General features: G+C 44.5%; 1 protein-coding gene across 1 annotated transcript; it reads left to right on the forward strand.

Annotated features, from left to right (window-relative positions):
- Nucleotides 1–6,347: 6,347 nt before the first annotated feature.
- Nucleotides 6,348–82,407, forward strand: LOC311223330 (uncharacterized protein; the record flags this gene model as incomplete). The annotated part of the gene is given in 15 exon segments (XM_084308122.1): nt 6,348–6,485; nt 6,889–6,996; nt 42,330–42,650; nt 47,082–47,375; nt 48,127–48,202; nt 49,145–49,374; nt 57,494–57,635; nt 59,419–59,509; nt 70,686–70,779; nt 72,903–73,111; nt 76,859–77,009; nt 77,193–77,282; nt 79,401–79,538; nt 81,918–82,370; nt 82,372–82,407. Coding segments are annotated over 15 exon segments (2,571 nt in total).
- Between the last annotated feature and the right edge of the window lie 54,608 nt (nt 82,408–137,015).

The following is a 137,015-nucleotide window of genomic DNA, read 5'->3' on the forward strand; positions in this document are numbered from 1 at the left end:
ATAGTCCATAGCAACACTATATTATCACCGACATCCAAGTTGGGGGATCCCCCTTTGAACGGCCCTGATAATTTTTCTCTCCTCCACGTCGCCTGTGGTGCTTTTTTACTTACCTTCGCTGGGGTATGTCTGCGAGTGTTGAATTTATTTAGGATTTTATGGTGGTTTTTGTTCTTGATTCATTGATGTTTCTTCTTGACTTGTTTAAAGAAGACTTGTCCAGCCCATGGGGACATTAACGTGTGATTTCGGGCTTTACAAATACATTTTGATTTGGACCCCCTCGGACTAGTGCTCAGCATGCTGGCTCCGCTAGCGGCTGCTCCACCATGGCTGTGGACCGATGGCTTGGTTCCTGAAAGATTGAACCTTGAGAACAGAGGTATCAAATGCTGATGTCATCAGAACCATTCAGAGCGCTCGCAACTCCATCCACTACCTCTATTTACACTGAGAAGTGGTTATCATTCCAATCTTGGTGTGAGGCCAGGTCTCTGGACCTTTCACCTTTCACCTTTCTCCAGTTTCTGTTAGACAATCTGTCTTTCTCGACTGTGAAAGTCTGCAGGGAGGTGTAGTGGTTACGTCATTGTTGTTTACGGTTCCACCTCACTTGGAATTGCAATGTATTTCCAATGGACCCATTTCTAAATCGTCTCGTTTAAAACAAATAAAGCATGAACATTGGCACGGTGTACCTTTCTGTGTGTATTCATCCACAATCTATAGCTCAACATTAAACAATTCGCAATTAATCGTAAAAGTAGCAAAATAACGTTTTCGTTCGCTGAGGAACTTCACTTTGGCGACACTTTGGCGACAACCTTATAACTAATTTTATTTCAACCAAAAATGCTTAAACTAATAATGTTAGTGATAGAAGGGAACTCATTTTGTGCAAAAATGGAAAGCTTGCCAATGTTCATGAGACAGAATTATTACAATAGCCGATAATACATTTATACATTATACATCATACAATAAAATACATTTACCCATTTGTCCAATAGGTGAAGCAAGATGCTGAATCCAGCATGCAATATAACAAAGGTTATGAATGATAACGCTAGTTATATAAATACTGGCAAAGCGTCTTGCTTTTACTCCCTGGTGTCCCTATAGTTTCTTTTTTACGTGAAAAAAGCTTTGGGAGAGTGATTAGCAGCAACCACACCTGCTTATATGCAAATGAATAAAATGATTTCAGAGAGCACCAATAGATGAAGCAAGGCACTTTTGGACTGCATTTATATATTGCTTTTATGCAAAGCGCTTGACTACTTATGCCTCACATCGGGAGGAGTTAAATGTCTTGCTCAAGGACACGTCAACATGCTGCCAGGAGGATCTGGAATTGAACCAGCAACCTTCCGCTTACCAGATGACCCCTCTACCTCCTGAGACACTGTTTTGACAGCATTGATATAACTACAAATATAATTCATAACCTTCACTCAGTCAGTCAAATGAAACATGTTCTGTTGCTCTGGACTCAAACACATTGGATTTGAAATTGAAAAATTACTATGAGGTTAAAGTGCAAACTTTCATCTTTGATTTGAGGGTGTTTACTGTTTACATTCATATCGGGTGAACCATGTAGGAATTGTATCCCTTTTTATACATAGCCCTCCATTTTAAGGCACCAAATGTAATTAATTGACATAAACGTAAGTCGTCATGTTTGATATTTGGTTGCGGTCAATTACTGCTTGAAGTCTGCAACCCTTAAGTGGCTATTTGTTTTGTTAGCAGGAAAAATAACTATATTTGAATGGGACTTAGGGATTTTAGGTCCACAGTGGACTGCGTGTTATGTTGTCCAGTCCCTGAGGATGAAAGAAAATATATATCATGTAAGTGAAATGTCAGATAGGTGCAATGTCAGTGACTTTTTCCTCTTTGGTTTCCTAATTGACTTCCAGAGTAAAATTGTGCATGAAAAACTCTTTTTTCTGTTCTTTCACTTATAGGGTAATGATTTATATTTTCTTTACTCTTGGGGACTCGACAACATAACATAATCAGAAAACAACAAAACACATTTCACTGGACCCAGATTTATGGACGACTGCACTATATGTATTATGTAGCCTATATGATTGTCATTTGGATGTGTCCAAATGACAATCATATAGGCTACATATTAAATATACATATAGTGCAGTCGTTTATTTTCCCTTTAAGTGGCCTTCCTGGTTAGGACAGACACACTGTGGTTTTCCTGGTTATGGCTGTGGTTAGCAGCAGAACAGACACACTGTGGTTTTCCTGGTTAGGGCTGTGGTTAGCAGCAGAACAGACACACTGTGGTTTCCCTGGTTAGGGCTGTGGTTAGCAGAACAGACACACTGTGGTTTCCCTGGTTAGGGCTGTGGTTAGCAGAACAGACACACTGTGGTTTTCCTGGTTAGGGCTGTGGTTAGCAGCAGAACAGACACACTGTGGTTTCCCTGGTTAGGGCTGTGGTTAGCAGCAGAACAGACACACTGTGGTTTCCCTGGTTAGGGCTGTGGTTAGCAGAACAGACACACTGGTTTCCCTGGTTAGGTCTGTGGTTAGCAGCAGAACAGACACACTGTGGTTTCCCTGGTTAGGGCTGTGGTTAGCAGAACAGACACACTGTGGTTTCCCTGGTTAGGGCTGTGGTTAGCAGCAGAACAGACACACTGTGGTTTCCCTGGTTAGGGCTGTGGTTAGCAGCAGAACAGACACACTGTGGTTTCCCTGGTTAGGGCTGTGGTTAGCAGAACAGACACACTGGTTTCCCTGGTTAGGTCTGTGGTTAGCAGCAGAACAGACACACTGTGGTTTCCCTGGTTAGGGCTGTGGTTAGCAGAACAGACACACTGTGGTTTCCCTGGTTAGGGCTGTGGTTAGCAGCAGAACAGACACACTGTGGTCACGCAGGGTTGTAGCACTGCCTGCTCTGCACCCAAATTGCCCCTTTCTACAAAACACGACGACGTCACTGGAACCAGTGGTTAACTCTCACGTTCCTCTGATCGAACTCCACTCCGTAATTTGTTGATCACTTTAACCTCTTCACAACATTTGTTTTTTTCTCTTTTTTTCCCCTCTTTGAGTTTTAACTAACCAGACCCGAGACGCGCTCAGGGACGAGGCTTGAATGGAGTGTATGGTTTATATATTTAAAAAAAAAAGGAAAACAAGTTTTAAAGACTTTTGCGCACAGGTAATATTGTTATCTTTACACTTGCGTTGTGGTATGTTTTAGACATCAAGTAACGTTTCCATAACTTTTTTTTCTTTTAGAATAACACATTTGTAATTATTGTCCTTTCTTAATCGTGTCCATAATATGTTTTTGTTTTGTTTAGCAAAGCGGGGTGTATTTCACCTATGATAGATGGGTTATAGTAGCCATGCTGCTGTTCAAAACAATATAGCCTCAACCTGGATGCGACGCGTCCCCATTGCTAGAAACAATTATGTTACAATGTTTCAAGTTGTTGCGTTGTTGCGTGAGAGAATAGTTACTATGTAACATGTTGCGTTGGTTTGATACTAGCATTGCATTCTATTTTATACAAAGTTGAGACTGCCTAAACTCAATGTACATGAACTGAGGTGGAAGCTTGTTTCACGTGGTCAGACCTCCGTGTTTCTTGCGGCACCATCACTACAGATGACCCAGAGATATACGAGCCATGTCCCCTACCTACTGAGGGGAACGCGTTGTTGAAACGCGCATGCGTGAGTCTCCACTCCCCCATTGTGACTCCTGTTGCGTTGCTAGGGACTGATTGATTGATTGATTGATTGATTGATTGAAAAGTTTATTAACAGATTGCGGAATGGGTACAGTAACAGTACAGTACGGCTCAATACAGGGGATGCAGACCAATACTTTCGTCTTGTTTACATCAGGGTCCCCCACTCAAAATGTACTGATCCCGTCAGTTATCAAGGAAACAATTAACTTTTATAGTTTCTTTGTCTGTTATTGCATTAGCATTACATTGCAAATGGAAATAAACGTGGGTCCTTTTAGAATGTTAGAATGTTATTGTTGTCACTTTGAAACCGACTATAATAGAGGCATTGTTTTGTGTCGTTCTCTTCCAGTATGGCTGCCTGTAACCACTGGTAACCACTTTCAAAGTATAGGTAGAACACTGGGGAAGCATGTTATTACTATTCTGCTGTGACTAGTTCACATGATCCTGTAATGACAGCAAATTATTATGTTTTTCTTTATATATTTCCCATATATCAACACAGTGTTGACAGTGGTTCAGGAGGTAGAGCAGTCGTCTGGTAATCCGGTTTTGATTGATTGATTGAAAACGTTATTAACAGATTGCAGAATGGGTACAGTACAGTACAGCATGTTAAGGGGATGCAGACCAGAGAAAGACTTTCGTCTTGTTTACATCAGGGTCCCCCATTTTCAATTAATCATAACATATATGACATACACGACATACAGATAGACAGTACTGCTGCATCTAGACATGTATGACATAAATTAACCTTCTGTAGTGTGGTTGTGAAAGGGTTAACCTTCTGTAGTGTGGTAGTGAAAGGTTAATCTTCTGTAGTGTGGTAGTGAAAGGGTTATGTAGGCTTGCCTAGTCTGTTTTATTTCTCCACACAATTTGGTTAATTGATGGTTGACTGGAGTCTGTGACTGCGAGACAAAGGCTACTGTTGTGGGCATCAACAACCCCCCCCCCCCTCAAACTATAGTCCCATATAACTGTGTAATAGCATGTACAATAGTGCTGTATATATCATATATATTTATATTTACCACATATATATTTATGTCTGAATATACCTGCATATAATCCTATATACCTACTTATACACCTGCATATAACCCATAACTCTGTATGATAGCATGTACAATAATTCTATATATACACAGTATATATATTTATTCTTACACATCTGTCTCTATACATACCTGCATATAATCCTTTTTACATATCTGTAGATAGTATATATCTGTACATATTCCTTACCTACTCTTACTAGTTATGCTGCTGGCCAGTATGACTTACTACCATAGTGTCTTTATACCTGTATCACTATACATAATAATACTACATTTACAACATACATCTGATTAGCAGCACTATTACTTAGTAGTACTAATTTATATATTTAATATCCAGTTGAATCGCCTGTACATTGTATATTACTATTGCACTTTACTGTTACATTTGCACTCTGGTTGGATGACATGGGCGACACACAGGAACACACACACACACACACACACACATGCATTGGGTCGCCGATGAAATGTCTCTCTGCTCTTGACCCATCCCGTCGTCCTTCCCCCCAAGGGCAGCCGGGAGCATACATGGGCTGCGCCCGGGGACCAATCCAAGTGCTCCTGTCCGTCTTCGTCAGGGACGCGACAGTGTTAGCGATCTCTTCTTCATGTTTTTCCATTGGGTTTATCTTATTGGGAGGGGAAACCCTTGCAAGCACAGGGGGAGAACATGCAAACTCCACACAGAAAGGCCCGGGAGATACAACCCCACCTGGGTACCTGGCAAAGCGGCAACCTGGTCCCCAAGCGGGAATCGAACCCAGGCCCTTCTAGCTTCAACAGTGTTAACCACTGTACTTTAGTGACCCCATTCACCTTTCACACAGAAACGTGTGAAGTGCACAATATTTCCTCATTTAAGCCACTGCAACGGCTTTGCCTGAAGAATTTACTACATGACCGGGACGTTCTAGCTTGTTTGCGGACAGGATTCGGGAAAAGTTTGGTCAGTTCGGAGGCAGCTTCCAGGGGAAGTACATTCGACCCCATACACACTTTCGGCAGTAGTTCTTTACCAGGCTTTATCTCACAGAGATAAAAATGGGACCGAGGCTACTCATTCAGACGTGTGAGACGGTTCCGATCTCACACCTATCCGGTTAGCCACTCTGTCCCTAGAGGAGGGGGCTCACAGGAAGGCAAATAAATGTATTGATATAATGAAGTTCCGATCTATCTATAACTGAATCAGGCTCATGTTAAATTTTGTTACTGTGCTCAACATGTTTTTTTTCTCTCTCTCCCCAATGCAGTCATTGCCCCGGCTGGGCAGACACAGCCATGACTCCCCTGACTCCGACAACTCTCCCCTGGATGTGGTGGTCAGCTGCTGCCCCTCCCTCCAGGTAACCTGGAGGCATGATCCAGGAGGCCACGCAGGTGACGACTTGAGATGGACTAGCTTTAAAAAGTGACGCTTTCCCAACTCACACCACTGTGACAGCTCAGGGAGTTGCATCCTCGGAACACTCGGACCTAAACTACTGCATGTAGTGTTACTTTTTATACCTTCAATAAAGCAAAGGCCTGGACTGTCAACATGCGCGAGCTGAGGAACCGCGTAGAGAGCGTGTCCCCTCTGAGTGAGAACGTCCAGACTGAGAACGTCCAGACTGAGAGCGTTCAGACTGAGCAGCAACAAGGGGGTCTCCATCCACCCACCCACCCCGAATGTCCAGTTTCCTCACCCTCGTATGTATATATTTTCTGTTAGCATCTCTGTTTAACAGTACTGTATATTTGCATATCTTGTATGTCACAAATGTAACAGTACTGTATATACCTGTATGTCATGAATGTCATGATATATATCTGTATGTTGTGTATGTCATAAATGTCATTATGAATTTAAAATGGGGGACCCTGATGTAAACAAGACGAAAGTCTTTCTCTGGTCTGCATCCGCTTAACAATTGTGTGTATTGAGCCGTACTGTATCGTACCCATTCTGCAATCTGTTAATATAGTTTTCAATCAATCAATCAATCTTCTCCCTGCCCCCCTTGGACAGCCTGGACCCCCCTCCCTTCTATCACCGGACGGTAAGGAGATCGAAGTGTGGAGTGTGTCTCCCCTGCCAGTACACGGAGAACTGCGGCACCTGTTCAGCCTGTGTGAACCGCAAGATCGGTAAACAGAAATGCCAGCTACGCAAATGTGACCAGCTGAAGAAGAGGAGCGATTGGGAGGTGAGTGAGGTTTAAACATGATTGGGAATAGTATAATATGTGAATAAAGGAAGGCAACGCCACAAAACAAAAAAAATTCAGTTTTCAAAAATATTGATGACCTCGTTTTGATGTAGTGAATCCTGAAATCCAGACTCCAGAAACCTGACATATCAGTTTCAGCGCAGACTTGCTATTTCCATAACTGACCCAAGGCCCAACTAAATGAGATGTATTGTATTATATATTTATTATATATTGCCCAAGATCCCAATCTGAGTTATTTAATATTGAGTATCTGCCGATACTGAGTACCGATCCAATATATGTATTTTTCTAGATAATACAGCTGCACGCCTCAAGTATATTAACCATTTCACTGCCACACTACCAAAGGGTTAACACTTTCACTGCGACAATACAGAAGGTTAACCCTTTCACTGCCACACGACAAAGGGTTAACCCTCTCACAACCACATTACAGAAGGTTAGCCCTTTCACTACCACACGACAGACGGTTAACCGTGTGGTAGTGAAAGGTTAACCTTCTGTAGTGTCGTAGTGAAAGGGTTAAAGTCAGTAAAACCAATCCAATGTAGGTAAAACACACCTTGTCAGGCTGCCTATATAAGGTTTTGCCTGCCCTAGTCCATAAATCAAACATGCCCTTTACTATGTGTCACTTCAGTTGTACCTCTGTATAACTATGAGATTCCACACTTGGATTTTGATCATTTTCCACAACATGGTTTGGATGTAGTTGAACTACTTTTTCAGTAGCTTTAGGTTGACAAGCTGCAGTTTTAGTTGATTTAGTGGTTTCGCTTTTTAGATATTGGATTCAGAAAATGTTAGTATTTATTAGCCGCTTGCTAAAATGTTAGCGGATGTCAGTCGGGGTCATGAAGCATGAATATTAGATTAGATTAGATTCAAATGTATTGTCATTATACAGCACAAATACAGTAATAAATGTGGCATCAACCAGAGTGCAAATGTAACAGTAAAGTACAATAGCAATATACAATACAGGTGATGCAACTGCATATAAAATTATTTTTTTTTACTACTGAGTAATAGTGCTAATCTTATGTATGTTATGTACAGCATAATAATAGTATTATTATGTACAGCGATACAGGTATAAAGACACTATGGTAGTAGTAAGTCATACTGGCCAGCAGCGTAACTCGTAAGAGTAGGTAAGGGATATGTATATGTATAGATATAGATATAGTATCTACAGATAATGTAAAAAGTATTATACTGTATGCAGTAAGTATACAGAGGTATATACAGACAGATGTGGATAAATATATATACAGTAAGAATAAATATATAGTATATATATATATTTATACGGTATATACAGCATTATTGTACATGCTATCATACAGAGGTATATGGGTTATATGTAGGTGTATAAGTAGGTATATAGAAATGATTAAATGCAGGTATATTCAGACAGATATATTTATATGCGGTAAATATAAATATATAAATGTATATATGCGGTATATACAGCATTATTGTATTACTGTATGATATACAGAGTTATATGGGTAGACTAGTATGAGGTGGGTAGTTATGATTATTATGATTTCTATGATTTGTAAGGCAGTTGTAGACAGTGAAAGCAGTAGGCAGGTATAAATTGAGTATAGGCAACAGAGTTCAAAGTTTGTACAGTATGGGGGGGGGGGGGGGCTGTCATCATGGTACAGAGTTCAGAGAGATGACAGCTGAGGGAGAGAAGCTGTTCCTCTAGGGATTTCAAGCCGGAGACACGCTCAACCTCCGTCCCGTTGATATAGCCAACTAGCCAACACTAGTCTTCCTGAAGTCCACAATGAGCTCCTTGGTTCTCTTGGTGTTGAGGGCCAGGTTGTTGTCTGGACACCACACCGCCAGGTGCTGGACCTCCTTCCTGTAGGCCGTCTCACCGTTGTTTTTTATGAGGCCCCACCACCGCTGTGGTGTCTGCAAACTTGATAATGGTGTTGGTGCCATGTATAGGAGCGCAGTGAGTGAAGAGGGAGTAGAGAAGGCCACACAGCCTTGCCAGGGTGAGGGTGGAAGAAGTGAGATTGTCTATCCTAACAAACTGGGGTCTGTTAGTTAGGAAGTCAAGTATCCAGTTGCAGACGACAACGAGGGGTTAATGTGGAGGTCCTTGGTTTCCACAAGGTCACCAAGTTTGGAGATGAGTTTGGAGGGGATGATGGTGTTGAACGCTGAGCTGAAGTCGATGAACAGCATTCACACATGGGTGTTGCTCTCATCCAGGTGGGAGAGGGTGGAGAGGGCGGAATGTCGCGCTGAGGAGATAGCGTCCTCCGTGCTCCTGTTCTCATGGTAGGCAAATTGGTGTCTGTCCAGTGAAAGGCCAGATTTGAGGTGAGCCAGAACCAGCCTCTCAAAGCACTTCATGATGATGGGGGTGAATGCAACAGGGCGGAAGTCATTTCTGGGACAACTGCCTGGGCTAGTGATAGTTTGAAGATGTCAGTTAGGAGGACCTTGGTCAGGTGCTCAGTGCAGTTTCCGAGCACACGGCCAGGGATGCCATCAGGGCCAGCTGCCTTACGTGCATTAGTCTACTGACATCATCTAGCAAGCTGAGCATGAGAACTTAATGCTACCATATGGTATGGTATGGTCTGGTTTATTTCTTAATCCCCAAAGGGGAAACATGGTTTGCCACCAGAGCGAATACAAATATACAAACATGAAAGAAACAGTTACATGATACAATACAGGATACACAACACAGTAGGAGAGCCTATCAACACAGTGCTATCGGTGTTCGTTAAATTTTTTAACCGCAACAGGAACAAAGCACCTTCTCAATCGCTCAGTAGAGCATTGAGGCATCAACAATCTGTCACTGAATGAGCTTTGCAGAGCATCGAAAATACTGAACAGTGGGTGGCCTTCAAAAGATAAAATAGTGTTCAGTTTAGTTCTGGTTCGCTTGGCTATGATGATCTCCAGGGAATCAGGAGGAAGGCCAATCACTGAGCCAGCCTTTTTAATGATTTTATTTATACAGTTTAGTCTACTGACTTCCTCTAGCAAGCTGAGCATGAGAACTTAATGCTACCAGAGTCTACTGATTCATCTAGCGAGCTGAGCATGAGAACTTAATGCTACCAGAGTATACTGGTTCATCTAGCAAGCTGAGCATGAGAACTTAATGCTACCAGAGTATACTGGTTCATCTAGCGAGCTGAGCATGAGAACTTAATGCTACCAGTCTACTGATTCATCTAGCGAGCTGAGCATGAGAAGTTAATGCTACCAGTCTACTGGTTCATCTAGCAAGCTGAGCATGAGAACTTAATGCTACCAGAGTATACTGGTTCATCTAGCGAGCTGAGCATGAGAACTTAATGCTACCAGTCTACTGATTCATCTAGCGAGCTGAGCATGAGAAGTTAATGCTACCAGTCTACTGGTTCATCTAGCAAGCTGAGCATGAGAACTTAATGCGAACCATTTTCTGCTTCAAATATCTCAACAACTAAAACACTAATGCCAGTGCTTTTTGCATGGATTGAAATGACCCCCGTTTGCGTCAAAGCATGTGACATAACAACGCAACAACTCAATAACACAGCAAAGTAAAGCTGCGCAGCCGCTCTCACTGTCCTGCTTACTACAATTACAACCCCCCACTCCCACATACACACATTTGTACACACATGCACACACACACACACACACGCACACACAGACACACACACACACACACACAACACACACACACACACACACACACACACACACACACACACACACACACACACACACAACATACACAAACATACACACGTGGCTCCTGTGACGTCAAAAAAGGGGATTTCCCACGCCATATGAGAGGCTTTTTTTTAGACAGACACCACAAACGCTGTGTCACTGCCTGGCTGCCTCTACTCACCACGCTGCAGCCCCGCTTACCCCCTCGCTCTCGCTCTCTCGCTCTCTCTCTCTATCTCTCTACATAAACCCACATAAACATACAGTACATATCAAATATAAATGTAAAATAATTTATTATAATAAGTTAAAAAAAAATAAAAAGGCAACAACACTTGAAGTGGGATTGCAGTTCAAAGTGCTTTACATCAGTAAGAAATAAGACATAAAATCTGTGTAAAACAAGCAGCAAGAGCAAAGCATAAAGTGGAATAAAATGATGCAGATAATGAATCAAAATCATATCAGATATTTTGTCAGTCTCACTCGGTCTGTGAAAAAGGAAATAATACACCCTGTGTGTGCGTGTGTGAGCGTGCATGCGTAGTGGCCAGTGAAGTCCGGTCCAGTTATTGCAGGCAGCCCTGACACAAATCAGCTATACCACATACCAGAGGCATTGTTTCGGGAAGCAGAGCTGGAGGAGAGCCATATATAGAGAGGTTCCATCCCCCGACCACCTTCCCCCGACCACCTTCCCCCGACCACCTTCCCCCGACCACCTTCCCTCTCTCTCTTTCATGGTTCTGCACGCACACACACACACACACACACACACACACACACACACACACACACACACACACACACACACACACACACACACACACACACACACACACACACACACACACACACACACACACACACACACACACACACACACACACACACACACACACTTGTTGTGATTGTTGCATAGTATAGTTAGTAACAGCAAGTATAGGGACATAGAATAAAAACTGCACATTGTATAGGAGTGTACATAGGATCCAGTGCCTTAAAGTGATTTATTAACATGTCTATTTACCATGTGTATTCTAGTTATCTTATTATTATTACTACTATTACTATTGTTTTATTGCACAATCGTAGCGGGCATGGCCAACCGCATTTCACTGTATGCCCTGGTATGTATGTGATGAATAAACTCTTGAATCTTGAATCACACACACACACACACACACACACACACACACACACCCTCCATTTATTATGAAACTTATGAGTAAATGAAAGGTGAGAAAACCATGTTCCTGATTTATAATTGTGTGTTGTAGATGTGAGGTAGTAAGTCCACTATGTTATTTCCATGGCTTAGGAAAGTTCAGAAGTAAGACTCCATTGCAGAGTCATGATGTCATCAGGTATAAGACTGGGTGCTTCTCCATAGACAACGAATGGGAGATTGATTTAGTAAAGGTAAACAATAAAAAAGAAAAAAAGGCGGTTAAGTGGCGCAGTGGGCACCAGCTCTCGGCGTTGCTACCAGCTTGGCTGGTCATTCATACTAACACAATTGGCAGTGTTAGGGGTGGGAAAGCTGGTAGGTGGGTCCTGGGCGTTGTAAACAGCGACTCCTACAGTCCGGTCGGGGCGCCTGCTCAGCGAGGAAAATATCGAAGGGGGGTAGTGTGATCCTTCCACACGTTACACCCTCTCGGTGAGAGTCCGCGCTGCCAGGTGAAAAGAAGCGGTTGATTGGCTACACATGTGTCGGAGGAAGCATGTGATAGTCTCCGCCCTCCCAGACCGACTGTAGGGGGTAGAGTGGCGTCTCTACATTTCGTAGCTCCATTTCTGCAGACCCCTCTCTGATTGGTTGAACTACATTTCTGCAGACCTCTCTCTGATTGGTTGAGCGAAGCCCCTCTCTGATTGGTTGAGCGAAGCCCCTCTCTAAGGTACGCGAGGGAGGTGCACGTAAGGTTATCGAGGTCGACGACTAGCTCAACTGGTTCGCCGCCTTGCTGTGGATCCTGCGGTGCGTTGGTGACAAGTTCGATTCCCTTCAATTTTTTTTTCTTCTTTTTTAACGTGCATTCTTTCGCCGGTTAAGTTTAGGCATGTTAAGTTTAGGCATTGTTTCGGAGTTGGTTAGGGTTAGGGTTAAGGTTAGGCATTGTTTCGGAGTTGGTTAAGGTTAGAAGGGTTAAGTTTAGGTGCTGTGTCGGAGTTGGTTAAGGTTAGAGTTTGTCTTAGAGCATGGCAATATTCTTTCGGAGTTGGTTAAGGTTATGGTTAAGTAGGGCTGGGCGATATAACGATAACGATAAATATTGCGATATATTTTAATAATCGATATCGAATAAAAAAATCGAAAAATCGTTTTTTTTTTCTTTTTTATATATATATATATATATATATTTTTTTTTGTGACCTGCAACAGGGCAGTGGACAGACTTGTCTTTCTTGCCTGCAACTTAAAGTAATGGCTTTGCTTGTCCAAATGACAATACTGACCAAATTGAGATTTATTTTTCTCTTGTCCATTTATTTTGTTTGCTTTCTAATTTAAAATACATTTTGAAACCGTCTGTACACAGTAGGCTATGTGTGCTAGCAGAACTAGACTCCAGTCACGAGTCACGGTGCACATGTGCGGTGGTTTGTCCACCAAAAAAGCGCCAAAAGATCGAAAATAAACTAACAGAGCCAGAACTGTTCAACTCCTCTGGAGCCACAGCCAGCAGAGAAGCCGGTTTACTTTAGCTTTTAAACCAGCTGCAGCCTGAGAACTGGAGTGTGAGGGGATGTAACACTAAAGATGGCGGCAACGACAAAGAATTGCTGCAAAATAAACATACATCTGTTGTTGATTTTTCCTTTTTTTTTGTATATATACTTATAACAATTCGATAATTATCGATATCGAGAAATAAAATAAAATTATCATATCGTTATTGCGATATGATTTTTTTCCATATCGCCCAACCCTATGGTTAAGTTTAGGCATTGTTTCGGAGTTGGTTAAGGTTAGGGTTAAGGTTAGGCATTGTTTCGGAGTTGGTTAAGGTTAGAAGGGTTAAGTTTAGGCGCTGTTTCGGAGTTGGTTAAGGTTAGAGTTTGTCTTAGAGCATGGCAATATTCTTTCGGAGTTGGTTAAGGTTATGGTTAAGTTTAGGCATTGTTTCGGAGTTGGTTAAGGTTAGGGTTAAGGTTAGGCATGGTTTCGGAGTTGGTTAAGGTTAGAAGGGTTAAGTTTAGGCGTTGTTTCGGAGTTAGTTAAGGTTAGAGTTTGTCGCAGAGAATGGCAATAGAATGAAGCCTATTTCCGCAGTCCGCACTGCAGCTCTCTCGCGCTGCCGCGGTCACATGGGCGTAGTGGCCAATCAGAGAGGGGTCTGCAGAAATGGAGCTACGAAATGTAGAGACGCGGTAGAGTGCGCAGCGACCAGGAAGGGGATTGGGAATTGGCATAACGACTAACATTGGGATGGGAGAAAAACGGAGGAAAAAGGAGGGGGGAAAAGATTAAAAAAATAAAAAAGTAAACAAAACCAATGCCCTAGTGAGAAAATTAAAACAAAGAATGGGTCTATGGCTTTGTTATGACTTGTTATGGTTTATTTCTTAATCCCCGATGGGAAACATGGTTTGCCACCAGAGCGAATACAAATATACAAACATGAAAGAAACAGTTACATGATACAATACAAGATACACAACACAGTAAGAAGAGGAGAGCCTCTCAACACAGTGCTAACGGTGTTCATACATTTGTTTTTAACCGCAGCAGGAACAAAGGACCTTCTCAATCGCTCAGTAGAGCATTGAGGCATCAACAATCTGAATGAGCTGAATGAGCTTCGCAGAGCATCTAAAATACTGAACAGTGGGTGGCCTTCAAAGGATAAAAAGGTGTTCAGTTTAGTTCTGGTTCGCTTGGCAATAATAATCTCCAGGGAATCAGGAGGGAGGCCAATCACTGAGCCAGCCTTTTTGATGATTTTATTTATACGGTTTTTGTCAGAAACCGTGATGCTGCCCCCCCAGCAGAGAACAGCATTAAACAGGACACTAGCCAGGATACCTTGATAGAAGACATGAAGAAGTGACCTGCTGATGTCGAAGGATCTAAGCTTCCTCAAATGAAAAAGCAGAGACTGGGCTTTTTTGAACACAGAATCTGTGTTCTGCTTCCAGTCCAGCTTACTGTCCAGGTGAACGCCAAGATATTTATACGACTGGACTATTTCAAACGCCTGCCCCCTAATGATGACAGGAGGTGTTATTTTTTTTCGTAGCCGCATTTTGCGGAGACGCTCTCTGATTGGCCACTTCATGTGACATGTGCGCCCAATCGTGTGACGCCTGTTTCTTTCACTGGTTAAGCTTAGGCACTCTTTCGAAGTTGGTTAAGGTTAGAGTTTGTCTTAGAGCAGGGCGATAGAACACCAGCCCTGATTCCAAACTCTAACCTTAACCAACTTCGAAAGAGTCGCCTAAGCTTAACCAGTGATAAACTATAGGCGTTAGGTAGTTTGCATGCTCTTCGAGGCGGAAATGGGCAAAGACACAGCTCGTCACGCGATTGGGCGCACATGTCAGTGGCCAATCAGAGAGCGTCAGTCAGTGGCCAATCAGAGAGCGTCTCCGCAAAATGCGGCTACGAAAAAAAATAACGCTGACAGGAGAGACATTCACCTTCTTCCTACACAGTAAAATTTGCAGTGTCAAATTAACACTTAAAGAGTTGAATTTAACACTATTCCAGAGTGTATATGACTCCAACTACGAATAGTGTTAAATTGACTCTTGCTCCTGTGTTAATTATTTTTTTGTTAAATTAACTCTAAATAGAGTACAAATTTAACACTTGCTTACATAGTGTTATTTAAACTTAACACTATAGGTTAAATAACTCTTGAGAGTGTAAATATTATTCTCAGAAGTGTTGATAATTTACTCTTCTGTGATAACAAATTAACTCTGATTGAGTTGAATTCCAATGCTCATTAACACTGCATTGAGTTATTAAAAGTTAACACTGAGGTCAAATAACTCTGCTGAAGTGTTGATATTACACAGTGCTGTGTTGATAATTTACTCACTTGCAGTGAAAAAACAGCTCTGAAAATAACACCCATTAACACTGCACAGTGTCAATGAAACCGGACACTATATTGGTGAAAATAAACCTCACTGGTGTTAATTTTACACTCAATTTACTCTTGTATAGTGTGAAATTACATTTACATACAATATACATTAAGTAAGTAAAAATCACAAGTTACCACAAAATAATGAATTCAACAATTTTATTGTTAGGTCAGGCAGGCTTATAAAAAAAAATCACATTGACCTCAGCAGGTCTGCATGAAGTGCAATATGGAACAATATTTTGAGCAATCTATCGTTCGATAATTCATTTGAATATCAAATGGTTTTGGCGGCTAGGTGGCGCAGTGGGCAAGGCGCTCGCCACCAACGCAGGAGATGCTGGGTTCGAGCCCAGCTCTCGGTGTTGCTACCAGCTTGGCTGGTCGCTCATACTAATACAATTGGCAGTATTAGGGGGTGGGAAGCTGGTGGGTGGGGATCGGACGTTGTGGACAGCGACTCCTACAGGTCGGTTGGTGCGCCTGCGCAGTAGAATCAGGAAGCGACGGGGGCGGCGTGTCCCTCCCACGCAGACCCTCGCCGCTGAGAGATCGCGCTGTGCAGGTGAAAAGATGCGACGGCTGCCTCCTTGAGTACCGGAGGGGACACGTGATGCAAGGCTTCGTCCACATTGCAGCCGGCTTGTGGGAGGCATGGTCTAACAACGTTCGAGACAGGGGAGGGTAGAATTGGACAATACGAAATTGGGGAAGGGAGAAAAATAGAAAAACTGGGAGAAAAAGTAGATAAAAAAAGAAATATCAAATGGTTTGAAGTAACACAGCTGATTTATATCCAACACCTTTACAACTCCGTCTGGATGCAGTCTGACCTTAAATGCATGGTAATGGTCATCAAAACACATGGTTTCCATCAGTTTTCCACAGAGCAATAGGCTACACTGTCATCTTTCACAGCAATAGTCTTGATTTTACAAAACACAGGCATCTCAAATGCTACCTCAGTACAGAGATAATCAAGTCACAGCGGTACTCTGTACATGATGTTTTAACCACTTGGCAGAAAAAACACTGGTTACATCTCCAAATAAGGAAGCAATCTCTGGACCTTCTTTGAGCTCAACAAGTGCCACCATCTTTCCTGGACCTATGGTTAATCTTTCTTTGGTAAAGGACTCCTGATACATTGCCATACAACTTTGGTGCTTTTGGGCTAATGTCTTTGTAATGTTTTTAAAGCTTTTTAATTGTCTCTTAACACTTTGGCTGCCGGAAAACGCCTAAACACGTCATTCCCGGCCATGCTCAAGTTGCCGAAGACGCCTTACAGCGTCTTTAATATCAATATTTCAAAAATCTGGGAGCGGATTCATATTTCGCCTCCGCTGGCCTGAGATCCACCAGGAGGACCCACTGAGCTCTCTGGCGGTTCAGGAGCGCCATCTGGTGGCCGATCGGCGCAATCGCTTAACAGGAAGTGCTACGGAGATTGTGCTGGTTGCCGTATTACTTCCGGGCACTAGCTATAGGTTCCGGGACTCGATCTCGACACACTACATAGCGATCGATTGCCAATAACTCGATAAACAACATGATTTGGAAGTATATACCATTATACAAGCTGGAGATGGACCGGGTAAATCTACATCCCATAATGATAAAATTTCTACTCTACGATGATCGCCCAACGGCGCGCGGAGACTGGGGTGAGTTTTAGCGTGTAAAGTTACCGTCTTCGATACTAACTGCTATTATCAACATTTGACCCAAGTTCAAGTTCAAGTTCAAGTTCTTTAATAGTTGTCATACAGAAGTACAGAATACTTTCATACAAAATGCTTCTTACTGTTACGCTCCAGAGACTGTGCTAGACAAGATAGTATCAAATAACATAATATAGCATGTAATTTAGAGGAAGAAAAATGAGGTCACAGTGTTCGGTATAGACATATGTACAATGTTCTGAGTTACCATATAATATACAATACTATGCAGTGTACTAATGTACAGTACTATCTAGTGCAAAGCAGAAATGGGATGAGGTACAATTTTAGGTTCAATTTACAGTAAGGTGTACGAGTTGTAGTGCAATCCTTCATCAATAAATATAAAGTGTGGGGAGTGGGTGCTACAGTGTGTTTGTTTAAAGTGGGTGTGTGCTATAAAGTGTGTGGAGTGGGTGCTACAGTGTGTTTGTTTAAAGTGAGTGTGTGCGTGTGGATGTGTGTGCTATGTGCGTTTGGTGGTTGTTGTTGTGTAGTGTTCATTCATTGTTCGTTTAGCAGCCTGATGGCCTGGGGATAGAAGCTTCTTCTGAGTCTTTCTGTGCTCGCCTTGAGACTCCGGTATCGCTTGCCTGACCGCAGCAGTTCAAAGAGGCAGTTGTTCGGGTGACTGGAGTCTTTAATGATTCTCTTAGCCTTGCCCTTGCAACGCTTGTTGTAAATGTTCTGGAGGGTGGGGAGCCCCCCTCCAATTGTGCGTTCGGCTGAACGTGTCACTCTTTGTAGTCTGCTTCGGTCTTGTGCAGTGCTATTCCCAAACCAGGAGGTGATGTTGCCGGTCAAGATGCTCTCTATTGTACATGAGTAGAAGTTCTTTTTTTTTGATCCACTTTTTTCTCCCATTTTCTATATTTTCTCCCATCCCAATTTCGTATCATCCAATTCAACCCTCCCCTGTCACGAACGCTGTTTCTTGCCTCCCACAAGCCGGCTGCAGTGAGGACTAAGTCATACATAGCACAAGTCCCCTCCGGTACTTGAGGTAACAGCAGTCGCATCTTTTCACCTGCGCAGCTCGACCTCTCAGTGTCGAGGAGTAACGCGTGGGAGGCTCACGCTGCCCCCGACACTTCCTGATTCTACTGCGCAGGCGCACCAACCGACTTGTAGGAGTCGCTTGTTCACAACGTTCGATCCCCACCCTTCAGTTTTTCCCTCCCCGTAATACGGCCAATGTGTATTACTGCGGACGACCAGCCAAACTGAAAAACAATGTGGAGAGCTGGATTCGAACACGCGAATCCTAGCGTCTCCACACTGGTGGCGAGTGCCTTAGACCACTACACCACCTAGCCGCCCTATGAGTAGAAGTTCTTAAGGATCTTCTGACTGACTTGGAACTTCCTTAGGCGCCTGAGGAAGTAGAGGCGTTGTCGTGCCTTCTTCACAACACTGTCAATGTGTGTGGTCCATGTCAAGTCCTCGGATATGTAGGCTCCGAGGTACTTAAAGCTGTTGACTCTCTCAACCGGTGCCCCGTCGATGCTGAGGGGGCTGTAGTCCTTGACCCCCGACCTCCTGAAGTCCACAATCATCTCCTTTGTTTTGCTGACGTTCAGGGAGAGGCTGTGTTCCTGGCACCATCCCGCCAGGACCTTGACCTCTTCCAGGTAGGCCCTCTCGTCGTTGGCAGAGATCAGGCCCACCACCACTGTGTCGTCAGCAAATTTGATGATTGTATTGCTACTCCGCTGAGCCACACAGTCGTGTGTGTACAGGGAGTAGAGGAGGGGACTCAGAACACAGCCCTGGGGGGCCCCTATGTTGAGGGTGATGGATGAGGAGGTGCAGTTGCCTGCTCTCACCACCTGGGGTCTGCCAGTCAGGAAGTCCAAGACCCACTGGCAGAGGTCATAGCCCAAGCCCAGGTCCCTGAGCTTGGCTATGAGTATGGAGGGGACTATGGTATTGAATGCCGAGCTGTAGTCGATGAATAGCATTCTCACATAGTTCCCCTGCCTCTTGTCCAGGTGTGATGCTGCTGTGTGCAGCACATGGGCTATGGCGTCCTCCGTGGACCTGTTGGGGCGGTATGCAAATTGCAGGGGGTCCATGTTGATGGGGAGGGAGGAGCAGATGTAGCCCTTTACTAGCTTCTCAAAGCACTTCATGGCTATGGAGGTGAGAGCTACAGGGCGGTAGTCGTTGAGGCAAGCAGGCTTGGATTTTTTGGGTACAGGGATAATAGTGGACTTCTTCAGGCAGGTGGGGATGACAGCCTGTTCTAAGGACAGGTTAAATATGTCAGTGAATACTGGGGCCAGTTGGTCGGCACAGACTTTTAGGACGCGGCCGGGGATGCCGTCCGGACCTGCTGCCTTCCTGATATTCACTTTTTTAAAGGTCCGCCTCACCTCATGCTCTGTTACCCTGAACACTGCGCCTCCATCAGCAGCCGACCCCCCCCCCCCCCCCATTGCCGTGGCTTGTGAGCTGGTGTTGTTATTACCAGCATCAAACCTCGCATAGAAGGTATTGAGGTCATTTGCTAAGGAGATGTCACTGTTCAGTTTGAGGGAGGCGCCTTTGTAGTCTGTCATCGTTTTGAGCCCCTGCCACATAGCTCTAGAGTCAGCTTGTTCAAACTGGAGTTCAATTTTATCCCTGTAGCGCCGTTTGGCCTCTGACACTGTCCTCCTTACGTTGTATCGCGCCACCTTGTGGTCATTCATGTTGCCTGCCACTAGGCCGTCGTTGTATGCTTTGGTGCGCTCTCTCAGAGCTTCACGGACGGATTTGTCTACCCAGGGTTTTTGATTTGGGTAAACTCTCATTTTGGTAGTGGGGACTGTTTCTTCCACCCTAGTACAAACATAGTCCAGCACTGTCTCCGTGTAGACATTAATGTTATCTGTGTCGCGGAACACATTCCAGTCTGTGCCGTGAAACACAGACCGGAGCGTCTCCTCTGACGTCAAATCCCATTTCTGCACCTCTCGCGAGACTACAGGAGTACTTTTAATTCTCTGTTTGTACTTTGGTGAAAGAAAGATTGACGCGTGATCTGATTTACCAAAGCCACTATCAGAATGAGCCTTGTAGCCACCTTTAAATTGCGTGTAACAGTGATCTAGGATGTTACCGCCTCTGGTGTTGCAAGTCACATGCTGATAGAAGTCAGGTAATACCTTTCTCAGATTGGCGCTATTGAAATCGCCCAGCACCAAAATGGCGGCGTTAACGTTCGTCGCTTGTATTCTATTTACCTCGTCGTGGAGTCTGGAGAGCGCGGCGTTGTTGCTGGCTTGCGGTGGAATATACACTCCGATCAGGATGATCACCGTTAACTCCCTCGGGAGGAAGAAAGGACGACACTTGATGGTTATATATTCCAGGTCTGGGGAGCAGTGGTTGGATAATTCCTTCACGTTAGTTGGATCGCTCCAATTTTTGTTAAACAAGAAGGCAATACCTCATCCACGTTGTTTACCGGACTCTGATGTCCGATCCTTGCGATGGATAAAGAAGTGATCGGCTGGTTGAATTGCGTGGTCTGGAACCTCCGGCGTGAGCCACGTTTCAGTGAAGCAGAGAACGTTGCAGTCCCTAACGTCTCTTTGATATTGAATCCTTGCTCGGATGTCATCCAGTTTATTGTCAATTGATTGTACATTGGCTAGCAATATACTGGGTAGTGGTGTCCTGTGCCGCCTGGTTCTCAGCCTGTTACGGACTCCAGCTCTCTTTCCTCGCCGTCTGGGTCCTCTGTTCCTGGGATCAAGGAACAAAGGATCTGGTCCTAGATGATTGGTATAACGCTGCCCACGGAATTATAAACGCCCCCTAGCCCATCCGGTCAACATCAGATGACGTGTAGTAACTTCTAGAAGTACGTCTAGTTGGAATTTTTTATATCGCGCTGATTGCCATAAAACTGTATTGCATCATCAATATAATGTATTTGGGGCTATAGATCACGTTCTGGAGAAAGCTGCAGAAAGAGATGAAAACATACTTATACATTAGACCATACTTTACTATGAATATGTGAATGAAAAAGTTTAACGTTGCTACACAATGAACAATACATATAGGACTTTGAATGGGCCCTAATAATGGCAATGTAGCAATAGAATTTAAAAAGTTATAGCCCTGCAAAGAAGGGGACTTTCTCTATAGACAAATAGAGCCGGCAACCTACGGTTGATAATGAATTTAACCCATGGCAGCCAAAGTGTTAAAGAAGTTATGTTTAGCTTTTGAATTGAATTGAATACTTTATTTTGACACAAATCGTATGACAAAAAAAACATTTTAAAAGACAAGACAATAACAGTGTCAATAACGCAGGTCAAAAATGGATAAAACACAATAAAGCCAAGGCTTGTTTCCATTGTGGTCCATACATGGAACATAAAAAGGCACAGAAACACAAATGGACATGTACACTGACAGGACACATTCTAAAAAAAAAATTATAAAAACACCTAACCTGACAACTCATACAGTTAACTAATGTTAAAAGAAAATCCGCAAACCCTTAAAAGCAACTCATGATAAAAGAAATAAAAGCCAAGTTATGATAAAAGAGATAAAAAAAACATTTTAAGACCAATTTGAGTTGCTGCTGAGCCATGTTTTTAGGGCGGATTTAAATCCGAGAGGGGAGTTCAGGAGTTTTAAAAATGTTGGCAGGGCATTCCACATTACCGTAGCAGAGTAAAAAAATGCATCTTTCCCCATGCATGTCCTGACTCTCGGCGGGACCAGGTCCGTGGGGCTTCCTCTTGTCAATTTATTAAAATAATTGACTAGGTACTTGGGGACCGTTTCTTTTAGTACTTTAAAAACCAGTAGCATTTTAAGCTGGTGTACTCTTTCTTCAACCCTAAGCCATCCCAGCCTGCTAAAGTGGGCTGGCGTTAGGTGAGTCCTAAAGTGAAGGTTGTGCAGGAGTCTCACTAGTTTGTTTTGGGAGGTCTGGAGCTTTGTCTTCATTTGTTTTGATATGTTGCTGTACCATGAAGTGCAAGCATAGTCAAAGTGACATTGGATGAGGGCTCCAGCTAGGGTCCTCAGAGCGTTCCTATTTATGAACGAGGAAATTCTAAATAAAAATTTGGTTTTTTGATTGACCTTAGTAATAACTTTTTGTGCCATTTTTTCGTTAGAAAGTTTGTTATTTAAAATAAAGCCCAGGTAGGTGACCTCCTCTTTATCCTCAATAATGTTTTCACCTACTCTAATTTTAAAACCCTGGGATTTCTTTAGGTTGGCGTTTGACCCAAAGAGTATGGCCTCTGTTTTTCCCAGATGTAGAGACAATTTATTGTCACTGAGCCAGGAGCAGATTTTTTTCATTTCACTGCTCAGGACACTTTCCACTTTAGACTTATTCCTGTCTGAGACCAGGAGTGCCGAGTCGTCAGCAAACAGGAACAGGTTGCAATCGCATGCCGATTTCATGTCATTAATATATATTAAAAACAGTTGAGGTCCCAAAATGCTTCCTTGGGGGACCCCACATGTCACTGGAAGGGACGAGGACAAGGTGCCATTGATGTCTACCACCTGTTCTCTTCCCTCCAGGTAGGACTTGACCCATTTGGCTGACTTGCTATCAAAGCCTATCGCTCTCAATTTTTCTAGTAGGATGGAATGGTTGACCGTGTCAAACGCCTTTTGCAGGTCCAACATTACCATCCCACAGTAGTTCCCCTTGTCCATCTCCCGTTTTATATAATCTGTCAGGTACAGTAAACAGGTGTCAGTGGAGTGTGATTTTCTGAAACCTGATTGGAACTGGTACAATAGTCTATGTTCAGTCAGGTAGTTGTCTATCTGCTCATATACCAGCCTCTCAATTACCTTTGATATGGAACAAAGGATAGAAACGGGGCGGTAGTTACCTGGATCTAGTTTGTTTCCTTTTTTAAATAGAGGGGTTACCCTAGCAAGCTTGAGTTCTTGCGGGATGTGACCCTGGTTGATGGAGAGGTTGGTGATATGGGCTACAATGGGAGCTATGATGGAAGCAGAGTCTCTGAGAAATCTGGTGGGAATATTGTCATGGCCTCATAACTTCATAGCTTCATAACGCATGCACCACATGTGCAGAATTCGGCCAACATTCCTTATATTACGAGGGTAATGTATCATGAAGTGATGCTTTGGCAATAGGTTGCTTCTAGGAAATAACTGCTTGAAGAGCCGATGATCAGTGATTAAATGTTTGTCATGCCATATGACAGGACTGGTGAAAATACAATGTTAACAATCTGTAGAAGCAAAAGCAGAAGATGCCAGTACTTATCATCCGTCTGTATTAAATCACCAAATAGCAGAGGCATATTGCGCAACAAGCACCAAGACTGTGTGGCATTCAACCCCAAATCCTTACTTTCATCCAACAACTTGACTCTTGGCGGACGGTTTCGCTGCTGATTGTAACCATAGTCAAAAGCATGTATTCTGCCAGCCAGTTGTTCAGCATTTAGAAGTTTTTCCTGAAGAATGTACTTGAGAATAAGTTTCACCTCAAACTGAGTAACCCCCTCTAAAATATCATGCATGATATCTACAGAGAAGTTGGTGGCTGTGTTGAAATACTGAAGTGAATTCAACAGACAACTGCGTTTCACACCATATATATGAGGTAGCGTAGGATCTGTCTGTATAGTTTGACAGTGTTGTGCGTGCATCTCAACAGTTCTTAGTACAACAGCCGGATCATCTTCACAGAATACAGTCTGAAAATGAGCTTTCTCAAGGAGACAGAAACGACAGCAATACCGAGCCCCAAATGACTCCACAAACCCAAACAGACCATGCAAGCCAAGGTTATCCCCAGTGACCTGAACTATGGTACCACGAATCACGTGTCTACACATGGGAATTTTAAGTCCCTCTGTCTCCAGTACTTTCAGATCATTGACAAGTGGCTCAAGTATCAAATTGAAATCATAACGCTTAATGTCCTGTGCATGGAAAAGAGCACACAAATGAATATTAATCAAAGAGGAATTATAGATTGGGGGGAAATTTCTTAATGTAAAGTATATAGCACCTAATTTATGTATACCATTTTTAGAGCCCAATGGATTTGCAGTTTCAAAGTCATCATAAAAAAGCTGAATTTGAAAGGAATCTTTTTCTACTGAAAACAGGGGACTTTCTTTCAAATAGGTGGCATCTCTCAAGTCTGCATACACACCTTCCTTCGTCATGTGCCTGGGCTTTAACATGTCTGCAAGTTCTGGGTTTTGAAAAATGCTCTTCAGTGTTTCCAAAATGGGAACACATGCAAACTTATCAGTTACAATGACCTGGTCATATGTCCCAGTAGTTTTGTTTCTTCTGCTGTCAAATCTTGTGCCAAGCACCCTTTTAACTGGTTCAACTTTTCCCCATTTCTCTTTGAAGTGTTTGTTTATTTTTGCCTCTGAGTTTAAGTGTGTGAATGGGTTTTCCTACTTTTGGAATGACTGTTCTATGCTGTTCTTATTTTCTGTGTCCTGTGGAGATAAGCACTGTAGAGCTGCATCTTTAGCGTGACTATGAATCTCAGAAACGACTTCTTCCATGGTTGAGACAAAACCTTTTACAGTAGACTGACTGGTTCCAGCAGCCTTGAGTTGTGCGACAGCAGTGGCACACATATCGAGAGTGCTCCTATTGGAGTTTCTGAACAGTTCACATGTGGCCGTCGCATCGACATCAAATGTTGTGGCGGTCTCATCTACATTAGCGATCACCGCCTCTCCTACACTGTTTACATTAACATCAGTGTCAACCTCTTGGTCAATATACTCAGGGCTAGATCCACAAAGAATGGATTGCATGGAGCAAGTTGCACCCTTACTTACAATTAATTATGAATTGAAAATGGGGGACCCTGATGTAAACAAGACGAAAGTCTTTTTCTTGTTGCAGATTGCAGAATGGGTACAATACAGTATGGCTCAATACACACAATTGTTAAGGGGATGCAGACCAGATAAAGACTTTCGTCTTGTTTACATCAGGGTCCCCCATTTTCAATTCATAATGAATTGTAAGTAAGGGTGCAACTTGCTCCGTGCAATCCATTCTTTATGGATCTAGCCCTCAGTGTGTTTGTTGTCTAAATGTTTCCTAAAACCAGAAAACATACCAAACCTATAGCCACATCCAGTCTGAGCACATTTAAGGTGAAGCTTTTTTTCCTTGAACGTAACCGTGAACTATTCACAAATGCCTAACAAGCCTATTTGTACAACCTAACTCCTTCCGACAATCAAAACACTTCATGGCGGAGGAGAAACCTCATGCACTAATGAAGCAACCTCGCCCTAACTTCAGCAACACGAGGACTCTCCTTGACTTTCCCAACATCAATACTGTACACAGTGGTCTGGAGGAACGTGTACATGTTGCGCAGCATGGTGTTGTATGCGGTGCCAAACACATAATGTGCCTTAAAGAGTTAATCTAAAGCACCAAGAGAAGAGATTGACTTGCAAGGTATGGCCTTCTTGTCAAGAATGATGTAGAACTGGTGGATCGCATTCTTCTTCACTACAACAGCCAGGAGATAGGGTTGATTGCTGGTAGTGATGGCATCAAGATGCTCTTGGATGCTTGTTCCAGTCTGAGAAGACAAACACACATGGAGAAACAATTAGAATTACATGATTGTAGCATTATAATCATAAATTCGTACATACATTAGGAGAAAATACCAACCTTCTTGAAGATCACAAGATGCTGCTCTGCGTTGGACGCCGACACCTTCCCTGGTCTCTTCCGACCCTGAGCAGAGGGTGGAATCAGGTGCAACAGCAGTAGAATCGATGAGGTCACTGTCCCAACCTGTAACGATACAAGTTGGATGTTAAGACACTTGGATTATGTAGACCATAAACAAAATTCAGTCCATCTGCAATGTCAGCAGTATGTTTACAAAATAAGAGAAAAGACAGCAGTTCATCACAAGAAGCTCTGCCACTCAAAATATGAATATACAGTACCAGTAAAAAGCTTGGATGCACTCATTCAAGTGAATGGGAAGATAACTTTTGACTGGTTGATAATACAAAATGTCCTCGTACATTTTTCACATAAGTTCATGAGTGAAAAACAGCAAGAATGGTATGCTCAAAAGCAGCTTACCAATGTCAGCATCCACTTCAGTGTCATCCTCAGGAGGATCAGCTGTCAGCAGGAGCTCTTGAAGCTCACTGGTGGATGGAAGCCGTCTGCATTGTTGGATGATCTTTTTCTTGTATGTGGTCGGCCACTTTTCCAGAAGCTTGCCTGATACACCCTCTCCAAACATCAGAACGAAATCCTGTTCAACCTGGAGAGGGGGGATTGGGGGACAATTTCAGGATTTCACAGCCAACCAAAGTTAGTGGGTGCTAGTTGAGGTACAATACATCTACCGTCTATCATTCAAGGGTCACAAAATGGTCAAAATAATGGCAGATAATTACCAAGCCCTTGACGTCTTGGAAACGTGGAAAGTCAGACAGTATGCTGCTTGACTGCTGGGGGTCAAGGACCTTGTTGTGCCTATAGTCAAATGTCAGTTTCATCTTGTTCTTCACTGTGTCCTCATCAGCTGAATGTTTCATTAGTGAGATCGCTTCCTTGCACTCCTCTTCGCTCAGGGCAGTCTCTGCAACAACATGGGAATCTCGTCTGGCAGTTGGTCCTCTTCCACGAGATGGTTCTCCACAGGATTCTACAGAATATGGGAAAAAACACAAAAACAAAAAATCTACCAAGGCCTGATTGATGGAGTTCTGCAGGTACAGGTTTATACAGTAATCAATAATGCCGCTTGTTTTGTTAATCAACTTGTTGTACTCAAGATATGAATTATTAGTGTTACCTCCAAATGATGATCATTTGTCTTTAGCAGCGGTTCTCTGAATAGTTTTAATCCTCCAGGCCAAGTACCCACTGCCACTCTCGCCATCATAATAATGCTCCTTGGAGGGTGAAAGGATAACAAAAACAGACGCTTCACATTTAAAAGTGAAAAACAGCATGCTCTGGTAGGATAAAAAATGTATCAACATTGCCACAACTATTACTGTGTGCAACTCACATAGCCATTCTTAGAGTGTGGGTCACTGAGGTAGGGGAATAAGGTCACGATTCCTCTGGCATACTTTTCTTTCAGATGTCTGGGTGGTGAAGTACTGGAAGATTAAAGAAGAATGTATTTCTCAGTCATATTCCCTGGATTTCATTTCGATTTCAAATTCATCTGAAAGCTAGATTGAGAACAAACTAAAAACAAGGAGCTAATTACCCATTCTTCTCTGTCAAGTCAGCTGCCAATATGTTCACCATTTTCCTTCGGTTGTCATCGTGGAAGGACTTGGTTCGATTGTATTAATTTATTATGCGTTCTCCACCAGATTTCTCAAAGAATGGATTCCACCAACTTGAAGCACAAAAGCACAAGCACAAAAAACAATTCAGTGTTAGGAATATACTGTATAGACTGCAATTAAAAGTTAATGTAAAGGATAAGTATCCTTAATATCAGTTTTAACCCTATCTGAGGTCTGTCTAGCATGCTTCTGACTCGTGGAGATGATAATTTGAGAGATCCATCCAATCTCAAGTGAGCTACAATATTCTTACAGGCGCGCGACCAGTACAATGGAAAAGATGGGGGCATAACATTGACAGTAAAAATATGATAAACATGCATTTCTGAGTTGTGAATCACAGGGTGATACATACATATTACATGTGTGTCAACTCTTACTTGCTTAGCTTCTGTATCCAGCCTCTGACGTTTTCTGGAAGTGTCCTCTGAAATGATGACAGTATCCTGCGAGCCTGACGAATCCAGGGATGATGGTTGGGACCACTCAGATGAGGCTAGCGTGGAGACAGACTGCTCAGATGAGGCTAGCGTGGAGACATGATAAATAAATAAAAAGATTATACACAGTTTCCTCATAAAGATGTCCCTTATCTAATCGAATGTAAGTTTCACATGACAAATAACTTATTCATTATATAGATTACAAATGTAATCAAACCTGTGTCATATTTGATGGTTAGCACCCCAGTGGATGCATCTCTTGCTATCTCCTCAAAAACATCGTCATCCAATTCGGTCCCTGAACTGTCAAAAACGTTCACACATTCCGTTACAGCTGGGACACCAAACTTTGCAAATGCTAGAAACGGCCACAAAAGCTTTTGTAAACAGAAATGTCATTGGATATCCAGTGATTTCTAAATATACTACTCACTAAATATTCACTTAATCTTGAATAATTGCTGTCTGCAATACAATAGATGAAGCCACAGATCCACCCAGTGGATAACCATGAGTATCACATTGAGGACAATTTCCCAATGATCCCAATTTCTTACCTGCACTCAGAAACTCCATCAGATTTATTTCTGTAATCCGAACAAACTTTTGGACATCTCCCAGTTGTACTTTTAACAGCATGCTTGCAGCAAGCCTGCAAGAGAGTTACCAACGCAAAAAGGAGTGGGCAACTTGAACACAGGGATGTGTGGGAAATTAGTGTCAGGCTGGAATATTCAGTGGCTTTGTACTTATTATTTACCTTATTGGGGACATTGATCTAAGTTAAGTTATTATTAAATGTTTTACTTAGATCAATGTCCCCAATAAGGTAAATAATAAGTACAAAGTCACTGAATATTCAAGCCTGACACTAATTTCCCACAGATGCAAACAGACAAAAAAGAGAGCTATATAACCCAGGGCTTTTCCTTGCATTTGTCCCATGTTTTTTCCATTAAACTCAATCAACCATATTGTATGCATTCTAATGCACTCACTCTCATAACACACTGTTTCATAGTACAGATGACTACCTCCAAAACCACTACCTGCTCCCTTGACCCCCTACCCACTACTCTCACCAAAGCCTGCCTCCCTGCTCTCATCCCCCACCTCACCGCCCTTTTCAACCAGTCACTATCCCTAGGCCACGTCCCCTCCCCCTACAAACTCGCCGCTGTCACCCCTGTCCTCAAAAAACCCACTCTGGACCCATCCAGCCTCTCCAACTACCGCCCCATATCCAATCTTCCTTTTTTCTCAAAAACACTGGAACGTATTGCTGCCTCCCAACTCCACTCCCATCTCCAGTCCAACACCCTCTATGAACCCCTTCAGTCTGGCTTCCGTCCCGCTCACAGCACCGAAACTGCACTGGTAAAGGTCATCAACGACCTCCTCATCTCCGCTGACTCCGGTGCCCTCAACATCCTGATCCTACTCGATCTCAGTGCAGCCTTTGACACAGTGTGTCACTCCATCCTCCTCCAAAGGCTGCACCAACTGGGTGTTGAGGGCACAGCACTTGACTGGTTCTCCTCCTACCTCACTGACAGACACCAATTCATCTCCCTCTCCGGCCACACCTCGTCCCCCTCCCCAGTCACACAGGGGGTCCCCCAAGGCTCAGTCCTTGGCCCCCTGCTCTTCATCTGCTACATTCTCCCCCTTGGTCACATCATCCGCAAACACCACCTCAACTTCCACTGTTACGCTGACGACACCCAAATCTACATCAGTACACAATCCCCCCACAGCCCACCCCTCAGTCACATCGAATCATGCATCACCGAACTCCAAACTTGGATGACCCACAACTTCCTCAAACTGAACAGTGACAAGACCGGACCCATCACACTCACCATCAACGACTCCACCATCACCCCCTCCCCCCTAGTCCGCAACCTTGGTGTCCTCCTTGACCCCACCCTCTCATTTGACCCCCACGTCCGCTCCATCGTGAAAACATCCTACTTTCACCTCCGCAACATCGCAAAAATCCGTCACTGCCTCTCCCCCCCCGCTGCTGAATCCCTCATTCACGCCTTCATCTCCTCCCGCCTGGACTACTGCAACTCCCTCCTCACTGCTATCACCTCCCGCTCCCTCCATAAACTGCAAATGGTCCAAAATTCAGCCGCCCGCCTCCTCACTAACACCCGGTCCCGCGAACACATCACTCCTGTCCTCCACTCCCTCCACTGGCTCCCGATCAAACACCGCATTAACTTTAAAACACTACTCCTCACCTTCAAAGCCCTCCACAGCCTGGCCCCCCCCTACCTGACTGATCTCCTTCTCCCCTACCGCCCCACCCGTTCCCTCCGGTCCTCCTCCACTGCCTCCCTCACTGTCCCGACATCCAAGCTTAAAAACTTCGGAGATCGGGCCTTCTCTCGCACTGCACCCCGACTCTGGAACTCCCTCCCCCAGTCCATCAGAGACTCCCCTACACTCTCCACCTTCAAAGCTTGCCTCAAAACCCACCTGTTCTCCCTTGCCTTCAACCCCCCCCACCCCTAAACCCCCCCCTCCCCTCCAACCTGATTGATATGTCTCCAGTCTTTTTTTTTGTGCCATCAGGCTGTCTCCCCCGTTCCCCCCATGGTCTCATGTTCCTTTTGTTTTTGTTTCTTTGTTGTTTTGTTTTTGTTTCTTTGCTTTCGTTTCTTTGTTTGTACCCCTGCTCCCGACTACTGTCAGCGACTTCGGGTTATTGAGAAGCGCTATATAAATTAAATGAATTATTATTATTATTATTATATCATTCAAGGGTATTTCCCTATTAACATTAGCTAGCAAGACACCTTCCAAGCTAAGCTAAAACACTCACCAAACCAAGGCTTCACGTGAAATGGCGCCCGCGCACATGCAGTCTTGGCCGTCGCTGATATCTGTGGACTTAACAAAGAATAACGTTGTTCAAATGCCAAATAACTGTTAATTGATTTCATACTGTAGGACAAATTTACCTCAGAACATGGCGTGCAAATGTTCGTCACTAAGCCAATGTTAGCTTCCTGCAATCCTCCACATTTCAACTTGGATAGATAGCTCGGGGAGTGCAGACCTCTGCTCGTGATGCATGACCTTTGTAACTCCTTCCAAGCACTGCAGACACAAGTGGTTTCCTTTCGACGGGTTTATTAAAGGCTTGGTCCTCCAATCCACCTCCAATCCACCATGAAAACTTAAACAGAAACATACGTTGCGTCAGGTCAACACAAACAATAATATACACGGTATGAAAACAACACATCAGAAAAGCAAAATACAAACAAACATTAAATACCTCGTTGGCTGCATGCTACATAAAAAGGGGTCTTATTCTTCTGTTCTTGGTAACAGTCTTGATAGTGGTACACTACACATAGTGGTACACTCTTACAGAGCCTGTACAAATTGTCTCTGACCATTCCTGCCGCTTGCTCGCAGGTGTCTTAATCAGTCCCAGTCTCAGACCATCCCTGCCGCTTGCTCGCAGGTGTCTTGATCAGTTCCAAAGGTAAAAACGCGACAGCAACCTAACGGGACACCATATATGACCAGACGTCAAAATGAATATATTATAAATTGTAGCAAATTAAATAATAAAGAAAATAAGAAATGAAACATAAATACATTCTCAAATATTACACTTACAAACTGAAATATCATATAAATGATGAAACCATATAATGGCCACAGTTACACTCCCACCAAATCGCACACACGTGGGATTTCTCTGAACATAATTTGGTTATCTTCTAAATTAAATATTTCTTGTGGTCATTCAGCCGCTAGTTGTGCCCCTCCTGGGGATTTGTACAGAACTTGTAAGTCGCCCTGTATAAAAGCGTCAGCTAAATGACTAAATGTAAATATCATTATTAACATAAGTTTTAGGCAAAACATTAAATTAGTCTGCTTCGAGTAGCGTTATAACCTTCTGTACAGGTATCAAGGAACACTTTTAGTTGTAGGTTTCCCTTTTTTGTCAACGGTGGTGTCACTCACCAGCAATTTCAATTTTCTCACCCTACCATCTGACCCTGGATAGACGTCTGTGATTCTGGCCAGCTTCCATTCATTCCGCGGTGCCAGATCGTCTTGTAGAAGAATGATGTCGTTGACCTTCGAGTTCCTTCTATCCTTGTGCCACTTTTGTCTTGGTTGTAAGTTTAAAAGATACTCCTTCCTCCATCGAGTCCAAAACTCATTAGCCAAATACTGCACTCGCCGCCACCTCTTTTGCAGATACAGATCTTCTCTGACAAATTGACCAGGTGGGGGCAGAAGGATTGTAGACTTCATTGTAAGGATGTGGTTGGGAGTTAAAGGTTCAAATGCAGATGGGTCATTCAAATGCTCAGTGGTGAGTGGTCTACTGTTAACAATGGCCATAACCTCATATAGAAATGTCCTTAGAGAGGTGCAGTCGAGCCTTTGTGCCGACTGGTCGAGAATAGCAGTAAGAACACTTCTTACAGTTCTTATCTGCCTCTCCCAGACACCGCCCATGTGACTTGCTGCTGGAGGGTTCATGAGGAATTCACATCCTAGAGCCTTCACTCTTTCTTGGTTCATTCCTTTCATGAGTTCTGCGAACTCTCTCCTTGCACCAACAAAATTGGTTCCTTGGTCACATCTTATTTGTCGAACATTTCCTCTTAGGGCAATGAACGCTCTTAAGGCATTGATAAATGCATCAGTTGTCATGTCATCAATTACCTCTATGTGTATGGCCCTCGAACATAGACATGTAAGTAAGAGACCATATCTTTTGAGATCCTTCCTTCCTTCTTTAACATGGATCGGACCAAAGCAGTCTATGCCAGCGTAAGTGAAGGGTGGAGTTGCTTCCGATCTATCTTGTGGTAAGTCACCCATTCTTTGTTCTTCAGTACGTCTTCTGTACTTTCTACACTTGACACATTTGAAGATGTGTGATGAGACTCGACTGCTGCATCCCAGGATCCACCATCCGTTAGCTCGCAGTTCGTTCATCGTCATCCCACGTCCTTGATGCTGTAACTTTTCATGAAAGTGCTTGATAAGTAAAGCCGATATGTGGCTGTTATTAGGGAGTATTGCAGGATGCTTCACATGTGGGTGCAACGTGGCTTGACTTAGGCGTCCGCCTACTCTTAGGACACCTTCTTCATCCAAGAATGGATTTAACTTGTACATCTTGCCCTCTTTGGTCTTGGCAACTTCTTTCTTGAGTTCCAAGCTCTTTATCTCGTCTGAGAATGCTTCCCTTTGAACTAGCTTGATGATGGTAAGTTCTGCTTCCTTCCTTTCTTCTAGGCTTGAACTTTCATTTGTTCTTTGCTTTCCACACTTGTATTCATTGACTTGTCGTTTCAATCTGGCAATTGCTCTTACTACCGTTGACCATTCCGAGAATCTCTGTAGTCGATCCAATAATGACCTGTTTTCCTTTGCTTTAGTGTTGCACACAAAAGCCTTGCTGAGTTCAGGATCATCTTCCTTAATTTCTCCCACCTTGAGTTCTCTGTCAGGTAGTTCCTTTTGCCAAAGAAACGTTGGTCCTGTGAACCAGTTTGAGGTCTTGAGTTGCTCTGCAGTCAAACCTCGAGAGGCATGATCTGCAGGATTGTCTTCAGAGGCCACATAAGCCCATTGTTCAGGCTTTGTACTTGACTTGATTCTCTGTATGCGGTTGGCTACGAAGACTTGGAATCTTCTGGCGTCATTGTTAATGTAGCCAAGAACAACCGTGGAATCAGTCCAAAAGAACTCCTGCAGGTCTTGTATTTCTAGCTCACCCCGGAGCATGTCGCTGATTCGAACTGCAACAACCGCTGCAGTGAGTTCAAGTCTCGGTATAGTTGTGACCTTGGTTGGTGAAACTCGACTTTCCCATTACCAGACAGCAATGGACTTCGTCTGACTTGTTGATGGCTCGTAGGTAAGTACATTCACCATATCCAGAGACACTTGCATCCGCAAAATGGTGAAGCTCATACCTCTTGACATTGCCAAAACTTGAAGGTACGAAGCACCTTTTGATTTGCATTTTTGCCAGATTGGGAAAGTCTCTGATCCAGGACTCCCACTGAGGTCTTAGGTTTCTTGGGAGTTCTTCATCCCAGCCGATCTTCTCTCTACACATTTGCTGGAGTATCTGTTTCCCTAAAAGGACGAAGGGTGCCATGAACCCCAGGGGATCATACATAGAGGCTACGGTGGAGAGCACACCTCTTCTCGTTAACGGATTGGCTTTTATTTGAACTCTGAACTTAAACGAGTCAGATGTGACACACCACTCTACTCCAAGAGCTCTTTCCATGTGCGGTAAACTCAAGGCCATGTCTTGATCCTTGATTGCGGCACGTTCGTCTTCTGGGATGGTTGCCATCACATCGTCACTGTTTGAAACAAACTTGTGGAGTCTTAACTTGCCAGTGCAGCAAAGTTCTCTTGCTTCTTTAACAAGTTGGATGGCTTCCTTCTCAGTTTGAACACTTGTCAGACCATCGTCTACATAGAAATTTCTTTGAATGAAGCGCGTGGCTTCCTCACTGAACTGACCTTGCCCTTGTGTTGCCAGATGTTTTAGGCCAAAGTTGGCACAGCCAGGAGATGAGGCCGCTCCAAACAAGTGGACCTTCATCATGTAGACTGATGGTGTGGTTTCCAAGTTTCCCTTCTCCCACCATAGGAATCTCAAATAATCTTGATCTTCCCTTTTCACATGAAACTGGTGGAACATTCTTTCGATGTCACACATGACTGCGACAGAGCCCTTTCGGAAACGGCATAGGACTCCCACCAATGTATTCGTCAAGTCAGGACCGGTGAGCAGATGGTCGTTAAGGGATGTTTCTTGAAACTTGGCAGAACCGTCAAATACTACACGTATTCTTCCTGGCTTCTGTGGATGGTAAACCCCATGATGTGGAATGTACCAAGCTGACTTGTTGTCAATTTCTTCCTCAGGGACCTTCTCTGCATCGCCACGCGCAATGATGTCATCCATAAAGTTTACGTAGTCTCTGTAGTACCTTTGATCTTTCTTTAGTCTCCTTTCAAGACAATTCAAGCGGTGTATTGCACATATCTTGTTGTTGGGTAATTTCGGTCTTCCCTGTTTGAACGGTAATGGCATTTCATAGTGACCATCTTTCTTTTGTGTGATGGTTTCTCTCAACTTCGACAGGAACTTGAGATCTTCTTGAGACACAGGATCATGTTCTCCAGTTCTTTCTGAGAAGTCTGATTCAAGAACTCTTATGATGTCTGAGGGAGTCATTTCTTTCACTTTTGTTCGGCTCACATAGTGTACTTCAGTTTTGAGATTAACAACAGAAGATTTCACACCTGCCATTACTTGTCTCACTACTATGCGATGGCCGATTCCGATGGCGTCGCCGTAGTCTACGCAGGGATTCCCATGGCCAACAATACTCCATCCAAGGTCTGTACGCTGTGCATAAGGCTGACTTTCTTCGCCAGACACAACTTCCCTTGGAAGCAGGGCTTGTGAGCAGTTGTACCCAATGAGCAGACCTACTTCGCAGTCCTGCATAGGTGCGATCTCTCCTTGTAGGTGCTCTAGATGGGACCAGGCTTTTGCAGTTCCATCTGTCGGTATGTGAGTTCTGTTGGCTGGAATGAAATCCTGCGTGTAGACTGGCGGTAAAGATATCTTCTCACCAGAGAAAAAGCCACGGATTTGTAAGTTGTTTACTCTTTCAGAGCTTACTACCGTGGTTCTTGAGGTCATAGTAGAGAGCTTGAGTTTGACTTTCACTTTGGTTGCTTCCAAAGCTTCTGCTAACTCCGTTAGAACAAAGGTTGTGTCGCTTTGAGAATCCAACAGAGCGTATACCAGTACTTCTTGTGTTGGTTGATTTGTGGATGAAAGCCAGACAGGAATTATTGCAGCCGTTTGTGTGTTGGCTTCCTGAAGTATTACTCTATGTGAAGTAGAGGTTGTCGCTGCTTCCTTGTATTGTGCTGATTGGGGTCTTTCTTTGTACCATTGTTGACTTGTACTTGGCTTGTCTTCATTTAGCTTTAGCTTGGCTTGTGGTGGTCTTTGTCCTTCATTGGCTCGCTCCTCATGCAGACATGTAGGATGCTGCTTGTGGCACATGTCGCAAACATTCCTACTGTTGCAGCTCTTTGAGTAGTGACCAGACTTGAGACAACCAAAGCATAGCTTTCCAGCTTGAACAAATTTGATTCTGTCTGTAACAGGTATCTCCATGAACTTCCTGCATTTATGCAAAGTATGCCCGTACTTCTCACAGAAAATGCATGTTATAACAGTCTTTTCATTGGAACCTGTGGTTAGTGTCTTTGCTCCAAAGCTTTGATATCTTGGGCATTTTGGTTTTTCAGTCTCACCTTGTTTCAGTGACTGTAATGATGTAACAGGGTTGCAGGCAATTTTCGCTTCTCTTGTCAGAAACTTCACAAATTGGCTGAAGGAGGGGAATTGGTTACGCTCTTCTTCTTCTTGGATAACCATCCTGTTCCATCTCGCTGTTAGCCAATCAGGCAACTTTAAAAGAATTTTCCTGTTTTCATTACAGTCATTTAAAATGTCCAATGCCTTGATGTTGACCATGGCAGCCTCGCAACTCCTGAGAAAGTCTGCAAACTCTCTGAGCTCAAAGCTGTCCTTAGATCCCATCTTGGGCCATGCCTGGAGCTTGTCTCTGTATGCTTTTGCCATTGTAAATGGATTTCCATATCTCTCCTCCAAAATCTTCCATGCTGCAACATAGGCAGATTTGGTTCCGACTCCGAGTAAGAAATAGCCATCAAGTGCTTTCTTAGCTTGTCCACTTACATACCTACGGAGGTAGTATATCTTCTCCTTGTCTTCAATGCTCTTCTGATCAATCAGTATTTCAAAGGAAAGTTTCCAGTCATTGTATTTCAATGGGTCCCCACTGAATAATGAAGGTTCAGGAATTGGAATTCTGTTGACACTCAAAGCCCCTGCCAGCATCTTAACAAGCTCTGCTGTACTGTCATTTGAGGAGGTGGTCACAGCTTGTGGTACGGGAGACGTATACAGGGACAGAGGACTTGTGGGAGCAGGCACTTTGTTGTCTGCTACCCTCTCATGTTCTAGTACGTCTTTCCGCTCTTCTTCTGTGGCCTCCACTTGATCGTACACAAGAATTCTTGCTCGTGCTGCATTAAGACCTTTCACTGCCTCCAAATGCTGTATCTTTCTCCGCTTTTCCTCCAGAGTCCTTTGTATAGCTCCATGTTCTTCTTCCAGTTGAGCTTTAATTTTAGCTTCCTCTTCCTCTTGTTCTAAACGACGCTCTAAACAACGCTTTATGCCTGCTGCCTCTTGCTCAGCTATCTTCTTTTTAGCTTCTGCTTCTAGGCACTGCATTTCCAATTGTTCTTTTTCTTGTTCTTTTAACACTTCCAGAACAGCTTGGCTTGCAGCAGCATCAGCGACAGCATCTCGTCGCTTTACAGAAGAACTGCTTGAATGCACTGAGGTGCCTTTCCTGGAAGAAGTGGCAGAACCAGATTTATAGGCGCTTTTCCTGGAAGAAGTGGCAGAACCAGATTTATAGGTGCTTGAGTCAAAGAGAGAGCCTGCTTCTGGCCACTCTTTCTCTCCTTCTTCTAACACACTTCCCCCCAGTCTAAATGTGGCTCTGGATACAATTATCTCAGAAATCCCTGCACACAGATCCACTCTTAGACGTGTGTCCTGGTCTGGAGTTGAGATGTCACGTAGTTCATCATAAATATGCTGCACATCATTAGAAAGACCTGTGACATCTGTAATGATATCAGTAAGCAGCTCATCAGACAAATGTTCTGTTGATTGTGATAACGGACCTTTAGAAGATTTAACTTGTGTCCTCCATTTATTGTAAATGTAATTAAACCTTTGCTGCAGCGCTTTGATCTTATCCTCCTGCATTGCTTTACCCTTCTCTGTTAGAGTTCTGGTTCTTTGAGATTGTTTTGGTACCTCTTGCTGGGCTTCAGCACCTTCTACATGACCTTCTTCAGGTCGGTCTTGGGAATTTGCACTATCCCTAACACTGTCCCCTACTTCAATTGCAGGCCTAATTGGCTCTGTCATTGTAAATCACTACTTTAAATTGACCAAAATTTGTAAAGAAAAGATAGTAAATACACATTTAAACCTTTAACATGTGCTGTACTCGAATTTGAATTTAAATGCAGTACTCTCCGAACAAATCAAATTGCTTAATTCAATTGGCTTTCAAAATAACCTCCACATATATATTAAGCACTTCAGAACACTTAGGAACATAAATATTAAATGCCAATAATAGCCTTCACCTATAAATTATACGTGCTTTTTATAGGTTATAATTTCCAAAACACACTTTAAATTAGAAATGGGTGTTCAATCAGAAAATATTTATACTTTAACGTTGACACCTTAATGTGTACAAATGGTTAGCTTCAGTTAAATTATATAGGCAAATAAGTCAAAACGTTTTAGCACGCACACCACAGTAATTAGAATTCACAGTAAAATATATTATAGAAACGTTTACAAAGCACTCTTCTTGACCTGACCACTCTTAACTTATAATGTCCAAGTCCTTTATGGCTTTATCTTGAAACGCTGCTCATTATACTGTGTGCATCTTCTTACTTCTTTGTGTTTATGCGTGTAGTGCGTATTGTTTGTGACTCATCTGTCCTTTGATGTCAGCGAGCAGGCAGCGCAGCAAACAATTGTTGGGGAAGGTCCGCTGGACGCCGGCCTTAAACTTGGACTTGCTTCATCGCCCACTTGCATCGATGAACAGTCGAGTTTTCACTGTAACTCCTTCCAAGCACTGCAGACACAAGTGGTTTCCTTTCGACGGGTTTATTAAAGGCTTGGTCCTCCAATCCACCTCCAATCCACCGTGAAAACTTAAACAGAAACATACGTTGCGTCAGGTCAACACAAACAATAATATACACGGTATGAAAACAACACATCAGAAAAGCAAAATACAAACAAACATTAAATACCTCGTTGACTGCATGCTACATAAAAAGGGGTCTTATTCTTCTGTTCTTGGTAACAGTCTTGATAGTGGTACACTACACATAGTGGTACACTCTTAGAATTTAGAGAGCCTGTACAACTTGTCTCTGACCATTCCTGCCGCTTGCTCGCAGGTGTCTTAATCAGTCCCAGTCTCAGACCATCCCTGCCGCTTGCTCGCAGGTGTCTTGATCAGTTCCAAAGGTAAAAACGCGACAGCAACCTAACGGGACACCATATATGACCAGACGTCAAAATGAATATATTATAAATTGTAGCAAATTAAATAATAAAGAAAATAAGAAATGAAACATAAATACATTCTCAAATATTACACTTACAAACTGAAATATCATATAAATGATGAAACCATATAATGGCCACAGTTACAACCTTACTTCCTGTTTACGCGTTGACCTTGAGTGGCGACCATGTTAAATTGTGCCCATTGGCCCTCTTTCAAAATAGGCTACTGCTTCCTACGGTTTGTACCTATACCTATCACCTTATTTGTCATTTTATTAAGAGACATATTACATGTGTGTCAACTCTTACTTGCTTAGCTTCTGTATCCAGCCTCTGGCATTTTCTGGAAGGGTCCTCTGAAATGATGACAGTATCCTGCGAGCCTGACGAATCCAGGGATGATGGTTGGGACCCTGACGAATCCAGGGATGATGGTTGGGACCACTCAGATGAGGCTAGCGTGGAGACAGACTGCTCAGATGAGGCTAGCGTGGAGACAGGATAAATAAAAAAAAGATTATACACAGTTTCCTCATAAAGATGTCCCTTATCTAATCAAATGTAAGCTTCACATGATGACAAATAACTTAGTCATTAAATATAGATTACAAATGTAATCAAACCTGTGTCATATTTGATGGTTAGCACCCCAGTGGATGCATCTCTTGCTATATCCTCAAAAACATCGTCATGTTAGCCCTTTGAACTACGGTATTTTAAGATACAAAACCAGCTGGAGTATGGTGAACAATATTAAAGCTCTATTCTAAAAGGCTGCTTCTGTTCAAATACCAAATCGCTTTGGTCTCCTGAGGCTCGCTGAATTTAACATTCATCAAAACGCATCAATTATGTATCAAGTTGTCAACAACATGAATCACAGACTGTCTGAGCTTATCCCAGTCTGCCAACCACTGCACATCCACAACACAAGAAACAAGCATCTTATATCTGGCAAGAGGAGAAGGCTAAATTGTGCTAGCCTAAGCATAGCATGCAGGGGTCCACAGATCTGGAACAAGCTTGATGAAAATCTAAAAATGACTAATACCTTTAAAACCTTTAAAAAATCATTGAAAGAGGAACTGCTCAAATCATATCTCTAATTAAAATGATAACTTAGGAATAAAATTGTCTGTATTATGTATCTCTGTTATACGTCAGTTAGTAGGTAGGTGTATAAACCTACCCACGTCGTAGTTTTTTGTTTTGTTTTTGTTTGTTTGTTTTGTTTATTTTGTTATTGTTTTGTTGTTCATATTCTGTTTGTATCTGTGTTCAGGCTCCCTCCAAAAGCTTTAAATAGCTTCTTGGGAGACCTGGCACATGCACACAATTTGCGACATGTTATCACATGAGGATACTCGCATGTAAAATGTATCGTGTGTGTGTGTGAATAAAAATTCATTCATTCATTCATTCATTCATTCATTCAAATAACTTAATTGATTTCATACTGTAGGGCAAATTTACCTCAGAACATGGCGCGTAAATGTTCGTCACTAAGCCAATGTTAGCTATAGCTTGGTAATATACCCCAGGGCTTTCCTTGCATTTTTCCCGTTTTTTCCATTAAACTCAATCAACCATATTGGATACATTCTAATGCACTCACTCTCATAACACACCATTTCATAGTACAGATTACTTATATCATTCAAGGGTATTTCTCCATTAACATTAGCTAGCAAGACACCTTCCAAGCTAAGCTAAAACTCACCAAACCAAGGCCTCAACGTGAAATGGCGCCCGCACGTGCAGTCTTGGCCGTCGCTAAAATCTGTGGACTTAACAAAAGAATAACGTTGTTCAAATGCCAAATAACTGTTAATTGATTTCATACTGTAGGACAAATTTACCTCAGAACATGGCGTGCAAATGTTCGTCACTAAGCCAATGTTAGCTTGGTAATATCAGGAAATTTTCTCGATTTTTTTTTTCAAACGATACAATTCACAATCACCCCTCCACATTGTATTAACAACATTAACATTACCTCTTGCAAGTTGCTGGAAGCCAATAGCTACTGAATTAATTAATTAATATGTGATTAGGGGGAGAAACTTACCTGAGTTACCTCTGACTCGACGTGGAGAAAATGGCGTGTTGTGAAGATTTTTCAAGAGAAGGAGATGGGCGGAGCTTTCCAGAGTAGTTCTTACACCAGCCAATTAACTACGAAATATTTCACCAACACTGTCTGCATTTTACTCAAACTGTTGTTGTAATAACTCTGAAAGAGTCAATGTACTTTGACACTGCATATTTGTCTGTGAAATTTACTGTGTACTGAAGTTGATGACCAACTCCTTGGTTTTTTCAATGTTTAGTTCCAAGAAATGAGCCAATCTCCTTTTTATAGGCCCGGTCGTCACCTTTGTTGATGAGACCGATAAGAGCAGTATCATCAAATGTTTGCATATGGCACATGGCCTCGCTGTATCTGTAGTTCGCAGTATAGAGCACAAAGAGGAAGGGAGCCAAAACTGTTTTTGTCCAGACAAAGAACTGGAGAAAAGGCCAAATGCCATATCTCCTAACCTTGGTCGTTGCCATAAGAACACTGTCAGACTGTCACCTAGTGTCTTTGCCTAGTCAGACTAGTTAAAGCTTTGTACAGAGAAATATGTATTTAACACAGAAACTATATGACATGATAATATTTTCCAATTACAACGTATACTCAGAACACGGTCATCTCACTGTCATCTTTAACATCTTTCAAGCCCGTGCTGCCCTTGAAGCAAAGTGGGCCAGGAAGGACCCATGGCAGTGGGACCAACCAGTCGGCTCCAGAAAGTCCCATCAAGGGGAAGCCTGGCAGCGGGACCAACCAGTCGGCTGCAGAAAGTCCCATCAAGGGGAAGCCTGGCAGCGGGACCAACCAGTCGGCTGCAGAAAGTCCCATCAAGGGGAAGCCTGGCAGCGGGACCAACCAGTCGGCTGCAGAAAGTCCCATCAAGGGGAAGCCTGGCAGCGGGACCAACCAGTCGGCTGCAGAAAGTCCCATCAAGAGGAAGCCTGGCAGACCCCAGAGCTTGCATCTGGTAACACTGTACCTTTAACCCCCTCCTGCTTTTGTTTGAAAGGTTAAAGGGGATTTTTAAGTCCACTATGTTATTTCCATGGCTTAGGAAAGTTCAGAAGTAAGACTTAAACTCATGATGTCATCAGGTATAAGTCTGGGTGCTTCTCCATAGACAACGAATGGGAGATTGATTTTGTTGATGCACATAATGTTTTGAGGTGTTATTCTCAAATTAGCTTTATTCTCTAGTAGTGTTCTCAGCCCTGAAAGAGAAGATGTACACGTATACTCAGAACATGGACGCTCTCACTGTCATCTTTTTTTTTTTTATCCACTTTTTCTCCCATTTTCTATATTTTCTCCCATCCCAATTTTCGTATCATCCAATTCAACCCTCCCCTGTCACGAACACTGTTTCTTGCCTCCCACAAGCCGGCTGCAATGTGGACTAAGTCATACATAGCACAAGTCCCCTCCGGTACTTGAGGTAACAGCAGTCGCATCTTTTCACCTGCGCAGCTCGATCTCTCAGTGGCGAGGAGTAACGCGTGGGAGGCTCACGCTGCCCCCGACACTTCCTGATTCTACTGCGCAGGCGCACCAACCGACCTGTAGGAGTCGCTGTCCACAACGCCCGATCCCCACCCATTTGTTTCCCACCCCCTAATACGGCCAATGTGTATTAGTATGAACGACCAGCTAAACTGAAAGCAATGTAGAACGCTGGGATCGAACAGGCGATCCCAGCGTCTCCGCATTCGTGGCGAACGCCTTGCCCACTACGCCACGTAGCCGCCCTACTCTCACTGTCATCTTTAACATCTTTAACATCTTTCCCCATTCACTGTAACCCAAATGGAGCGGCTTCAAATTACACCTAATGACATCACACTTTTATAGGGGGTGAGATGATGATGTGTGTAAAGGACCTATATATATAAGACCTATATTAACCTGTTGAAAATGACAAAAATATGTCCCTTTAAGCCATTGACGGCTATGTTGAGGCAGAAAGGAACATAATCCTGGTCAGAACAACAGGGCAGACTACAATATATTTGCATTTGTTAGCCATGCTAGCGATCTAAACAATCAATCCATGCCAACGCTAGATACAGTGGTGAAAATAAGTATTTCACCCCTGCTGATTTTGTGAGTTTGCCCCCTTACAAATAAATTAATGGTCTATACTTTTCATGGTATGGTCATCAAGTTTCTCAAGTTTCTTTAATAGTTGTCATACAGAAGTACAGAATACTTTTATACAAAATGCTTCTTACTGTTACGCTCCAGAGACTGTGCAAGACAAGATAAGATAAGTATGAAATAAAATAACATAGTATAGTATGTAAATTAGAAGTAAAAAAATGAGGTAAAAAAATGAGGTCACAGTGTTCAGTATAGACATATGTACAATGTTCGATGCAGAATAGACGTAACTGAGTTACCATATAATATACAATACACAATACTATGCAGTGTACTAATATACAATACTATATAGTGCAAGGCAGAAATGGGATGAGGTGCAATTTAGGTACAATTTACAGTAGGTGTACGAGTTGTAGTGCAAATCCTTTATCAATAAATTTAAAGTGTGTTTGTGTGATCTAAAGTGTGGAGAGTGGGTGCTGCAGTGTGTTGTTTGTTTAAGTGAGTGTGTGCGTGTGGGTGTGTGTGCTGTGTGCATTTGATGGTTGTTGCATATTGTTTATTGTTCGTTTAGCAGCCTGATGGCCTGGGGATAGAAGCTTCTTCTGAGTCTTTCTGTGCTCGATCTTAACAGTGAGAGACAGAATATCACCCAAAAAAAATCCCAGAAAATCACATATGAATTTTAAACATGCATTTGTGTTTTATTGAGTAAAATAAGTATTTCACCCGCTAGCAAAACATGACTCAGTACTTGGTGGAGAAACCCTTGTTGGCAAGCAGCTGTCAGACGTTTCTTGTAGTTGGTCACCAAGTTTGCACAGATCCCAGGAGGGATTTTGGTCCCCTCCTCTTTGCAGATCCTCTCCAAATCCTTAACCCTTTCACTGCCACACGACAAAGGGTTAACCCTTTCACTACCACACTACAGAAGGTTAACCCTTTCACTACCAAACGAGAGACGGTTAACCATTTCACTGTGACAATACAGAAGGTTAACCCTTTCACTGCCACATGACAAAGGGTTAACCCTTTCACTAACACACCACAGAAGGTTAACCCTTTCACTACCACACTACAGGCGGTTAACCCTTTCACTGTGACAATACAGAAGGTTAACCCTTTCACTGCCACACGACAAAGGGTTAACCCTTTCACTATCACACTAGAGCAGGTTAACACTTTCACTACCCTATAGACGGTTAACCCTTTCACTGCAACAATACAGCAAGTTAACCCTTTCACTGCCACACGACAAAGGGTTAACCCTTTCACTACCACACTACAGAAGGTTAACCCTTTCACTACCAAACGAGAGACGGTTAACCATTTCACTGACAATACAGAAGGTTAACCCTTTCACTGCCACATGACAAAGGGTTAACCCTTTCACTAACACACCACAGAAGGTTAACCCTTTCACTACCACACTACAGACGGTTAACCCTTTCACTGTGACAATACAGAAGGTTAACCCTTTCACTGCCACACGACAAAGGGTTAACCCTTTCACTATCACACTAGAGCAGGTTAACACTTTCACTACCCTATAGACGGTTAACCCTTTCACTGCAACAATACAGCAAGTTAACCTCTTCACTGCCACATGACAAAGGGTTAACCCTTTCACTATACCACACTACAGAAGGTTAACCATTTCACTACCACACTACAGACGGTTAACCGTCTGTAGTGTGGTAGTGAAAGGTTAACCTTCTGTAGTGGTAGTGAAAGGGATAATCTGTAATGCCATCAAACAGTGACCTCGAGGCAAAAGACATGTGGGTTGGAGTTTAGTAACTTATTACACCGTGAATTTCTCCAGACCTTGCTTGGTAGAGCCTGAGGTCTGGCTAGCAGTAGCAACTACTCCGCTATACCCACTGAAATCCAATCCACACTTCAAATAAAAACTGTAAACAAAGCGGAGTACTGTTACTGTTCCTAATTTATGCAAATTACATGTCATCAGCTTGTGACTGCAACTTGTTCCTGTTCGCGGACGACTCAGCCCTGCTGGTCTCTGACAGGGACAAGTTGCAGGTTGAAAAAGCCCTCAGCTCTGAACTCGGCAGAATCTGCACCTGGCTCGCTGATAACAAATTATCATTACACCTGGGTAAAACAGAGTCCATTCTCTTTGGATCAAATAACAAACTCAGCAAGGCCAACGGCTTCTCTGTTACAGTGGGTGACAATATTGTCACAAGGAAAGATGAAATTACCTACCTGGGTTCTATCCTAGAGGCAAATCTTTCCTGTGACAAAATGGCAATAATAAAAAAAATTCAACCAACGAACAAGATTCTTGTACCGGATCTCCTCTCTGGTAAACAAGAATACCTTGAAGACTCTAACAGGAGCACTCATTCAAGGGTACTATGACTATGCTTGCACCTCATGGTACCAAAGCACCTCAAAGGCCCTAAAAACAAGACCACAAACATCACAAAACAAACTGGTCAGACTACTGCTTGACCTTACTCCTAAAACCCACCTCACCCCTGCCCATTTTGACAACCTAGGATGGCTTAGAGTAGACGACAGAGTACAGCAACTTGCAATGGGCCTGGTCTACAAGATACACTACACCACTAAGATACCCATGTACATGTCGAAATACTTCCCAAAGGTAAGTGAATTCCACGACCACAACACCATTGGGAGTTCCACAAATCATGTTCAACCCAGATTCGGCTCAAACAAGGGACTAAACACGTTTCGCAATTATGCCAAAACAATGTGGAACGCCCAACCCACTGCTGAAAAATAATGTGAATCCCTTCCCTCCTTCAAAACCACTCTCAAAGAGCACCTACGGGTGGCTGCAATTCGAAACTGGCCCCGGTAAATGTCCAACCCCCCCCCCCCCACCCAACCCCTTGCAATGTACAGTTTCTTCCCTCTAGAATGTATATATATTTTTTTATGATCTCTTTCTCTTAAAGAGTACTGTATATTTGTATATCTTGTATGTCATAAATGTCAGGATGAAACAGTACTGTATATCTGTATGTCATAAATGTCTTGATGAATTGAAAATGGGGGACCCTGATGTAAACAAGATGAAAGTCTTTTTCTGGTCTGCATCCCCTTAACAATTGTTTGTATTGAGCCGTACTGTATTGTACCCATTCTGCAATCTGTTTTCAACAGATTCAAAAAGTTTTCAATCAATCAAAGTACCATGTTTGACAACATTGCAGATTCTAACTTTAAACACTGCAATGGAGACTTAAACACAAACTGCCATTTAGCCTTGGAAGTAACCTCTAATTATCTTTGCCGTCTCCCCCAGAAGCCATTGGAGACCCCCCTGGGCCTCCCTCTCCCTCTCCCTGCCTCAAATTTGGAACTCACCCCAGTGGCTGCCCTACCACCTCCTCCCTCTGAGAACCCTCTGCCCAACCCACAAGTCCCTGTCAAGAGGAAGAGAGGCTGGCAGAAGGGCAGGAGCCGCAAGTCCCGCAAGCCCCTGCTGCCCTTGAACCAAAGTGGGCCAGGAAGGAACCCTGGCAGTGGGACCAACCAGTTGGCTGCAGAAATCATAATCAAGAGGAAGCCTGGCCGCAAACCCCGGAGCTTGCATCTGGTAACACTGTACCTTTAACCCCCTCCTGCTTTTGTTTGAAAGGTTAAAGGGGATTGTTAAGTCCACTATTTTATTTCCATGGCTTAGGAAGGTTCAGAAGTAAGAATTAAATGATGTCATCAGGTATACGTCTGGGTGCTTCTCCATAGACAACGAATGGGAGATTGATTTAGTTGACGCACATAATGTTTTGAGTTGTTATTCTCAAATAAGCTTTATTCTCTAGTAGTGCTCTCAGCCCTGAAACAGAAGATGTACACTGTGACAGACTCGGGGGTGTTCCGAGTTGTCACTAGACTGGATTTACCAAAATACACACGGCACACAGTAGAAGCAAGTTTAACAGCAGTTTTAATGTTGTTTAGGGGGAAAGGAGGGGTTCGTGTGATCGTCAGCCAGTCCGTAATCCTAGAGACGCGTCTTGGTCCGTTAGCGGGGTTCGGTGCACAGAGAGCGGTTCTCGTACGGGTGGGGGATGATCCGGGAGAAGAGACGTCAAACAAGCAGGGGTCGATGCACAGGTGGGTTCTCATACGTTCAGGGGATATAGCACACAGCAGGGTCCTCCTTCCAAAAGCAGATACACACAGCATGGGGTCACACAGACGGCAATCTTTCCTCCTCTTCTTCTCTCTTACTCACGTTCACGCCGGCTTCACCTCAGCCTCAGCTACTCCACTCTGTCTCCATTTTCTATCTTCCATGATGGTGTGGTGATTGCGCTCACCTGTCTTGGGCGTGTCTGACACAGGTGCGCTTCATCTGCGCTGATGCGCTATGCTCTGGCGGGAGTTTCTCCGGAACTCCTAATATGGGCATATACCCCAGTACCTTGGCCGACACATAGCGGCCGTCTATTACCACACCAGCCGGTCTGCCACAACACGAATACTCAGAACATGGACGCTCTCACTGTCATCTTTAACATCTTTAACATCTTTCCCCATTCACTGTAACCCACATGGAGCGGCTTCAAATTACACCTGATGACATCACACATTTATAGGGGGTGAGATGATGACGTGTGTAAAGGACCTATATATAAGACCTATATTAACCTGTTGAAAAGGACTAAAATATATCCCTTTAAGCCAATGACGGCTATGTTGATGCAAAGATGGATGCATATAGACTTGTTCGCCGACGACGTCATGATAAATATGTGCGCGCAGACCAGAGGCAGAAAGGAACGTAATCCTGGTCAGAACAACGGGGCAGACTACAATATATCTGCATTTGTTAGCCATGCTAGCGATCTAAACAATCAATCCATGCCAACGCTAGATATGTAAAAGGTGAAAGACTCACACTCACAGCCATGCTGATTTGGCTAAATGACATCCAGCCGTTTTCATTTGAAACAACTTTTAGTCCGGGGGGAGTGTCATGGTTTCTCCATAGAGCCCCGTTGTACTTCTTTTGGCGCAGCAGCTCGCGCAGGTCCGGGGTAACTTAGTCACGTGACTCAGTTGGTATTGCTGATTGGCTCGAACACGGTATGTTTGTAAACAGCGAACAGGTCTAAATTAGCTCATAAACTTGTTGGATGAACATCATGATCTCTATGAAACTTGATCACAGTCAAAACATAATGTTTAAAAATTCCATTTACTCTGTATAATCTGTAACGCCATCAAACAGTGACCTAGAGGCAAAAGAGCCCTGCTTGATATTGTTCTTTGTTTACTTTTTTTTTTGTTTCTGTCTGACGTGTGGGTTGGAGTTTAGTAACTTATTACACAGTGAATTTCTCCAGATTTCAAATTTAGAACTCAGCCCAGGGGCTGCCCTACCACCTCCTTCCTCTGAGAACCCTCTGCCCAACCCACAAGTCCCTGTCAAGAGGAAGAGAGGCTGGCCGAAGGGCAGGAGACGCAAGCCCCTGCTGCCCTTGAACCACAGTGGGCCGGGAAGGAGCCATGGCAGCGGGACCAACCAGTTGGCTGCAGAAATCAAAATCAAGAGGAAGCCTGGCCGCAAACCCCGGAGCTGGTATCTGGTAACACTGTACCTTTAACCCCCTCCTGCTTCTGCTCACATCTCTCTAATAATAATAATAATAGATTGAATTTGTAATGCACTTTTTGTTCGCTGGGATCCCAAAGTGCTACACTACAGGGTTAAAGCATAGTTAAAAAAAATAAAATAGTTATTAGTAAAACAAATAAAATAAAATGCAGAATAAAAAGATAAAAATAGAACATAGTTAATTAAAAACATAGTATAAACAGAAAATTTAAAAATCAACAGCACAAAAAAAAAAAGCTAACAGTCAAATGCCTTTTTGAACAGGTAGGTTTTCAGGCCTGCTTTAAAAGAGTCCATGTTAAGGATTGTGTTGGCAGAGGACCCAGGCGCAAACAGAGACGAGGGAGAGGTAAATGTGAATTGTCAAAGTGAGCACTGCACTGCTCACCAGGGGTGAAGTGTAATCAAAATACTTCAAAGGCAGCAGTAAAACAAAGCAAGGTAAAGCTCAGCTAAGACTGGCAGAGGGCAAAAATACAAAACAAAGAATAATCTCATAAAGAGAGCAAGTCCAAAAATGTACAAAACAAAAAGACACGTCACAAGAAGGTGCTGAAAATACAAAACAAAGAATAATCTCATAAAGAGAGAGCAAGTCCAAAAATTTACAAAACAAAAAGACACGTCACAAGACGGTGCAAAACATTACCAGGTGAGAGAGCCAGGATACACAGGGAGACAAGACTAATCCAAAAACGTCAGGAACAGACCAAGGGGAACAAGGCAGGAAACGCAATGACGCCACGGGGAGACAAGGGGTACACAGGCATAAATACACAGGCTGATTAACACAAGGGGGTAATTGGTAACAAGACACACCTGAGAGGGAAGGTAGAACTAACTAACACAAGGGGGTAATTGGTAACAAGACACACCTGAGAGGGAAGGTATAACTAAAGGCCCTCCCATAGTCGAGCAGACTGTACACAGAGCAGACTCCGCGGAGGTCCGCGCGGCTCTTTGAGCTTTGATCTCAGCGGACAGCAGACCCACAGGTGCGAAGCTACTATTTTCTGACGCGCGGACATCCGCGCCGCTGACTTGGTGTCACACAAAACGCTGCTCGGCGTTTTGGTTGACATCGAACTGCATTTAATGTGACGCCGATCTGCATTTTACTCTGACCACTCGCTCCGTGCCAAGAGAGATGTTTGAATGGCTTTTCTAAATGAAGTGTGTAAAATTGCCAGTTTTATTTCGAAATATTGGAAACGGAGATAATGTTATCTCCGTTTCCAATATTTTGAAATAAAACTGGTGCTTTTATTTCATGCAATGCGTGTTTGTCATTTCAGCACCAGCGCTGTCCACCTCAAGCCTATACGGTACATTGCATCTCGCTGCCTATATACCTGTTATTCAAGTGCGTAAAACTGCCCGTTTTATTATCGAAATATTGGAAACGGAGATAACATACTCTTTATTTTGACATCGGATGACGACGACATGACAGAAGTTGAACAGCGTGGGGACAATTGTGTAAACTGGCGCGTGACATGTAGGAAATTGGTCCGCGGAGGTCCGCTCGACTATGAAGGCTCAAAGAGTCCAGTGGACCTCCGCGGAGTCTGCTCTGTGTACAGTCTGCTCGACTATGGGAGGGCCTTAACACACAGGGGTATAGGAAAACACCATGGCCAAAATACACCGGGGAAATAAACAGGGAAGCATACCAAACTAACCACACAAGAAAAGACTGAACACTAGACAGAGTAAACAACCACCAAACAAGGAACTAATAAATAACAATTAACAAGGGAACAAGACTAAAGATAACACAAGGCTAAAACACATTGGAGACAACACTAAAGCCAAGAATAAAAGTCTGTGCAAAGGTGGGGGCTGTTGAGGAGTAGAGGAAAGTCTGTGCAAGGGTGGGGGCTGTTGAGGAGTAGAGGAAAGTCTGTGCAAGGGTGGGGGCTGTTGAGGAGGATGGAAAGGAGAGAAGGGCCCAGGGACAGGCAAACCCTCACAGTCCAGGCTCTGTGGTGCCCTCAGCTGGATGGGGAGGCTGTTCCACAGGTGTGGTGCAGCCGAGCCGAAGGCTCGCTCACCCATGGTGCAGAGCCGGGTATTGGGGACCTGAAGGAGCAGGCTACCTGCGGATCTGAGGGTGCGGGTGGAGGATTGTGGAATGATGAGTTCCTGAAGGTAGAGGGGTGCGTGTCCGTTTATGCAGTTATGGGTGAGCGTCAGGATTTTGTAATTGATCCGGGATGAGACGGGGAGCCAGTGTAGTGAGTGGAGGATGGGGGTTATGTGATCTCATCAGGATCCTGGCAGCGCTGGCAGGATCAGGATCTCTCTCCCTCCCTCTCATTTCACCCCAGCAGCAGAGCCCAGCCAGGCTTCTGACTGGCGCTTTTCCACTACATGGTACCGGCCATTTAATAATGGGGGTACTACCTACAGTGGAAAAATAAGTACTTAATACTGCTTTTGTCACCAAGTACTTTGTTTTCCACTGCAGATAGTACCCCGGGCAATGGGGGCAGGGTTTACTGATTGGTCAAACACACGGCACAGCTGCTTGTATCCGTGTACAGTTTCATTCATAAAACAAGGAAGTACTCTTGTATCGATTTAGGACCAGTTTAGGACGAGGGGAGGACATTTATCTTTATTTGATAACGTTAAAAGTAAAGTTAGGCTTTGTTCTCGGCTTCTGGACTCATTCTAAAAAAGACAAGAGAAAAAGAGAGAACGTGACCGAGTATTGGTCAAAGCAGGAATGAGAGTAATAATTTTTTTTTTGTATCATGGCAGTTACGTTCTAAAGCACATAAATAAGCATCAAACACTCAACAGTTGATTTACTGTGTAAACAGACACTATTATAGTTTCAGTTTCCTCAGAATTTCTCCTCTTCATTCATAAATTTTCCACCGCAGGGTACTGTTGTAGTGGACCTCATATTGTTAAAGATATAACGTTACATGCATTAAAAGAAAGCGGAAAAAAAGAAATACCCAGCGATTCTGTAGTTACATTAATATTGTGCTCTCAGAACAGTCTTATGTTTGTAGGTTAATTATTTAACGTTTAACTCTTTGACTGCCACCAGCTTTCGTCATCTTTACTAAATGGTGCCAGCGTTATTGACCATTTTAGCTATGTTTGCAGACCCATCGTGTGTTCTGTATTATAGCTATGGAGACAATAGTATGGCTCATTTTACAGGCATTGTTCATAGTCCATTACTGACTAATCAGTTAATTTCTACACACTGTAGTTTGTTACACGCTACACACTAAACATCGCCCTATTTCCAATTTTTTTTCATAGATCGCATATGACGTGTTTTATGCAATAAGCCCAAATCGTTCTGGTTGATCGCCTGAAGCCCCAAATACTCCCAAATCAAAAGGTATATACCATGTACATATGTGCCTTCACAAAATCATCAAGGGGGTTGGGGGGTATTTAGTACTGGTACATTTGTGACATAAACGGTATTCAAATATACAGTACTGTTACCCCTAGATCCTGACAGAGTATATACATATGATGGGGAGGGGACTGTACATTAGGAGGGGGTGGGTGGGTGGGATAGAAATATACATACGGCGGGGAGGGAATATATACATGCGGTGGGGAGGAGACTGTCTATCTAGGCATGCATCAGAACAGTGCTTCTCAAACTTTTTCTGTCAGGCCCCCCTTTGGCGGACCAAAATATTTTGGGCCCCCCCCCCCCCCCCTCGCCCCAACAAAATAGTCATGAAATGGGCCATGTTTAAATTTATTGAAATAACACCAATATCGTGACCTTTCAAATTGTGCAACCACTTTACAACTGTGCAACAACATAACAATACTGTCCAATACACTCAAAGACTGTGATTTTTCAAAAATACAGACATCTTGTAACATTGCAATACAATCCAATGGACACTCAAGACTGCCTTTTTTTTTTATATATAAATAGAGACATCTTGTAACATTGCAATACAATTCAATGGACACTCAAGAAAAAAATAGATAGAAAACCTTGTGAAAAACTTGTGAAAGAACTTGTGAAAGAACTTGTGAAAGAACTTTGCAATTTGTGCAAAAAAAGAGAAAATGTAAGTAAATTATGTGAGTCATCACAGCATTAGTGGCTGCAATGAGCCTGTTTTGCACTGCACATCTTTTCAAAACGAGGTTGCAGGCTTGATACTGCCACTCTCAAGTCATGCTCAATGTTGAGCTTAGACCTGTGCTTTGTCTTCAGTGAAGCAACAGCTGAAAATCCAATCTCACAGAGATAGGATATGGCGAAGGGAAGAAGGATGCCCACAGCCCTCTGCCCTATGAGTGGATGCTCCCTCTCCACACCAAGCCAGAATTCACTCAGTGTCTGAGCTGTAAACCTCAGCCTCAGGGTGGAGTCAGAGGTCATTTCGATGAGTTGCTCCTCTTCAGCAGAGCTGAAATCAGCAGGTGCTGTAGATAGAGAGATACTTTATTTGTAATTAATTGCAAATTAAACACAACACATTTCAGTTTTACAACAATCCATTCCAGCTAGATAGTAGCATATTATTATTATTATTATTATTATTATTATTATTATTATTATTATTATTATTATTATTATTATTATTATTATTATTATTATTATTATTATTATTATTATTATTATTATTATTATTATTATTATATAATGTACAACATAAATAAAATGTATGTAGCCTACAGCACAAATGTCATAATTAGTCAGTCAATAACATAAAATACCAACCTGCTGCATTGAATGGATCATCATGGTCATACTGAGCACTGTTGTTAGGGAAGTATTTAAAAAATCCTCTCAGGGAAGAGATGTGCTGCCTTAGACAGGGGATCACTGTGGTGACTTGAGAAACACTGCTTTCAGCAAACTCAGTCAGGTTCTCAAAGGCATCAGTCTGTTGTTCATCAAGGCGCCTGCCCCACATCTCCAGCTTTCCACTGAATGCAGTGATCTTGTTTGCCAGGTCAGGTAGGTATTTATCTTTGCCTTGAATTGAATTGAATAGAATACTTTATTTAGATGTTTGCAGGAAAAAATCACATGACAGTACAAGGTCAACTAAATAGGATTAAAAAACCCAAGAAAGCCAATGGCTTGTTTCAATTGGGGTCCTTTTGTAATCAATTCATATTACATTTAGTGACAAACAGACAGACACTAGTCTACTCTAGTTTAGAGTAGACATGACAGATACTAGAAGACAAAAAATATCAACATACCTTGAAGCTGAAGGTTTAATTCATTCAGCTTTCCAAAGACATCGCTGAGATAGGCCAGTTTCATCAGAAATTGTTCATCATTGAACTTGCTTGCAGCTTCTTGCATGCTCTCCTCCTCCAAGAACACCCGAATCTCCTCTCGTAGTTCAAAGACTCGCGACAACACCTTCCCTCGCAAGAGCCACCTTGCCTCGCTGTGAAACAGCACTGCAGAATGGTCAGCTCCCATCTCCTCACACAGCGCAGAGAACAGGCGCGCTTTCAGGGGTCGGGTTTTGATGAAATTTACCACGTTTATAACTTCTGTCAAAACCTCATTCAGCTCAGGGCTAAGCTGTCTTGACGCTAGCGCCTCTCTGTGAATTTACAGTGCGTCCATTGCGCGTTTGGCTGCCATGGCCTGCGCACCGTCAGAGCAAAAGCCCACACAGTTCTCCCATTTCAGTCCATGTTCTGTCAGGTAACTGTCAATAATTTTGAAGAGCTCATCAGCTGTCGCTCTGTTTTTGACATATTTGCAAAACAGCAGATCTTCACTCAGTGACTGGGAATTTACAAAGCGAACATAGGAAAAAAGCAAACAGTCTTTATTGCTGTCAGTCTTTGACAAGGCAACACGCATGTCATCCTCAAGGCTCAATTTGGCCCTATATTTTGTTTTCAGAGCTGTCATGGATGAAAAGCCAGCTTCACACAGATATGTGGTGCTGAATGGTATCAACACCTTAACTGCTGCATCATGAGATACTTGGTACTCAGCACCACACTCTGAAACTAGCTCTCCAGGTGGTATCAGATGATATTTCAATGAGTTCTTCCAAGAGTTTGGATGGAGATGTGTCAGGAAGCTTTGTCTCAATGTTGTCTGTAAAGGTTTTTTTTATCCAGAGTGACTTGGTGATCCTTTTCTGTGTTTTATTAAATACATGATGGGCGGCTACGTGGCGTAGTGGGCAAGGCGCTCGCCACGAATGCAGAGACGCTGGGATCGCCTGTTCGATCCCAGCGCTCCACATTGCTTTCAGTTTAGCTGGTCGTCCGTACTAATACACATTGGCCGTATTAGGTTGTGGGAAACTGATGGGTGGGGATCGGGCGTTGTGGACAGCGACTCCTACAGGTCGGTTGGTGCGCCTGCGCAGTAGAATCAGGAAGTGTCGGGGGCAGCGTGAGCCTCCCACGCGTTACTCCTCGCCACTGAGAGATCGAGCTGCGCGGGTGAAAAGATGCGACTGCTGTTACCTCAAGTACCGGAGGGGACTTGTGCTATGTATGACTTAGTCCACATTGCAGCCGGCTATTTATTTGGAGATATCGACTGCTCGGGTGGTTGGGGCGGGACAGGCGGGGGGGGGGGGGGTTGGAATGTCTGTCTAATGTATTTAGTGTTTGTGGTGTGTTTTAGTTTTTATTTGGTATATTTGTACTTTGTATATTATTTATTAGTTAAGTTAGGTCTGTATCTATTATTTATTATTGTTTTGCCATTATTATTATTATTATTATTATTATTATTATTATTATTATTATTATTATTATTATTATTATTATTATTATTATTATTATTATTATTATTATTATTATTATTGTTGTTACTGTTGATGTTGATATTGTGTTGTTGGTTGTTGTGTTAAAAAGAAATGTAAAAATTTAAAAAAAAAGAGACATTTCCGGGCCCACCGGACCCCCCAGGACCAACACCCTGACCTCACTCTGCCGCTAGATTGTGGCTTTAACTTTCTCGGCCGCTGAGACCCAAAGTTCAATGCTGGCCTGTCCAACCCCAATCACACAGTACACAGTGCAGTAGAGATTTCCATATAAATGATATCCAGCAGTGTCAGAGACCAATTAATCATTGTGAGTTTCTCAGGTTCTTTCCACCACCTTATGGCTATCAGCTTCTTTTGCAGTAACGCCCGCCAGAATGATTATTTTTTGTTGTATGGATGCCGGTAGTAGTGATATATCATTTAGGAGTAGTGTCGCTGCTGTTTACAAGTTACATATTTGAAAGTTTAGTTGTTAAGGATTTCCAAAAACAAGCTACTGGTGGGCAATCCCAAAACATGTGCATATAAGTGCCAGTGGTCCCCAGAGCGCACAAAGTGCAACGGGAGTCAGCCACCAGTCCCATAGCATACAGCTTCCTAGGTGTATGATACGTCCTATGGATATAATTAAAATGTATTTGCTGGTGATTAGGATTATATCATTAATGTATAGTAAAAACAATTTAGGTCCTAAAATTGACCCTTGCGGCACACCACATCTGAAAGTGAAGACCTATATTCCCCTATCTGCACAAATTGCCCGGGGACCAATCCAAGTACTCTTGTCCGTCTTCGTCAGGGACGCGACAGCGTTAGCGATCTGTTCTGCATGTCTTTCCATTGGGTTCATCTTATCGGGAGGGGAAACCCTTGCAAGCACGGGGGGAGAACATGCAAACTCCACACAGAAAGGCCCGGGAGATACCCCACCTGGGTAACTGGCAACGCAGCAACATGGTCCCCAAGCGGGAATCGAACCCTGGACCTTCTAGCTGTGAGACGACAGTGTTAACCACTACACCACTGTGCCGCTGTACATACACTGTACATGCTTTTTGGCTCCCGCCACCACCCCAACATCCACCTGTGGGCTCTGTCTCTGTGGTCCAAGAAGGACATGGCTGTATATGGTCCCCCCTGGGGGGGGGGGGGTAATTGATCTCCAATGTTTGGCTGGCTTTAAGTTATGCTAAGCAGTTTACATTCATCCTCAATAGAATTATTATTTCAATAATGTGAGTTGTCTCACTGAAATTGCATAACCATAAGGAAACGTTAGAAAGCATAAGAAATCTAAATGTCTGTTACATCTCTAACCAGGTCTGTGAGGAGGACCGTCTTCCCTGCTCCCCCTCCCACCAAGAGTTCCTGGAGTCTTATCTGGACACTCCTACTAAGAACCTGCTGGACACCCCTCTTAATAAAGACCTCCAGGCAGAGTTCCCCATTTGCGACTGTGTGGGTGAGTCTGTGTGTGTGTGTGTGTGTGTGTGTGTGTGTATGTGTATGTGTGCAGCCTGCATACTAATGCAACCTTTCAGTGGCAGACAGCAGATAGCGTAACAACACAACATAGTTATTCACCCTGCCTCTCAAAAATAGGACCACTATTCCTCCCACACAACTATTTTCAGTAGTCTGTGATATGTGCGTAAAGGGGATAGGGCGTGTACATGCATCAATCCTGGTTATTATTAGAATGTCAATGTCCATGTAAACACGCTCATCCTCCACCATCATCCCAGTGCCCAAGAACCCAAGAAGAACAAGGTCACTTATTTGAACGACCTCAGCCCCATAGTGAGCAAAAGTCTTGAGAGGATTGTAAAGAAGACCGACCTTAAGGAGATACCACCCACCCTAGACCCCCACCAATTTGCCTACCGGCAAAAACAGATCCACAGACAACGCAATAGACACTGCCCTCCATAACGCCCTCATGCACCTGGACAAACCCAACACCTATGTGAGGAAGATGTTGATAGACTTCAGCTCAGCTTTCAACGCCATAGTTATTCTGGACACCAAACTCGGAGACCTTGGCCTCAACCCCAACCTGTGCAGCTGGATCCTGGACTTCCTGTCGGATCGACGACAGGTGGTGAGGATGGGCTCCAACACCTCTGACCCCCTGACCCTCGACACAGGAGCCCCCCAGGGCTGCGTCCTGAGGCCCGTCCTCTACTCCCTGTACGCCCACGACTGAGTAGCCACACACAGCTCCAACTTGGTGATCAAGTTCGCCGACGACACAGCGGCGATGGGACTGATCACCAACGGCGACGAGTCAGCCTACAGGAGTGAGGTTGAGAACCTGGCAAAGTGGTGCCACAGGGAAGCAACCTCACTCTCAATCTTGACAAGACCAAGGAGCCGACCATTGACTACATGAAGGGAGGAGCAGAGCATATGACCCTGTCCACATCAATGGGGAGAGGGTCAACAGGAGTTCACATCACTGAGAAGCTGGACTGGGGAGTGCACACCGGCCACGTGGTGAAAAAGGCCCAGCAACGCCTCTACCACCTCAGGAGACTGAAAGAGTTCGGCATGGGGCCACACATCGTGAGGGCCTTCTACAGAGGCACCATGGAGAGCATACAGACGGGATGCACCACCGCATGGTTTAGAAACGCCAACCAGAACGACTGCCAAGCACTGGAGAGAGTGTTGCGAATGGCCGAAAAGATCTGCAGATACAAGCTACCCTCCATAGACAGGATATTCACAGAGCGGCGCGTCAGCAAGGCACACAGGGTCCTGAAAGACCCCCAGCCACCTGAACCACAAACTGTTTGAGCTCATGCTGTCTGGCAGACGGTACTGCAGTCTCAGGTCTACATCCAAAAGAACACTGACGAGCTGTATTATGTTTAGTTTATTGTTTAGTGTATAGTTTTAGTTAAAGCCTATAGTTTATAGCTTATTTATATAGTTAGCATAGCATAGTTTTTATTGATAGAATATACATAGTGTATTATGTTTAGTTTATAGTTTATTTATAGCGTACTTAGTTTATATTTATAGTTATAGCTTATAGTTATAGTTTGTATAGATATAATATACGTTGTTTACTATGTTTACAAATCTACTATGGTTGAGGAACCGGGAAAAACAAGCATCTCACATTTTTCTGAATGTATGTGTATACATACACATGCATGTATTTTATGTACAGTATGTAACAATAGTGTGAAACTGAATCTAAATCTCATTGTGTTCGTACTGTACTTTCTCTCTAATAGAACAGATTCTGGAGAAGGATGAAGGCCCATATTACAACCACCTGGGCTCTGGACCTACTGTAGCCTCCATAAGAGAGCTGATGGAGACTAGGTGAGACTCAGCGTTAATGAGCAAATGCTAGATTTCTATGTCTTAATCAAGTCTTGTTTTGCCTACCTACACTGTTTCACTGGTGTTTTCAGTGTCTAGGACTAGGTAACAACATTTTCACACATGTTTCAGTTAAACAACAGTTCCACAACATTTACACACAAAACACAGCTGATGTAATGCTAAATGTTAGTCCTAAATTCTAGTATATTGGCAACTGAATAAATTAGGTTTGGGACCTTACTGCGCAGGGTGAGGCTATTTCCTCCCAACAGGTACAAACGTACTATTCTGCTTTGACACCCAAATTTCCCCAAGGGGATTAATAAAGGATCATCGTATTTATTTTATTCAAAATCAAAGTATACCATGGATAATATTAGGTACTGTCAGAAAACTCACCCAGCAGCTGTAGCAGGTATTTAATCTGTACCCTCACCTAATCTGCAGGGTCTGTCGCTGGTATTTAATCTGTACCCTCACCTAATCTGCAGGGTCTGTCGCTGGTATTTAATATGTACCCTCACCTAATCTGCAGGGTCTGTAGCAGGTATTTAATCTGTACCCTCACCTAATCTGCAGGGTCTGTAGCAGGTATTTAATCTGTACCCTCACCTAATCTGCAGGGTCTGTAGCAGGTATTTAATCTGTACCCTCACCTAATCTGCAGGGTCTGTAGCAGGTATTTAATCTGTACCCTCACCTAATCTGCAGGGTCTGTAGCAGGTATTTAATCTGTACCCTCACCTAATCTGCAGGGTCTGTAGCAGGTATTTAATATGTACCCTCACCTAATCTGCAGGGTCTGTAGCAGGTATTTAATCTGTACCCTCACCTAATCTGCAGGGTCTATAGCAGGTATTTAATCTGTACCCTCACTAGGGTTGGGTACCTGTGAATCGATACCGGTACCCAACGGTACCTTTTTTCTGTACTTTACTCTCTAAAAATGTTATCTACCTACCTCAGTTGTTAAAAGTTTGTCCAAACTTGAAATGATTTATTAGTGTGGGTGACCACCCACACTATTGTAATCTATACTATTTATTAGCACCCACACTATTGTAATCTATACTCTTTATTCTTTATTATTCCGCCGATTTTCATCCGTTAACTCCTCCCAGAGATTTCGCACCACATACACGTGTAAGGTATCAAAACGACCGGCTTGGTCCAACACGAGTTGCTATAACTTTTTGGAAAGTTTCACTGCACCGTTTGGCTACAAATCGACTTTAAACAGGAAATGTTGGTCCATAAGGAATGAATGGCAGAACTAGAGTGTAGAAGCTGAATTATTTTGTTTTACCATCACCTTTTGTAAATTGCGACAGTGATCTAAATTTTGGACGTAGATATAAAAACAACACATCAAAATGATGACACGACTGTGCCCTCGCTCACAAAAGAAAAATAAATGGAATTGGACATTTCTATCTCAACTTATGACAATTTCTTTGAAAGTCATGCTCCACATACACACAAATGGGGTTTGCACTCTAGCAGAAATCTGTGATTTTACTGTTTCTTCCTTTGTTTTCCGATCGCCACCCAGGACACAATTGTCGACGGAATTACACAATATCGCAGATAACCCTTCACATAACCCTTCAAGTGCTCATATTAAGACAACTAAGCTTCATCTCTTATCGTTTTGCTTTAATCATCGTGAGAGTGAAGGACGCCTCAGCCCTCATTGGAATACCTTGGGATCATAGTCTGCCGTCAGTTAGGATTCAAATCAATTAAGGGTAGCAGGTGTGCATGACTCAGAGGGAGCTGTCAATCAACTCAGTACTGCTGACCTAGCAATGACCTCTCAGGGCATTAACCCTTGATGCCCCCTTTTTGTATCTTTTGAACCATTTGTCATAGAGACTTGCGGGTTGTGTCATTGTACTTAGTAGGGATATCCTACTGTGTTGTAACCCGCAAGTCTCTATGACAAACGGTTCAAAAGATACACAAATGGGGCGTGGCCTAAGGGGGTGTAGCCTAAGGATCGGGGGAGTGGTCAACAGACCAATGAAAGAGGATATCCCTACTGAGTACAATGCCACAACCCGCAAGTCTCTACGACAAACGGTTCAAAAGATACACAAAGGGCGCGTGGCCTAAGGGGGTGTGGCCTAAGGATCACATAGAGTAGACCAATGAAAGAGGATATCCCTACTGAGTACAATGACACAACCCGCAAGTCTCTACGACAAACGGTTCAAAAGATACACGGATGGGGCGTGGCCTAAGGGGGTGTGGCCTAATGATCACAGACCAATGAAAGAGGATATCTCTACTGAGTACAATGACACAACCCGCAAATCTCTACGACAAACCGTTCAAAAGATACAACAAGGGGGCGTGGCCTAATGGGGTGTGGCCTAATGATCGGGGGAATGGTCAACATAGACCAATGAAAGAGGATATCCCTACTGAGTACAATGACACAACCCGCAAGTCTCTACGACAAACGGTTCAAAAGATACAAAAAGGGGGCATCAAGGGTTAATGCCCTGAGAGGTCATTGCTAGGTCAGCAGTATTGAGTTGATTGACAGCTCCCTCTGAGTCATGCACACCTGCTCCCCTTAATTGATTAGAATCCTAACTGACGGCAGACTCTATCCCCAATGTATTTTAATGAGGGCTGAGGCATCCTTCTGTCTCACGATGATTAAAGCAAAACGATAAGAGATGAAGCTTAGCCACTTTAATATGAGCACTGGAAGGGTTATGTGAAGGGTTATGTGCGATATTGTGTAATTCCGTCGACAATTGTGGCCTGGGTGGCGATCGGAAAACAAGGGAAGAAACAGTAAAATCACAGATTTCACAGAGTGCAAACCCCATTCGTGTGTATGTGTAGCATGACTTTCAAAGAAATGGTCATAAGTTGAGGTAGAAATGTCAAATAGAATAGAAATACTTTAATCATCCCGAGGGAAATTTGGCACTACAAATCGCTCACAGTAAACATTTAGGTAGACAAAACAAAGTCATGAATAAGAATAACAAAAAATTGCCTAAGAATAAAGAATAAAATAATAAGAATAAAATAAGAATAAAATACGGTCCGGGATTCACATTTCCTATGTTATGTATATACTAGGGTGACCATATTTTGATTTCCAAAAAAGAGGACATAGCGTGGAATAAACTCGCCGAAACGGTAAAGTGTGCCACGGGCACGCCGTGATTCCGATCCGCGTGAAAATATTCACGGCCATAGAGGAGACCGTGGGACACCTTTTTGCAACCGAATATGTGTCTCGAATTTGCTCCCACGCGGCGCGCAAAATCGCGCAAGTCTTGTTTACATCAGGGTCCCCCATTTTCAATTCATCATAAATGTACAGTTCCCTCCCCCTTGTATATATTTACTGTATGTCACAAATGTAACAGTACTGCTTTGAGGTCTTTCTCTGGTCTGCATCCCCTTAACAATTGTGTGTATTGAGCTGTACTGTACCCATTCTGCAATCTGTTAATAAAGTTTTCAATCAATCAATCAATCAATCAATCCCGCAGTGCAATACTCCAATTCAGCCATTGGGTGGGATGGTCATGTGACCCAAATCAGCCAATGGAAGCGAGGGTCCTTAAAGTGTGGGTCCTTAAAGTGTTGCGGTCCTGAGAGTGTTGGTGCTCTCGTCCTGCAGCTGGATACTATTGCCTCACAGTGCGGCCGTCAGCGCGCGGCCCAGAGAGCGCCGCTGGCTCTGCGGCTCTGCAGCTGCATGCTTCTCCGGGAGTCCGGTTGGATAATGCCATGTAAAAAGTCGCATGCCTGACATATCGGCATGTAACTCGAGAACCGAGGCACGGATTTTGGCGATCCAGATGGCATTCGAACGGCAACAAATAGCGCTTTATTCTGTAATTTATATGTTCGGCGAAAAATGCAGCCCCGAGCCTTCAGATGCTCGCAAAGGGCCGTGAAACTGAAACTGAAAAACAGTGAAACCCCGGACATTTCGATGAATTAATAAACCCCCCCCGGACGCCCCGGACAGGGTGTGAAAAGAGGACATGTCCGGGCAAAAGAGGACGTTTGGTCAGCCTAGTATATACATTCTATAGAATAGAAATACTTTTATTATCCCGAGGGAAATTTGACACTGCAATATACTTCCAATATAAAATATACAGTAAAATATATAGAAATCTACAGTAAGTATACAGTAAGTGTAATATTGAACAATGTTGTAGCAGTACATGGACATTTTAAAACCAGGATGATCATTCACTGCACAAACTACCATCCTCTATTTTCTTTTTTATTTACTTTATGTGCACTCAGGTTCAAAAAAAGTGCCTTTAGGCACCAGATAGCTCAATCCTTTTATTAAATGTGAAGCACCTCTATGGCTCTAAGGCAGCAGTTTTCAAACTACGGGTTGCGACCCAAAGTTGGGTCGTGGGTAGGTGATAGTGGGGCATTGGCAAGTAAAAAAATAAAATATATATATATATCTTTTTTTTACTGTTCTTGCAACATATTTTGCCTAAATATGCCTCGTTTTATAAATGTGTATTGATAACATAGTGCTGTAATTACATTGTCTGTCTAATAAATATGCATGATCAAGTTCAACACAGTGTGCTTTTATTTTGATATCCCTTAATTCCACTTTGAAATTACGCAATAAAAATCCTAAATAAAATGGGGTTGTGGTATAAAAAAGTTTGAGAACCCCTGTTCTAAGGACAGCTTTCCCAGCATGGCCTCAGTACCTGCAACTGAACCTTCACATGTACAGAGATGGCCAAGCAGCCATAGAATACAATGAGCAATGACCAGTACAATGTGTAACATGCTTCCACTTCCACTTCCTGCTTCAGCAAAGCAAGCTGCTTTTACTGTCGCTCCGCTTCGCTGCTTTAGCCTATCGCTATTATAATGATTTATTAAAGCCCTTTCAACTTTAATTACTCTGCACGTTAACTCCCAATTCCTATGGTACTTCTCCAGAACTGTGAATCTTCTTATCTATTCAGATTTTTTACCACAGTCGAAAGGAGTAACAAGATTCTCCGTGGGAGGAATAGCGAGCCGTCTTATCAGCTACACACAAAGGACTATGTCGGAAGGCAAGGATATTTATGAAAGACGAGGAAGGTTTTCCTTGTTATTTTGAGTTTTAACGAGACGGAAGACGACAGTGTGAGTAATAGCACAGCTCCAGGGCAACGGAACTGCCCCGTGCCACCATCACCACCACCACCACCACCATCACCACCACCACCACCATCATCATCATCATCACCACCACCACCACCAGCTAAGTATCTAGCTTAGCTTCAGCTTAGCCTAACCTGAAAAGAAATAAAGGAAGATGCCGGGACTCGGCTCTCCCACAGAATGTACTAATTGCTTGGAGATGAGAAAGAGGATTGTAGAGCTGGAGGCTCGGGTTTCTACCCTGTACCAAATACAGCAGGATGAGCTCATTGACTCTATTTATGAAGCTACTACAAATATAGCCAACAATACCATGATTGAGAACTGGCCTTTGCTAGTAACTACAGAACAGCACCACCCAAAAGACGGTCCTTGGCACAACCAAGGAGCTAGACCAAAGCAGTGGATCACCGACAAGGATAAAAGGAGAAATAAACGATCCAGGACCTCACCCCCGGTACCGCCAGGAAATAGTTTCAACCTACTCTCGGAAACACGCATATCAACACCCAAGGCAAAGAGACATAGAAGCGTAGCTAACAACGCTAACGAAGAAAACAGCGAGCGTAACGGAGCTCACGCTAACGACGCTAATAGCAAGAATACCGGAGCTCACGCTAACACTAGCGAAGCAAACAGCTGGCATGCCGGAGCTCACGCTAATGCTAGCAAAGCACACGCTAACGACGAGACGACGAGGAAAACAGAGCCACTAGCGACACGGCTGGCAAACACGACCCAGACCGAGCGAACGGCTAACAGCGAAGAGACTATCATGCGCCGAGAACGTTGCGGTAGCCAACGCCGAAGGTACGGGACCAGCGTTAACATGAAGGCTAACGAGGCTTCACCAAGGCCACAGGACTGTGGAAAGAACCAGCAGACTAGGCCTAGCCCAAAAACAAACGGCCCCAAAACTGTTGGAAAGAAAAATGCTAACCTCACACAGAAAATAGACTGCATACTGATTGGAGATTCCATAACAAGGTATGTGGAGATGGCAAACACAGAAAATATCTGTCTAGACAATACAACTGTGAAAGAGCTAGCCGAAAAACTTCCAACACTAATCAGACCAGGAATAACAAAAATTGTCATTCACTCTGGATCGTTTGACATCCTGCGAAAGAAGACTGGCACAGAGACTTTGAAAGACGATTTCACACGTTTAATGAACACACTAGACAAACATCAGTCTGTGTACACAAACACTGATGTGTCCATCAGTGGACCAATTGCATGCTTTCGCAGAGGACAGGAAGCATTCAGTCGACTCCTAAATTTTAATTCATGGTTAGGGGCTGCATGTCTCGTACACGGCCTGAAATTCATTGACAACTTCAATGTTTTCTGGAATAACCCAGAACGTTTTCAAAGAAATGGCTTCTTCCCAAATCGCTTAGGTTCAAAGCTCCTATCAGCAAACATGCGTCATGCCTTGATGGCCTCCAAGAATATTAAGCTCACACCAGCACGAGAGATAGTCATGAAGGACACAATCTCACCACGAAGTACAGCACAAGACGTCCCATCCCCGTCCCCCCCCCCCATATCACACAAGGCCATCTCGTCTGATCAAATGTCCCCGAAAGCACAGTGCAGTCAGTACGGTACAGTATAGCACAATTACCATGCCATCTCTAAAAACATACAAGTAATCATAACTAGCCAATGGCATGGTGAAAAATATACGCCACCAATGCGTTTACCTGCTATTAACCTCAGGGCCATCACGGTCAAACCAAAGCAGACCTCCTCTAAAGAAGTCCAACAAATAAAATTAGCTTTCCTAAATGTCAGATCACTGAATAATAAAACATTCTTAGTAAATGATCTGATTAAAGAAAATAACTTAGATTGCATCTGCCTAGTAGAGACATGGCTAAATAATGACACAGCTACATCAATAATGATAGAAGCTTGTCCACCAGACTATAACTTTTTTCAAATACCCAGAAAAAATAAAAGGGGCGGAGGAGTTGCAGCAATCTTCTCCTCAAAACTCTTGTTTAGAATCACAGAACTAGGCGAGTTCATGTCAATGGAATATCTTGCCATTGAACTAAAAACAGAATCAACTATTATTGTCACAATATACCGCCCGCCTAGACACTCACCAATATTTATACAGGAGCTCTCTGAACTGATCTCACTATGTGTTACCGGATATGATAAGGTGATCCTAAATGGAGACCTGAACATCCATTTTAATAAGAAAACAGACTCCAAAACTATGGAACTAAAAAATCTACTGGATAGCTTTGACCTAATACAGCATATAACAAATGCAACTCACCGGCTTGGGAATACACTAGACTTAGTTATAACAACAACTGGGCTAAGCATAACAAATATCTCAATAACTGAATTACCTCTCTCCGACCATCACTGTATATTTTTTGATACTCAAATAACCCTTACTAAAACAAAAAAAGAAATCATAGTTAAAAAGAGGCTCCTAAACGACAAAGCTGAATCAAAGTTCATTGATCTTATCAGACTACATGAACCACACAATCATGACAGCTCTCTAAATGAAATGGTAGAAAATCTCAATGATGCAATGTCATCTATATTAAATTCTGTCGCCCCATTAAAAACGAAAAAGAAGAAAACTAGAGCCTCGCCCTGGTTAAACTATAATACGGTCAACAAAGAAAAAAGGAAATGTCGTGCAGCGGAGCGAAAATGGAGAAAAACAAAAACCACCATATGCTGTGATATATACAAAGATACTTTAACTGCTTATAATAAAACCATCCGCTTAGCAAGGAAAGATTACTTCTCTAAAATCATTACAGAAAATGCTGGAAACTCCAGAATCCTCTTTTCCACTATTAATGTACTACTCAACACTGCCCCTACACCTCCTCAGTCATCAACGGTTAAGTGTGAAGAACTTGCACTATTCTTTAACAACAAAATAACCTTGATCAGGGCCAGCATTACTCATGATGGAAATAAAGTTGATTGCGGCAAACCGTACAATGCAACCATGAGAAGTTTCACATGCATCACATTAGATGTACTCTGCAAAACTGTCTCAGAATGTAACTCCTCCACCTCAGACATTGACCCTATACCTACAGCTTTCTTCAAACGGGTATTTAATAGTGTTTCAAGCCCTGTGCTAGATATCATAAACACTTCCCTTAGGACTGGTATTTTCCCGGATGCCTTTAAAACAGCAGTTGTAAAGCCATTACTAAAAAAACCTAACTTGGATAGTAATGAAATGGCAAATTATCGTCCAATATCCAACCTACCATTCATTAGTAAAGTACTTGAAAAGATAGTTTCAGTTCAAATAAATTCCTTTCTTGAAGAAAACAACATCTTAGAAGAATTTCAGTCAGGATTCAGAAAATATCACAGCACTGAAACTGCCCTCACCAAAATAATCAGTGACCTCAGACTAAACTCTGACGAGAATAAGATCTCCATCCTTATCCTGTTGGATCTCAGTGCAGCATTTGATACAATCGATCATGATATTCTAATCGATCGTCTTGAAAACCATGTCGGTTTCTCAGACCATGTGCTGGGCTGGTTTAAAACATACATCAGAGGGAGGAAATTCTATGTTAAACTAGGAGATCACATGTCTGATATATACGACAACAACTATGGAGTTGCACAAGGGAGTTGCTTAGGTCCTTTACTCTTCTCCCTTTACATGTTACCGCTGGGTGATATCATCAGAGAACATAATGTAGATTTCCATAGCTATGCGGATGATACACAACTGTACATATCTGCTGAACCAAATGATACAGCGATTAGCTCCATTACAGACTGCTTACTGTCAATAAATAAATGGATGAGTAAGAACTTCCTGAAACTAAACGAGAACAAAACTGAAATTCTAATTATCGGCTCCAAAACTAAAAAAGAAACATTAATAAAGAACCTGGGGGGACTAACCCCTTGGATCAAATCTGAGGTCACTAGTCTTGGGGTTATCATAGATTCAGAACTGAACTTCAATTCTCATATTAGCAAAGTGACGAAAACATCGTTCTTCCATCTCAGAAATATAGCAAAAGTACGACCATTTATTAATCAGAACGATGCTGAGAAGCTAATTCATGCATTCATATCTAGCCGGTTAGACTACTGTAATGCACTTTTCACAGGTCTCCCTAAGAAAACCACAGAGAGGCTTCAGCTAATCCAAAACTCTGCAGCCCGACTGCTAACTAGAACCAAAAGGAGAGAGCACATTAGTCCAGTCCTAGCCGCTTTACACTGGCTTCCCGTAACATTTAGAATTGACTTTAAGGTCCTTCTCCTTACATACAAAGCTCTAAATGGACAGGGACCTAGCTACATCGCCAACACTCTAATAAATTACACACCAGCAAGAACACTGCGATCATCAGCTGCTGGACTACTAGAGGCTCCCAGAAGCAGTCAAAAGAGGATCGGTAATGCAGCCTTTATCAACTATGCCCCAAAACTATGGAACAAACTACCCCAAAACATCAGGGAAGCCAACTCGCTAGACATCTTTAAAAGACAGCTTAAAACCTATCTCTTTGCTCAGGCATTTCACTGATAGTTATCTGCTACCACCTAGTGGCAAGAGGAAACATCAGGGATATCCTGACACAACTTGTATTTATTCTTACCCTGCCTACTCTTTTACACTGCCTATCAAATTCATGTGTCGGTTATTGCACTTTTTACTTCTTACTGATGACTATTTTTAAACTGAATCATTTTAAACTATTCTTATTTATTGCTAGATCCAAATGTGAAACACTGCGGGTTGTGACGCACACACACACAGTCACACACACACAGTCACACACACACACACACACAATCACACACAAACACACACACACACCGACATACACACATACACACACACACACACACAGACACACACACCGACATACACACACACACACACACACACACACACACACACACAGTCACACACAGACACACACACACAGAGTTGTAGTAGCGTTGTAGTTGTAGATCTAGGTTAACTGTGTCCTGGTAGATCTAGGTTAACTGTGTCCTGGGGTAGAGTAGTAGTAGAGTAGTAGTAGCTGTACACACACACACACAGTCACACACAGACACACACACACCGAGTTGTAGTAGCGTTGTAGTTGTAGATCTAGGTTAACTGTGTCCTGGTAGATCTAGGTTAACTGTGTCCTGGGGTAGAGTAGTAGTAGATCTAGGTTAACTGTGTCCTGGAGTGGTAGTTGTAGAGTAGATCTAGGTTAACTGTGTCCTGGAGTAGAGTAGTAGTAGTTGTAGCGTTGTAGTTGTAGATCTAGGTTAACTGTGTCCTGGTAGTTGTAGAGTAGTAGTAGCTGTAGTAGTAGTAGATCTAGGTTAACTGTGTCCTGGAGTGGTAGTTGTAGAGTAGAGTAGATCTAGGTTAACTGTATCCTGGAGTGGTAGTTGTAGAGTAGTAGTAGCTGAAGTACAACCACACACACACACACACAACACAATAAACACACATACACACTAAACAACGATGCATACAGGATTATTTATGACTATTTTTAAACTGAATCATTTTATTCGTATTATTTGCTAGATCCAAATGTGAAACACTGTGATTATTTGTTCATGAACTACAGGAGTATTACTGAATAGAGAGCCTATTAAGATGCTAGATCCTAATGTGAAACACTGTGATTTGCCATATCTTGCTATGCTCGCTCATGCCTGTATTTTTTATGTCCGTTCTATTTTATAATTTTTTGACTATTTTTAAACTGAATCATTTTAAACTATTTTTACTATTTGTGTTACTGAAAACTGTAAGCGGAGAGCCTATTGGGATGCTAGATCCTAATGTGAAACACTGTGATTCTACCCGTCTATCTTTTTATGCTCGCTTATGCCTGTATTTTTTACTGTTGTGAAGCACTTTGAACTGCAACCTCTGTATGAAAAGTGCTATACAAATAAAGTTATTATTATTATCTATTCACTGTATGGTACACATTCTCCCTTTGTGTAGGTATGGAGAAGAGGGGGATGCTGTCCGCGTTGAGAAGGTGGTGTATACAGGCAGGGAAGGAAAGAGCTCTCAGGGATGTCCCATCGCTAAGTGGGTGAGTATGAGTACAAGCAACACTATACAATCTTAACCTAATCCCCAGGGATGTTAGGGATAGTGTTGGTGGAGGACCCAAGCGCAGAACAGGACGAGGAGAAAAGGCAATAGACAGACGAGACGTGGAGCCAGGGGTGAAGTGTAGTAAAAAATAAAGCTTTACTTCAAAAGGCAGTAGCAACAAACAAAGGATTCTCCAAAAAGACAAGAACATAAACTCAGCAAGGCTGGCAGGAAAAGGGTGCAAAAACTAACTACAAAATAAACACTAATCAAAAACTAACTGTAAACACGAAAACAAGAAAGTAACAAAACAAACACTAACACTGGGAACACTTACTATACGAGGCCAACAGGATCACGGGACACAGGGTAAGACAGAGAGCATAAGCAACATCAAACAGGCGTGGACACGAAACAATGAACCGACAAGGAGTACAGGAAACACACAGCATATATAGACAGACTAATTAACAACATGAGACACAGCAGGGCAATCAGCAAACGAGACACACATGGGGAGGGAGAACAACCAGAAGGAAACACACACAAGAAAATACTGAAACACTAAACAGAGAAACATAACACTCACAACAACCATACAACAGCACAAGGAACTAACAAACTAGGAACATAACATTTAACAGGGGAACAAGAAGCGCAAGATACAAAGTAACAGGGGAAGGGCACAGAGAGACATGTAAACATTAAAGAGCCACCAGTGCACCAGGAGGGTATGCATGAGGAAGATAAGGGGTAGTGAAGATGAATGTCCAGCAGGGGGAGGTAGCAGTCTGTGAGAGGGAGGGGGCTGTTCATGAGTCCTTGGATGGACAGGAGGGGAGGGTGGAGCAGCAGGCGGAGTCTGGCCAGGGAACGCTGAACCGTTACAAGGGACCCACTAACACTATACAATTTTAACCCAATCTCTAGGGACCCACTAACACTATACAATCTTAACCTAATCCCCAGGGACCCACTAACACTATACAATCTTAAACTAATCCCTACAGAAGCACCAACACTATTACATTTGAACCTAATCCAACACGATTCAATTTTAACCTAATCCCTAGAGATGAACCAACACTATTCAATTGTAACCTAATCCCTAGGGACCCACTAACACTATACAATTGGTATTTCCAGGAAATGTGCTTCTTTTATTGCCCGTCCCTTTTGTTTTCAGTTTATTTGCTCACATGTAATTTTAGCTATCTTATTTGTTAGCTTCATTATGCATTGTGTGTTGAGTACTGACATTTAATAATTTGGTTTTGCAACAATAATTGTTTTTGTATGTTTTTTTGTGTGGACTGCAGGAAGACTAGCTGGTTGCTATGGCACCAGCTAATGGGGATCCTTAATAAAATAAAATAAAATCTTAACCTAATCCCTAGGGACCCACTAACACTATACAATCTTAACCTAATCCCTAGGGACCCACTAACACTATACAATCTATAGCCGGGGTGGCATTCCCATCGCCGTGCATGGCGGTGTGAGTGGCACGTGGGCGTTTTCCTTCGGTCATGACATGCTTTATCATGCGTGCTTGCGTGCGTGTGTGTGATCTTGAGCAGAGTTGGGCATTACTTACTGTAATGACACAGCTAATAACTGATGTTCTGTGTACACATAGCAGTAAATGTATGGATAGCGTTCTGTATATATATATATAGTCTATTGTCTGTTGTTGACATGCTGTCAAGTGAGATCCTGTTGTCACTGTGCGATGTGTCTGTCAGATTGTATTTGGTGAATTGCAAACAGCTAGTGCAGACTCCTTGCAGAGCCTCAGTGGAGCAATGCGATCTCCACACCGACCCTCAATGCCATGCGCAATGGGGATTAGAGCCTGACATTTGATTGGGAATCCCGCGGGTCACGGGATACCCACGGGACTGGAGTCAATTTCACTATCAATCCCATGATCAGGATGGGTTGGGAGTGAAAATCCACTCCTGTGTCAGGCTCTACTGTGGACACAGCGGGAGGTATAATCTGACCTTAATATTGACACTCCAGGGCTCTATTAAATGAGATGTGTTTGCAGTATTGTTTACCTGTAAGTGTTTCTGATTTTGACTCTCTCTCCCTGTTCATCACTCTATCTCTCAGGTGATCCGTCGTGCAAATGAAACAGAGAAGCTACTATGTCTGGTGCGCCACCGGGCGGGTCACCACTGTCCCAACGCCGTCATCATCATCCTTATTATGGCCTGGGAGGGTGTGCCGCGAGCAATGGCTGATAACCTGTACCAAGAGGTCTCCGACACCCTCACGAAGTTTGGTAACCCCACCATCCGACGGTGTGGGCTTAACGACGAGTGAGTGACTAGTGGAGCTTGATAGCCTGGGGTCTGGTAGTGTGATCTTTAGTAGCTAGATCAAAGCTATACTGGGGTCTGGTAGTGTGCTCTTTAGTAGCTAGATCAAAGCTATACTGGGGTCTGGTAGTGTGATCTTTAGTAGCTGGATCAAAGCTATACTGGGGTCTGGTAGTGTGATCTTTAGTAGCTAGATCAAAGCTATACTGGGGTTTGGTAGTGTGATCTTTAGTAGCTGGATCAAAGCTATACTGGGGTCTGGTAGTGTGATCTTTAGTAGCTGGATCAAAGCTATACTGGGGTCTGGTAGTGTGATCTTTAGTAGCTAGATCAAAGCTATACTGGGGTCTGGTAGTGTGCTCTTTAGTAGCTAGATCAAAGCTATACTGGGGTCTGGTAGTGTGATCTTTAGTAGCTGGATCAAAGCTATACTGGGGTCTGGTAGTGTGATCTTTAGTAGCTGGATCAAAGCTATACTGGGGTCTGGTAGTGTGATCTTTAGTAGCTAGATCAAAGCTATACTGGGGTTTGGTAGTGTGATCTTTAGTAGCTGGATGGCAAATGGCTGAATTTATATAGCGCTTTTATCCAAAGTGCTTTACAATTTGTTCCTCACATTTTACCCATTCACTCACACATTCACACACCGATGGCGGAGGCAACCATGCAAGGAGCCAACCTGCACATTGGGAGCAATTCGGCGTTAAGTGTCTTGCTCAAGGACACTTTGACACGGTGACCGGGAGGAGCGGGAAACGAACCGGGAACCTCTGGATTACCAGAGTCTAGAATGTTTAATTGAAGTATGGGGGGAGAAGGGTCCAAGGGTCATGAGAGGAGCTAGAGACAGGGAACAAGGTGTGGAAGAGCGACAGGCCGTTGGTGTGTGTAGGGGAGGTCCATGAGGGTGCAGGCTGGTGAGGATGGGATCATCCCTATGTTCCCCGGGTCCTATGTTCCCCGGGTTCTATGTTCCCCGCTTTGATTGATTAATAGATTGAAAACTTTATTAATTTGTATTATTTTATTAATTCTTAATGTCCGCCTTGTTTCGAACGGTTAAGCTTAGGCCCTCTTTTGAACTGGTTAAGGTTAGAGTTTGGAATCAGGGCTGGTGGTCTAAAATTTTCAATCAATCAATCAATCAAAGCGGGGAACATAGAACCCGGGGAACATAGAACCCGGGGAACATAGGACCCGGGGAACATAGACATGCTCCCGTGAGGATCCGTGGTCCAGGTGTAGGCCGGAGAGGTGAGGTCCTGGACATCGGAGAACAAGGGTTAGTATAGAGCAAAGTCAATGAGCACACAAAAACATAATTCAGGAACGTTAAGGTCTTGAAGAGAGTCCTATACCACGGGAGGTGTAAACAACACTCGGACGAGGAGTGGCAGGAGGCCTAAATATTAAAGGCAACCAACTTGTGTCTAGCCACGCCCAACTTGCGTCCAGCCACGCCCCCGCGGCGACGCGGCAGCATTATGTAGCAGTAATCCCCCCTTTTTTACCATCGACAACTAGCTCAACTGGCAGCGCTGCCTTGCTGTGGATCCTGCGGTCCGTTGGTGACAAGTTCGATTCCCTTCATTTTTTTTTTTTTTTTTTTTTTAACATGCATTCTTTCGCCGGTTAAGTTTAGGCATGTTAACTTTAAGCATTGTTTCGGAGTTGGTTAAGGTTAAGGTTAGGCATTGTTTCGGAGTTGGTTAAGGTTAGAAGGGTTAAGTTTAGGCGCTGTTAAGGAGCTGGTTAAGGTTAGAGTTTGTCTTAGAGAATGGCAATATTCTTTCGGAGTTGGTTATGGTTAAGGTTAAGGTTAGGCATTGTTTCGGAGTTGGTTAAGGTTAGAAGGGTTAAGTTTAGGCGCTGTTAAGGAGCTGGTTAAGGTTAGAGTTTGTCTTAGAGAATGGCAATAGACAGCCTATTTCCGCGCTGCAGCGCGAGGCAATAGACAGCCTATTTCCGCGCTGCAGCTCTCTCGTGCTGCCGCGGTCACATGGGCGTAGTGGCCAATCAGAGAAACGCTAAACACAAGTTGGTTGCCGAAAATATTCACGCTGGCAGGAGTGCAGGCCTCTTATCCAGGTTCGGTGATTGGATGATAGCCGACAGGTGTGTAGTCTGGCACAGGTGAGTAGGTTGATGGTGAGACGGGAACAGAAAGGGCACCATGTATGGGCCTGGGAACCTGCTGACAGACAGGGGAGAGAAAAGCCCTGGCTGTGGCTGTAACAGGCACACGACATAATATAAAAACAACTCCTAACATCTACAAGTAGTACAAAGTACAAAACACGTAAAGTCCTTCAGATTTCAACTTGTAACTGTTGGCAACAGTGGCCTCAGGACTATTTCAGTCATTATCACTGGGGATTATTGTAATTTCAGTTCACATTTAAATGAGCCAAGACAGTGAACTGTAGAAATTCAGAAAGTCGTTTATTTTCTGTGGCCACAGAAAATATTAGTAACAGATATGCCAAAAATGGAAAACAAAAATGACATTAGGGGTTTGTCGTATCTGACACAAGATTGTACTGGAAATATGTCATATCTAAGACAAACTGTCCTGGAACATGTCATATCTAAGACAAAACTACGCTGGGCGCGTGAATATGTACAGTTTATGCATTCGCAAAATATGAGAGCGCTGTCATTGAAGGGCTTCCTACAACGGTGCTGCTGCTGGAGCTGAAGTGATGTACAGTTTATGCATTCGCAAAATATGAGAGCGCTGTCATTGAAGGGCTTCCTACAACGGTGCTGCTGCTGGAGCTGAAGTGATGTACAGTTTATGCATTCGCAAAATATGAGAGCGCTGTCATTGAAGGGCTTCCTACAACGGTGCTGCTGCTGCTGCTGCTGGAGCTGAAGTGATGTACAGTGACGAGTGAATCTGGTAGTTGGTTGTTAAAAACGCGAAACATAATAACGTTACGCTTTCTAGTTCAGCGCATTTCATAACTGTATGGGCTTTGTTTATACTTCAGAGGTGATGTACAGTGACGAGTGAATCTGGTAGTTGGTTGTTAAAAACGCGAAACATAATAACGTTACGCTTTGTAGTTCAGCGCATTTCATAACTGTATGGGCTTTGTTTATACACGAGTGAATCTGGTACGAGTGAATCTGGTAGTTGGTTGTTAAAAACGCGAAACATAATAACGTTACGCTTTCTAGTTCAGCGCATTTCATAGCGCTCCACTGCTACCGCAGCTGAACACAAGTTGGTTGGAACAGCAGCTGAACACAAGTTGGTTGGTACACAAGTTGGTTGCCCGCGCTGCCGCTCGCTTGCTCCTTGGATTTCATTTGGGACGTGGGACGACTGCCGCTTGCCTGCGCGTGGGGGCGAGGGGTCGCGACCAATCAGAGAAAAGCCGAACACAAGTTGGTTGCCTTTAATATTCATGCGTCCTGCGCCCTGGGTCGTTGTCTTGAGAACACTGTCAGACTGTCGCCCCAGTGTCTGAGAAACTGTATAGTTAAATATATAAACTAGTCAAGGCTGTACAGAGAATATGTATTTAACAGAGCCATAACATGCTGTCTGTACACTAGAGTGCTAATAGGCCCAGTAAGTTGTATAAATGATGTAATAGGATGAAACATATAATATTCTCCATAACAGAATCCAAAGCTGTACTATTAGTTCTCTGTATAGTCTGTAATTCTGCATCTTTCTGAATGACTCGAATCTGGACAGAGTTGCTGACTGTGATCGCTCTCTGTCTCCCCCTGCAGGCGTACGTGTGCTTGCCAAGGCAAGGACCCCGACAGCTGTGGCGCGTCCTTCACTTTCGGCTGCTCCTGGAGCATGTACTACAATGGCTGCAAGTACGCCCGCAGCAAAATACCCCGCAAGTTTCGACTGCAAGGAGAGTGCCCCGAACAGGTACTGAAAAGTTGCTGATAAATTGTACAGATCCTTACAGAATTTTGTCATTGGCTTATTGTGTTTTTTTGTGTGAACTTTCAAAATCAGTATATTATTTTGTCTGCTTTGTATTTTTAAACTGGAATAACTAAAATGTATTGGTGTTTGTTTCTGACCTGTGACTCATGCCGTGTTTGTCAGGAGGATAAACTCAGGGATAACTTACAGCTACTGGCAACCGAGGTGGCTCCCTTGTACAAGCAGCTGACCCCACAAGCCCACAGTAACCAGGTCTGTAACACAAGCAGATGCCAGTCCCAAGGCACTCACACATGTGGTTGTGCCACGCACGCATGTTAACACATTGAGTGCCAGCAGGGGGCGCACTATTTATCGCTTGAATGCCAGCCTTTTTGGGCTGATTTTCTGATATTTCATGATTTTCGCGGAGCTATTTCTATATTCTATATTATGGCTATATATATTATTATTATACCGTTTTGAAAAACTGAAGTTTTTGAAAATGTCCAGAAAAAAAAAGATTCCGTGATAATAGCTCTTTAGTGGAATACACAAAACATGTTGTAATTTTTCGGCCTATTTATGAATCGTTTTCAAATAAACGCTAGATTATCGATAGTATATGTGTACTTATGCACACTAGAGAAGTGGGCTGAAAAATCGATTATCTATTTCCTGGTCAGCGCTAACGTCATACACGCACACACACACACACAGACACGTTGAGATATATGTGAAAAATACATCTGATTACCCCAAGACTGGTAACATAGATTCCTTACCTCACATCAGATGTTCTGCAAAAAGATTATTCCAATTCCTGATCGCCATTCCAAATATCGACCACGTTTATTGATCCAACGTTAGGTACTCGAAACACATATTCCACGCTGTTCTGAGGGTCCACAATGAATCTGATCGGCTCGGGTTATATGCCTGAGAAGTCAAATGTAGAATCCGGATTATTTTTTTCTCATACATTTTCATTTGAGTCCAATCCAATGGGTGCATTACCATCCGGGAGACGATAGGGGGCGGTATTTTCCCTGTTCGAGCTCATAGACAGTCCCAATGGTAACGTGAGGCTAGATTGATGAAAAATGAATGGATATCGCTAATAAAAGCAATAACCATTAAATAACGAGATTTCTCGTCATTGGCACTCAACGCATGGCATGAAATAATGAGATTTCTCGTGGCTGGCACTCAAAGTGTTAAGACACCCTTTCAGAAATGATGGGGGTGCACTCACACTCTCTCATTCACACACACACACACACACACACACACACACACACACACACACACACACACACACACACACACACACACACACACACACACACACATGTCTATAGCAGGGTTAGGAAGAGCAGCAATAATTCTGACCCTGTCCTCCTTGCCTTCTTAGATTACAGGGAGTGGGTTTACGTTGCACTGTTCCAGAACATGAACATTGAGACATGCTGTGTATCAGTGTGAATAACGCTCTACTTGGATTGAAACAGCACTGAGAACTCTAGGGCCCCGAGGGAGGTGCCACACCCGTGCAGTAGCACACACTGACCTGTAAACCCATCCTCCACTCATTAATATTTAGTAGAACACTAAGTAGACCAAGGAGACTCATTATAGCATTGTGTTGGAAGAGCAGACTTAAGGTTGTGGCCCCACCTATAGTCGCTATTTTAGACTTTACTGGGTTAAAATGAGATTAGATTAGATTAAAATGTATTGTCATTATACAGCACAAGTACAGTGCAACGAAAAGAAGTTTGGCATCCAACCAGAGTGCAAGTGTAGCAGTAAAGTGCAACAGCAATATACAATGTACAGGTGGTTAAACTGGGTACTAAATATACAAGTTAGTACTACTGAGTGTAGTGCTAATCAGAGTTGTAAACCTTGATATGTGCCCTTGGTATTTGATTAGATTAGAAAATAACCAGTAGTACAGGGCCTATCCGCTGAGTTTAAGCCAAGTTGGATAAGAAATAGCCCTAACCCTACTAATCCCAGTGGGAAAATCATTCCTCTGCATTTGATGCCCAGGGGACTAACTCCAGTTTTAATGCCAGTACCTTGGTGAAGATGCATGTCTTTTGGAGTGCAAGACAACCCACATTAACACAGGGAGAACATGCAAAGGCTCGGGTTCGAACCTCGAAGACTAAAGTATTTTTCTGGTCTTCATCCTCTTAGCAGTTGTTAGTATTGAGCTGTACTGTATTGTACCCATTCTGCAATCTGTCAATCAATCAATCAAACCTATGACCTTCTTGCTGTGAGGAAACAGTGCCAACCACCGCACCACTGTGCTGACCAAATGCACAATTCATCACAGCAATGTAGTTTTCTGAGTGATGCTGTGTCTCTCCTCTCTCTCAGTGTAAGAATGAGTCGACCGCTCCAGACTGCAGACTGGGGCTGAAGGAAGGCAGGCCATTCTCTGGTATCACCGCCTGCATGGACTTCTGCGCACATGCTCATAAGGACCAGCATAACCTCTACAACGGCTGCACTGTGGTAAGATGACCGTCTCTCTTGTCTCTGCCTTTCTATGACTCTTTCTCGTATGTAGCCTTCTAGATCAGTGGTTGTTAGAAAGCGGCGGTCTTCAGCCTCAAATCAACTCGTCACCTGCTGTTTCCGTGACGTCCCTCTGCGTTGTGTTTGTAGTAATTTGTTGATGGTTATCTTACTGGCTGTCACACACTGTATCACCCCGTTGATACATCCGTAATCAGAAGAATTAACACTGGTCCTTCTTGCCCTCCAGGGCGATCAGCAGTAGCTCCCCACACACCCACACTTCCCCCAATACTTCCTGGGCCCTCCCACACCCGATGGCAGTAAAGATGGATGATATATTCCCTCCCCAAAGCAGTACCCTTCCTCAATGATGAGTGGAGACCTTTCACAATGACTATAGGCAGGGGGTGGGAAAAGGGTTAAACTATAATGAGCATTACCCGGAAAGAAAAGGGTTAGACAGAATGCACATTAAAGACACACACACAGTGCTCCCATTTACGTCTCCTTTACTGAAGTCTATTTCACGTTACAAATGACCACACACCTATAAAGGCTATTTCCACACTGGGCACCTAGTGCTCTCGCTCTGTACTACAGACTCAAGTTATCCCCACACTGGGCTAGACACTGTAATAACCTCTTCCCTTTAAGGGTTATCTACTGCTCCGCTTCTCCGTAGGTGGGGGAAGAGGGAAAGGAGTAAAGGAGTTCAATGGGATTTTTTTAATAAGAAAACACACATTATTATTACACTCAAACCAGATTGACAGTGGGCCCACGTTATCAAATAAAAGATCCTATCTATAGCCGGCTTTTCCCCAAAATTATAAATGGTCGGGGCACCCCTAGACACTGCTGCCAGCGTCAGTTCAAAGCACCGTTTATCTTCGCCCTTAGAGAGCCCGCGCCACACAGAGAAAATGTCTACCGATAAAGTTTCAGCACTCGGAGCGCCACTGTACTTATCCAAATGGTGGGCCTGCTCTCACCACCAACCGTCCGTGTGGTAAGATGGCCGTCGGGAGATCCCGCGATAACAGGCAGCGGGGCTGGGTAGACACTGGGCAGGTGACTGCTGGGGTAACGGCTCGGAGGGGCTGGAGGAGCGTGCAGTGTAGTGACATCCGCTGCTGGGCTGAAGGGGTGGGCCGACACGCGGGCTAAACTGTGGTGCTAGCCTAACTGAAGCTAAGCTGTGGGTCGTGGTGAACCCCCTGTCATAACGCCTATACACAGCTAACGCAAGGTGGACAATATCTACCACCTGGTCTTCGGCAGTTGCTCGTCTGCTGGTTCATTCACAATGTCTCTTCCGCATTAACCAAACGCTAAACTATCGCGTACTCGTTCACACACAAGGCTCATTCATCCACAAGGCTCATTCATCCACGATATCTCTTTAATAACCCGCTTCGTAACAGGGTTTATCTCTCCCGTGGTGAATCTCCGTAGCTCCAGCTCCGTGCGTCCTTCTCTCTCTGTGGAAAACGATGAAGAGGAAGCCCCTCCCTCGGCACCGCGCTCTGAGCCCATCCTTCTTCACCTGTGTCTCCCTGCCCAATGTAACCACCAGCTCCCTCTGGCGGCACCTGTATCCTGTCCCACTATGAAGTGTCAATGTTAGGATAGGGACCCGTCAATAGAGGTAGCAAGTTAAGTGTCAAGGTTAGGGTAGGGAGGATCAAGAGCGGTCAGCCGGTAACACAACGTCCTCGCGGACACAGGGAATGCAAAGAATTAGCGTTAGACACATTGAATCATTGTCAGAAATATTCAGGTGTTTACATTTATTTCATAAACATAGACTCGTACAAGATGGAACAAATTGAAAGTCTTTGAAAGGTGAAGAAACTAAATTAATAATTCCATCTCTCTTGATGGTTGCGGCCTAGCTCCCTAGCCGAAGCCTGTCCTGTTAGCCGATGCTATCTGTCCAATTAGCCGAAGCTAGCTCTCCTCGTGGCTGGTCCTGCGGCCTATCCATTAGCCGACGCCTGTTCCGTTAGCCTCTAGCTATGTCCTTGTGGCTCCCCTCCCCCACCCTACAGCCTCGAAGGAGGCTGGAGCTAACTCTGCTGTCTCGCTGTCAACGCTTGTCTGCCTCGAACCCGGAAGAACCCACAGCTTAATGTCTTCAAGTCTCTCTCGCGATGTCGAACTCCCTCCGTCGTATGACTATCTTGTTACTATAGCAACATCTCTCTCTCTCTCTCTCTCTCTCTCTCTCTCTCTCTCTCTCTCTCTCTCTCTCTCTCTCTCTCTCTCTCTCTCCTCTCCCTCTCTCCCTCTCTCTCCCTCTCTCTCTCTCTCTCCCCCTCTCTCTCTCTGTCTCTCTCTCCCCCTCTCTCCCCCTCTCTCTCTCTCTCTCAGGTGGTTACTCTGACTAAGGAGGACAACCGGAGGGTGGGGGAGATCCCCGAGGATGAGCAGCTCCACGTTCTGCCTCTCTACAAGGTCTCCCTCACCGACGAGTTCGGCAGCGAAGAGGGCCAGCGCCTCAAGATGAAGACGGGGGCCATCCAGCACAAGCTACCCAAGACCGGTGGCGGGGTGGCGGTGGCGCCCGCACACGGCTCCATCCTGATAGAGTGTGCCCGGCGAGAGCTGCACGCCACCACGGCGCTCAAGAGGCCCGACCGCGCCCACCCCAACCGCATCTCCCTGGTCTTCTACCAACATAAGAACCTCAACCAGCCCCTGCACGGTATGGCTCTGTGGGAGGCCAAGCTGAAGCTGCTGGCAGAGCGGGCCCTCCAGAAGCAACAGGAGGCGGCTCGCCTAGGCCTCTCCCAGGAGGAGATCAAGGCCCCCGGTAAGAAAATGGAAGTGGGGTGCTGCAGCGGCAGGGGCTCAGCCCTGATCATGTAGTTCAAATCCGTTGTCAGATTTGAGCATTAATCGCCCATCTGGCTTGGGAAGCTGATGTTTGGTGCAAGCTGCCATATGTACAGTAAAGGATCAGTCTGATATCTTTTTATCTTTTATATCTGGTTTTTGGTGGCCCCTCTGTGACCTCACTGCTAGATCTGGGTTCGCTGGCACAACATGTCAAATAGTAAAGAACCTAGGTGTAAAAATCGACCCAGACCTTAAATTTGACAGCCAGATCAAGGCTGTGGTTAAAACGAGTTTTTTCCAGTTGAGGCAGCTGGCCAAAATTAAGCCCATCCTACAGGCGCAGCATTTTGAAGCAGTAATCCATGCATTTGTGACTACTAGGCTGGATTACTGCAATGCACTTTATATAGGGGTGAGTGGATCCTCAGTGGCTCGCCTTCAGATGGTGCAGAACGCCGCTGCACGTCTTTTAACTGGCACTCGTAAATATGACCACATCTCACCGATTTTAACTTCACTCCACTGGCTCCCCGTGCATTAATTTTAAAATTCTTTTATTTGCTTTTAAAGCTCTTCATGACCTTGCCCCACCCTACCTCTCTGAGCTGTTGCAGGTCTATACACCTTCTCGCTCTCTCAGGTCAGCTGACCAGCTGCTCCTAGTAGTGCCTACAACTAGGCGTAAGCTCAGGGGGGGCCGTGCCTTCTCCGTTGTCGCCCCCAAAATGTGGAATGAGCTGCCACTGCAGATTAGGCAGGCCTCATCACTGCCCCGTTTCAAAGGCCTCCTTAAGACCCACCTCTTCTCTCTGGCTTTCGACACCATGTAGCTTGTTGATTTTATGATCGTATTGTCTTACTGTGTTGTTGTTGTATCGTTTTGTTACTGTGTCCTTTGCTTTTAAATATTTTTTTTAAGTACTCTGATCTATTTAAATTTGTATTGCTGCCTATATTTACCTAATGTTTTCTTCTCTGTTTTGGTTTTTTTAATCTATTTTTAGTGCTGCTTATAGTTTTTAATATGCTCCCTCTGTACAGCACTTTGTGCCCCTGTGGCTGTTAAAGCGCTTAATAAAGTTGGATTGGATTGGATTGGATATGTAAAGGATCAGTCTGATATCTGGTGCAAGCTGCCATATGTAAAGGATCAGTCTGATATCTGGTGCAAGCTGCCATAATGTAAAGGACCAGTCTGATATCTGGTGCAAGCTGCCATAATGTAAAGGATCAGTCTGATATCTGGTGCAAGCTGCCATAATGTAAAGGATCAGTCTGATATCTGGTGCAAGCTGCCATAATGTAAAGGACCAGTCTGATATCTGGTGCAAGCTGCCATAATGTAAAGGATCAGTCTGATATCTGGTGCAAGCTGCCATAATGTAAAGGATCAGTCCGGTTTACCGCGCGCAGTATGTTGACACTGACAGGTGGGTTTGGGTATCTTGGGGTTATAAAATGGTTTGGACGTCTTGTTGTGTTAAAAGCTGCCACAGAAGATCTCATAACCATCGTAGGAAACCTCAACCCTTCTATTTCTCCCTTACTTTCTCCATTTTTGTCCATTTTGTTTGTCTTAGCTATTTTTCTATGCAATAGAATAGCAGCAATCCCCCAAAGATGGCGCCCAGCTTATATAGCAACCCATAGCAACGTCAAAAGTTTATTTAGTTTATTTTGTGATGCTGTCATCAAGCTGTCTTAAATGTGGTGCTGGGCCCTTGTGTTGTAGTCAGCAACCATTGAGCCTAACAACTGTTGTGGAATATTCAAATTAGCCAAACAGTAAGCTGTAGGAATTCAGATAGAGTCAAGTTGTATATAAAAATATACAACATGGTTTATTAACACTTTCAGAGCCGGCCATGTTTTCCTTTTTACCCCCTTGAATGCCCATCATCCACTTCAATGTTAGCATTAATATCGCCTAATCTATGTTTTAAATTATGGCTATGTGTCTAATCTGCCCGTCGCTTATCAATGACTCATTTTCCAGTCAACATTGTCGAAGCTGATTTTATCGGTTCATTTCCGTTTTATAGCATCTTGAAAAGCCCTCGTTTTCAAGGAAAATAAAAAGATTCCATAATAAACTGAATATTCTAGAATACACAAAAAACGTTCACATTTTTTGGCCTATTTATGAATCGTTTTCAAATAAACGCTAGATTATCGATAGTATATGTGTACGTATGCACGCTATATATGCGATCTGATATCTGATCTGATATATTTCCTGATCGCTCGCACAGCCAAACAGCCATATCACATATAGGGGAAAAGCTTATATCTCCGTGAAAACAGGTCTGATTATCCTAAGACTGGTAAAATAGATTCCTTACCTGAGATCAGATGGTATCCAAAAAGATTATTCCAATTCCTGATCGCCATTCCAAAAATCGATCCTTTTATTGGTCCAATGCTACATACTGTAAACACATAGTCCACGCTGTTCTGATGCTCCACAATGAATCCGATCGGCTCGGGGTACATGCGTGAGAAGTAAAATGTGGATTCCGGATTATTTTTTTCTCATCCATTTTCATTGAGTCCATTCCAAACGGGTGCATTACCATCTGGGAGACGATAGGGGGCGCTTTTTTCAAATCTGAGCTCCTGATGGGGCTGGTTTCCCAACGGTAGACTCGGTTGATGAAATATGAATATATGAATTCAGATCGCTAATAAAAAAATAAAACGATATTTGTCGTCGTGGGCATTCAGGGGGCGGGCTGATAACACGTGTTATGCCGTCCGTGGCATCCAAAGTGTTAATCTGTTTCCACAGAGCTCAGTTTACAATCAGACATGGTCAGAAACTTAGATTAAATACATAATCGAAATGACGTACATGAGATACCAGATATGACAAGAAAAGGTAAACAAAATATGCCCTAGTGAGAGAATGAAAAACAAAAGATGGCTCTCTAGGGCTTTGTTGTGGCTTCACACTTGAACTGGAGAAAACTAGAGAATGTCATCTCCTCAACCTTGGCTGTTGTAGAACACCGCCAAGACTGTTACCTAGTGTCTTAAAGCTGTATACTGGGGTGCCCGAGTGGCGCACAGCATACAGCACTACGGTGCAACACGGCCAACCCGGGTTCGACTCCCGGACCCGGCGATCTTTGCTGAATGTCTTCCCCGGTCTATCTCCCATTCATCCTCTCTCTCTCTCTCTCTCTACCGGACTGCCCGGTAGCAAAAATCTATAAAAACCTACAAAAACATAACTTGTCCGAAAGGACAAGTAACATTTAAAGCTGTATACTAGTTGATCATATTAACTAGTCAAGGCTGTAAGAGATAGAATATGTATTTTAACACAGATCTATAATGACATGATAATATTTCTATTACACAACATTTCTAGGGGGAAACCCTGCTGCCTTCTTCTGAATATCTCTCCATCAAACCAAACGCAGTTTCACGATTCATTTAAAAGATCATGAGGGTGTCGCACACAACCTCGGTTGGCATTACCTTGGACTGACACTGCCCTCCTGCATACAAGCATTTGGTGAAGGAGGCAATTTCCAACATACATCGTAAAGTGCTTTGAGTATCTTGCTATATAAATGCTATCATCGTTCATTTAAAAAGTAGCCTATCCCCAAAAAACATATTCATACATAATGCTATTATATTATTAAAACCTTTCCTCAGAATGTTGCTGACCTGGCGGTTGGGTGGCGCAGCGGAGATTGCGCTCGTCACCAATGTGAGAGACTCCGGTCTCGAATCCAGGTGTCAGCATTGCCTCCGACTTGGGCCAGCCATCATACTAACTCGTTTGGCTGAGTTAGCGGGAGGGAAGTTGATGGGTGGTGATCTGGCGTTGTGGACACCTACAGGTCAGGTCTGGGCGCCTACACAGCAAAAGACAGGAAGTGGTGAAGGCAGCGTGACCTCCCACGCTGTCAGGTGACATGAGAGCTGCTGGCTGTCTCCGCATGTGTCGGAGGAAGCATGTGGTAGACCTCAGGGCTCCCTAGACTGACCAGTAGGGGGCACATGCACACAACGACCAGGTAGGGGAGGGGGGAATTGGCATAACGACTAAATTGGGATGGAAGGAAAAGCACAGAAAATCAGGCGGAGAAAAAGAGGCTAAAAAAAAATTAAAATTTGTTTTGCTCACCTTTGATCTTTATCTTACCTCCTTCCACCTTTTTCTTTCTAGCTGGGAAGATGAAGAAGAGGAAGATGAGGATGTACAGCTTTGTCCCGAAGAAGATGGCCAGGACCTTGAAACGGCAGAAGAAGGTAAAGTCCATATCCTCCTCTGTCTTTTGACTTGCCACATGTCCCCTGACTACATTCAGGGACGGACCTAGTACATTTGGTGCCCTAGGCAAGCTTCTCTGGGTGGTGCTCTAGGCCAGTGTTTCTCAACTGGTGGGTCGCGACCCAAAAGTGGGTCGCGGGGCCATTTTGAGTGGGTCGCGGAAGTGTGTGAAAAAAAAAAAAAAACATAATTTTTTTTTTCCTTTTTTTTTCTCACTACCTATCTTTGTGAAAGTGGCTTCTCAGCTCTGGTCCAGCTGAAGACAAAGCGGAGGAACAGATTGGACATTGAGCATGACCTCAGAGTTGCTTTGTCTACCATCACCCCAGACTTTGAGACTCTTGTCAGGAGCAAACATCATCCCCAGTTATCCCATTAGTTCCCTGCATGTTAAGCTAAGAAATCTGCTAAGAATAGCATATTATTTATTATTATTTTATTTCATTGGGTTTTAGCCCTAGTTGCACTTTTGTTGCAACCTCAGTTATCCCATTAGTTCCCCCAAATTTAGGTCTGTTATGTTAAGCTAAGAAATCTGCTAAGAAGCATATATTATTTATTAATCTTTTATTTCATTGGGTTTTTAGCAATAGTTGCACTTTTGTTGCACTTTTTTGTGTTTATTTCATGTTTTGAAAGATTGCGTATTACTGCAATTTTTTTTTTTTACATAAATCATAGTGGTTAAAAATTTTGGGTCGCGACTTAATGACTAAGGAAATGACTTGGGTCCCGAGGCTAGACCAGTTGAGAACCACTGCTCTAGGCAACCGCCTATGTCACCTATAGGAAGCTCCGCCCCTGACTACATTCACATGCACACAGTATTATGGATACTAGATCATATCCTGGTTAAAACCTCTTAACAATCGCCCCCAAAAGTGGTCATTTTAGTTTTAGTTTTTGAGGACTGCATACTTTTTTTGCAAATCAAAATACTATACTTTATACTTATAGCACATGCATGAGCCTGGTCTCTTTTGAAATATGACAGTCTGAAGTTTCTGATACAATAGTGCTAATGAAATAGAGCAGCGGTTCTAAAACTACGGGTCGCGACCCCAATTGGGGTTGCGGGTAGGTGACAGTGGGGTCGCAATTGGCAATTTCCCCCCCCTCGTTCTCCCCCACCTGGCCGCTGTGTGTATTTGCCATGTCTCGCCCCTGCATCAACGGAGACACAGTATTCCAATACACATCTCATACATCAGCGCAGCGGCAGGTATAATCACTGAGGCCACGTCTGGTCTTGGGTTGGGTAGGAGGGGTGGGTGGGTGGGTGGGGGACACTGTACAACTGTACAAGCAAAACTGTACATTGGAATATTGACAAAACCATACTTGGTCATTTACTGTACATTGGAGGGGGTTGGGTTAGGACATTTACAGGGGCCAGTTTCGAATTGCAGTCTCCCGTAGGTGTTCTTTGAGAGTGTTTTTGAAAGTGGGTAGTGATTCACATTCCTTTACAGCTTTGGGTAGGGCGTTCCACATTGATGTGGCATAATTGCGAAACGTGTTTAGTCCTTTGTTTGAGCCGAATCTGGGTTTAACATGATTTGTGGAGCTCCCTCTGGTGTTGTGATCGTGGTATTCACTGACCTTTGGGAAGTATTTTGACATGTACATGGGTGCCTTGGTCGTGTAGTGTATCTTGTAGACCAGGCCCATTGCAAGTTGCTGTACTCTATCCATAATCGTCGTCTATCTAAGCCATCCTAGGTTGTCAAAATGGGCAGGGGTGAGGTGGGTTCTAGGAGTAAGGTCAAGCAGTAGTCTGACCAGTTTGTTTTGAGATGTTTGTAATTTTGTTTTTAGCGCCTTTGAGGTGCTTTGGTACCATGAGGTGCAAGCATAGTCGTAGTACCCTTGAATGAGTGCTCCTGCCAGAGTCTTCAGGGTATTCTTGTTTACCAGTGAGGAGATCCGGTACAAGAATCGAGTTTGTTGGTTGACTTTTTTTATTACATTGGATGCCATTTTGTCACAGGAAAGATTTGCCTCTAGGATGGAACCCAGGTAGGTAATTTCTTCTTTCCTTGTGACAATATTGTCACCCACTGTAACTGAGAAGCCGTCGGTCTTGCTGAGTTTGTTATTTGAACCGAAGAGAATGGACTCTGTTTTGCCCATGTGTAATGATAGTTTGTTATCAGCGAGCCATATGCAGATTTTGCCTAGTTCTGTAGCAGACTACAGAGAGTGGCCCGCTCAGCCGAACGCACAATTGGAGGGGGGCTTCCCACTCTCCAGGGCATTTACAACAAGCGGTGCATGGGCAAGGCTAAGAGAATGATCAAAGACTCGAGCCACCCAAACAACTGCCTCTTTGAACTGCTGCGGTCAGGCAAGCGATACAGGAGTCTCATGGCAAGCACAGAAAGACTCAGAAGAAGCTTCTATCCCCAGGTCATCAGGATGCTCAACGAACAATAACACTATGTAACAACCATCAAATGCACTCACAGCACACACATCCACACACACACACTCACTTTAAACAGACAACTCACTGCAGCACCCACTTTAACCAGTACACCTAAGCACACTTTATATTTATCGGTAAAGAATTTGCACTACAACCCATACCTCATTACACCTTACTGTAAATTATATTGTACCTAAATTGTACCTCATCCCACTTCTGCTTTGCACTGTATAGTATATTGTATGGTAACTCAGTTACTTCTACTCTACATAGAGTATTGTATATATGTATATACTGAAAACTTTTTTCTACATACTTGACTTCTATTTTATACTTGCTATACTTATTTTATTATCTATTTTTGCCTAGCACAGTCTCTGGAGCGAAACAGAAAGAAGCATTTTGTATAAAAGTATTCTGTACTTCTGTATGACAACTAATAAAGAAACTTGAACTTGAACTAGTTCCGAGCTGAGGGTTTTTTCAACCTGTAACTTGTTCTTGTCAGAAACCAGCAGGGCTGAGTCGTCCGCAAACAGGAACAAGTTGCAGTCACAAGCTGACAACATGTCATTTGCATAAATTAGGAACAGTAGCGGTCCTAGTATGCTTCCTTGTGGAACACCACAGCTCACTGTGAGGGGGGGGGGATAGGGTACCGTTTAACTCCACCATCTGTTCTCTCCCCTCCAGGTAGGATTGCATCCAGCTCACTGATAGACTATCAAAACCAATTGCTTTTAGCTTGTCAATCAGAATGGTGTGATTGACAGTGTCGAAGGCCTTTTGTAGGTCCAGCATGACCATGCCGCAGTATTTGCCCGCGTCCACCTCTTGTTTGATGTGGTCGTTTAAATAGAGAAGGCATGTGTCAGTGGAGTGGGATGTTCTGAAGCCAGATTGGAATTCGTAGATTAGATTTTTTTCCGCAAGGTACGCTTCGACCTGTTCGTATACAATTTTTTCCATGACTTTCGAGATGGAGGTAAGGATAGAAACAGGGCGGTAGTTGCCTGGGTCTAATTTACTGCCCTTTTTGTGCAGGGGTGTTACTCTCGCAATTTTGAAATCCTTGGGGACGTGTCCCTGTTTTATGGAGAGGTTTATTATGTGTGTGATGACTGGGGTGATGGCGGCTGCTGAGTCTCTGAGGAATTTGGAGGGGATGTTGTCATGGCCAGTGGCCTTGTTCGGTTGGAGGGCGCTCAGTTTTTTGAGTACCTCATCTGTTGTTACCATTTCCAGTTTGAAGTCATCTTTGTGGACCCCTAGGATCTTGTAGTATGCTATAGTGTTGTCACAATACTGGAATTTCGAACTTCGATACGATACCTTGAAAAGTATCGATATTCGATACCATTTTTGATACCACAGGGAATAAGGTTCAATCTTAAATGTTAAAAAAAAAAATGTTGCTAGTTGATTCTCCTCAGCTTCTCTCTGGTACTATAAGAGAAGATAAATATAACACTTTTAACACTGTAATCTGTGTTGCATGTACCTGACAAACTGAACTGTTTGTATTACAGTCATATTCCGACTTAACTGAATGCACATGTGTGTGTGGATTACTGTACTATTACAGGTATTGAAATGAACAATGAATAATTAAATATCGATATTTCGGGAAATGAGTATTGAAACCGTTTTAAATATTCAGAATCGATATGTATAGATTTTTCGATATTTTTGACAACACTAGTATGCTACTATGTGTTCTACCCCATAATGCCCTGAGTGGGAGGGTAGTTTGTTTACCAGTGTTGTGGCTATGTTTGTGAAGAAAATGTTTAAGTAATTGGCTACATCCAGCTTGTCTGTGATGAGCGTGTTGTCCGTCTTTATGTTTATGTTTGAGAATCTGGTTTTACGTTTTTTACTGCAGCCTAGTTGATTATTGAGTAATTTCCAAAGTTCACATGGTTTGTTTTTGTTTTCCTCAGTTGTGTCATTGATGAAATTTTTTTTGCTGTTTTGATCATGGAGTTTATGTAATTTTTTAGTCTGTTTCTTTCCAGTTTGAGTTCAGTCACGTGGGCTTGGAGTTCACTGCTCGTGCTTTTGGTAAGCTTTGACTGACTTTTACGAAACTCAGAGCATTTTTTGTCTCTGGTTTTCATAGCGGTCAGTATTTCAGTGTGCATCCACGGCTCAGCGCGATTTTTTACCCTGGTGGTTCTTAGGGGGGCCATGTTGTTTAGTATTGTTGAAAATTTGGTTTTGAAACCAAGCCATGTTTCTTCAACCAGTGTACCATTGAGCTCATCTGACCAGTCCAGGCTCTCCAGTTCAAGGTTAAAGGCTTGAAGCTTTTTGCGGGTACAGAATATCATATAATGATCACTTAACCCGCATGCTATAACCCCTTTATTGGAGATTGTGGACTTGTCAGAGGTCAGGATGAGGTCAATGGTAGTCTGAGTTGACTCACATACACGTGTGGGTTGGGTGATTAGCTGGCTGAGGCCGTGCAGATCACAAAACCTATTGAAGGATTTGAAGACGGTGCATCTTTTTGTTGCATATCCGTGTTCCAATCCCCAATAAGAATCTTTTCTGCATCCTCAGCTCCAGCTAAGCACACATCCAACACATCATAAAAGCCATTTTGGTCTGGCGGTCTGTAAATTGTGCCGACTAGAACAGATTTAGCCCTTTCAAATAGAATTTCTACCCATACAGTTTCAATAGCCTCATGATCTAGGTCCGTACGGTTAATGAATTTGGTGTCTTTATGAATGTACATACAGACACCACCTCCATGCCTGTTCCTGTCATTACAGACTATTGAATAGTTCTCCAATTGTATTTCCGGGTCTGTTATTGATGAATCCAGTTTTGTTTCAGAGAAACATAGAATGTTTACCTTACCGCTAATGAAATGTTGTCTTATTTCTGCCAGTTTGTGTCTTAGGCTGTTTACATTTAGATGGAAAATATGTAGTCCGTTTTTGTTTGCTGTGTTGCCTATATCCTTGAGATCAAGGTCGAATTCTTCATCTGTGGGGAGGGGGGGGGGGCTCTGTGATGTCCGGAGGGGGTGGGGGATCCTTTGATCAGGGTGGGTGTCCTGCGACGGGGGGGGGGCTGTGTTGTTATTATTTGGTCCGTGTGTGGGAGGGGGGGTGGGTGTGATTCTTTATCCTGTCCTGGTTCATCTGCTAGTGTCTGTGTATATTCCGTCTCGATGCCCGGGTGGTGAAATTCCGCGTTCCAAATGCTGGCAAGAGAAAGGCAGAATTTAGACTTAGGTAAAGTTAGAAAGATATTCACAGATTCGAATTTCCGCAATCAATAATTCATAAGCTAAATGTTTTCAAAACACAAAGGACACCTCTTTCCTATCGTAGTAAGGTAGACAACGAGCTACAACCTTATTTTCACCTGAACGAGCCGTCCTCGGAGCTGTACATTTAATATTGATCTCTATGTGCAGTCGGCTCGGCTGCGAGGCGAGTGCGCAGGGACCGTCTGAAAAGTGCAACACCGAAAAGAGACACTACAAAAACATTCAATAACTTCACTGTCACACAGTGTGGTGTCCCCAAAATCACTTCACACATCAATGGTCCTATTGGTTATACTACACCACTTAGATTTGAAAAAAATGCTTTTTCATAATTTTTATGATTTTCTATTGGGAAAAACATTCAATAACTTCACTCTTGTACACTGTAGTATGAAATTCAATTCAACCACTAGGGGCCTCCCTCTTGGTTATACTACAACACTTATTATGGGGAAATATCCTTTTGCATAGTTTTGGTGAATTTCTATTGGGAATAACATTCAATATCTTCTGTTTTATACAGTGTAATGTCACCAAAATCACTTCATACGTACGTCAATGGTATCCTCTTAGTTAGACTACAACACTAGCATTATTTGTGGATATGAAAAAAAGGAAGACAAGGAGTGGACCACATTGCAGAGACATCTATAATATCTAATTATATTGTTAAATACATAAAGGACATAAAATCACAATGGAATTGTAATAAAAAAAATACTCCAACTAGGGTAACAACAAAAAAACATTCATTCAAAGGCAGCTGATCATCCAAGCGTGCTTTGAGGGGCTAAATTCTAAGTGAGGTTTCAGTTTGCTGAAGGTGATGAGTGATGACAGATGATGGACTTTTTTTTGTTGAAGATATTCTTTCTTTAATCTAAATCACATTTGTGATTGACAATCATTGTTGTGATACTTTTATGAGCATAAACATTTATGTCATCAGCATTTGGTTGAAAACAAAATAGGCCACCACAAATGTGACCAAAAGATAATTTTTTTTATTGATTTGCCATGAAGGCTATAATTGTGTATTATTTCAGTTAACAAACTTTGCCATCTTATTTATATTGAAACATATTTTTAAATAAATTGTATAGTACATTTTGCTCTGGTAATCCACTGGAAATCCACCCCTCTGGTGGGATCAAGATAATCCAGTGTTTTGGGATCAAACTGATCCCAATCCTGTGTTGTCTGTTTGAACTACCCATTTTGAAGATTTGATCCAGATTAAAGCTTGGATTTGATTTCCTGATCTGATCGGATATCAAAGTGATCCTAATCCTGTTTTTTGGTTTTGAACTACCCAAAATCCAAATCTGATCCAATCAGATAGGGATTCAAAATGTTGAACTCCTGGGCCTAGGCCATCAGGATCATAGATATCTATAGAACACTAGATAGCTTAAGGCGGAGTCACCAGCGTCACTGAACCGCCGCCATCTTGCTCCAGTTAGCCTTGAGTGAGAGTGAGTGAGCTGCACAGACAAAAATACTCATAATTCGCTGAAATATTGACGGATTTACAAACGGGTTGGTTTGCTATAAACATCAAAGATGTAGTTATGATACTGCATACTTATAAAAAAAAAATTAAAGATGTTTTTTTTTTACAAACCGCTTGAATCATAGCCACGTTAATAATGCTTGTAATAAACCAAACCGTTTGTAAATCCGTCTCTCTCACTCAAGGCTAACTGGAGCAAGATGGCGGCGGTTCAGTGACGTCGCTCTCCATTGGCCGGCAGCGCGGGCAAGCTATCTAGTGTTCTATATATATCTATGATCAGGATGCTCAATGAACAATAACACTATGTAACAAACTATCAAATACACCCACAGCATACACATCCACACGTACACACTCACTTTAAATAAACAACTCACTGTAGCACCCACTGTACCCACTTTAGACACTTAACACACTTTATATTTATTGGTAAGAGATGCACATCAACTCATACCTCATTGCACCTCACCACCACAAGGTGGCACCACAAGCTAAGTAATGTAAAGTATATTGTTGTAACTCAGTTACCTTCTCTACTCTGCATTGTATATACTGTATATGTATATTGAATATTTTTGTTGTTTACACTTGTTTACGTACTTGACTTTCTATTTTATACTTATATTATACTTATTTTATACTATCTTTATTTTATCTAGCACACTCTCAGGAGCAAAACAGAAAGAAGCATTTCATACAAAAGTATTCTGTATTTCTGTATGACAACTAACAGAGGTGTGGACTCGAGTCACATGACTTGGACTCACGAATTTGATGACTTTAGACTTGACTTGACCAAATAAAAAAAGACTTGCAACTCGACTTTGACTTTAACACCAATGACTCGTGACTTCACTTGGACTTGAGCCTTTTGACTTGAGAAGACTTAATACCTTCCCCCATGCCCAACGATTAAAAATTATGTTATTAAATGTGCCGTGAATTAATTCATTTCCAGCGATTAGACACTTCATTTGCGCAGTCCTGGCTCCTGTGTCACCTGCACGTTGTGGGCGTGTTTTGTTTACACCAGTCTAGAGTGTCATGGCGGCACCCAGTAGTCGAGTTTTTACACATTCTCACTATTTCTATTTTGTTGAGCACACAAAAGAAAGTTTTAGTTAAATGTAAATTGTGTCTTGGCTCAAATATCCTATCTACTGCCCACTTTGTATGAAACAATCCGACAGCATCCAATCAATTTGCGCGAGAGAAGAAGTAACGTTACGAACGTTAAGAACGACGGATCCAGTGGAAAATTATACCAAAGATTGCTTCGTTTGCTTATAAAAACGACGTGGTGGTCAACAAAAAACGAATTGCAATATCCAAAACGTGCGGGTCGAAAATCACAGATGGAGACGCAACAACTTCCAACTTCGTTCGACATTTGAAGCTGCACAAATAACGGTAAGTAACTTGGCTTGCTATCTACAGTAGTTAAATCAATGAGCCATCGACACAGTCAGTGTGGTAACGTTATCATTACATCCAAGATTGATACACGCCTGTCTAGGCAGTTGGTAGTCATAGTCTTGTCTTATAAAATAAATAAACAATCAGCAATGTCTCGCTTGATGAATGGCCAGCAGTAGCAGTAGCCTACTGCTGCTCCTTAAAAAAGTTTATTGATTGAAAATTGTATTAACAGATTGCAGAATGGGTACAATACAGTACAGCTCAATACACACAATTGTTAAGGGGATGCAGACCAGAAAAACACTTTCGTCTTGTTTACATCAGGGACCCCCATTTTCAAATCATCATGACACTTATGACATACATGACATACAGCTATATCACTACAAAACTTGAAGTCCTTCAAATGTCCCCTTTGCCCCTGAAAACATGCAATACCCCTTAATAAAAAATAAGGGCCCCTTAATTTTTTAACTGGACCCCTAAATTTCACCTTAATTCCACCCCCTGGGTGTGGAACCCCTTAATCGTGTCAATAAAGGAAACACCCTTAATCTTACATTTAAGGTATATTTAAGGTGCTGTTTTTGTGATTGGATAAAATAAGGGATAATTAATTACTTTTTAATACCCCTTAATTTGACTTTGTCAGGGGAAATTAAAGAGGTCCTTAAAAACACCTTAATTTTCTGCTTTCTATATGTAACTGAGCGCATTTCCTTAATTTTACCTTTACATTGGAGGGGGTTGGGTGGGGGGGGGGGTGGACATTTACAGGGGCCAGTTTTTAATTGCAGCCACCCGTAGGTGCTCTTTGAGAGCGGTTTTGAAGGAGGGTAGGGATTCACATTATTTTACGGCTGTGGGTAGGGCATTCCACATTGTTGTGGCATAATTGCGAAACGTGTTTACTTTAGTCTCTTGTTTGAGCCGAATCTGGGTTGAACATGATTTGTGGAACTCCCTCTGGTGTTGTGGTCCTGGAATTCACTGACCTTTGGGAAGTATTTCGACATGTACTGTACATGGGTATCTTAGTGGTGTAGTGTATCTTGTAGATCAGGCCCATTGCAAGTTTCTGTACTCTGTCGTCTACTCTAAGCCAACCTAGGTTGTCAAATGGGCAGGGGTAAGGTGGGTTTTAGGAGTAAGGTCAAGCAGTAGTCTGACCAGTTTGTTTTGTGATGTTTGTAGTCTTGTTTCTAGGGCCTTTGAGGTGCTTTGGTGCCATGAGGTGCGATAATTAATCGAAGTACCCTTGTATGAGTGCTCCTGTTAGAGTCTTCAAGGTATTCTTGTTTACCAGTGAGGAGATCCGGTACAAGAATCTTGTTCGTTGGTTGACTTTTTTGATTACATTGGTTGCCATTTTGTCACAGGAAAGATTTGCCTCTAGGATGGAACCCAGGTAGGTAATTTCATCTTTCCTTGTGACAATATTGTCACCCACTGTAACAGAGAAGCTGTTGGCCTTGCTGAGTTTGTTATTTGATCCAAGAGAGAGAGAGAGAGAGAGAGAGAGAGAGAGAGAGAGAGAGAGAGAGAGAGAGCGAGAGAGAACTCACACATACACGAATTAGGCCCTACCTAATTCTAATACCTAATAAACTACCTAATGTACAAAATGCAGAGATGCCTTTTTTTATATCCCAAAATTGATAAAGGGTTAAGGTAGACTAGTTAGTTGAACCGAGGTCTGCTATTATGGATCATGTGTCATAGACTCATTAGACTGTATATACAGGGTAGCCAGACGTTAAATAAATGATTGGTCCAAGTGGGAAGACAATATGTTGGTTATTGTTATCCTACCTTTAAAATGGATATGGTGATCATTATTCTTTTTTTTCTCAATATACTCCTGAACTGGTTTTCTCAAGCAGCTCTTGCCCAAATGTATCAAGTTGTAAGACTAACCCTGATTCTGAATATTATTACATTTATAGAAATTTGATTATGTTTTGCCAACAAGTTGATAATGATTTTTTTTGGTGAAGCACGTATTATGACTTGTTTAGGACTCGAAACTCAAAGGTTAGGACTTGGGACTCGAATTGGGACTTGTCAGTCTTGACTTGGGACTTGACTCAGGACTTGCCTGTCTTGACTTGGGACTTGACTCAGGACTTGAGTTGAGTTTATAGGACTAGATATTACAATCCCTTAGATAATCTGCACTTTTTTGAATGGGGTAGTGGTAAAAGCTTCACTGGGGTCTTCAGGTGGGCACCCTCCTTCATTGGTGTTTCGTTGACAGGCCCACAACACCTCCGAAAGGCTCAACGGCAACACCTGGCGTCCCAGGTGTGCCCCCCTCTGCTTTTACCCCTCAATGGTCATTTTGCAGCCCAGTTGGGGTCCTTTCTCTTAATCCATAGCCATCTGCTGCTTCGTTCGGCAGCCTCTGACAGTGTTTTGACAGCTTGTCGGAACGCCTGTCCTCGCACTCCCATCCCCTTAAGAAGCTTGGTTGTGGACATGGCAACAAATCCTCTAGATCCAACCTCAACCAGAAGCACCTGGGCACGCCAGCCACATTGTTTTGCCTCGGCTGCTATGTCGGAGTACTTCAGTCGTTTACGTTCATATGTTTCACCAACTGCAGCCTCCCATGGTACAGTTAGTTCCACAATGAATACAGACTTCTGGGAGGTTGACCACAAGACCAGGTCCGGCCTGAGGTTAGTTGTAATGATCTCAGGCGGAAAGATTAGTTTCTGGTCCAAGTCAACCTGCATTCTCCAGTCCCGGGCAGTGTCCAGGAGGGTTGCCTCCACTCTTGCAGATGGCTTTGCTGGGAGCTGTCCTGCTCTTACAAAAGAAGTGGTGTTTGAGTGTCTAGGCATTGGGGAAGGGAGGGCATTGTTGGTAGTTCTCCTTCCTACCAGGGTGATTGCCAGTTGTCTTAGGACCTGGTTGTGTCTCCAGGTGTAGCGCCCTTGGGACAAACTGGTTTTGCAGCCGGTGAGGATGTGCCTCAGTGTTGCGGGGGTTTGGCAAAGCGCACAAGAAGGATCTTCTCCAAACCACTGGTTTAGGTTCTTGGGCGTGGGGAGAACATCATAGGTGGCTCTGATGATGAAGCTGATTTGGCTTCCTTCCATCTCCCAAAGATCCTTCCATGTGAGCTTACGATGCTCCAGGTTTTCCCAGCTAGTCCATTGGCCCTGTTTGGACTGTGAGACTGCCTTTGCTCATCTGTCTGCCTCCTCTTGTTGCCGAACCTGAGCCACCACCAGCTTTCTCCTCTGGGTTGATGTTGCCTTGTGCCATGTGGGTCGACTTGTCCCAAGTCCAAACCCACCTCTTCCATGCTGCACCTGTCCTACAATGTCTCCATGCCTGAGAGCAGATTTTGCTTGCTGTACGGCCTCAGATGGGATCCATTTCCTCCCAGTTGCCAGTCTGGGAGCAGCCGCTCGGATCACTTCATATTGAGACTCGGTCAGGGTCATGTTCAGCCTCACTTTGGTGCATTTAAACTCCTCTATGAGGCTAGAGACAGGCAATTCCAGGGCCCTGTGTCCATACAAGCCGATGTTGCTGAGGCAACGCGGGAGGCCAAGCCACTTCTTGATGTATGAACTGACTGTCCTCTCCAGCTCCTCGACTTTGGTCATGGGGATCTCGTAGACCGTTAGAGGCGACATCAGGCGGGGGAGCAATCCAAACTGCAGGCACCAGAGTTTCAGCTTTCCAGGGAGCAAGGTCTTGTCTATGCTGACAAGGCCTTTGATGGTTTCTTCCCTCAGCTGATCACTCTGGTCTGAGTCTTTGAGGCTCGCGTTGTACCATCGCCCTAGGCTCTTGACTGGCAGTTCTGACACCAAAGGAATGGGTGTATCCTTGATGTGGAACCTCTGGTCCACGAGTTTTCCTTTGACGATGGATATGCTCCTGGATTTGCTGGGTTTGAACTTCATCCGTGCCCATGTAATGTTGGCATGAAGCTTTCCCAGCAGACGTTTGGTGCATGCTATGGTTGAGGTCAAGGTGGTCATGTCATCCATGTAGGCGCGAATAGGAGGTAGACGCTGTCCAGATTGCAGACGTTCTCCTCCCACAACCCACTTGGAAGCTCGAATGACCACTTCCATTGCCATGGTGAAGGCTAGTGGGGAGATGGTACATCCAGCCATTATTCCCACTTCCAAAGATTGCCATGATGTTGTGTATTCTGTTGTTTTGATACAGAATTACAGATCTTGGAAGTAATTTCTCACCAGGTTTGTGATGGTATTTGAGATGTGGAAGAAGTTGAAGGCTGTCCAGATGAGAGAATGGGGGACGGATCCAAAAGCGTTGGCTAGGTCCAGGAATAAGACATGCAGGTCTCTTCCTTCCCTTTTGGCAGATTGGATTTGGTGCCATATCATGCTTGTATGTTCCAAGCATCCTGAGAAACCAGGAATGCCGGCCTTCTGCACAGATGTGTCAATCAAGTTGTTTTGCTTCAGGTATGTTGTCATCCTTTTAGCAACAATGCTAAAGAAGACCTTCCCTTCAACATTCAGCAGGTTGATTTGCCGGAATTGATCGATGTTTGAGGCATCCTTCTCCTTGGGGATTACTACTCCCCCTGCTCGTCGCCACGCTTTTGGGATGGTTTGCTTTGTCCACATCACCTTCATTTGCCTCCACAGATAGCGTAAGATATTTGGGGAGTTTTTATACAGCCGGTATGGAACTCCATTTGGTCCTGGAGCTGAAGCTGCCCTTGCCTTCCTCACCGCTTCCTCAACCTCCCTCCACCTTGGAGGACAGTCATCCAGCTGGTGTTCTGGTTGAGGAATTGGTGGCATGTCTGGTGGTAGTTCCCTCTGTTCATATCTTTTGCTGTCTGTGTGAGTTGTTTTCAGATGGTCCTCAAACTCCCTCTTTGGCACCTTAAGTGACCCACTCTTTTCCTTTGTGAAGAGTGCTTTCACAAATCTGAAGGGATCCTTGTAGAAGGATGTTCTCGCTCTTTCCTTCCTCTTGCGTCGAGTCCTGAGGTTTTCCGCTCTCCGCAGTCTTCCCAGACGTCCCTTCAGGTCTGTTTGCAGGAGGTCGATGCCCACTCTTTCCTCCAATGAGGCTCTCTTCCATTGCTTCCTCAAGTCCCTTCTCTCTTTGACAAGGCACTGGATTTCTTGCTGCCTTCTGGACTTGGGAGGGGTTGTTGGTGTTATGTGCTTCTTTCCTGTCTCTTTTGTTCTGAACCATTCTGCTCCATAGAAGTAGATCAGATCGCCCATTTTATCCAGTTTCTTTTCCACTGTTCCTTTGATTCCGTCCAGGATTTTGATCAGGTCTGCATCGATTGTCGCCCACTCTTTCTTGCTGCTGGACTTTGGCCACTTCACATGAGGTCTTTGGCCTTGCATGTTCTTCTCCAAAGAAGGTTGCAAGTGACTTGGTTCCAAGTTCTCTGATGTGCTTGAATTACTTTCAGCCACTGGGGTACTGATGCTCGGTGGACTGTGGGTTAAATCCTGCCGCTGAGCTTCACTCGCCTGACTTGACCATTCTCTCAGAAAATAATGGTCAATGCGAGGTCCCGGCCTCACTTTCTTCAAGCACTTCATCCGCCCTTGATGTATTCGTAGGCCTCTGATGGATGTTACCTTGGACCAGCCACAGCTACATACTCTGTGCTCCTGTCCTTCAGTTGATGTGCCGATTATCTGGTTCGTCGTCATGTTCATTCCAGGGTCAGTTACCGGGTGGTCAACCGATGAGTCATCTTCCGCCCCCGCTCTTGCAGACTCTAGGGGTGTTTTTCTCTTTAGACTTTTCGTAGCAATGAGGGGTGGCTTTTGTGCACTTAATTAAGCGACAGAGCCTGCCATCATAGATAGCTAGTCCATGACAGCCCCGTTGGGGTCTTTCCTTCCTGTCAGCTGTCTTTCCAAGCCGTCACATGGTCTTTCCCTTGTTGTCAGCTGCACTTTCACAGCAGTCACTGGATTTCTCCAGCTTATCAGGTGAGCTTATAGGACTAGATATTACAATCCCTTAGATAATCAGCACTTTTTTGAATGGGGTAGTGGTAAAAGCTTCACTGGGGTCTTCAGGTGGGCACCCTCCTTCATTGGTGTTTCATTGACAGGCCCACGACACCTCCGAAGGGCTCAACGGCAACACCTGGCGTCCCAGGTGTGCCCCCCTCTGCTTTTACCCCTCGATGGTCATTTTGCAGCCCAGTTGGGGTCCTTTCTCTTAATCCATAGCCATCTGCTGCTTCGTTCGGCAGCCTCTGACAGTGTTTTGACAGCTTGTTGGAACGCCTGTCCTCGCACTCCCATCCCCTTAAGAAGCTTGGTTGTGGACATGGCAACAAATCCTCTAGATCCAACCTCAACCGGAAGCACCTGGGCACGCCAGCCGCGTTGTTCTGCCTCGGCTGCTATGTCGGAGTACTTCAGTCGTTTATGTTCATATGCTTCACCAACTGCAGCCTCCCATGGTACAGTTAGTTCCACAATGAATACATACTTCTGGGAGGTTGACCACAAGACCAGGTCCGGCCTGAGGTTAGTTGTAATGATCTCAGGCGGAAAGATTAGTTTCTGGTCCAAGTCAACCTGCATTCTCCAGTCCCGGGCAGTGTCCAGGAGGGTTGCCTCCACTCTTGCAGATGGCTTTGCTGGGAGCTGTCCTGCTCTTACAAAAGAAGTACTAAGACTTGAGACTGACTTGAGACTTTCAAAACAATGACTTGGTCCCACCTCTGACAACTAATAAAGAAACTTGAACTTGAAACTTTGGTTTGGAATCATTAAACACTCAATTCTGAAAAAGCAGAGGCGACTGACCTTTGTCAGGAAAATGTATGCCTCTCTACAGGGGAGATACAGAGAACATATCATGTCTCATAACTTATCTGAGCAGTTACTCCTTAAACCCATGCTATCAAAAGACATCTCTCAATCTCAGCAGGGTTGGGCAAAGAGAGATGGAGCAAAGCCACAGAGACAAGAACAAGTTACAGGTTGAAAAAGCCCTCAGCTCGGAACTAGGCAAAATCTGCATATGGCTCGCCGACAACAAACTATCATTACACCTGGGCAAAACAGAGTCCATTCTCTTCGGTTCAAATAACAAACTCAGCAAGACCGACGGCTTCTCAGTTACAGTGGGTGACAATATTGTCACAAGGAAAGATGAAATTACCTACCTGGGTTCCATCCTAGAGGCTAATCTTTCCTGTGACAAAATGGCATCCAATGTAATAAAAAAAGTCAACCAACGAACTCGATTCCTGTACCGGATCTCCTCTCTGGTAAACAAGAATACCCTGAAGACTCTGGCAGGAGCACTCATTCAAGGGTACTACGACTATGCTTGCACCTCATGGTACCAAAGCACCTCAAAGGCACTAAAAAACAAATTACAAACATCTCAACAAACTAGTCAGACTACTGCTTGACCTGACTCCTAGAACCCACCTCACCCCTGCCCACTTTGACAACCTTGGCTAGTGTAACGGAGGTACCGCAGTCTATCCACAGTCACGAGGTACAAGTCGTGAAGTGGCTATGGATGGTAAGCGGTACTGCAAGTAAAACTCACTCCCCAGAGGCATCCTGACCCGGAAGCAAGAAGTGAATTCACTTCTTGCTTAGTGGTCTGTGATGCCGCCCACGACGCGGGCGTCCGGGGTTCAACTCCCACTCAGGGCGATCCCTTAACAGGGGTCGAATCGACTAAAAAACACAAACGCAGACAAGATCACACCGGCTACACGTGGTGCCGTGACCCGGATGCCCTGGGTGGAGTGAGTTTAGGGGGGTGAGTGTAACGGAGGTACCGCAGTCTATCCACAGTCACAAGGTACAAGTCGTGAAGTGGCTGTGGATGGTAAGCGGTACTGCAAGTAAAACTCACTCCCCAGAGGCATCCAGACCCGGAAGCAAGAAGTGAATTCACTTCTTGCTTAGTGGTCTGTGATGCCGCCCGCAACGCAGGCGTCCGGGGTTCAACTCCCACTCAGGGCGATCCCTTAACAGGGGTCGAATCGACTAAAAAACACAAACACAGACAAGATCACACCAGCTACACTAGGATGGCTTAGAGTAGACGACAGAGTACAGCAACTTGCAATGGGCCTGGTCTACAAGATACACTACACAACCAAGGTACCCATGTACATGTCAAAATACTTCCCAAAGGTCAGTGAATACCACGATCACAACACTAGAGGGAGCTCCACAAATCATGTTAAACCCAGATTCGGTTCAAACAAGGGACTAAACATGTTTCGCAATTATGCCACATCAATGTGGAATGCCCTACCCAAAGCTGTAAAGGAATGTGAATCACTACCCACTTTCAAAAACACTCTCAAAGAACACCTACGGGAGACTGCAATTCGAAACTGGCCCCTACAAATGTACAGTAAATGACCAAGTATGGCTTTGTCAGTATTCCAATGTACAGTGTACAGTGTCCCCCCCCCCCCTACCCAACCCCCCCCTTCCCCCCCAATGTACAGCCCCCCACCCACCCACCCAACCCCACCCCACCTACCCAACCTCCTCCAATGTACAGTTTCTACGTCAAATGTATATACACTCTTTTTCTGGACACTTTTTGTATCACAAACAGTACTGTATTTGCAAATCTGGTATATCTGTATGTCGTGTGTGTCATATACAGGCATTAAAGCGTTCCGTCTTGGGACGGATATCCGTCCATTTGATTTGGAGATTCCGTCATTTGATTCGGAGTCGTGACGGATTTTAACCTGAGCCAATCAGAGGCGTCAAATATCCTTTTTTCCCCTACCGCGGTCGCACCAAACAGTCATTTGCGAGCAATCGGCAAATTCTCAGGCAAATGCAACCAACCAGAAGGCGAGATTGTTCTGAGTTTACAGCCCTTTCACCCGCCTCCGCTGTGCTCAGCACCAATGGGAAGCGCCCATTTTGAGACTCTCTAGCGTCTAGCTCTACTCGCGAGTAAACTTGAACATGCGGCAACTTGTAAGTTAATTTGACTTATTCTAGTCTAAAGAAACATATATATTACTATTGCTATTGATACATCTAGGTAACGTGAATGCCACAAAACGAATGCCTTTTGTTAATCAGAACGTTATTTACGCGACAAGCAGTGTGTTGTTGTCGTTGTTGTTGTTGTTGGTGGTGTTTTGTGTGTGTGCTTGCGCCGCTCGCTTTCTGATAAATGTATGAATGTTGATAAATCTAGATAACGTTAATGCCACAAAACGAATGACTTTGTTAATCAGAACGTTATTTGCGTTATCAATTGTTTTTAAGCTCAATAAACGTCTTTCTCCCATTTGTCCGGGAGATCTCTGGGTAACAGTACTGTATATTTGCATATCATATATGTCACAAATGTAACATTACTATATACCTGTATGTCATGTATGTCACTATGAATTGAAAACGGGGGACCCTGATGTAAACAAGACGAACGTCTTTCTCTGGTCTGCATCCCCTTAACAATTGTGTGTATTGAGCTGTACTGTATTGTACCCATTCTGCAATCTGTTAAATATTGATTGATTGTTATTAACAGATTGCAGAATGGGTACAGTACAGCTCAATACACACAATTGTTATGGGGATGCAGACCAGAGAAAGACTTTCGTCTTGTTTACATCAGGGTCCCCCATTTTCAGTTCATCATAACATATATGACACACATGACATACAGATAGACAATACTGCTACATCTATACATTTATGACATACCAGATTTACAAATACAGTAGCCTATTGTTTGTGATACAAAAATAGTCTAAAAAGAGTATATACATTTGACGAAGAAACTGTACATTGGATGTGGTTGGGTGGGATGGGGGGGGGGGTTGTAACTATACATTGGATTATCGACAACCTTACTTGGTCCCAATAAGAGGGTCTCGTGTATTAAATAAAGTTTTCATTCATTCATTCACTCTGGATCTTGTAAATCCAGTAGCAATACACACAATTGTTAAGGGGATGTAGACCAGAGAAAGGCGTTTGTCTTGTTTACATCATCAGGGTCCCCCATTTTCAATTCATAGTGACATTTATGACATACACAACATACATGACATTTATGACATAGGGACATACATGCCTTACAGGTATATAGTAATAGTACTGTTACATTTTGTCACATATACGATATGCAAATATACAGTACTGTTACCCAGAGATCCTAACAGTAAATATATACATATGATGAGGAGGAGACTGTACATTAGGAGGGGGTGAGTGAGTGGGTGGTAAATAAATATATACAAACGGTGGGGAGGAGACTGTCCATTGTTGTTGTGGCATAATTGCGAAACGTGTTTAGTCCCTTGTTTGTATGATAACAAGCCGTTTAGTTCATGGTTCAAAGTGGGGAGGGGTGCTAGCTCGCCATCAATCAGAAGCTAGCCACAAGACTTGCATTCACGCTCTCCAGCACACAACAGTAGGGTCTATAGTCACAGTCAGGACAGTAGGCTCGCTCTACAAGTAGGCTCCCTTAAAACGCTAACACTATTAAAAAAAAATACAGTAGAGGTTAAAATAAGAATATGACTTGGCCAGAAAAAAAGTTCAGTCAGGAGATTTTTTTTTGCTTTAATCCCTGCATATATGTTATGATGAATTGAAAATGGGGGACCCTGATGTAAACAAGACGAAAGTCTTTCTCTGGTCTGCATCCCCTTAACAATTGTATGTATTGAGCTGTACTGTACTGTACCCATTCTGCAATCTGTTAATAAACTTTTCAATCAATCAATCAAACAGACTGCCAGCTCCAAATATTACACTGCTCCAACCACTGTTCCAGTTCCAAAGAGAGCAAAGTCAACTCTGAACACTGGCAAAGATATGCAGAAGAGCACAGATGAGAAGAAGTGCACAGATGAGAAGAATGGCAACAATGACCTCACAAGTAAAGGATCTGAGCCTGCTAAAGAGGTACTTTTTTGCTGTTCACTGAAATAAAATGTAAGCTCTGTCATCATAATTTGTAGAGCCTGAAACCACTAAGCACTTTCAAAAGCTATAAAATCTTTTTTTGCATTACGTGGCGCAGTGGGCAAGGTGCTCGCAACGAATGCTGGAGACTAGGCTCGAACAGGATGCCTCCTGTTCGAGCCCCGCTCTCCACATTGCTTTCAGTTTAGCTGGTCGTCCACAGTAATACACATTGGCCGAATTACGGGAAGGGAAACTGAAGGGTGGGGATCGGGCGTTGTGGACAGTGACTCCTACAGGTCGGTTGGTGCGCCTGCGCAGTAGAATCAAGAAGCGACGGGGGCGGGGCCCCTCCAAAGCCCAGACCCTCCGACGCTGAAAGATCGAGCCGCGCAGGTGAAAAGATGCGACGGCTGTTACCTCGAGTATCGGAGGGGACTTGAGCTATGTATGACTTAGTCCACATTGCAGCCGGCTTGTGGGAGGCGAGAAACAACGTTCGAAGACAGGGGAGGGTTGAATTGGACGATATGAAAATTGGGATGGGAGAAAAATAGAAAATGAGAGAAAAAGTGGATCAAAAAAAAATCATTGTTTGCATTTGAAGCATTATGAAACCCAGGGCAAAGTTCTGATTGAGTCCATCTTCCATAGAGTACTTACAAAATCCCAAAACACATACATTTGAATAATGTGAGAAATATTTATGAATACAAAATGAGGTGGGCTAGTTCAATGACAGTTTTCTGTACCAGGTGTGGGGTTCTGATCTACCGCCCACCTTGTATCCCCAACATCACACGGAATCAGATTAGCAGGTGCAAGTCAACATGGATTTATTAGTGGAAAGATTAACATAGGCGGGGCGGAGAAGTGGAAACAGTAATCAACAAAACTTCTTCCTGGATCGAGGTCTTTCCAAATAACATTCTCGAGATTATATTGCCTAAGGGAAAACACGAAGCATATGTAAATGAACAAGCTTTCTCTGCAAAGATTAGACTTTATATTCTTGTATTGGGAAGCCTATAACTTACCACCCGACAGCGTCGTCCTCCAAGGAGAATGAGAGTGTTCTGAGGAGAGACAGCCAGCTTATACAGCCAGTGTATGGGTTGTCTAATCAGCCCTCCTAGATGTAACCATTTCCCACTGATTCAATAAGTGAATTGGCACATACCTTCCCTCGATCAGCTGACCTAAAACTTTGTGCTGTCCATGGTGCTGATGTCTGTCCCCAGACCTCCATTCCCCCTGGTGGGCAAGCTTGGCGGTACGGCCCATGAGTGAGACTCCACACAGGACAGTAGAACGTGCAGCCAGACTATTGAACATTTTAAAATGGAATGAGTTTGCAAATGCTGTATTAAGTGATTACAGTTTTATTGTTCATATTCTTGTAGGTTGATGCCCTATGGACATGCAACCCAACTGAAGTTGTTGTGGCTGTTGTAAGACATGCTGAACAGCTGGATTTCCCCCTGCGGCACAGGGAATTTCAGAGTTTGAGGCCTGATGAACTTCTCATAGGCGAGGCAAGTTTCTCATTAAAACTGTTGTTGTACGAGATTGTTTCTCAAATTAATACATCTGTTGATGCATCAATCTTTAAAGTGTTGTTTAAAAATGTCGAGTTGTGCTGCATAAAATAATATCCAAGTAGATTGTCAGTCCAGAAGTTCTGTGTGACTTTAGACAAACCAGTTTTAGCATCAGTGTTGCATAAATGATGATCCATTCTCAAACATGTTGAGAGCAACGTGATTAAACATGACTTAACCTTAGCCTCTACATTACCTGACATTTTTGTATGATACATTTCTCCAAAAGGTAATAGAATGTTACATCAGAGCTATCATCAACTCTAAGGATACTGCTGGCAGACTATATTACATGAATCATCACACCATGGGTGTGATTTTACATGGCACAAGAGAGCAGATGGCCAGGCAAGGGTTAAAAATGGTGAGTACAACTGTAATCTTTTTCTTTTTAATTACTTTAGTATTGTAGTCTGCAGGTGTGTCAGTAGGCTTCAGATAGGAGACTGATGTGAGGAGGGGGTTCTTGCGGAGCCCAATAGCAAACACAGGAGGAGAGAGAATGGAGCGGTTTAGGATGCTTTAATCGTTCTCCCCAAGCAGACAGAAATTACATTCAGAAATGTACAACAGACAGGAATGAATGTTCTTGGGGTTAGTACAGGTGCACTCCTTGTGCAGTACGGGAGAATGTTTCTTTAGGACAGGTGCACTCCTTGTGCAGTACGGGAGAATGTTCTCTTAGGACAGGTGCACTCCTTGAGAAGGAAGACACCGGCTGTGTCGGGGGTGAGAGCAGGAACTCCGTAGTCAAACTCCAGGGGTCCAGACGGGCTTGCTGGAACGGAGGTCCTTGGGCACAAGAGAAGGAAGGTTAGAACAGGGAATAATGATACGAGAGTGTCTAGCAGGTCTTCGGACTGAGGGGTCGTACCTAGGTAGGCAGTTTAACACTGCGACAAGGGACGACAGGATCCGTCAGGTGATATAGCGGCTGCCTGATGAGGGAATTCCTCACAGCCGCGCTGATTGATGCTCATCTGGCAGCGTGGGAATGCTGCGGCAGGAAGCTGCCCATATATGGGCGCGGCAGGATGAGGGCAGAGGAAGGCCCGAGCCCCGACCATGACAGGACCCCCCCCTCTACGGGCGCCTCCTGGCGACCCTCCAGGCTTGTCAGGGTTATCCCGATGGAAGTCCCGGACGAGGTCAGGATCCAGGATCAACCCGCGGGAGACCCAGCTGCGCTCCTCCGGGCCGTAGCCCTCCCAGTCCACGAGGTATTGGAAACCGCGGCCGCGGCGACGCACCTCCAGCAGCTGCCGGACGATGTAGGCCAGGTGGTCGTCGATGACCAGCGGAGGGGGAGGCTCCGGAGCTGGAGGAGACAGGGGACTGGAGACCACCGGCTTCAACTGGGAAACATGAAACGAGGGGTGAATGCGCATGATGGAGGGGAGCTGGAGTTTGACGAATGAGGGGTTGATAATGGACAGAATCTTATAGGGACCAACAAAACGGGGGGTGAGTTTGCGGGACAAAGACTTGAGCGGCAGGTCCCGGGATGAGAGCCAAACCATCTGACCTGGTTGATAGTCGGGAGCCGGTCCGGTGGCAGTCGGCGAAGCGGCGGTTCTGCTCAGCAGAGCGGAGCAGCGCGGCCCTCGTGTCCTCCCATATCCTCCTGCAGCGGCGAAGGTGGTCCTGCAACAGCGATCTCCTCCTCCTGTGCAGGGAACAGCGAGGGTTGGTAGCCCAGAGAGGACTCGAAGGGGGACTGACCTGTGGCCGCGGAGGACAAAGAGTTGTGGGCATACTCAATCCATGGCAGGAAAATACTCCAGCTGGAGGGATCCCGGGTCGTCACGCAGCGGAGGGCGGACCCCAGGTCCTGGTTGGCCCGCTCCGACTGGCCGTTGGTCTGCGGGTGGTATCCGGAGGAGAGACTGACCGTGGCCCCCAGATGAATTGCGGGCCCCTGTCGGAGATGATGTCCACCGGGATCCCGTGGAGGCGGAATACGTGGAGCACCATCAGGTCCGCGGTTTCTGAAGCAGAGGGGAGTTTGGGGAGAGCAACAAAGTGCATGGCCTTCGAGAAACGGTCAACGATAGTGAGAATGACTGTGTTACCGCGTGAGAGAGGCAGACCGGTGACGGAGTCCAGGGCGACGTGCGACCAGGGCCGACTGGGAACAGGGAGTGGATGGAGGAGCCCGGCGGGCGGTTGGTGGGAAGCCTTCCCACGAGCACAGACGGTGCATGCAAGGACGAAGGCGCGGGTGTCTTCCCTCATGGAGACCCACCAGAAGTGCCGCCTCAGCAGGGACAGGGTACGGTTGATCCCAGGATGACAGGCGAACCGGGAGGCATGGACCCACTGGAGCACCTGGGAGCGGACAAGGTCAGGGACAAAAAGCCGGTTAGGTGGGCCGTTACCTGGATCAGGCTGGACGCGCTGGGCCTCCCGGATGACGGACTGGATCTCCCAGGTGGCGGCGGCCGCCAAGCAGGAGGAGGGGAGGATAGTGTCAGGGTGCGCGGGACCCTCTTCGGGGACAAACTGCCGGGAGAGGGCGTCTGGCTTGGTATTCTTGGAGCCAGGCCTGTAGGTCAGGGTGAAATTGAACCTGTCGAAGAACAGCGCCCAGCGTGCCTGGCGGGAGTTCAGGCGCTTGGCCGCCTGGACGTAGGCGAGGTTCTTATGGTCAGTCCAGACCAGAAAGGGGATCTCTGAGCCCTCCAGCCAGTGCCTCCATTCCTCCAGGGCCAGTTTGACTGCCAGGAGCTCCAAGTTCCCAATATCGTAGTTGACCTCCGCTGGGGTCAGGCGGCGAGAGAAGAAGGCGCAGGGATGCAGTCTCTGGTCAAGAGCGGAGCGTTGGGAGAGGACCGCCCCCTACTCCGGTACTCGAGGCGTCAACCTCCATCACGAACTGGCGGGACGCGTCCGGCTGGACGAGGATGGGCGCGGAGGTGAAGCGCCGGCGTAGCTCGGCGAAGGCGGAGTCCACTCTGTCAGACCAGACGAAGGGCACGGAAGGCGAGGTGAGTTGGGTGAGGGGTGCAGCGACCCGGCTGTAGTCCCTGATGAAACGCCGGTAGAAGTTAGCAAACCCCAGGAAGCGTTGGAGCTGCTTGACGTTGGTGGGACAGGGCCAGTCGGACACCGCCTTGATCTTCTCGGGGTCCGCCCAGATCTTGCCGCCCTCGATGATGTAGCCGAGGAACCCGATGGAGGAGACGTGGAACTCACAATTCTCCGCCTTGACGAACAGCTTGTTCTCCAGTAGGCGTTGGAGGACCCGGTGGACATGCTGGACGTGCTCCTCCATAGAGCGGGAAAATATCAGAATGTCGTCCAGATAAACAAAGACAGAGCGGTTAAGGACATCACGGAGAACGTCATTGACAAGGGCCTGGAAGACAGCAGGGGCGTTGGTCAACCCAAAAGGCATTACCTTGTACTCGAAGTGACCGAGCAGGGTCTTAAAGGCCGTCTTCCACTCGTCTCCCTCCCGGACAAGGTGATAGGCATTTCTGAGGTCCAGCTTCGAGAAAATGGTGGCACCTTGCAGGGGTTCGAAAGCAGAGTTAATCAATGGCAGGGGGTACTTGTTCTTGACCGTGATGTTGTTGAGACCCTGGTAGTCAATACAGGGGCGAAGGAAGCCATCCTTCTTGGACACAAAAAAAACCCTGCGCCGACAGGAGAGGAGGAGGGGGTAATAATGCCTGAGGCCAGGGACTCGTGGACGTATTTCTCCATAGACTCCCTCTCTGGGCGTGAGAGGTTAAACAGGCGACTAGCGGGGAGCGTAGCTCCCGGGAGCAGATCAATAGCACAGTCGTACTGGCGATGAGGTGGCAGGGAGAGAGCCTGTTGTTTACTAAAAACAGCCTCTAAATCGTGATAAATTGGAGGAACAGTCGAAAGGTCAATAGGTTCGTTGGGAACGGGAGAACCAGCGACTCCCAGTGGCGACCAAGCCGACCGTAGACAAGAGGCGTGGCAGTGAGCACTCCAGCTCGTGACTGAGCCCGTTGGCCAGTTTATTACAGGGTTGTGTAACTTCAGCCAAGGCATGCCTAGAACGATGGGATTATGGGGGGAATTAGTGACGTGGAAACGGATGTCCTCGCTATGATTCCCTGAGAGTTGGAGACGGAGAGGCATGGTGTGGCCGGTTATTCGCGAGAGCAAACTCCCGTTTAGACCTTGAGCATCGCGGGGAATTGGCAAGGCGTCTGTGGCAATGTGGAAGTGGGACACTACCCCAGCGTCAATGCGGTTTTCGTCTGCGCCTGAGTCGACCAGCGCGGACAGAGGGAGCGATTGACCATTGTGATAAAGCGCGGCACTGAATTGCATGTTTGGGCCGGAGCTGGGAGCATAATTAAGGCTCGTACATGCGCCCAGCGTCACTGTCGAGCCCCGTCGTTTGGGCGAACCGAGCATGAAGCGATGGAGTGGCCGAGTTGCCCGCAGTACAAACATGCCCCTGTCCTGAGTCTGTGATGGCGTTCGCGGAGAGGGAGGCGAGATCGGTCGAGTTCCATAGGCTCCGAGTCTTCGGCTCTGCAGCGGCACATTATTGACGGCGCGCTCCGGGTCTGCGGCTCTGCAGCGGCAAACTACTGACGGCACTAGCCTTCTCATGGCGGCGTTCGCGAAGGCGTGTGTCCAATTCTCTGGCTAAGTTAATCAACTCGTCAAGGGAAGTTGGCTTCTCCTTAGACGCGAATTCATCTTTTAGGACGTCGCTGAGGCCTTGGTGGAAAGCCCCTCGCAACGGCGTGTCGTTCCACTCGGAACCAGCTGCCAGGATACGGAATTCGATTGCATACTCGCTCACGCTGCGATGACCTTGGCGGATTGTAAACAAGGCGGCAGTACTATCCGAGCCTCCCGGGGGATGGTCAAAAACCTTTCGCATGTCGCCGACATAATCAGAGTACGAATCGCAGAGGGGGGAATTACTGAAGTGGAGGGCCCATTCTAGCGCAGGACCCGTGAGCAAGCCAGACTGGTAGGAGACTTTGGATTTTTCACTCTGGAAGGTTTGTGGCTGTTGCCCGAATACTAATGAACATTCGAAAAGAAAGGCACAACACTTAGTGACGTCTCCGCCATAACGTTCTGGTGCGGGGACATGGGGCTCCCTGTGCGGGGAAACAACAGGTGGGATTACAACAGGTGGGGCGTCTAGCTGGGCAGTGACGTATGCATCAAAACGCTCATATTGTCTGTCTCGCTCCACGGAGCTGAGCGTGAGAGCGCCGATTTGGGCAATGGTTTCGTCCAGTATCTGTGAGTGTTGGTTTACCAGAATGGCGTGTCCATTGACGGCGGCCTGGATCTTGTTGCTCCATTCCCCGACGTCCTGTGATGCTGGGTCCGACATCATGGTCGCAGTGTTCTCTGAGGAGGGGGTTCTTGCGGAGCCCAATAGCAAACACAGGAGGAGAGAGAATGGAGCGGTTTAGGGTGCTTTAATCGTTCTCCCCAAGCAGACAGAAATTACATTCAGAAATGTAAAACAGACAGGAATGGATGTTCTTGGGGTTAGTACAGGTGCACTCCTTGTGCAGTACGGGAGAATGTTTCTTTAGGACAGGTGCACTCCTTGTGCAGTACGGGAGAATGTTCTCTTAGGACAGGTGCACTCCTTGTGCAGTACGGGAGAAGGAAGACACCGGCTGTGTCGGGGGTGAGAGCAAGAACTCCGTAGTCAAGCTCCAGGCGTCCAGACGGGCTCGCTGGAACGGAGGTCCTTGGGCACAAGAGAAGGAAGGTTAGAACAGGGAATAATGATACGAGAGTGTCTAGCAGGTCTTCGGACTGAGGGGTCGTACCTAGGTAGGCAGTTTAACACTGCGACGAGGGACGACAGGATCCGTCAGGTGATATAGGGGCTGCCTGATGAGGGAATTCCTCACAGCCGAGCTGATTGATGCTCGTCTGGCAGTGTGGGAATGCTGCGGCAGGAAGCTGCCCATATATGGGCGTGGCAGGATGAGGGCAGAGGAAGGCCCGAGCCCCGACCATGACAACTGAATGGTTTGAATTGTGTGTACAGACCTTCCAGTGTTTTTATAACCCTTGATGTGATACTGGAAAATGTTGTTTTTAACCAATACATTTGGAATAACAAGCAGCTTCCCTTTTTTGGTTGGTCCTGTGGAGGAAAATACATAATGTATACTGTGTACATGAAATCTTTGTTTTGCTTCTGTATATTACAGAAAAACAATACAGTTCCTTTTCCATTTTACCGCATTTTGTCAGGTTACATTTGATGACTATGATGGAGCCATTGGATTTGTCAATGTAGGAAATGCGCACTGGAAGTTTGTGGTGAGTATACAGCTACTCATGTAGTACTATGTGCCTTTACAGCATTTATGTATTTAGGTGCAACTAAATCAGAATCAGCTTTATTGGCCAAGTATGTACACATACAAGGAATTTGACTCCGGAAACATGGCTCTCAGTGTACTCAAGGATAGGAAGACAAAAAAGAAATTACATTTATGAATACATTTTAAGGGAAGGTATGCATGCAGACTAAAAAAAACGATCTATAAAAGCTAGAGCAAACACACAGGGCAGTGGATTGGCTGTGGATTGACAGGATTGCATTTAAACCAATTTATGTACATAAATAAATAGATTGAATATCTATGTACAGAATATGCGCTCTGGATTGTAAACAAACTATAAGTCAGATATTGCTCAGCTTTCAGGCGAAGCTTGGAACATATTATTGCACAGTTATTTCACAGGTAGCATCGTACATGACTGGTGGGGTGCTTCAAGATAAAGTGGTTCAGGTGATCAGTGAAGTGATCGTATAGTGGGTTTAGTGTTCAATAGGGTCATGGCCTGAGGAAAACTGTTTTTGTGTCTGGACGTTTTTGTGTACGGAATTCTGTACTGTGTGCCGTGGGGAAGTAGTTGGAACAAGTTGTGACTAGGGTGGGATGGGTCTGTGGTAATCTTTTCTCTGGAGGAGTACAAGTCTTGGATGGAGGGCAGGTTGACACTGATGATTTTCTCTGCAGACCTGACTGTCCGTTGTAGTCTGAGTCTGTCTTTTTTGGTGGCAGACCCATACCAGACAGTGATGGAGTTGCAGAGAACAGACTGGATGATTGCGGTGTAGAACTGAATCAGCAGCTCCTGAGAGTTTGTACTTGCTGGGCTGGCGTAGGAAGTGGGGGTAATGGCAGGGGATAGGGGGGTAGGAGGGGGGGTGACAGGAGCATGAGAGAGGGGTGGGGGGTGGCAGGGGGCGCTGCTGGGCATGGGAGAGGGGTGTGGGGTGTGAATGAGGGTTTCTCGAACCGGCAATAGGTGTTAAGGTCCTCTGCCAGCAGAGGGTTATCCACAGTGGCGGGGGAAGGTCGCTTATAATTGGTGATCTCTTGAAGTCCTCTCTAAGCTGACGATGTGTAGAATTTTTCATATTTAAAAGAAATAAAGACTGCTCGCCATATTTTAAAATGCATGGGCTCTAATCCCACATCAGTTCCACCCATCTTCCCTCCATTGGAAATACATGGTACAGTACTGCATGTGATGAAACTGATGTGGGATTAGACCCCATGCATTTTTAAATATGGCAAGTGGTCTTTATTTCTTTTAAATATGAAAAATTCTACAGGTTCTGGAGCACCTGTTAAGACATCATCATTAACACCAGTATGTACCAATATATTAAAATAACAAAACAATGCACCCCCACCCCTCCCAATGTACTTACAAAATTGCCATTTTAATAAAACAAATATTACTTTTGAATGCAATTCACTTATGATTATCTGATTATATGAGTACACATATCATATAATAAAAATGTAAGTGTTTATACACAAGTGTATACAGTTTAATGGAATCATGGGAAAAAGACGAACTTTTCCATGATATTAAATTTGTTTGGAAAGGATCTGTATATATTAACGATATGTTACTTTTTCAAACAGTATCTTCATGCCATTTCAAACCACATTCTTGTGGTTGATCCTCTGCAAGGGCCAAATGAAGTTGAGGACTCCAGACAGGCTGGCTACAGATTTGGGTAATATTAAATAGATTATGGAAAATAAATAGGTTACACACATTTAGTAAAGCCATAGAGTAAGCGCAAATGTAAAACAAAATTAATTTTCCTTTTGTACTGTAGACAGTATTTCAAGATGCGCCGGAATAGCCTTGGAAAGGAGGACTGGGTTAACATCAAGTGGCAGCCTGGCAAGATAACCCACAACTTCCAGAAAGATGCCACCAGTTGTGGGCTCTTTGTCATGCAGGTGATTCTAGGCTACATGTTGTTTTAATGATGGATAAAACATGTTTAACTGTGTAAGCTCATACACAGTACGTGTGTTGTTTTGCCATCCGTATAGATGGCCAAGATGACTGTGATGGAATTTCCAAAACTACCACAGACATTTTCCATTGACTCATCAAAGAAATCTCTTCAAAATATGAGAAGAGACATGGCAGAAGAAATTCTCAAAGGATCAGGTATTGTTCGAAATATTAAATTAATATGTTGAATTCTTCCTACAAACTTAATAGTAATATACTTGTATTTTTTCTCTTTTTCCAGTTTCAAAGGATGAGTTCTGTTCCTTCTGTGGAGATGAGGACCTGCCCGAAACTGCTGTTTGGGTGAGACTTAATGTTATATATATATATTTTTTTTTAAATATATATAGCTTTAGGTAATCTGGAGTGAAATTTCAGGGATAAAATGTAAGTAATCAAATATTGTATAATTTTATGCATTACAGGTTTCCTAAAGTTAACATTTTCATAATATGATTAACGTATTTATTCCCATGTAGATTCAGTGTGGAGCTTGTTCAAGATGGTTTCACACGCAGTGTCTTGGCATGACAGCAGCACAGATACCAAAAGAAGAGAACCCTTGGTATTGTGTGTTGTGCAACAGCCCTGCCATCATACCGCCACCCGCTGGATCATTGACGAACTGCAGTGCCCTGTGCACGTCATGCACATAGCAGCGTGAGCTGTGATTGGTCTACTTTTGTGGGGACAGACAGACAGACAAACAGACAGACAGACAGACAGACAGACAGACAGACAGACAGACAGACAGACAGACAGACAGACAGACAGACAGTAGCTTAACCCCTGGCGTGTCCAGCCTCACATGTTCTGCTGTGGACTACTCATGCTGATAAAGACATGTGGTCAGCGCTCCAAAAATACATTCCCCAGAAAATAGTGGGAGGCGTATACACATGGTGCCAGTGTACACTAGAACACTGAGTTGACCACTAGTCTGTCATGCACTGTAAATAGTTTAACAAGAGGAAAAGTCCCTAGAAAGGAGCCTGAGGCTGGAGACAGGAGGTAGAGGCGTGGCAGGTGATTACACAGGGATGACATGCAACACATAGTGGTTCTAAAGACATGGGCTCTTTTAGCGAGTAATGAGGAAGAGGTTAGAACTAATAAATAGGCTACGGTCTGTTGTAAATGTCTTTGGAATTCAAATACTGAATTTGGTAAAAATGCTATAAAAGATATAAGAGAACATTCCTTCTATCAAGGTCATCTCCTGACACAAGGATGGATTTTTCATGGGTCACACTCACAGGTCAAAAGCCAAGAAGGCACACAGACACTTACAGCAGCTTGCCTACTTGCATGTGCCTGCAAGTAAGTTATTTGTGAGCTCTTATCAATGTGATCTCTTTTCAATGTGAAACATCATTCCATGGTGACGCCAAAAACGATGGCAAAACCTAAAAAATCAGATGAGAGTTTTCTTTCCAAAAATAATTCTGTATAAGAATCCTTTTCTTACAGCTCTGAGGAAATGTGTGAACCATTGTGCTGCTAGGCCTAGGCTATACCATTTAGCCTATAATGTTCTGTAAAAGTTTATCCAAGGCCGCCGTTGATGGATTTTTGCTTCAAACAAGCGGCTGCTTCACAGAAATCTGTCGGAAATAGCTCTGTCAAAAAGAGCCCCTGCCTTTGAACCTTCCCATTTAAACGTAAACATCGACTATGCCATTATCTAATATATCCGCTCAGAGAGATGAGATAATGCAGTGGGGAGGCACCTGCGTTGGTCTTAAAAAGAAACACAAAACCCATTCAACTGGATCCAGCCCCCACACATTTCACTGACCGCATCTTCTATCCCGTGGATTAAAATAATCTACAAAGCCTTTCAACAGCCTTGGGTTCAGCAGCCTCCAAACAACATGGCAGTTCTATCCATGTCGAGAAGATGTGGGAACGTATTTCACACGGCGGCCATTTTGCTCTTATGTCATGCTCAGATTGGGATTCCTTTCCTCTGTCTGAAATAGGTGTGAAACATTACAATTTGTAATGCCCTTTTATGTGTAGATAAAAATCACTAGCTTGAAAAACCACAAAATTGGATCTCCACAGAGGGAAAAAAAACACATTAAGCAAACATGGCTAAGTCTAAAACTATTGACATTTTCTAGTCATCGGAAATCTTCATCTTCATCATTAAGTCAAGGTGACATGTTAGCCTCCTGGTGTGGACCAATTTCCTCCATGTGAAAGATTTTCTTTTCTTATTTAATGCTTGCAAAAGCAATTATCTGTTGGAACTTGGCAGCTAGTGAGATTGCTGAGTTGAGAAGCCACATAATAATAGAATCCAAAACCACTTTCAAGAACAAATGTAAATACCATCTACTAACGAGCATGCACTGAACCCTTATGGCATAGCGGTGAAAACCAATTTACTGTTAATTGTATTTATGTTGATGGCAGTAAGTGCTGCTCAGGAAGCACTATTTATTTGATTTTAATTATTTTATGTTAATACTTTTTACTAATAAATATCTTGTACAATTGATGTTGATGTTGATAATGATGTAATGTATTGAATATTGTTGTATCGTTGTGTGTGCCGGACCCCAGGAAGAAAAGCTTTTGTCAAGTGCAAAAGCTAATGGGGATCCTAAACATAAAACATAAGGAAGGATGCTGCCAGATGATACTTGTGTTGATGTTGGTTTTGTTTCATCAATAAATAAGGCAGAATACACAGTGAATGTATCCTTTTTTGTTTATTGCACTTCGTTCTTGCTGCAAACAAATAATGAATGCTAATGTTTAGTTGTCGCAAGGCCATTTAAAGATGGCGGTTTTGCGTTTTGTGCAGGACGTGCCCCCCGTGTAGCGCAATGATAACGTAGTTCCCAATAGAAAATCCCCAAAATTAGGAAAATGTTTTTTTTAGGGATGCTCGATATTGGCTTTTTTACCGATACCGATATACCGATATTGTCCAACGCTTAATTTCCGATACCGATATCAACCGATATCAACCGATACCGATATATGCAGAAAAAACTGAATAATTTCAGGTAATTAACATTACATATCTCTTGTTGTGGAATTAACACAACATTATGCATACTTTTGACAATAAATAAAATCAGAATTTGTTCTTACTTGCTTGCCTGGGTAAATAAAGGTTCTAGAAATGTAAAAAAGAATAATTTTTTTTTGAAAACCGATACCGATATTTTCCGATATCACATTTTAATGCCGATATCGGCCGATAATATCGGACATCCCTTTTTTTCAAATCTAAGTGGTGTAGTATAACCAATGGGATACCATTGATGTATGAAGTGATTTTGGTGACACTACACTGTATAAGAGTGAAGTTATTGAATATTGTTCCCAATAGAAAATCATTATGAAGGGTGGCGCAGCGGACATTGCGCTCGTCACCAACGCAAGAGACACCGGTCTCGAATCCGGTTGTCAGCGTTGCCTCCGGCTTGGGCCGGCCGTCATACTGACTCGATTGGCAGAGTCAGCGGGAGGGAAGTCAATTGGTGGTATTCTGGTCGTTGTGAACAGCAACTCCTACAGGTCGGTCAGGGCGCCTGCACAGCAAAAGATAGGAAATGGCGAGGGCAGTGTGAGCCTCCCACACATTACTCCTCGCCAATGAGAGTCCACGCTGGCAGGACTAAAGGTTAATTTTTTTTAATATAATATATATATATATATATGTTTTCTTTTTATATACATTTTCTTTTTTATTAATTTTTTCATACAGTCAACGTATTCTTAAATAATAGCGCTGCCCGAGGCTGGGCATACAGTCAACGTATTCTTAAATAATAGCGCTGCCCGAGGTTTAGTGGCAATGCACCTGTACAGTCGTACACCTGGCAGTAACAGGGAAAATGCATAAAACACCCCTGGAACCTGATAAGCAAGCTTAAAGCCAGGTTAATTTTTCAAGCACGACATGCAGATTTGCAGTTTTGCCTTATTTGAATCGAACTCTATAAGCTTAGTACACACGTCACAAACTGCACGATGCAACACACCGAGTGAGAGAGACAGAGAGACCGAGAGAGCGCGAGAGAGAGCGAGAGAGAGAGAGCACGAGAGAGAGGGAGAGATCCACGGCGGGAACAGAATAGATTGCATTAAAAACTCACCCTAACGCAGAATCAGGTCCAAGAGGAAGGCGACGACCGTGGAGATGACAAAGTTCACCAGTCCCATGATATTGTCCCCCCCGTTGGGATGAACTTGGGAGTCTGGTCCTAGTTTATCTGCCACACGTTAGCACTCGATAACGTAGCTAACGCTAGCTAGCTAGGTTAGCTAACGCTAGTTAGCTGTCCCTGCCTTTAGCTAAGCTACTAGCCGACATGGCTAGCCTGACTGAACGTTCTAACACGCAACAACTTTCATCTTCAGTCCATCTGCCGAACGTCCTCTTCGTCTTGGCATAACCTAATTACTATACTTGGTATTGATAAGCTTACGGCATGCAGCGCTTATTTCTTCTGCTCCGATGCTGCTCATTTGGTTTTCAAAAGTAGGATGCTCTTGGCCAAGACATCCACTCGCTCCCGTGGATAGCGCCGAATAGACCCTGTACCTGTACCCCCTCCCCTTGTGGATAATACCGGTCTTCTTCACATCTCTCTACCGACTACCAGACCGACGCCAACCAGCTCCGCCTAGTGTTAGTCCTCCCACAATGCTTTGCACAAAAGTAAACGGGGTAATTGAATGAAACCAATAGTATATCTTCAGAGCCGCAGAGCCCGGAACACTATTCTACAAACGTGGCTAATGTCAAATATATAAGCATGTAAGCAAAACTAGATTTTAGGTCTGTGATGGAAAGTGATTGTTAACATTCTATTTATTTTTATTTTTATTAAAAAAAACTGCACGATGCAACACACCGAGTGAGAGAGAGAGACAGAGAGAGACAGAGAGAGTGCGAGAGAGAGAGCGAGCGAGAGAGAGAGAGAGAGAGCGTGAGAGAGAGAGAGATCCACGGCGGGAACAGAATAGATTGCATTAAAAACTCACCCTAACGCAGAATCAGGTCCAAGAGGAAGGAGACGACCGTGGAGATGACAAAGTTCACCAGTCCCATGATATTGTCCCCCCCGTTGGGATGAACTTGGGAGTCTGTTCCTAGTTTATCTGCCACACGTTTATCTGCCTTTAGCTAAGCTACTAGCCGACATGGCTAGCCTGACTGAACGTTCTAACACGCAACAACTTTCATCTTCAGTCCATCTGCCGAACGTCCTCTTCGTCTTGGCATAACCTAATCACTATACTTGGTATTGATAAGCTTACGGCATGCAGCGTTATTTCTTCTGCTCCGATGCTGCACACTTGGTTTTCAAAAGTAGGATGCTCTTGGCCAAGACATCCACTCGCTCCCGTGGATAGCGCCGAATAGACCCCGTACCTGTACCCCCTCCCCTCGTGGATAATACCGGTCTTCTTCACATCTCTCTACCGACTACCAGACCGACGCCAACCAGCTCCCCCTAGTGTTAGTCCTCCCACAATGCTTTGCCCAAAAGTAAACGGGTCATTGAATGAAACCAATAGTATATCTTCAGAGCCGCAGAGCCCGGAACACTATTCTACAAACGTGTCTAATGTGAAATATATAAGCATGTAAGCAAAACTAGATTTTAGGTCTGTGATGGAAAGTGATTGTTAACATTATATTTATTTTTATTTTTATTTAAAAACGAATAATAATTTTTTTCTCGCGAGGCCCTGTGCGACCGCACTGCTTGCACGCCACTAGCGGCGGCCCTGATCGGAGGGGACATGTGATGGGCTTCTACCCTCCCTACGACCGGCCAGTGGGGGGCACATGCGAGCAATGATCAGGACAGGGGAGGGAGAAATTGGCACAAGAGGAAATTGGGATGGGAGAAAAATCACATAAAAAGGAGGAGAAAAAGTAGATAAAAAAAATAAGTATGAAAAAGCATTTTTTTCAAATCTAAGTATTGTAGTATAACCAATAGGATACCATTGATGTGTGAAGTGATTTTGGGGACACCACATTGTATGACAGTGAAGTTATTGAATGTTTTTCCCAATAGAAAATCCCCAAAATTATGAAAAAGCATTTTTTTCAAATCTAAGTGGTGTAGTATAACCAATGGGATACCATTGATGTGTGAAGTGATTTTGGTGACACTACACTGTATAAGAGTGAAGTTATTGAATATTGTTCCCAATAGAAAATCATAAAATTATGAAAAAGCATTTTCTTCAAATCTAAGTGGTGTAGTATAACCAACAGGAGACTATTGATGTGTGAAGTGATTTTGGGGACACCACACTGTATGACAGTGAAGTTATTGAATGTTTTCCCCAATAGAAAATCCCCAAAATTATGAAAAAGCATTTTTTTCAAATCTAAGTGGTGTAGTATAACCAATGGGATACCATTGATGTGTGAAGTGATTTTGGTGACACTACACTGTATAAGAGTGAGGTTATTGAATATAGTTCCCAATAGAAAATCATAAAAATTATGAAAAAGCTTTTTTTTCAAATCTAAGTGGTAGTATAACCAATGGGATACTGTTACGATTCGGCATGATAATGGTGGACAGAGAAGAACCCAGGCGCAGACCAGCAGATAGACGAAGATAGACGATGGCAGATGTTGAATTTTGAAATATGAGCTGTTACCTGTTACCTATCCACTTCGTGCCTAGTGGCACATAAGGCCTTCACAGAGCGTTTCCACTTCTCCCGGTCAGCTGCCATTGTTCTTGCTTCAGGCCATGAGCTTCACCCTGCCTCTTTTCTTTCTTTCTCTACTGTGCGTCTCCAGGTAGTCTTTGGTCTTCCTTTTCTTCTTTTCCCTTCTGGTGCCCAAGTCATTGATATGTTGCAGTCGTTGTTGTGGTCTTGCCTCAGTATGTGTCCTATCATCTTCCATCTTCGCCACTTCACTTCCTTGCTCAACGGCTTCATGTCGGCTCTTTCTAGTAGCTCTACGGTGCTGATGCGGTCTTGCTACTGGATTCTGAGGATTCTTCTGAGGCATCTGTTATGGAACACGTCGACTGATTTGTTGTCTCCCTTGTTCATCTTCCATGTTTCACATCCATACAGTAGGACTGGCACAACCAGTGTTTTGTACAATCTCAGCTTTGTTTTTCTTGAGATGCTGTTGGAGTGCCAGATCTTTTTGAGTTTGATGAATGCACCTCTTGCTTTGGAGAGTCTGTTCTTTAGGTCTTTCATACCCCCTCCCTCTTTACAGATGGTGGCTCCCAAGTATGTGAATGGGTCTACATCCTCAATCTCTTGGTCGTTGATGTTGATTTTGTCATGGTTTCTTGCATTAATTCTCATGGTTTTTGTCTTTCCGGTGTTAATCTTGAGTGCCACTCGTCTGGCTTCTCTCTCCATTCTTGTTCTGTTCCCCTTCCTCTTCTGTAACCGGCTTGTTCTTTTCTTTGCCGTGAGTCGATTCCAATTCTGATTCGGTCAATGATGATCCTGCCAAGTATCTTCCCTACGACTGGAAGTAGGGTGATGCCTCTTGAGTTCTTGCATTCTTTGAGGTTTCCTTTCTTTGCTAGTTTGATGATAAGCCCCCTCTTCCAGTTCTTCGGGATCTTCTCCTGCCTCCATATTATTTCCAACAATTGATGTACCTTCTTTGCTGAAAACTCAATGTCTGCTTTTAATAACTTGGCTGTGATGTTGTCGATTCCTGGTGCTTTCCCATTCTGAAGTCCTTTAATCACTTCCTTTACTTCACTTAGTGTTGGTTCATGTACAGGAATCTCTTCAATCATGTTAGTGAGTTCACATTCTTCCTCATCAGTTATTGGGTTTTCTGGTGGTTCCCTATTCAGTACTTTCTTGAAGTGTTCTGTCCACCTTACCTGCACTGCATCTTTTCCGCTGATGAAGTTGCCATTCTTGTCCAGTACTGCTGTGCTCTGTCTAGGTCTCTCGTTGCACAGTGCCTTCGTAATACCGTACAGTGTCTTCATTTGTTGTTTCCTTGCAGCTTCTTCTGCTTCACTTGCAATGTTCTCCCTCCATTTCTTTTTGTCTGTCTTTATACTTCTCTTTGTTTCTCTATCCTTCTCTGTGTACTTTGCTTTTAGCTGTTTCTTGATTCTTTCCGAGTGTGTGCCAAGGATCCTCTTGTTTATTGTTTCCCGCTGGTCTACAAGGTTCCATGATTTTTCACTGATCCATGGCTTCTTATTCTTCCGTGGTCTACCCAGGATTGCTTCAGCGACTTCTGTGTAGGCTTTCTCCAGAACCTGAGTCACGCTCCACCTCTTCGTTGTCTTCTATTCCTCGCCCTTCATCTTCCAGCACCTGAAACCTGTTTCTCAGGTTGATGGTAAAAGTCTTCAGGATGGCTTCATCTTTCAGCTTTGTTGTGTTGTACTTGACTCTGGTGCTTTTCTTTTCCTTCTGCTTCATCTTCAGTCTTAACTTGACCGTTGTGCACACGAGGTAGTGGTCGCTTCCAATGTCTGCAGATCGGCATACTCTTGTGTCTTTCACTGAGTTCCTGAATCGTTTGTTAATTAGCACATTGTCTATCTGGTTCTTGGTCTTCCCGTCCGGAGATACCCACGTGGCCTTGTGTATATTCTTATGTGGGAATAGTGTTCCAGTAATGACTAGCTCGTTCATGTCAGACATTTCACACAGTCTTTCTCCGTTGTCGTTACGCTTTCCGATCCCGTGCTTGACCATCACTCTTTCGTAGCCCTGGTTTTCATCTCCCACTTCATATCCCCGGTGATGATCAGCATGTCGTGTATGTTCCTGCTGTCTAGGACGTCTTGCAGTCTCCTGTAGAACAAATTTTTTACTTGATCCTCTGCATCTTCTGTGGGTGCATAGTCAAGTCAAGTCAAGTCAAGAGATTTATTTGTCACGGCATACAAGTATACAATGAAATGCGGGTCGTCTTGCCCGCAACGATGTGCAAATATACATATAATAGAATCAACATTGTGAATAACTAAAAATGTGCACATTCGTTGCAGAGCAAAACCCACGGCGACTGACTCGGGTCGCGCCATAGTGGACAACTGTGAGCTTGATGTCTTGGGAATGGTACCTAGCTTGAATGATCCTTTCACTGACTGGTGTCCAGTCTATCAGTGCTCTTGCTGCTTTTTTAGACATCACTATGCCCACCCCTTGTCTGTGGTTGTCATCATCTCTTCCTGAGTATAATATGGATTCTCCGGTTGCAAGCTCCACTTTTCCTTGCCCCGTCCAGTGTGTTTAGCTGATTCCTATGATGTCAATTCCTCTGGTTGTCATTTCTCTTGCTACTATGGCAATATTGCCGCTCCTGTACAGTGTTCGTACGTTCCAATTCCCAATTCTCATGGTTTCCTTTGGATGCACTAGTGGCCTATTCGGCTCAAAGGCGTCCTCTCGGCTTTGGCCCTTGGGTGTCATGGTGCTCCTTTAATGACGGTACGTGTAGCTCCAGAACACAGAGACAGGGCAATTCTACAAAACAAAAACACTATAACTGATACTATCCTCCGTGACAGGAGCAATAGAGACTTTTAATTTACTTACAAAAAAGGTGAACAGCGAACGGCTTGACAACACATGAACACAACACGACAGGAACCAGGTAACAAGGAGTAATGACGCGACAGGGAAGTCAGGGAACTCACAGGCATATATACAGACACTGATTGACACAGGAGGGTAATTGGTAATTAGACACAGCTGGGAAGAACAGAGTGACACAGAAACATTACATGGTTGAAATATAAATACACACAAGATAACAACACTAAACCAGATCACAAAACCAACACAGACAGGGGAGGCATTAGGCCAGGGAGTGGAACATCACCGACAAGACAGATAACAAATGCACAGACAACAAATTGATGATAATAACATAACACAAATTGGTGATCAGGGAACAAAGCTGCACCACCTGAATTAGTCCACAGGATGGCGCAGCACCCTGGGGAATGTTACAGTACCCCCCCCTCAATGGACGCTACTAGACAGCCAGCCAGACCACCCAGGAACGGGCAGGGTAGGAGGGTAGGAAGCAGCCCCGAAGAAGAGGGGCTGGGGGAAGGAGGGTCGAGGAAAAGGGCCAGTGGGCATTGGGCCGGGGAGGGGGGGTCGATGAAAGGAGCGAGGGAGATTGGAGCAGGGAGGGGGAGGGGTGGAGAAGATAACCCAGGGGTAGGACCTGGGACTGGGATCTCCTCTGCAGCGGGACCCCGCATAGGACCCTGAACTGGAGGCTCCTCGGTGGCAGGACCCGGCGTAAGACCGCGGTCCGGGGGCTCCTCGGCGGCGAGACCCATCGTAGGACCCCGAGCTGGAGGCTCCTCGGCGGCAGGACCCGGCATAGAACCCCGGGCTGGAAGCTCTTTGAAGACAGGGCCTGGCGTAGGACCCGGTGTAGGACCCCCGACTGGGGTCCCTCCGGCAGTAGGATCCGGCGTAGATCTCCGGGCAGACGACACCCCAGTGATGTGGGTCCGAAAGTAGTCCCAGAGAGTGGGATCGTTACCAGGAACCTCCTCGGGAGTAGGAGACCCTGACCAGGGCGGTGAAGGGGACCTGTGGTCTCGGGAACCCAGTCTCCCCCTGGGGCTGTGGCGTTGGGAACCGCGTCCCTTCCCGGAAGTTCCTCTGCGGACCAGGCGACTTCCCTCCCATGGGTCTGGACCAGGAGCGGCAGCAGGGATGGCACCCAACATCGTGCCACCCAGAACCATTGGTGTAGCTAGGTTGGCAGCTCCGTCTATCCTCCTATCTGCTGGGTTGTGGTGTGCTCGCGTCATTCTGTTACGATTCGGCATGATAATGGTGGACAGAGAAGAACCCAGGCGCAGACCAGCAGAGGATAGACGAAGGCAGATGTTGAATTTTGAAATATGAGCACTGCTCCTTTAATGACGGTACGTGTAGCTCCAGAACACAGAGACAGGGCAATTCTACAAACGAGCTAATTACCCTACAAAACAAAAACACTATAACTGATACTATCCTCCATGACAGGAGCAATAGAGACTTTGACAGGAACAGATCATTTACTTACAAAAAAGGTGAACAGCGAACGGCTTGACAACACAACATGACAGGAACCAGGTAACAAGGAGTAATGACGCGACAGGGCAGTCAGGGAACTCACAGGCATATATACAGACACTGATTGACACAGGAGGGTAATTGGTAATTAGACACAGCTGGGAAGAACAGAGTGACACAGAAACATTACATGGTTGAAATATAAATACACGCAAGATAACAACACTAAACCAGATCACAAAACCAACACAGACAGGGGAGGCATTAGGCCAGGGAGTGGAACATCACCGACAAGACAGATAACAAATGCACAGACAACAAATTGATGATAATAACATAACACAAATTGGTGATCAGGGAACAAAGCTGCACCACCTGAATTAGTCCACAGGATGGCGCAGCACCCTGGGGAATGTTACAGTATCCCCCCCTCAATGGACGGCTACTAGACAGCCAGCCAGACCACCCAGGAACGGGCAGGGTGGGAGGGTAGGAAGCAGCCCCGAAGAAGAGGGGCTGGGGGAAGGAGGGTCGAGGAAAAGGGCCAGTGGGCATTGGGCCGTGGAGGGGGGGTCGATGAAAGGAGCGAGGGAGATTGGAGCAGGGAGGGGGAGGGGAGGTGGAACATCACCGACAAGACAGATAACAAATGCACAGACAACAAATTGATGATAATAACATAACACAAATTGGTGATCAGGGAACAAAGCTGCACCACCTGAATTAGTCCACAGGATGGCACAGCACCCTGGGGAACGGTACAGGATACCATTGATGTGTGAAGTGATTTTGGTGACACTACACTGTATAAGAGTGAAGTTATTGAATATTGAATTGAATTATGAAAAAGCATTTTTTTCAAATCTAAGTGTTGTAGTATAACCAACAGGAGACTATTGATGTGTGAAGTGATTTTGGGGACACCACACTGTATGACAGTGAAGTTATTGAATATTTTTGTAGTGTCTCTTTTCGGTGTTGCACTTTTCAGACGGTCCCTGCGCACTCGCCTCGCAGCCGAGTCGAGCCGACTGCACATAGAGATCAATATTAAATGTACGGCTCGTTTAGGTGAAAATAAGGTTGTAGCTCGTTGTCTACCTTACTACGATAGGAAAGAGGTGTCCTTTGTGTTTTGAAAACATTTCGCTTATGAATTATTGATCGCAGAAATTTGAATCTGTGAATATCTTTCTAACTTTACCTAACCAGAATTGAGTAGTAGCGATACCAGGACTACTACGAAACGGAGTAAAAGAAGTTATGATCCTAAATACTTGGTATATGGATTTACTTGGACTGGCCAAGAAGATGACCCGAGACCACAGTGCGTTTTGTGTTACGAGATCCTTGCTAACGAGAGCTTTAAAGCAAGTAAATTACAGTGGCACTTGGAAACTAAGCATCCTGAATTTAAAACGAAGGTTATCCTATAACCCTAGTTATGTGAGTATTGGTGAGCGCTCTGCTCACTTTTGGAATATTCCCCATCATATTATGTGATTTTGAAAACTTTCATCAACAATGCACCTACACCTGTCCGGCCACGCCCACATCCGCTCACGAATATAAGCGAGGGGTGTGGCCGCACTCCTGCTCACCAATACTCACATAACTAGGGTTATAGGATAACCTTCAGAGCGTATTGGTTCATGCTCTGCTCACTTTTGGAATAAAAGAGCGGAGCAGAGCTGTAAGAGCCCGACAAATGTACCCGCTGAGGTCCCCTACAACCATCAGAATACCGGGGAGGGTCCGGGCCCTCCCACCCCCCCTTGTGAAGGGTGGGAGGGGGACAGGACACCGACTGTGCGAAGAGGGAACAGCACCCAACAAACGCACAGGGTGAGCAGACTGCGGGACAGAAGGGCCCGCGACTACCCGGTCGCGCGCCCAGCACGCTACCAGGGAACGTAATTGAAAACAAAAGCCAGCGTCACAGCTCCCACACCTCGTGGGTTCGGGGTCGTTAGATCCCGACGCTACCCGCGAGGTATTCCGAGGGGTCGGGATTCGAAAAACCCCGACCCCGCGGGTGAAGCCGTAGCAGCGGGGCGCGGAGGAGGTCCCAGGCCACACAAGGCTGACTTACCGCCGAGTCCGGGGGCCAGGACACCCAGAAAAGGGGCCTGGTGAGGTCAATAAGGCTGTGGCATCGAGACCTCTCCAGGCGTTCACTGGTGAGACCACCCTCTACACCGCCAGCGTATCGGACAGGGCCTACAACAGGTGAAGGCCCTTCTCCGCCTGGCACGCTGCGAAGACCCCCTGAGGAAGAGGCTCTGAAAACTCCCGGAGGAGGAGGCTCTGTAAGGAGGTCCCCTCTCTAAGGAGGAGGCTCCGCCAAGGGGGGAGGCTCTGAAGAACTTCCTGAGGAGGCTCTGAAAAAGTCAGCTGGTGCACCGGAGAGACAAACACTCCAAAAAAAGAGGTTGATCCCTTAACCCAGGCCGACAGGTAACGAGCAGAGCTCGACCTGCGCCCGGAGGACTGCGAACTACACAGGCACGCCTAAAAGGGTCTGACTGTAAAAACAGTACCCCGGCGGCCCAACCGCCAAGCAGGGGGGGGGGGGGGGGGAGGGTGTTCGGCATGCCGTGCACAATGTCACAATCTCGTGGGGCCACGAACCTCGCGGAATCAGTAAACTGACCTCGCCACGAACCCTGATCCCGCCAATTTATTAATCCCGCGGGTCGAGGTTCAGAGAAAGAGTTTGACACAATTGGCAGATGTCATAAAACATGCGGGGGCATACCTCTGGGAGCCGGGGTCAAACCCATGTCCATCCCATCGCCGTTGTGTCCTTGGGCAAGACACTTAACCTACTTGCCTTGTATGAATGTGTATGCATGTGAATGAATGTTGGTGGTGGTCGGAGGGGCCGTAGGCGATTATTATTCGCCACGCTTCCGTGAGTCTGCCTCAGGGCAGCTCTGGCTGCAATTGTAGCTTACCACCACTGGTATGACTGTGTATGAACGAATAATGGACTCTGTGAAGCGCTCTGGGTGTCATGAAGAGCGCTATATAAATCCAAGTCATTATTATTATTATTATTATTACCAGAGAGTTGACTCTGCTACCGGCATACCGGGGAGACAACCATTCCAACAGAAAAGGTTTGCTCCCTTAATCCATAAAAAAACCGGGAAACACAACTGCGCGTATACACAGGCTATACAATGCAGTTCAAGGCATTCCAGGCTTAAAAAATAGTTAACCCAGGCCAACAGGTAACGAGGGCAAGGCCCGACCTGTGCCTGGAGGACCAGGAACTACACAGGGGTGCATAGAGGAGTTGACTGATGATAAGCAGCCCCCTCCCACCCCCCGGTCGAGCAGGGAAGGAGGGGTGAAATGAATGGAGAAAGGACAAAAAACCCACTCAACAGTTCTGCAAAAAAGGTACAACATAGAATGTACCAATGCACACAACTGTTAAGAGGATGTAGACCCCCTTTAGAGGAAGACGTTTGTCTCGACTACTTCGGGGTCCCCCATTTCCAACTCGCAGTGGCATTTCTATGACACACAACATTCATGACATCAACCCCCGTGGCGTCCGGCCCGCCCTGGCATTTTCCCCCCGGAAAAGCTCAGGGCCCTTCGGGTTAATCAGAACGTATCTGTGACCCGGCGGGCAACGGGTTAAACCGATCCGGTCCGGCATGACCAGGATTAGTCCCGTGCCCTTACACGCTGCGGGTTAGGTACACGTTTTGATCAAAAAACCATCATAGAGGGTGCCACCAAGGACGGTCTGCACGCGAACGCATAGCTCCCGGTGGCCCACCTGACGGCCATGAAACCCCCCCGCCAATGTTTGACCTACCCCGTCATCTCCCCCCGGAGATGCATGCGGGCCATCGAGCTAGCCTATAGTGCGCTGGCGCTCGGTAGAGATAAAAAAAAACTTCCGGGGCCGTCTGCATAAAAAACTGCGCTATATGTTGTTGGTCAAACCAGGGCGCGCCGGTCCCAAAGGCGGAATCAAACACGCCTGGGCCAGCACTGATATTGGTCCCGTAAGACCAAGCGCTGATTTATGAACAGTGTGTATGCTCGTAAAAAACCAGAGAACAGTGGTGGCGAATTTCTAACAAGAAAAAGCCCCTACAACGTTTCTCCCCACTGTCTGGGACGACCAGGAGGGAGCCGGTCCCGAAAGACACAGACATGGGTTTCTACATAACGAGCCCGGGAAATAAAACCCGTCAATTCCGCTCTTTAAGTGAGAGGGGAAGACGCCAGGCTTATCCCAGAGAGACCTCAACGTGAGTGAAACAAATGAAAAAGGTTTATTTAACAGATTGCAGAATGGGCATAACAGCCCAATACACACAACCGTTAAGAGGAAGCAGATCAGAAGGACAACAGCCTTGACTGCATCGTGTTATCTCCCATTTACAATGTCAGTGGCCTGCAGTGCAGGTTCTGTAACTCACAGATACATCTCTCGGCCAATAAGAAAACACGAAGCCTGTGACGTCTTCAATGGCCGGGGAACCCCTAGTCCCATCCACCATCCTAAGTTGGTGTGGGAAGCGGGGAATCCCCCCCCTCCCCCTGTGACGAGTGAGGACATGCATGTCAAGAAGACTGATAGGCCCTGCTTTCAGCAAGAGAGGAGCGTTCGATTTCTAACCACAACCTCCCGGTTAAAGTCAGTTTTGTAAGGGATATAATCATATCCGGGGGAGGTTAATTTGTTCACCCCCCTCAACCACCCCACATTGATACAAAGCAATAAATGAAGACAGAGACGTGGCACCAGTCGTACAGTGCGTCATAAATCAAAAGCACATACACTTTTAGCGTATTCACTTCACATTTTGCACGCCAAGCACAGCCGTTAACCTCGTCTGTGTAAAAGACGGGTTTTATCCACGGCTCTGGCTCACGTGCGAATAACTTGCCACCCGCTAGTTTCACCTTTACCAAGTAAAGAAAAATACCGGAGTGAAGAGGGGGACTTGAAGCCCTTGGCTACATGCTATATGTACAAACATTAGATTAGATTAGATTAGATTAGATTAGATTAGATTCACTTTATTGTCATTACACAGTACAAGACAGTGCAATGAGATTTTGTACGTCTAACCAGGATGTGACAATCAACAGTCAAATGCAATATAAAACACATATAAATAAAAACTGTACAGTAAAGTGCAATGGTTAGCACAATGTGAAATGGTGAAAAATATACAATACAATACAAAATACAATACAATACAAAACAAAATATAATAAAAAATTATGATTAAAATAAAGTCTACATAAGCTATGGCTATATACACAGGTATACAGTGAGGTGAAGTGGCCTATGTAGAGTTTTGATTCAGAAGTCTGACAGCTGAGGGGAAGAAACTATACGTGGTCCTGTTGGTTCTGCCTGGGAGGCTGCGGTAGCGTGCCCCAGAGCGAGTACCCCGCAGGCGGGTGAACAGTCCATGGTTGGGGTGAGAAGCGTCTTTGATGATATTCCGTGCTCTCCGTGAGCACAGCTTCTCATAGATTGATGAGATTGGGGGGAGTGGGGTCTTGGTGATGCGTTGGGCAATTTTCACTAGGTGGAGTTTGGCCAACTTCCTCAGGAAAAAGAGGCGCTTGTGGGCCTTCTTGACCAGGGTCGAGGTGTTGGTGGTCCAGGACAGGTCCTCAGAGATGTGGACTCCCAGGAATTTGAAACTACAGACACGCTCAACCTCCTCTCCATTGATGTGGATGGGGCTGTGTGTGCCTGTTTTATTTTTCCTGAAGTCCACCACTATCTCCTTCGTTTTTTTGGTGTTGAGGGCCAGGTTGTTATTTGCACACCACTAGGTACTGGACCTCTTCTCTGTACGCAGACTCGTCGTTGTTGCTGATGAGTCCCACCACAGTGGTGTCGTCTGCAAACTTGACAATGGTGTTTGAGCCATGCACCGGTTTGCAGTCGTGGGTGAAGAGGAAGTAGAGAAGAGGGCTCAGCACGCAGCCCTGCGGTACACCAGTGTTCAGGATGAGAGTGGAGGACTTGAGGCTGTCCAGTCTGACATGCTGAGGTCTGTCGGTCAGGAAGTCCAGTATCTAGTCGTAGAGGGAGGGGTCGATGCCAAGGGCATGGAGCTAGGAGATCAGCTTGGAGGGGATGATGGTGTTAAACGCCATGCTGAAATCAATGAACAGAAGTCGCTCGCGTACGTGTCCTTCTGGTCCAGATGGAGGAGGGCAGGGTGTAGTGCTGTGGAGATAGCGTTGTCCGTACTCCTGTTCTGGCGGTAGGCAAACTGGTAGGGGTCTAGTGAGGGTGGTAGGCAGGATTTAAGGTGAGCCAGGACTAGCCTCTCGAAGCACTTCATGATGATGGAGGTGAGTGCTACGGGTCGGTATTCATTGAGGCTCTCTGGGGAGGCGTGTTTAGGGACAGGAATGATGGAGGTGACTTTGAAGCATCTGGGAACTTTTGCCTGGGCCAGGAACAGATTGAAAATCTCAGTCAGGACCCCCGTCAGCTGCCCAGCACAGACACTGAGTACCCGCCCGGGGATCCCATTGGGTCCGGCAGCTTTTCGTGTGTTGGTTTTGCACAGTTCCGCAAACACGTCAGTGGGGGAGAGTGTGAGGGTCAGGTGGTTGGCAGGGATGGGGGTCTTGATGGCCCTCTTGTGGTTGTCCCTGTCAAAACGGGCGTAAAAGTAGTTTAGGTCGTCTGGGAGGGAGGGGTCAGTGGTTAGGGGGGTAGCGTGTTTGGGTTTGTAGTCTGTAATGGCCTGCAAGCCCTGCCACATGCGCCGGGGGTCAGAGCCATTTAGATGCTCCTCGACCTTGAGCTTGTGGTCGTGCTTGGCCCGTTTGATGCCCCTCTTCAGATCGGCCCGGGCTAGACTGTAGGCTTGTGGGTCACCTGATCTGATGTCACTTGGGCAGTCCCTTGTACCCTCCTCCTTGGGTGAAAGGGTTCTGGCAGCCAAAGATCTTGGTCTTCTCATGCTGTACCTGGAAGCGCATGCCCAGTTCTGGAATGTAGATCTCGGCCCGGTGATCAAAGCAGGCGTTCAATATGTGTACCCCTCCCCCTCCCCCTGTAGCTGCAGATGTGTACCCCACCCCCTCCCCCTGTAGCTGCAGAGCTGTACTCCTCCCCTCCCCCTCCCCCTGTAGCTGCAGAGCTGTACTCCTCCCCTCCCCCTCCCCCTGTAGCTGCAGAGCTGTACTCAGCACAGGGGGAGACAGTAGCAGCAGCACAGGGGGAGACAGCAGCAGCACAGGGGGAGACAGTAGCAGCACAGGGGGAGACAGTAGCAGCAGAAGCACAGGGGGGAGACAGCAGCAGCACATGGGGAGACAGCAGCAGCACAGGGGGAGACAGCAGCAGCAGCACAGGGGGAGACAGCAGCAGCAGCACAGGGGGAGACAGCAGCAGCAGCACAGGGGGAGACAGCAGCACAGGGGGAGACAGCAGCAGCAGCACAGGGGGAGACAGTAGCAGCACATGGGGAGACAGCAGCAGCACAGGGGGAGACAGTAGCAGCACATGGGGAGACAGTAGCAGCAGCACAGGGGCAGACAGCAGCAGCAGCACAGGGGGAGACAGCAGCAGCACAGGGGGAGACAGCAGCAGCACAGGGGGAGACAGCAGCAGCACAGGGGGAGACAGCAGCAGCACAGGGGGAGACAGCAGCAGCAGCACAGGGGGAGACAGCAGCAGCACAGGGGGGAGACAGCAGCAGCACAGGGGGAGACAGCAGCAGCACAGGGGGAGACAGCAGCAGCACAGGGGGAGACAGCAGCAGCAGCACAGGGGGAGACAGCAGCAGCACAGGGGGGAGACAGCAGCAGCACAGGGGGAGACAGCAGCAGCAGCACAGGGGGAGACAGCAGCAGCACAGGGGGAGACAGCAGCAGCACAGGGGGAGACAGCAGCAGCACAGGGGGAGACAGCAGCAGCACAGGGGGAGACAGCAGCAGCACAGGGGGGAGATGGTAGCAGCACAGGGGGAGACAGTAGCAGCACAGGGGGAGACAGCAGCAGCACAGGGGGAGACAGCAGCAGCACAGGGGGGAGACAGCAGCAGCACAGGGGAAGACAGCAGCAGAACAGGGGGAGACAGCAGCAGCAGAACAGGGGAAGACAGCAGCAGAACAGGGGGAGACAGCAGCAGCAGCACAGGGGAAGACAGCAGCAGAACAGGGGGAGACAGCAGCAGAACAGGGGGAGACAGTACACCCGGAGGAGCTGAGGAGGAGGAGGAGCTGAGGAGGAGGAGAGGAGCTGAGGAGGAGGAGGAGCTGAGTGTTGGAAAGTAATTTCTTGAACCTTCGTGCACCCCACTAAAACACTGCACACAGTGTACCCTTTGGGACGTTTTCTGTCCCATGTACTTTACATGTAATATATATATATTTACTTATGAATTTATATTAATTTTTTTTTATGAATACCATTATTAACTTCGGTCCTCAACATACATATAAAATATTCATTCATTTTCAGGATTTTAACCCCTTAAATACCAGTTTGTGTGATTGAAGCGTAGCTTATTTTCAAGACAAAAAACACTAAGGGTTAATTATTTTCCATCCCATAAATGCTAATGTCATTTTTTTGGGGGTGGGATTATGAGAGCCTGGAGTGTCGAAGATTGGCAAAAAAATAAGTTTGATACATAAAAATGTTTTGTGCAGTGACACAGTCTATAAAACACTGCACACAGTGTACCCTTTGGTAAGTTTTCTGTCCCATGTACTTTACATGTAATATATATATATTTACTTATGAATTTATATAAAAAAAGAAATTATGAATACCATTATTAACTTCGGTCCTCAACATACATATAAAATATTCATTCATTTTCAGGATTTTAACACCTTAAATACCAGTTTGTGTGATTGAAGCGTGGCTTATTTTCAAGACAAAAAACACTAAGGGTTCATTATTTTCCATCCCATAAATGCTAATGTAAAAACATTTTGGGGTGGGATTATGAGAGCCTGGAGTGTGGAAGATTGGCAAAAAAATAAGTTTGATAAAAAGTTTTAGATAATAATTTTTTTTGAACTGCATTGCAGGATTCAAGCAGTAAACACACAAGCTGTGGCCACCGGAAATAGATGACACAATGCGGCCATCTTGAATTTTTTTTTAATCATGCATATGTAAATGTCCATAAAGGGGCCTAGATGAAAAAATAAAAAATAAATTTAATTCAATCTGCAATGGCGTCGTTTTCAAAAAACGTGTTTTAACTTGTTTAACATGGGAGTCAATAGGGAAGTTTTTTGTCCCAAGGGTACAATGTGTGCAGTGTTTTTTTTACAGGGCAAACTATAGGGTAAAAAAAAAAATATGCAGACTTCATCTTTTGCCCCAGAGAAACTGCCTGACTTAATTTCAGGGGATATGCAATAAATCAAGACAAGGTTATCCCAAGTACAGTATGTACATTATCTACAGTTGGGACGTTTTTTGTCCCAGGGGTGCAGGAAGGTTACACAACCAACTTTTCAAACAATGTAAGCATTTATTATACAGGCCAAACACAATGGTCAATAGGTACAGTGTCTGTGTTTCCCTTAAAAGTAGGCATGACCGCAAAAAAAAAGTCAAAGTACCCAGATGTGCCGATATATTAAGCATTACAGAGTGGGGAGACATTTGGAGAAATCTTACGTATCATCTGGATCAGTTTATCTGGATTATTGTAAACAGGATATGACAAAGAAAATGGAATACTCGGATATTGCGAATATTAATCAAATCAAATCAAATGTATTTGTAAAGCCCGTAATCACAGGTTAATGTCCCCATGGGCTGGACAAGTCTTCTTTAAACAAGTCA

Source organism: Notolepis coatsorum, assembly GCF_963971535.1.
Source record: "Notolepis coatsorum genome assembly, chromosome: 2".
NCBI classification, from domain to species: domain Eukaryota; kingdom Metazoa; phylum Chordata; class Actinopteri; order Aulopiformes; family Paralepididae; genus Notolepis; species Notolepis coatsorum.